This window comes from Lissotriton vulgaris, unplaced genomic scaffold (assembly GCF_964263255.1).
Source record: "Lissotriton vulgaris unplaced genomic scaffold, aLisVul1.2 SCAFFOLD_3758, whole genome shotgun sequence".
Lineage (NCBI taxonomy): Eukaryota > Metazoa > Chordata > Amphibia > Caudata > Salamandridae > Lissotriton > Lissotriton vulgaris.
This window is the reverse complement of record NW_028243073.1, coordinates 45,217-189,395: the sequence shown is the minus strand read 5'-3', so window position 1 is coordinate 189,395 and position 144,179 is coordinate 45,217. Positions and strand designations below refer to the sequence as shown.

Here is a 144,179-nt window from a genome sequence, read left to right as displayed (position 1 = left end):
AGATGGCGGCTGCTACGGACTGTTTAGTATGTTGACAGTCACCAGAGAGCCGATCCGCTTCTCCTCGCGAAGTTCCGTTACGCGTCTGGTACGCGAACCGGGGCGCTAACCGGGACGCTGTCACAGATATATATATTTATTTGAACATTAATTTCTCAAAATCCACTGGAGCACATATCTTGAGACCTAGCAAAGGCACATCGGGCAAACAGTCACTACAATTTTGCCAAGTTTAATAGAAATCCATTCAGCCGTTCGAGCTAAAAGTGAGTCCAACCACCCTATGGGAAACTCAATGTTAAAAACACGTTTTGGGACCCCCTTTTTTCTTGGCCCCCGCTTGACGAAACCCCCCCCAAACTTTCAGGGGACGCTTAGAAACAAAATGTGCCATTTTCCTGAAAATTTCAGCCAATTCCGTCCATCAACACCAAAGGTATTCAACATAGAATTTTCATAAATCCCTATTAAAAAAAATCCTAACTATATATACCTACTGGCGACCGCCAGTAGGTAATATATATATATATATATATATATGTATATATATATATATATATATATATATATATATATATACAAACACACAAGTTGCCTGCTAAGAAGGAAGCTTCACGAGAAGATAAATGTTCTGCCACATTTTATTCACGAGGGAAGCAGGGTGGGGGAGACACAGCTTGCAGCAAAATTAAGTCCTGTCCTGACGCGTTTCGTGCGTGGAGCACTTTATCAAAGGAAATGGACTCTGCAGGAAAAGGCACGACGATTTTCGGCACCACCTTTCAAATAAATGAAAAACGCCCAGGTGGGCGTGGCCACGCCCGTGGCCTGATGGTACTTGTGGTGCCAGTCTTTACTCATGTGAGCTGTAGTGACTTGTCCTTGCAAAACAAAGTTCCACCCCAGTGGGTTGTGCAGCGGCGTTCACTTTCACTCCGCTTGAATAGTCCCCCAAAGAACTGGCATCTTCTCCCATAGGCACAGGCGTCTTTTGGCGTCTCTGCTGGAGGGCTGGGACCAGCCCCGGCGCTTCCTTCGCGGCTCAGGCCGTCCGCAAAATATACAAACACACAAGTTGCCTGCTAAGAAGAAGCTTCACGAGAAGATAAATGTTCTGCCACATTTTATTCACGAGGGAAGCAGGGTGGGGGAGACACAGCTTGCAGCAAAATTAAGTCCTGTCCTGACGTGTTTCGTGTGTGGAGCACTTTATCAAAGGAAATGGACTCTGCAGGAAAAGGCACGACGATTTTCGGCACCACCTTTCAAATAAATGAAAAACGCCCAGGTGGACGTGGCCACGCCCGTGGCCTGATGGTACTTGTGGTGCCAGTCTTTACTCATGTGAGCTGTAGTGACTTGTCCTTGCAAAACGAAGTTCCACCCCAGTGGGTTGTGCAGCGGCGTTCACTTTCACTCCGCTTGAATAGTCCCCCAAAGAACTGGCATCTTCTCCCATAGGCACAGGCGTCTTTTGGCGTCTCTGCTGGAGGGCTGGGACCAGCCCCGGCGCTTCCTTCGCGGCTCAGGCCGTCCGCAAAATATACAAACACACAAGTTGCCTGCTAAGAAGGAAGCTTCACGAGAAGATAAATGTTCTGCCACATTTTATTCACGAGGGAAGCAGGGTGGGGGAGACACAGCTTGCAGCAAAATTAAGTCCTGTCCTGACGCGTTTCGTGCGTGGAGCACTTTATCAAAGGAAATGGACTCTGCAGGAAAAGGCACGACGATTTTCGGCACCACCTTTCAAATAAATGAAAAACGCCCAGGTGGGCGTGGCCACGCCCGTGGCCTGATGGTACTTGTGGTGCCAGTCTTTACTCATGTGAGCTGTAGTGACTTGTCCTTGCAAAACGAAGTTCCACCCCAGTGGGTTGTGCAGCGGCGTTCACTTTCACTCCGCTTGAATAGTCCCCCAAAGAACTCGCATCTTCTCCCATAGGCACAGGCGTCTTTTGGCGTCTCTGCTGGAGGGCTGGGACCAGCCCCGGCGCTTCCTTCGCGGCTCAGGCCGTCCGCAAAATATATTTGCAAGGACAAGTCACTACAGCTCACATGAGTAAAGACTGGCACCACAAGTACCATCAGGCCACGGGCGTGGCCACGCCCACCTGGGCGTTTTTCATTTATTTGAAAGGTGGTGCCGAAAATCGTCGTGCCTTTTCCTGCAGAGTCCATTTCCTTTGATAAAGTGCTCCACGCACGAAACGCGTCAGGACAGGACTTAATTTTGCTGCAAGCTGTGTCTCCCCCACCCTGCTTCCCTCGTGAATAAAATGTGGCAGAACATTTATCTTCTCGTGAAGCTTCCTTCTTAGCAGGCAACTTGTGTGTTTGTATATTTTGCGGACGGCCTGAGCCGCGAAGGAAGCGCCGGGGCTGGTCCCAGCCCTCCAGCAGAGACGCCAAAAGACGCCTGTGCCTATGGGAGAAGATGCCAGTTCTTTGGGGGACTATTCAAGCGGAGTGAAAGTGAACGCCGCTGCACAACCCACTGGGGTGGAACTTCGTTTTGCAAGGACAAGTCACTACAGCTCACATGAGTAAAGACTGGCACCACAAGTACCATCAGGCCACGGGCGTGGCCACGCCCACCTGGGCGTTTTTCATTTATTTGAAAGGTGGTGCCGAAAATCGTCGTGCCTTTTCCTGCAGAGTCCATTTCCTTTGATAAAGTGCTCCACGCACGAAACGCGTCAGGACAGGACTTAATTTTGCTGCAAGCTGTGTCTCCCCCACCCTGCTTCCCTCGTGAATAAAATGTGGCAGAACATTTATCTTCTCGTGAAGCTTCCTTCTTAGCAGGCAACTTGTGTGTTTGTATATTTTGCGGACGGCCTGAGCCGCGAAGGAAGCGCCGGGGCTGGTCCCAGCCCTCCAGCAGAGACGCCAAAAGACGCCTGTGCCTATGGGAGAAGATGCCAGTTCTTTGGGGGACTATTCAAGCGGAGTGAAAGTGAACGCCGCTGCATAACCCACTGGGGTGGAACTTCGTTTTGCAAGGACAAGTCACTACAGCTCACATGAGTAAAGACTGGCACCACAAGTACCATCAGGCCACGGGCGTAGCCACGCCCACCTGGGCGTTTTTCATTTATTTGAAAGGTGGTGCCGAAAATCGTCGTGCCTTTTCCTGCAGAGTCCATTTCCTTTGATAAAGTGCTCCACGCACGAAACGCGTCAGGACAGGACTTAATTTTGCTGCAAGCTGTGTCTCCCCCACCCTGCTTCCCTCGTGAATAAAATGTGGCAGAACATTTATCTTCTCGTGAAGCTTCCTTCTTAGCAGGCAACTTGTGTGTTTGTATATTTTGCGGACGGCCTGAGCCGCGAAGGAAGCGCCGGGGCTGGTCCCAGCCCTCCAGCAGAGACGCCAAAAGACGCCTGTGCCTATGGGAGAAGATGCCAGTTCTTTGGGGGACTATTCAAGCGGAGTGAAAGTGAACGCCGCTGCACAACCCACTGGGGTGGAACTTCGTTTTGCAAGGACAAGTCACTACAGCTCACATGAGTAAAGACTGGCACCACAAGTACCATCAGGCCACGGGCGTGGCCACGCCCACCTGGGCGTTTTTCATTTATTTGAAAGGTGGTGCCGAAAATCGTCGTGCCTTTTCCTGCAGAGTCCATTTCCTTTGATAAAGTGCTCCACGCACGAAACGCGTCAGGACAGGACTTAATTTTGCTGCAAGCTGTGTCTCCCCCACCCTGCTTCCCTCTTGAATAAAATGTGGCAGAACATTTATCTTCTCGTGAAGCTTCCTTCTTAGCAGGCAACTTGTGTGTTTGTATATTTTGCGGACGGCCTGAGCCGCGAAGGAAGCGCCGGGGCTGGTCCCAGCCCTCCAGCAGAGACGCCAAAAGACGCCTGTGCCTATGGGAGAAGATGCCAGTTCTTTGGGGGACTATTCAAGCGGAGTGAAAGTGAACGCCGCTGCACAACCCACTGGGGTGGAACTTCGTTTTGCAAGGACAAGTCACTACAGCTCACATGAGTAAAGACTGGCACCACAAGTACCATCAGGCCACGGGCGTGGCCACGCCCACCTGGGCGTTTTTCATTTATTTGAAAGGTGGTGCCGAAAATCGTCATGCCTTTTCCTGCAGAGTCCATTTCCTTTGATAAAGTGCTCCACGCACGAAACGCGTCAGGACAGGACTTAATTTTGCTGCAAGCTGTGTCTCCCCCACCCTGCTTCCCTCGTGAATAAAATGTGGCAGAACATTTATCTTCTCGTGAAGCTTCCTTCTTAGCAGGCAACTTGTGTGTTTATATATATATATATATATATATATATATATGTATATATATATATATATATATATATATATATATATATATATATATATATATATATATATATATATATATATATTACCTACTGGCGTCTCGCCAGTAGGTATATATAGTTAGGATTTTTTGTCTATGGAACTTTTGAAAATTCTATGTCTAATAACTTTGGCGTTTGTGGACGGAATCGGCTGAAATTTTCAGGAAAATGGCACATTTTGTTTCTGAGCAGCTCTTGAAAATTTGGGGGGGTTTCGTCAAGGGGGGGCCGAGAAAAAAGGGGGGTCCCAAAACGCGTTTTCCCCATGTTAATTTCCATAGGGCGGTTGGCCTCACTTTTAGCCCGAACGGCTGAATGGATTTGCACGAAACTTGGCAAAATTGTAGGGACTGTTAGCCCGATGTGCCTTTGCTAGGTCTCAATATATGTGCTTCAGTGGATTTTGAGAAATTAAAGTTTAAATCAAGATATATATCTGTAACAGCGCTCCGGGCAGCGATCCGGTCCGCTTACTTTTCGCGTTTCGGAACTTTGCGAGCAGAAAGCTGATTGGCTCTCCGGTGTCTGTCAACATTCTAAACAGTCCGGAGCGGCCACCATCTTGTCTCTCGGTAGGATCGAGAGAGAAGAAGAGGTGAAAAACGAAGGGGGAATTTAATGAAAGGGGGCAAGGTATCCCCCTCTTGACCCCCTAGGAATGTTGTTGGGGTTATTAAAGGGTCCCGTGGGGAAAAGAAAAAAAAAATGATTTTTCACGGTAGAAGCGCTTCACGGGCCGCGAACTGGGCCGCAAACTGGTAGCGAAACGGGAATTCGCCATTTTGTGCTTCGTTAATTAAATTACTAGGTATAAGGGGGTGCGGGAGACGTATCCTAATCCCCTATGTTTCCTGAGGGTGGCTGAGGAGGCTGATATATGTTGATACATCTCTTCCAGCGGCTGCGCCATCTTGCCTTTTTTCCAATGCCACAATTTTGTCGTGCACGGCAGCCATTTTAGATGCCAGGCTGGTCCCAGGCTATCACCTACCCCTGCGGATGTAGTTTATGGCCCCAGCTGTAGAGAATTCAGACATGCCAACCCTCCCGATTCAGGCGTGTGACTACTGATTTCAGTGCTAGTCTCCCGCCTCCCGATTTCTGCAAGCAAAAACCCGGGGGCATATTACGAACAACTAGCGATAATTTTTGTCTCTAACTTGTTTAGAGACAAAAATTATCGCCGCACATCGGCGATTTTTATCGCAGATAAACCTTGCTATTATCGCAGAAAAGTCAGCGATATTCATGTATTATCGAGCAAATGCTCTTAGCCATGTTATCCACCTCCCATTGGATAACATGGCTAAGAACTGCTCAGGGCTTAGCGCGAATATCTCCAAAAGTTTGTAATAGGAGATAGCGATGTTAGGGACTGTTTCCAGTCGCTAACATCTTGGCACGCCACTTTGCATGTCATTAGTGATAAGTATCACTGACATGCAAAGCGGGGCCCAAGATGGTCGCTATCTCCTTTTAGCTGTCACTAACTGGTGTTAGCGACAGCTTGGTAATAGGGAGATAATTTTATCTCCGCTTTCATGGCTTTTAAAGCCAAAAAAGCGGAGATAAACCCCCTTGATAATATGCCCCACGATTCCTTGGGGGTTTCAGCTGACAGGGCTTGGTATTGTGTTACATGGTAATTTTTCCAGGAAACGTCAGAGGGTCGATGCAGGGGTTCTAGAAGAGGTGATAAACCATTTAAGCCTCATGAACAAGCGCATGGTCTTTTAAAGATTTGTGAAGTACTCGGGGCGGCGGTGTGTGTGTGCCCTCTTTCAGGAGCGGGCGGGGGGGCACTGCCAGCAACTTGCCAGGTCAGGTAGTGTTCAACACGTGCATCACCCTTTCTCTGCCTACTATTGCGCTCCATGCTTCGGAAAGGTAAGAAAAAGAACGTGCATTTGAGTTTGAAATGTCCGATCCTGCAGCAGCACACTTCCAAAGCCCACACATGACAATAACCCGATTCAACGCCCTATTCACCCGTTTTTAAAAAAATAGATAACACTCCAACAAAGTAAGATTATAAAACTTTATTAACTTTTAACTATAATGAACGCAACTCAAAAAGCAACAATGGTTAGAAGCTGTCTTTTGTGCGAATAGTCCCAAGGCAGCACAACGTGCAGAGTTCTGGACGGCACCCAGGTGATGTCGCCTGGGTGCCGCACTGGTTTTGGGATCCTACAATGCAGCACAGAAAAACAGCGTGGGGCGTCCCGGGTGATGCGGGGGGAGGCCTCGTCAGTAGCGGTCTGTTGTGCGAATAGTCCCAAGGCAGCAGAACGCGTTGAGATGTTGATGGGACTGTGTCCAGTGTCCCATGGCTGACACAACATGTACGACAGGCACCCAGGTGATGTCCAGTAAACTGCCGCACTGGTTTTGGTATCCTACAATGCTGCTCCGAAAATTGGCGTGCGGCGCCCCGGGGGGGGGGGGGCGTGGGGGAGGCGGCGTGAACGGGCCTCCCCAGGTGGCGGCCATCTAGCTGAGTTGCGCCCGCTCTTGCGGCTACAGCGTCTCGCTCACCATGTTGTTGAGTTGCTCCCACTCTTGCAGTGCAGCGATAGACGGATGCCACATGGCTCTTAAAATGGCGGACGGCTCCTCGGTTTTGGGCCTGGTCCACTGAAATGGCCCTGGGACACCTTGGAACTCGGACGCTTGCCTGCTAGGGCTTGGGCTCCATTCTCGAAAAGCGTCCCCTCAGCCGTGAAGATTCTACAAAAGTCTTGGGGGCCCCCGACTCCCGCAGGCTTCCGGTGGGGAGCAGCTGCCATGATTGCTCGCGGAATGACCACGACGGAGCCACGAGATGGTGGTGCTCTCATGCTGACGCCAGCTTCAGTCTGAATGATCCAGAAACAAGGTGGGGCTTTCATCGTTTGGGAAAAAAAAATGTTCTAAACCAATGAAAAGTGTTATTTTTAGGTCATATGACCAAGCCTTCCATCTTTAGGAAACCAAAAGTAAAATGAACCAATGAAAAGTTTTATAAACAAGTCACATGACCTGTTATGCGGCATAGGGCTACAAAAAGCGTAGAAAATCGTTGGCACGTAAGGCGGCGTCAGTAGCGGACCGATGTGCGAATAGGCCGAAGGCAGCACAACGCGCCGAGATTCGGATGGCACCGAGGTGGTGTCCAGCAAATTGCCGCACTGGTGTGGCCATCCTACAATGCTGCGCCGAAAGACGGCGTGTCCAGCTGAGTTTCTCCCGCTCTTGCGGTACAGTGACTCGAACGCGCCGAGATCCGGATGGCACCGAGGTGGTGTCCAGCAAATTGCCGCACTGGTGTGGCCATCCTACAATGCTGCGCCGAAAGACGGCGTGTCCAGCTGAGTTGCGGTCACTGTTGCGGTACAGTGACTCGAACGCGCCGAGATCCGGATGGCACCGAGGTGGTGTCCAGCAAATTTCCGCACTGGTGTGGCCATCCTACAATGCTGCGCCGAAAGACGGCGTGTCCAGCTGAGTTGCGGTCACTGTTGCGGTACAGTGACTCGAACGCGCCGAGATCCGGATGGCACCGAGGTGGTGTCCAGTAAATTGCCGCACTGGTGTGGCCATCCTACAATGCTGCGCCGAAAGACGGCGTGTCCAGCTGAGTTTCTCCCGCTCTTGCGGTACAGTGACTCGAACGCGCCGAGATCTGGATGGCACCGAGGTGGTGTCCAGCAAATTGCCGCACTGGTGTGGCCATCCTACAATGCTGCGCCGAAAGACGGCGTGTCCAGCTGAGTTGCGGTCACTGTTGCGGTACAGTGACTCGAACGCGCCGAGATCCGGATGGCACCGAGGTGGTGTCCAGCAAATTTCCGCACTGGTGTGGCCATCCTACAATGCTGCGCCGAAAGACGGCGTGTCCAGCTGAGTTGCGGTCACTGTTGCGGTACAGTGACTCGAACGCGCCGAGATCCGGATGGCACCAAGGTGGTGTCCAGCAAATTGCCGCACTGGTGTGGCCATCCTACAATGCTGCGCCGAAAGATGGCGTGTCCAGCTGAGTTGCGGTCACTCTTGCGGTACAGTGAGTCGAACGCGCCGAGATCTGGATGGCCCCGATGTTGTGTCCAGCAAGTTGCCGCACTGGTGTGGCCATCCTACAATGCTGCGCCGAAAGTCGGCGTGGGGTGCCCCGTTGGCTTATGAGGTGATGTCAGTAGTGGACCGATGTGTGAATAGGTCGGAACCAGCACAAGGCGCCAAGATCCGAATGGCAAGTCCTGGATGTTGAGTGCCTCAGTTGAGAGTTCTGAGCAGTGCTTGTAAGACTGTCTGAAGCTTATTTGCACCTGCTGCAGCTTCACTATTGCCCTGGTGTGGCCAAAGGTGGCACATGACATAGGCGGCCGGCTCCCGAGGTCCGGCGGAACTTTTTTCCTTTTCCTTTCTGCTTCTTTTCCTACAATCCGTTTCATCTGAAGACACGACCAGGTCCCTGAATGTGTGCAGGGGGACGCTATTGATTGAATGAAAATGGCGCTTGACACAAAGCTGACTCAAGCGTTACTGTTGATGCTATACAGACAAAAATTGGTTTTCAGTTTGTACATTCTTCAGGTTTTTTTTTTCCATCCAAGTCTGATTGAGAGTTTGTAGAAAAATGGCTTCAGATTTTCCACATACTACTCTTCAACATTCTTCCTAAATGTAACAATGTGAAACTCACTAGGAGAACGGCTGTTTCTGTTTCCTTTCAAAATGCTGCCAACAATATTTTCTGAATGGAAGACACCATCTTGTAGCATAAAGGGCCGAAAGGGGTTCTGGTCTGGCCGATGGTTGGTGGAGACATTTTGACTATATCTTGGACCTGCCCGGCCTCGCCCAAAATGGCGCCGGTATAAATGGGACTCGTAACTCCTTGCCCGCAAATGTATATCTAGAAAATGTTATTGTAAGTGGCCCTGTCGTATTTTAATTACAAAATGTACGTCCACCGATTCCGCAACTGTTAGACACCTTTGTTCTTGCAACCTAATGGCCCGCTCGTTACGTTCTTCTACAGTGTAAATGTCTCCTCATCATATACGATTTCAGTTTGCTCCGTGGCCGGCCCACGTGGTTATAGGCCCGTATTTGTATACTGACATTTTCACAATAAAGGTTTTTAAAACAAAACACGGTAGTAGTATTTACATTGGTAAAGTTTTTACTTTTAGTCACTGTTTTCGAATCAGTAAAGGCAAGTGAAATAAAGCAGTCCAATTACATGACGGATAAAAGGTATAATATGTAGGAACGCAGTAAAGATAAATGCTTAAGGGCAGTTGTGTTTTTCATGTCTGCAATATAAAGTGATCGATAAGAATCTGATAATCAGGCGTATCGGCGACTAAGACAGCAGGCCGAATCTCTTTTACTCAACGGCTCCGTCATGGAAGGAAGAAACGCCCTTTTTCTCGAAAAAGGAATATATTTTACTTACAAGACAGTTGTAAATTTTCCGGGAAAGTACATTAGCCTGGAATATTATAACATATGTTTGAAAAAAAAATATTGTTCGAAAACAATAAAAAGCGTAATTTTTAGGTCATATGACCAAGCTTTTCACCATTAAATTAACAAAAGTAAAATGAACCAATGAAAAGTTTTATTAACAAGTCACATGTCCTGTTATGCTTACGTTACGCGCTGCGCGCCGCGCCTCGGATCACTTCCGGGTGCGGTAACGCGGCGTGTCATATAACGCATTACGCGACAACGTAGGTCAAGAATATAGTCAAAATGTCTCCACCAACCAGCGTTCCGAACACAACTCCTTTCAGCAGTCCAAAAAGTTCTGTTAAATGACAACAGAGGGGACAGGCAACAAGAACCATCAGTCAAAGAGGGGAGGGCAAGTTCTTCTCTTCCGGGTCATGTTGGGGCGCTACCGGAACTGATCGAATTGGTAGTCTACAGTGTTTCTGGATGTTTCAGACTAAAGCTGGCGTCAGCATGAGACCACTACCATCTCGTAGCTCCGTCGTGGCCATTCCACGAGCAATCATGGCAGCCGCTCCCCACCAGAAGCCTGCGGGAGTCGGAGGCCCCCAAGACTTTTGTAGAATCTTCACGGCTGAGGGGACGCTTTTCGAGAATGGGACCCAAGCCCTATCAGGGAAGCGTCCGAGTTCAAAGGTGTCCCAGGGCCATTTTAGTGGACCAGGCCCAAAACCGAAGAGCCGGCCGCCATTTTGAGAGTCCTGTGGCAGCCGCCTATCGCTGCACCGCAAGAGTGGGCGCAATTCAGCTGGATGGTGGGCAAGACGCTGTAGCCGCAAGAGTGGGCACAACTCAGCTGGATGGGACAAGGTTCAGAATTGAAGAGTCATCAAAAGGCAAAAAGTTCAGCCGGACCCCGGGAGCCGGCCGCCTATGTCGGGGGCGATCTCAGGCTACACCAGTGCTATAAGACTTGGGGAGGGTGTCGGAGCCAAGCGTCTTCTCCGAGTCCATGGCCATCACACCGCCCCTCAGGGGCCTCCGTCAAGCTGTTTAGGAAGGTAACATATCACAGTGTTTTCTAATGCAGTCAGGTCCACAAACGACACTCACTTACTTTGAGAATAGTGAAGCTGCAGTAGGTGGAAATAAGCTTCAGACAGTGTTACAAGCGCTGCTCAGAACTCTTAACTATGGCACCCAACATCCAGAACTTATGCCATTTGAGAATGGCAGTGACATCGAAGCAACTCAGGGACCAAAACCATTAACGTACTTTCACGTATGAAAATCTTACTTGGGGAGGGGGCAGGAGCGAAGCGCCCCCTCCCAGTCAGCGCCACCACACCGTATGTTGAAAATTTGAAGCCATCGTTCTACAAAGTCAACCAAACTTGGATTGAAAAATCTAGAAAAATGTACAAACTGAAAACCAGTTTTGGTCTGCATAGCATCAGTAGCAACGCTTGAGTCAGCTTTGTGTCAAGCCGCCATTTTGATTCAACAAAGCACAGGCATTGAAAAAGGCTCAAACTCAGAACTCTGAACTATGGCACCCAACATCCAGGAGCTTGCCATCCGGATCTTGGAGCCTTGTGCTGCTTTCGACCTATTCACACATCGGTCCACTACTGACATCATCTTATAAACCAACGTTATGTAAATAGTTTTTTAATAAAATGTTTTACCCTGTTTCTTTGCTGGTGTGTTGTCTATATTTTTAATATTTGCATAGGGTTTGTCGTTATTTTGTGCGGGATGGGTGATGGAGCCGAGCTGTCTTGCAGCCCTCATGGTGTGGAGCTCAGTTCATCTCACTATTTTCGTATTTCTCATGAAGGGTTGTTCCTAATATTTCTATTTTAGCGAGGTCAAAAAGAGATCCAATTAGTGGCCTACTGATTTTGCTCGATTATTTTTATTTTTTTACACGATTTTTCACTATCTGCAAAGACTAAACAGAGTATTGCGACTTTGTGCTTGTTTGTAAATAGAGAATGATCCAAAGAGAACCAATTCTAAAACAGTAAATGCTTGGACAACAATCAATCAAATGGAGAGACAAGCAGGCACGACGGATTACAACGGGGGTAAAGGCCTGCGTTAACTACCCTTCAGTATCTGCAAAGAGAGAGTACTACTAAGACAAAAGAGGGGAGGGGGGGGGGTGCAGCGTTCAAAGCACATCAGCGTGCATAAATACGAAAATGTTTTTATCTATCACGTACTTGACATTTTAAAGCTTTTCATATTTGCTATCAAAAAACCAATGAAATTCACAGAAAAAACCATAGGTTATAGTGGATATATAGTTAGGAATTTGCATTTACAAAACCTTGAAAATTCAATGAAAAAACCATTGGTTTTAGGCCATATATAGTTAGGGATTTGCATTTACAAAACCTTATTTTACTCGCATAAAACCATTGAAATTCCATATATAGTTATAAGCGCTAACTATATATCGCGCACCCGCAATCCACTGCTGATGATGTCACATATTACATCATTCATGACATGGTTAGTGACATCACTGATGACATCACTGATGACATCTCAAATGACATCACTGATGACATCACTGAAAACATCTCATTTGACATGACTGATAACATCACTGATGATATCATTCATGTGATAATACGATGAACCTCTTCAGACTCTAATATAACCTTAGATACAATCAGTGTAAACAGACACTCACAGACTGTCACTCATCCATGGAGTTACTCACACACCTAGTCAGTCATGCAAAGAATCAATCACACCTCAATTTCCTCAAATATACAGTTATACAAACTTTACTTATTCAAACATATACTAACACATATTTACTCTCTTATACAATCCCTGATACAAGTTCACAATGATCCATACAGCCACTCACACATTCACTGGCTCTTATGCACAGTTATTTATATATGTCAACTCTCACATGTACTGTGTTTTACATATGTACTTACTTTGACATGTAGCACTGAGATATCCATTCACTCACCAATACACTCATGCACACAGTCAACCGCCCATACAGCTGTTTCCACATGCACTTTTGAAACCATACATCTAGTGAATCAACTGCTTACAGATCTATGCACAGAGTCACACACCTCCCAGCCACCCACACACACACTCAGTATCCCATACAAATACTTGGGCAACCAATCAATAACCCATATAGTTACTCATATAGCTACTTATCAACACATGCAACAGTTTACAGAACAACAGACATAATGATGCACAAATTAAGACAGTTTAGTCACTAACCCATGCACTCAGTGAGACACATTTAATCACTCACTCATACAGTCAGTCATGCACCTACTAAATCCTTCATCCAGACACTTATATATCCACTCATTCTTCAATATGTAAGAGATATTTTAACTTTACAGAAACATACAGTCACTGGATGATGTCATCAGTGATGTCATCAGTGATGTCATTTGAGATGTCATCAGTGATGTCATCAGTGATGTCACTAACCATGTCATGAATGATGTAATATGTGACATCATCAGCAGTGGATTGCGGGTGCGCGATATATAGTTAGCGCTTATAACTATATATGGAATTTCAATGGTTTTATGCGAGTAAAATAAGGTTTTGTAAATGCAAATCCCTAACTATATATGGCCTAAAACCAATGGTTTTTTCATTGAATATATATATATATATATATATATATATATATATATATATATATATATATATATATATATATATATATATATCCATCACAAAGTTGCCTGTGACAAGGGAGGACACCATGCAGAGGAGTTCAAATTGTTGCTTTATTCCATCAGGAGGCACACACAGGATGCGGCAACCAAGGCATCAAAACTTCCCCCTCCGACGCGTTTCGTGCTCAGGTAGCACTTACTCATGGAAAGCTGGGGTTGTGGGGATTGAAAGCAGCTGTGTTCGCTCACCACCTTATGACCAATGTAGCTCCGCCCAGTGGGCTGCGCCTCTCCTGAGGCTTGCTGGTCAATGTAGTGCCTGCATTTGTACTTAAGGTAAGTTGCTGTCCTCCAAGCGCCCACTGACTGTGTAACAACCCATGTGGGTCTGCACAAAGATGGCCATAATCTGCGCTGCCACAATGTCCTGTGAAACGCACTCGTCTGCCCCAATGCCAAGACGCCGATTGACATCCCAGCAGGTCTGCGCACGCGCAGCAGGGTCCTTCCGGCGGCTCAGGCTAGCCGCTCAAAAATCCATCACAAAGTTGCCTGTGACAAGGGAGGACACCATGCAGAGGAGTTCAAATTGTTGCTTTATTCCATCAGGAGGGACACACAGGATGCGGCAACCAAGGCATCAAAACTTCCCCCTCCGACGCGTTTCGTGCTCAGGTAGCACTTACTCATGGAAAGCTGGGGTTGTGGGGATTGAAAGCAGCTGTGGTCGCTCACCACCTTATGACCAATGTAGCTCCGCCCAGTGGGCTGCGCCTCTCCTGAGGCTTGCTGGTCAATGTAGTGCCTGCATTTGTACTTAAGGTAAGTTGCTGTCCTCCAAGCGCCCACTGACTGTGTAACAACCCATGTGGGTCTGCACAAAGATGGGCATAATCTGCGCTGCCACAATGTCCTGTGAAACGCACTCGTCTGCCCCAATGCCAAGACGCCGATTGACATCCCAGCAGGTCTGCGCACGCGCAGCAGGGTCCTTCCCGCGGCTCAGGCTAGCCGCTCAAAAATCCATCACAAAGTTGCCTGTGACAAGGGAGGACACCATGCAGAGGAGTTCAAATTGTTGCTTTATTCCATCAGGAGGCACACACAGGATGCGGCAACCAAGGCATCAAAACTTCCCCCTCCGACGCGTTTCGTGCTCAGGTAGCACTTACTCATGGAAAGCTGGGGTTGTGGGGATTGAAAGCAGCTGTGTTTGCTCACCACCTTATGACCAATGTAGCTCCGCCCAGTGGGCTGCGCCTCTCCTGAGGCTTGCTGGTCAATGTAGTGCCTGCATTTGTACTTAAGGTAAGTTGCTGTCCTCCAAGCGCCCACTGACTGTGTAACAACCCATGTGGGTCTGCACAAAGATGGCCATAATCTGCGCTGCCACAATGTCCTGTGAAACGCACTCGTCTGCCCCAATGCCAAGACGCCGATTGATATCCCAGCAGGTCTGCGCACGCGCAGCAGGGTCCTTCCCGCGGCTCAGGCTAGCCGCTCAAAAATCCATCACAAAGTTGCCTGTGACAAGGGAGGACACCATGCAGAGGAGTTCAAATTGTTGCTTTATTCCATCAGGAGGCACACACAGGATGCGGCAACCAAGGCATCAAAACTTCCCCCTCCGACGCGTTTCGTGCCCAGGTAGCACTTACTCATGGAGTAAGTGCTAAGTAAGTGAGTAAGTGCTACCTGAGCACGAAACGCGTCGGAGGGGGAAGTTTTGATGCCTTGGTTGCCGCATCCTGTGTGTGCCTCCTGATGGAATAAAGCAACAATTTGAACTCCTCTGCATGGTGTCCTCCCTTGTCACAGGCAACTTTGTGATGGATTTTTGAGCGGCTAGCCTGAGCCGCGGGAAGGACCCTGCTGCGCGTGCGCAGACCTGCTGGGATGTCAATCGGCGTCTTGGCATTGGGGCAGACGAGTGCGTTTCACAGGACATTGTGGCAGCACAGATTATGGCCATCTTTGTGCAGACCCACATGGGTTGTTACACAGTCAGTGGGCGCTTGGAGGACAGCAACTTACCTTAAGTACAAATGCAGGCACTACATTGACCAGCAAGCCTCAGGAGAGGCGCAGCCCACTGGGCGGAGCTACATTGGTCATAAGGTGGTGAGCGAACACAGCTGCTTTCAATCCCCACAACCCCAGCTTTCCATGAGTAAGTGCTACCTGAGCACGAAACGCGTCGGAGGGGGAAGTTTTGATGCCTTGGTTGCCGCATCCTGTGTGTGCCTCCTGATGGAATAAAGCAACAATTTGAACTCCTCTGCATGGTGTCCTCCCTTGTCACAGGCAACTTTGTGATGGATTTTTGAGCGGCTAGCCTGAGCCGCGGGAAGGACCCTGCTGCGCGTGCGCAGACCTGCTGGGATGTCAATCGGCGTCTTGGCATTGGGGCAGACGAGTGCGTTTCACAGGACATTGTGGCAGCACAGATTATGGCCATCTTTGTGCAGACCCACATGGGTTGTTACACAGTCAGTGGGCGCTTGGAGGACAGCAACTTACCTTAAGTACAAATGCAGGCACTACATTGACCAGCAAGCCTCAGGAGAGGCGCAGCCCACTGGGCGGAGCTACATTGGTCATAAGGTGGTGAGCGAACACAGCTGCTTTCAATCCCCACAACCCCAGCTTTCCATGAGTAAGTGCTACCTGAGCACGAAACGCGTCAGAAGGGGAAGTTTTGATGCCTTGGTTGCCGCATCCTGTGTGTGCCTCCTGATGGAATAAAGCAACAATTTGAACTCCTCTGCATGGTGTCCTCCCTTGTCACAGGCAACTTTGTGATGGATTTTTGAGCGGCTAGCCTGAGCCGCGGGAAGGACCCTGCTGCGCGTGCGCAGACCTGCTGGGATGTCAATCGGCGTCTTGGCATTGGGGCAGACGAGTGCGTTTCACAGGACATTGTGGCAGCGCATTTTATGGCCATCTTTGTGCAGACCCACATGGGTTGTTACACAGTCAGTGGGCGCTTGGAGGACAGCAACTTACCTTAAGTACAAATGCAGGCACTACATTGACCAGCAAGCCTCAGGAGAGGCGCAGCCCACTGGGCGGAGCTACATTGGTCATAAGGTGGTGAGCGAACACAGCTGCTTTCAATCCCCACAACCCCAGCTTTCCATGAGTAAGTGCTACCTGAGCACGAAACGCGTCGGAGGGGGAAGTTTTGATGCCTTGGTTGCCGCATCCTGTGTGTGCCTCCTGATGGAATAAAGCAACAATTTAAACTCCTCTGCATGGTGTCCTCCCTTGTCACAGGCAACTTTGTGATGGATTTTTGAGCGGCTAGCCTGAGCCGCGGGAAGGACCCTGCTGCGCGTGCGCAGACCTGCTGGGATGTCAATCGGCGTCTTGGCATTGGGGCAGACGAGTGCGTTTCACAGGACATTGTGGCAGCGCAGATTATGGCCATCTTTGTGCAGACCCACATGGGTTGTTACACAGTCAGTGGGCGCTTGGAGGACAGCAACTTACCTTAAGTACAAATGCAGGCACTACATTGACCAGCAAGCCTCAGGAGAGGCGCAGCCCACTGGGCGGAGCTACATTGGTCATAAGGTGGTGAGCGAACACAGCTGCTTTCAATCCCCACAACCCCAGCTTTCCATGAGTAAGTGCTACCTGAGCACGAAACGCGTCGGAGGGGGAAGTTTTGATGCCTTGGTTGCCGCATCCTGTGTGTGCCTCCTGATGGAATAAAGCAACAATTTGAACTCCTCTGCATGGTGTCCTCCCTTGTCACAGGCAACTTTGTGATGGATTTTTGAGCGGCTAGCCTGAGCCGCGGGAAGGACCCTGCTGCGCGTGCGCAGACCTGCTGGGATGTCAATCGGCGTCTTGGCATTGGGGCAGACGAGTGCGTTTCACAGGACATTGTGGCAGCGCAGATTATGGCCATCTTTGTGCAGACCCACATGGGTTGTTACACAGTCAGTGGGCGCTTGGAGGACAGCAACTTACCTTAAGTACAAATGCAGGCACTACATTGACCAGCAAGCCTCAGGAGAGGCGCAGCCCACTGGGCGGAGCTACATTGGTCATAAGGTGGTGAGCGAACACAGCTGCTTTCAATCCCCACAACCCCAGCTTTCCATGAGTAAGTGCTACCTGAGCACGAAACGCGTCGGAGGGGGAAGTTTTGATGCCTTGGTTGCCGCATCCTGTGTGTGCCTCCTGATGGAATAAAGCAACAATTTGAACTCCTCTGCATGGTGTCCTCCCTTGTCACAGGCAACTTTGTGATGGATTTTTGAGCGGCTAGCCTGAGCCGCGGGAAGGACCCTGCTGCGCGTGCGCAGACCTGCTGGGATGTCAATCGGCGTCTTGGCATTGGGGCAGACGAGTGCGTTTCACAGGACATTGTGGCAGCGCAGATTATGGCCATCTTTGTGCAGACCCACATGGGTTGTTACACAGTCAGTGGGCGCTTGGAGGACAGCAACTTACCTTAAGTACAAATGCAGGCACTACATTGACCAGCAAGCCTCAGGAGAGGCGCAGCCCACTGGGCGGAGCTACATTGGTCATAAGGTGGTGAGCGAACACAGCTGCTTTCAATCCCCACAACCCCAGCTTTCCATGAGTAAGTGCTACCTGAGCACGAAACGCATCGGAGGGGGAAGTTTTGATGCCTTGGTTGCCGCATCCTGTGTGTGCCTCCTGATGGAATAAAGCAACAATTTGAACTCCTCTGCATGGTGTCCTCCCTTGTCACAGGCAACTTTGTGATGGATATATATATATATATATATATGTATATATATATATATATATATATATATATATATATATATATATATATATATATATATATATATATATATATATATCATTTCTATGGCAAAATGAAACCCCTCATTTTGTTCCTTTTCAGATTAAATGTATTAAGTGTTACCACTTTATTCCAATCAAGATGACTTCAGGTGTGACATACTTTTTTCATAAGTAAGACTGTTAGCGTTCTAGTTGTTCTTTAGAACACTCTGGGACATTCTGTCATTTGGCTATAGTTGGGCTACATCTGGCTGATATTTGGGCTACATTTGGGCTCTTTTGTCTCTGGTGGCCATCTTGGGAGACTGCATATCAGAATTTTTTTAATGAAATATAAGAGGATTTGAGAAGTCACTCAAAATGTGCCCTAATTTTTCTTTCTTCAGCAATAATCATAATTTCTATGGCAAAATGAACCCCCTCATTTTGTTCCTTTGCAAATTAAATGTTTTAAGTGTTAACACTTTATTCCAATCAAGATGACTTCAGGTGTGCCATACTTTTGTCATAAGTAAGACTCTTAGCGCTCTAGTTGTTCTTTAGGACACTCTGGGACATTCTGTCATTTGGCTATAGTTGGGCTACATCTGGCTGATATTTGGGCTACATTTGTTTTTTTTGTCTTTGGTGGCCATCTTTGGGCTACATTGGGCTACATTTGGGCTCTAACATATATATAGCCCAATGTAGCCCAATATATATTTTTCAAAGTAAATTTTCGGAAAATGCACTGGAGCATATATCTTGAGACATAGCAAAGGCACATCGGGGTACCAGTCCCTACAATTTTGCCAAGTTTGGTGGAAATCCATTCAGCTGTTCGGGCTAAAAGTGAGTCCAACCGCCCTATGGAAAACTCAATGTTAAAAACACGTTTTGGGACCCCCCTTTTTTCTCGGCCCCCGCTTGACGACCCCCCCCCCCCCAAACTTTCAGGGGACGCTCAGAAACAAAATGTGCCATTTTCCTGAAAATTTCAGCCAATTCCGTCCATCAACGCCAAAGTTATTCAACATAGAATTTTCAGAAATCCCTATTCAAAAAAATCCTAACTATATATACACCTACTGGCGACAGCCAGTAGGTAATATATATATACATACATATATAAACATATATAATCTGCATATCTATATAAATACAAATATAAATGCATGCATACATATACATATATGCATACATATGCATGTTATTTACATGAAAGTTTGAAAAACACTAATAAAAGCAAAGCTAAAAAGCCACCTCATTACAAACAGAATGGCTTTAACTTAAACGAGGGCGAGATCTATTGCATTTTCAATGCTTGTTTACTTTGGTTCCATCAAGAAGGCATTCAGATGTGTCACACATTTGCCATAAATTCTGAATGTTAACACTCTAGTTGCTCATTAGATCACTGTAGTAAAGCTACTGCTCACCAGGGAAGTCTGCTGCTGGTATTCAAAGTGCATGTTTCAGTCTGCATGTAAGAATTTATTTAATGAAATAGAAGAGGATTTGAGAAGCAAAATGTGCCCTAATTTTTCTTTCTTCAGCACTAATCATAATTTCTATGGCAAAATGAAAACCCCTCATTTTGTTCCTTTGCAAATTCAATGTTTTGAGTGTTACCACTTTATTCCAATAGAAATGACTTCAGGTGTGCCATACCTTTGTCATAAGTAAGACTGTTAGCGCTCTAGTTGTTAAGAACACTCTGGGACATTCTGTTATTGGGCTACACTTGGGCTACATCTGGGGGATATTTGTGCTACATTTGGTCTCTTTTGTCTCTGGTGGCCATCTTGGGAGACTTATTTGTTATGAAGTTTCCAAATTTCCTCATTTACTACAGTCTCCTCAGTAGGAAATACTTTCAGTTTTCTACTTTGATTCCATCAAGAAGGCAATCAGATGTGACACACATTTGCCATAAATTCAGAATGTTAGCACGTTAGTTGCTTCTTAGATCACTGTAGTAAAGCTACTGCTCACCAGGGAAGTCTGCTGCTGGTATTGAAAGTGCATGTTTCAGTCTGCATGTCAGAATTTTTTAATGAAATAGAAAAGGATTTGAGAAGTCATGCAAAATAAGCCCTAATTTTTCTTTCTGAAGCACTAATCATACTTGCTATGGCAAAATGAACCCCCTCATTTTGTTCCTTTTTAAATTAAATGTTTTCAGACTTACCACTTCATTCCAATCAAGATGGCTTCTGGTGTGCCATACTTTTGTCATAAGTAAGACTGTTAGCGCTCTAGTTGTTCTTTAGAACACGCTGGGACAGTCTGTCATTGGGCTATACTTGGGCTACATCTGAGTGATATTTGAGCTACATTTGGGCTCTTTTGTCTCTGGTGGCCATCTTGGGAGACTGCATGTCAGAATTTTTTAATGAAATATAATTTGAAAAGTCACTCAAAATGTGCCCTAATTTTTCTTTCTGCAGCACTAATCATGCTTTCCATGGCAAAATATACCCCCTCATTTTGTTTCTTTTTAAACTAAATGTTTTAAGAGTTACCACTTTATTCCAATCAAGATGGCTTCAGGTGTGCCATACCTTTGTAATAAGTAGGACTGTTAGCACTCTAGTTGTTCTTTAGAACACTCTGGGAAGCTGCAGTAGAGCACAAAGGAATCAACTGACAGTCTCTGTCCTTGTTGGATGTACATGTTTTACTGAGAATGTCAGACTTCATTCTCACATGACTGAGAAAGATAATGTGAATTTACAGAAAATATGCTTTCAGTTTAGCTTAAAGATCCCCTTCCAAACCACTGTGGGAAAAGCATGAGATAATAGTTTTCTTTCAAACATGATTCATGATATCCCAGCAGAAGGCTTTTTCACATGGTAAAATCACCTTAGAACACACCACAATTCCTAAAATAAGTATGGTACCATCAACAAATGATTTATAATGCAACTTAAGTCCTAAAACCTTCTATTAACTGCAATGCTTTTTAATGAGGTGCTATATTGTATATTGGTCCCAAGATGGCTGCCAACACTTCTTGGATGAAGTCCTGACAGCCAATTAGATCTCACAATGAGATGTGTGGTTAGGCTCCACCCAGATATATATATATTTTTTTCTTTTGATTTTCTCAGGAACTACTGGAGGGATTTACACCATTTAAACAAAAGGGTGATCTGTGTACCAGACCCTACCATTTTCCCAAATTTGGTGTAATTCCGTTCAGCGGTTCGGGCTGTAGCCGTGTCTAATTGTCCTATGGAAATTAACATGGGGAAAACACGTTTTGGGACCCCACTTTTTTCTAGGCCCCCGCATGACGAATCTTCCCAAGACTTTCAGGGAAGGAGCGGAGCGGAGCGGGCCATCTTCTTTGAGAAATTGGCTAAGATTCAACAACCGGAGCCAAAGTTATTCCCAATAGAGTGTTGCGGATTTCCTATGGAAACTAGGTCCTAACTATAACAACCTACTGGCGACTGCCAGTAGGTAATATATATATATATATATATATATATATATATATATATATATATATATATATATATATATATATATATAACGCTCCAAATCCCTCCAACTCCTGGAAAAGAATACGACAGCACTCGAGGATGAAGATTTTAAACGCGCTAGGTTTTATTTAGCGGAGGGGTGCACACAGACGCGTTTCGGCGGTCTGCCTTCGTCAGTGTGTGATGCACTGTGTTTGCTTCCGACATTGTTATAAACAAATAATAATCACTCCCACTTCCAGTCAGGCATGGACATAAACAAGGGGACTTACACCTCGCAAGGAATAGGTGCGGCCATCTTGTAGTGTGTAATATGTATATAACACATAATAGCATATTGCGTGGTTAGGCCCACAAATGGGCATTCGCATTATTCCATGCGTGGCGTGTCAAAATAGAACGTCATGAGATAGACAAAAAACATACAGCCGTGGATCGGCTAATGTCCCCATATACGATACATAGTCCAAATCGCCTGTACACAAAAAGGAAATAATTGACTTCCTAACCAGCAGCCATATGGTAGGCGTAACTTAAAAAGGGAGAAAAGTGGGATACATATGAAGTGAGATGCGTCGCATGCAACAACAGAAAGAACATGTGTAATTATTCGCAACATACAGATCATGTTTCATATGGAAATTATAAAGTGAGTCCATAATGGAACATATGTGATTAAAGTGCATCTTATATACAGTGGAAACTGGATATGCGGGAGACTCCTATGGTGTACTCATGCGTTATTCCCAATCAAATTTCAATTCATTCGATCTGAATCACAAAGTATTAACAATGTCTCTTGGATTCATAATAAGAAGTTATAAGACAAGGCAGGTACTGTGGGTCAAATAACGATATGAAGAGTCTCTCACACAATTAATATATACATGACAAAAAATCAGACAGAAGTTTCAGAGCTGTTATGTACATTGGTATGCAGTTATTCCATATACGATGATATTAAGAAGTTCTAATTACAGTTTAATAGGATGGACTATCATCTTGGAATAATCTCTACCAGATGTTATTCTCTACTCATTTCCCTAGATGGAAGGCCATCTCCTCCCCACTGTTGAGACCTTTGGGATGTTTCGTACACAGATCAATAATGTATCGGGACTCAAGTCTCCTTAATCTGCGTAAGCGGTCACCTCCACGTATGTTCAGGGGTACAATATCGAGGCCGAAATACTGAAGCCTATTCCGGTCTCGATTGTGGGCCTCCGCAAAGTGACGAGCCACCGGATAGGTCTGATCTACTTTATCGATGGGTCACATGTGCTCTAATATTCTGAGCTTGATCTCCTTGATCGTGCTCCCGATATAGCGTAAGCCACAGGGGCACTGCAAGCAATAGACGGCGTACTGTGTACTGCAGGTAATGAATTTGTTTATATACATTTTCCTGCCAGTTTCTGTTATTACATAAGAGAGGACACGTTTACTGCCCGCGCACGCTTTGCAGCGGCCGCAGGGGTAAAAGCCTCGTTGCTCCCTTAAAGTATTGGTTCTCAGGGGCACTTTGTCTAGATGACTATTCACTAGTATGTCGCCTAATGATCTAGCTTTGCTGAAGGTTAGGAGTGGCTGGGTTGGAAGATCTTCTTTGAGCACACTATCAGTTAAGAGAATATGCCAGTTCTTCCGTAGCATTGCTCTGAAGCTTTCCGCTCCTGTTGAATAGGGAGTTATAACTCTGAACTTACCCTTATTGTCACATATAATACATACTGGTGGTCGCCAGCAGGTAGTTATAGTTAGGACCTTGTTTCTATTTAAAAAGCATTTTTTCTTTTCCCAATCATTTTTGTTCCGGTTTACTAATATTTGCAACATTTTCAAAACTAGTGGGGCGCTCCGGTCAGCTCCTGTCTTGAAAGTTTTGAGGTGATTTTTCAAGTGGGGGCCGAGAAAAAAGAGGGATCCCAAAATGCATTTCCCCCATGTTATTTCTGTAGGAAACTTTAGACAAAGCTACGGCCTGAACTGCAGAATGGAATTACACCAAATTTGGCAAAAAGGTAGCTCTTGGTTTAGAAAAAGGCCTTTTTGTTAAATGATGTAAATCCGTTCAGTAGTTGCTGAGAAATTAGAAAAAGAAAAAGTTTTGATATCTGGGACAGAGGTGGGTTCGCAAACCCTCCCAAGCACAAGCTTCACTGTGATTGGCTGCGAACACTCTAAACCAGGAAGTGATGGCAGCCATCTTGTGACTCGGTAGAACCGGGTCACAAAAAAAGCAAACCAAAGATAAAAAGCAAGAAAATGGGGTATAATAGAAACACCCTGACCCCTTAGGCCTGCCCAGGGGGTCCTACAATGATCCCCCAGGGCAAAAAAAGCATTTTGTTTTTTTAAGTTTGGTGGAATTCGTGTTGGGGTCGGGAATCCTGCTAAATTCTTTTTTTAAATGAAGCGCGGACTCCAGCGCTCCATTTTAATGAGGCTCCCAGGTGGGCCAGGTCCCAGGGACATTGTGAAAAAATAATAGCAGAGCCCCGGGGACCGCCACCTCCGTGGGCTTATTTAGAAAAAAATGTGTGGGGGGTCTCACCCCCCACGCTGCCCTGAGGACTGCAACCTCCCCGGGGCTTCATTAAAAAAGGGCAGGGGCCTCATGAGCCCCCGAAGCCCTCGGGCCCACCACCTCCCCAGGGTGGTAATAAATATTTTGTGTGGGGGGCTCGAGCACCGAGGACCACCACCTCCCTGGGGCATTTAGAATTCAAATGCGGACACCTGGGGTGCGTGGCCCCCATCCTGGAGCCTTTGATGGCCCTGGGAACCACCAGCCCCCTAGGGCCAGCACCTGCAGTGTCCTGGGGTGCTTTTCTTCATTGGCCCCCAGGGACCCTCATCATTCAAGAGGACTTAATCCCCCAACTTACAAAGTGCAAGGGGGCACATTTTCCCAGTGGTGCAGGGAAGGGGCGGGACCAGATATTACAAGTGTGCAAACAAAATCCCCTGGAGCGTTGTAAATTTAGGGATTACGTAACCTTGAATCCCGAGGGTTCCTGGGGGCCAACTAGCCCATGAGGTACCTCCAGTAAGTGCCACAGAGCTGGGTTGCAGAGAGGAGGTCCAAGGTCACCTCCCTTTTTACACCACTCTGCAAACACGGCTTCTGGTGCACTGCTGGTCGGGCGATGAGATCCTCTTGTGTCCAGAGGACCTCAGGACACAAGTGGACTTCAGCATCCGAGCAGCGGTGTGCCAGAAGCCGTGTTTGCAGCGTGGTGTAAAAATGTGCGTGGCCTAGATAGGAACGCGTCTCTGCAACGCAGCTCTGTGGTGCGTACTGGAGGTACCTGGTGGGCTACTTGGCCACCAGAGACCTTCAGGATTCAAGGGGCTTAATAAAGATTTTATTGTTAGAAATTAGCATTTATAAAACCTTAGAAATTCACTGAAAAAAGCATAGGAATGAGGCACATTATAATTGGATTTTTTTGTTTAAAAATCCATTGAAATTCGCTGAAAAAAACATAGGTTTCAGGGACATTATAGTTAGAAATTAGCATTTAAAAACCTTAGAAATTCACTGAAAAAAACATAGGTTTCAGGGACATTATAGTTAGAAATTAGCATTTCAAAAACCATTGAAATTCACTGAAAAAACCATAGGTTTCAGGTACGTTATTGTTACACGACGTCGCTGCGGGTGTTGGTCAGGACGAGGGCTGTGGATGGGCGCCGGCTGCCTTTTACTTTAACGGCCTGCTGGGATACAGTGCCCACACCCTCCTCCAAAGGACTCACAGGACCTCCAGTCCAACATCATTCACGAATCTAACTCAGCATATGGACTGAGACAGTATTCACAGTAAGGTGGCACATTCAATCAAACCTTTGAAGAACTCTTAAGAAATCTGCATTACTGTCGCCCGCTAGCACTTATATAATATAATAATAGTGTCGGGAAGAACCTAAATAATAGGATATATTGTAACTGGCAAGGTGATCCCAGGACCACGCCTCTATTCTCTTCTCCAAGGCACGCGACGTCCGACCAACTTGAAGCCCTGAAGAAGTCCCAGTGTGGGACGAAACGCGTCGGCTGTTTATGTCTGACTAAATGTTTTGAATAAAGGATTTGCAGAAGAACTCCAACATCTACAAGATTGATCATTATTATTACAACTGTTACAATCTCTGTGGTGCACCTTTGCTGTTGTTTGAACGTTATTGTTAGTAATTAGCATTTAAAAAACCTTAGAAATTAACTGAAAAAACATAGGTTTCAGGGACATTATAGTTAGAAATTAGCATTTCAAAAACCATGGAAATTCAGTGAAAAAACCATAGGTTTCAGGTACGTTATTGTTAGTAATTAGCATTTAAAAAACCTTAGAAATTAACTGAAAAAAACATAGGTTTCAGGGCCATTATAGTTAGTTGGACATTTCACTTGTACAAAACCATCGAAATTCCGCTGTTATAGTTAGTTCAGATAACTATAACTCCCGCCCCTGCAATGCACTGCTGAAGACGTCACATATTTCATCATTCATGACATGGTCAGTAACATCACTAATGACATCATTGATGACATCTCACCACTACAAAACACAACATGGGGCAATCGGTCAAACCCCTTCAGCCACAAGCTAACTTAATTGTGAGTGATATCATTCTACTCTTTCACAAGGAGCACACCCACACACAACGTAGTTCCCTTCATTGCCAATGAAAAAAATATTTTTGGTATTAGCTATTTTTTATATCTTGGAGACAGCATGGCACCTCCCTTAAAAAGAGAGTTTTACAATAGCCATGATAAAGAAATCACTGACAAACCAAAAATGCTTGCAGCCAATGCCAGACTTACTGCCTTTGACAATGTCTGTTTTAGGTCTGTCATGTGAGATAGTTATAGTTTTCCAGAGCATTGTTTTTTCCAAACATGCCATTCCTAATATAGATACATAGAGGCTGTGTTTAGTCAGCAGACTTCATCCATTGTTCTACTAAATTGTCATACACACTTTGCTTCCATCTACAACAGCATGCAGGATGGAGCAATGGGTGAGGACAACTTCACCCACTGGATTGATTCTCTGTGAGTGACGGCACAAAACCCATGCACTTTATTCACATCTACCTCAAAATAGTACCTTTCGCTTCAGAGATAAACCAGGTTCCAAGTGTGCTTTTTCATTCTAGTTATTTTTATATTTTCTTTAGATAGTGGCTTTTTATTTTGCCTGCACTTGGCTGTCCACTTTGATAACCATTATGGGGCTCATTACGGTGTTGGGGGATTGTCACATTGTCGGGGCCTGGAACTTGCCAAACCTAGGTGGGCAGTTCCAACCTCAGTATTTGGATGCGACCACCCACAGGGCAGTCGGAAACATCCATTTTATAATGGCAGCTTGTAAAATGGATGTTTTTAAACCTCCCTGAACCATACAAACATTAAACGGAGCGACCGCCAGCGCTGTTTTCGCCCGACGAGTCCTGCCTGCGGAAGTCACCACAACCTCCATCTACCCTCCCTGCCGAAGTCCTGAGGTTTCACGTTGGACGTCTCTGCACAGGAAGGCTCCAGCAGCTCATTACTGGCGAGGATCAAGGTAAGGGTGGCCCCCTGCCTCCGCCTCCCGTTACCGAAAGACTGTGCCTCCTGATTTTGCGGCGGCCCTCACGACCCTCCCACCTCTCCCAGCGCTCCCGTGGTCATAACCAGGGAAAGGGATTGAGGTGCAACTTTCGTGTCAGCCTGCTACTCTCTCTCCCTTGCTGCACCGTCGCCTGCCCTCAGAGTGCTCTCAGAGCTGTCTGTCGGCATCTTCGCTTGTCGATTACTTTCTGGGGCAGACGGCAGCAGAGTGGGTGCGAGGCGCACTCACTCACTCTAACACTGAGTGTTTTTTGCGTGCTTGATTTTTTTGTGACTATTGCTTTTGGCTTAAAGAAAACAAAGAAAACAAATAAATGGGTTAATAGTTTCACACAAACTTTCAGCCAAGTAAAAGTGGGGAATAACATTTTCTGCTGGAATTCACCATGTTGTTGTTTTAAGCCCGACTTGAAACAAAATGGCTGCCCCTAATCTGTGCCCATAGAAAGAGGACTGCGCTGTTAGGCAAACTGCCTCCACAGAAAGAAGCCTGCACAAACCCTAACTGCAGCAACAGTAACAGAAACAGAAAGAGAACTGCTTATTCACTTCTCACTGCAACTGAAAGAGGACTACTCTCTCCTCTATCTCTGTGGCGGTCATATTGCAGTGGCACTAACCCAACATGCAGATTCAAATGACGACAGGCATCGTCACCTCTTACTACTCACGGCAACTGGAAAATGACCGCTCTCTACCTCTCCTCAATCTGAAAGTGGTCTACTCACTCTTATTTAAACCTTAAGACTCCTTTTAATGCATAACAACTATTTGATGACGACCCCAATGTCAGATGCTCACTGATCCAGCTCGCTTCGTGCATACCCATCCTTAGCCATCATGGTTGGCCCTGATTTAACCGCCTAAGGTTCAAACGCTTTCACACTGGCCTACCCCCCAAACCTCCCAAAAAATGCCTCAAAAGCCTTAAAACACCTCACCCTGAAAGACCATCCGAGACACTGATTGCGGACCTACGTTTCTGTGCGGACTTAGGCACCGTTCCGAATGACCTGGTTTTTTACTCCAGAAGAATCTCTGCTTGGCGTAACACTTTCTCACTATTCCTTAATGTTCACTCATCCATGTTCATTCCCTGCGGCACTAAGCTCACAATAGCGCCTTCAACAACTTTTCGAGCTGACCTCACCATCACCCTCTACAAACGCGGCATTGTACTGACCCAAGCCTCACCTAAAAACCTTGATCAATTCTCAGAGTTTTTCATTACTCTCCGTAACTATGTGCAAGACACAGGGTCACCGACCAACACCTGGCCAAACCGTACACCTACCCCCTTGCCCAATACAGAACACCCGAATCCCATCACTACGCCTACAATCTTCCCTAACGCTATGGACCCGAGTCCACCCCTCCACATGAGTCCACCCTCCCACGCTTCCCACTCGGAATCCACGGCTCCCATCACATTGCACCTTAACCCTAACAGGCCGCCTTCAACCGCCCCGAGCGAACCTAACACTGAACCTTTGACCCCTCCCTCCGTTCTCCCTCCTCGATCTCCAGGACCACTACCTCTACGTCACCAGTGACCTGGGCTATAGCAGGTCAAACCCGCCCCGGTAACACTCAAGCCACTCCCTCTATGACCCCACACACATTCCATTCTAGCCACCAAGCCCCACACCCCTCAACGACTCCTATTGTACCAGATCAGGCCTACACTTCTGACACTAGAGCCACCTCTCCGATGACTCCCAGTTCAGTCCACCCGTGCCCTCCCACACCCCACTCCGCAGACATCATTTCCTTGCAATCCAGAGCTTCCATAATAATTCAGAACCTCCATTCCTCCATCCTCGATCTTACAAAACTCCTCCACCTCAATGAACACTCCTTCGCAAAGCTCATGCCCAGACTGCTTCCCTTCTAATCCCAGAGCTCCCCAAACGACCACTACCGACTTCCTCAAGACATCTGCGCCCTCACAACCACACTAGCTGCCTGTCTGAGGAGGAAACCTTTGACCTCGCCCTCTCCTACAACCTTTCCCTCCCCACAAATAACCCACTAGATCTCACCAAAAAGGAAATCCAGGACCTCCTTCTGGGTCTGAACACAGCCCCTATTTCTCCCTGTCTACCTGATGTGAGTGACGTGAGTGCCGCACACCCCATCCACACGGTAGCCATTGACCCACACAGATCAGCCCCCCCAGTAATAGAAGAATGCTCAGAAGCAACCTTATGCCAGTGCTCTTGTTCGTCCTGACCCTCGCCACCACTCCTCTCCGTGCGCTGACGGGTCTCTTAATCAACTGTCATTCTGCAGTGAAGCATGCGGCCGATGTCGCTTCACTCATTCTGAACAACAACACCGACATAGCCATTCTAAAATAATCATGGCGAATCATGGCTTAATGAATCCTCATCCCCATGCCTTGACATCTTAATCCCCCCTAACTTCAACATTGTCAGGCTCCACAGACCACATATCAAAAAAGGAGGCGGAATTGCCTGCATCCATCGGCTGCAGGCTGCATTAGACTAAGAACTCCCCTAACTCCAAGGACATTTTCCTCTGCGACTTCAACCTGCACTGGAATTGTCTTAAGGATCCCCATGTCAATGCCATTAAAGACCTCTTGGCCGATCTAGCCCTGACCCAAGCTTGCCCTCTCCCAACCCACTCGAAAGGAGCCACTCTTGACTGGATCATCTCCAAGGAAACCACTGTCAAGCTCACCTCGATAGAGCCCTGCGACTGGTCTGACCACCATACCATCGCCTTTCTGTTACCTAGCACACGCAAGACAAGGACACCACAATAGGTACTCCCAAAATGCTGTGTCAGAGACACCAAAAACCTAGACATTAACAAGCTTGAGATCCGCTGCAAAACTGACCTACCACCCCCCACCCCCTCACATCACCTCGGTCAGTGACCTCAATGATCATTACTCAGCTACTATGTCAAGCATCTTGGATGACCTAGCCCCTCTTAAACTAAAAATAACTCATGTCAGAGATAAAAACCCATGGTTCATTGGTTCCCTCAACGGCAAGAGAAGATCCCTCTTACATCATGAAAGAACCTGGAGACAGCACCCCTCAACAGACCACCTGAAACTCCTTCGCAAGGCCAGAAATATCTACAACAAGAACATCGTCAACTCAAAAAAGAATTCTTCAGAGCGGAACTAGGAAATGCCCAGAACAGACCTCGCAAACTCTTTGAGAAGGTTAAACTACAATCGAACAAACTGTCCAAAAGAGTGAAAGAAAACCCCAAGTATCTCATCTCCTCTGAGGTTTTCTCGTCATTTTTCACAAACAAAATCAAAACCTTAGATATTGAACTCAAGGCCGCCTCCTTCCCCCCTCCGAACTTTGACCCTTTGCCTCCTCCTTCGTTGCCGCCACGATCCTTACCAAAGAATTTAGCTCACTTGTTCGAATTTGCATCCTATGTAGAAGTCGTTGTTGTGAAAATCCTTGCCCCCCTGAACCCCAACAACCACTTCAATGACCCGCTCCCTTCAAACTGTCTCGCGACTGTTACCAAATCCATCATTCCTAGCTGGACTGCAATCATCAATGCCTCCCTACGACAGGGATCAATACCGACCTCGCTGAAAACAGGCCAAGTCCTTCCCATTCTGAAAAAAACGTAGCTGGACCCAGCCTGCCAAGACAACTTTAGACCAATTTCCAACATTCCGCTCCTGGCGAAAGTGCTGGAAAAGTGTGTACAATTACAGCTAAGTCACCACATCAACAACTACCATCTACTCGATAATAATAATAATAATATTAATAAAGCGTTTTATAAAGCGCATGGCTGCACAACTGTGTATCCCCGCGCTAATTGCTGACAGAAACTCCTTACAGCTCACCGAGACAGAGAGCAGAAAAATGTTAATGGGGGAAGAGATGAGTTTTTAGTTTAGCTCTAAAAAGGATTTCTGATGGTTCCATTCTCAGATGAACTGGGAGGGCATTCCAAAGTTTTGCTCCCAGGAAACGAAAGGAGCGGCCACCCAGTCGATGTCTGTCAATCAGGATTCCGACCGGGGCACAGCACCGAAACCACCATGCTCCACATCTTTGATGACGCTCTTCAAGCCCTTGACCAAGACAAAATCTGTCTCCTGATCCTCCTTGATCTATCATCGGCCTTCGACACGGTCAACCATGTGATGCTACTCGAACGCCTTAAACTCAGGATGGGATTAGAAGGCACAGTCCTCGACTGGTTCAGATCCTACCTCCATAACCGATCTCAGAGATTTCTAGTCAATGGCGAACTGTCAGCTCCCTCCGTGGTCACGGTGGGAGTCCCTCAGGGATCAACGTTGTCCCCCACCCTCTTCAATCTTTATATGGAACCCCTTGCCGAAGTCCTGCCCAATGCAAATATCTCCTTCCATATGTACGCTGATGACACTCAGATCTACATAAAAATCTCATCTCTTGCAGAGATCCTCACCCTGAATGAAGCACTGAAGCTGATCGTCAGATGGCTCTCCTCTAATCAACTAAAACTAAATGCTAAAAAAACTGAGTACCTTCTAATCTCTCCACCCAAGAACAACCCCGACATCCAGACATGGATTAATTTCATCCCAGTCTTAAACTGTTCCCCGACCATTGTGAATTCAGCCAAATCTCTGGGAATTACCTTGGATTATAACCTAAATATGCGAGATCACATCAACACAATGGCAAAATCGGCCAGATTCCACCTGAGCTACCTATGGAAATTGAAACCCTTTCTAGACGCTCCGGGAATGTCTGACATAATATCGACAGACAAAATATCTACATACAAAAATATCGACAAAAAAATATCGAAATCAAAAATATCGGAGTCATATCTTCATAAAGGTAAGTACAAAAATATCGAAAATTTTATATCGTAGTACAAAAATATCGAAAGTAAAAATATCGTTTTTTTAAATGTATTAATAATAATGTAAAAATAATTTTAAAATACATATAATTTTACAAATATTAAATACAAATATTAAAACATAATAAAAAAATTAAAACTAATACATATACATTTAAAATAAATTAAAAACTTAATAATTTAAAGTAATTTTATTTTTATTAATTTTATTTAATTGATTTAATTGTAAATTAGTTTATATTTACCCTGTACGACTGTACCCCAAAAACTCAAAACTGACCCTGAACCCTAAAAATACCCCTTTACCCAAAAACCCTGAACCCTAAAAATACCCCTTTACCCAAAAACTGAAAACTGACCCTGAACCCTAAAAATACCCCTTTACCCAAAAACTGAAAACTGACCCTGAACCCTAAAAATACCCCTTTACCCAAAAACCCCAAACTGACCCTGAACCCTAAAAATACCCCTTTACCCAAAAACTGAAAACTGACCCTGAACCCTAAAAATACCCCTTTACCCAAAAACTGAAAACTGACCCTGAACCCAAAAAATACCCCTTTACCCAAAAACTGAAAACTGACCCTGAACCCTAAAAATACCCCTTTACCCAAAACCTGAAAACTGACCCTGAACCCTAAAAATACCCCTTTACCCAAAAACTGAAAACTGACCCTGAACCCTAAAAATACCCCTTTACCCAAAAACTGAAAACTGACCCTGAACACTAAAAATACTCCTTTACCCAAAATTAATTAATATTATTTAATTACAAATTAATTATTAATTAACAATAACAATAAAGTAAATATATTAGCACATTAGCTGTAATTAATTAAATTTAATAATTAATATTATTTTTTCCAAATTAATTAATTAACAATAACAAAAAAATATATATAAAAAAAATTACTCTAATTAATATAATTAACTAATTAATATTAATTATTTACCAATTAATTATTAATTAAAAAGATGTTCAAAATTATATTAATTAATTAATTAACTAATTAATATTAATTAATTACCAATTAATTATTAATTAAACATATTTACAAACATATATTAATTAATTAATTATTATTAAATTACTTCCCACCCTATTCCCCTATAAACCCACAACCCGCTCTGATACTAAAACGCAAAATGTAAACAAATTTACAAATTTTCAAACATACATTACAAAACATGTTTAACAAACATGTAAACAACATAATAAAATACATTCCACTAAAAAAAAATTCGATATTAGTAAAATTCGATATTTGTAACATACATACCTCAAAAAAACGATATTCTGTCTGTCGATATTTTGGACATCGATATTCTGTACTGTCGAAATTAAAACATCGATATTATTGTTTATCGATATTTTATTTTCGATATTTTGTCAGCCTACCACGCTCCGGACCTAAAACTCGCTGTCTAATCATTAGTCATCGCTCGACTGGAATACGGTTGCTCCACCCTCTCTCGCTTACCTAAGATCTCGCTGGCACCCTTAAAAGCCTGCCTCAATGCAGCCGCCAGACTACTTACAGGCTCAAAATAATTCGATCACATCACTCCTCACTTGAAAGCTTTAAACTGGCTCCCCTTCGAGGCGAGGATTCACCTCAAGGTGGCATGCATCATGCACAAGGCCCTTCACTCTAACTCCCCTGCGTATCTTGCACAGAAGCTTTTGTTATCTGGAGGAAACAGAAACTCAAGATCGACCAAGGCCCTTCTACTGCGGCCTGCACGCTTAAGGAGAATAAAAACTTACAATTGGGCATTCACCGGAACTGCACCAAGAATATGGAACTCCCTCCCTCCCGACATTAGAAAATCCCTTCCTTTGCTTGCTTCAAAAAAGAGGCCAAGGCCTGTCTCATTGGAAAATAATTATTTGGCTAATCTCGTTCCCTCAGCCACCTGTGAGACTATTGCTGTATCCTGCGTCCTTGTACATTACCTTTCATGTTCATTGTATTATATTTGTCCTGCTGTATAGCCTATCCTATCCCCCAGGTACAGTACCTGTTTGCTACCCTGTCCCACCTTTCATCCCCCTGATTTTCTGTAAGCTCTCCCATGTACTAATTTTTATCGTTTTACCAGTTTTTTGTTGTGCTATGACCTGCCGTGACCCTGTATTACTCTATTGTATCAGTAAAGCGCTCTGATACCCGCACGGGTCGTGTTCCCGCTCTATAAAACCTTAAAATAAATATAAATAAAATAATTAAATAAATACCTGCCAAACAGTGCATCAATGTTAAGGGGGGCCCCTAGGCCCCATAGCCGTGGGCCAGGGGGAAGGGAGCCCTACTAGAACCCCCCAAAGAGACCATTAGAATCCCAACCACGGAACCAACCTTAACTCCGCCATCATTAGGGGATTATGGTGGCTTCTGAAGATCTGATGGACTCCTTATTTTCTGTATCTTTTCAAAGTTATAAAGTGTTTAGGTGACATCATAACATCGGAGCTGCCTATGATTTGAGTGCTTGATTAGCTGGTGGTTTATTCTTTTCTCCTTTACAAATATTAATAATAATAAAATGCATAGCACATCTGAAATGTTTTTTTAATTACTAGTAAAACAACCTCATTGAGGAATGATTTTTTAATTTAAAATGTTTCATACAAGCAATGGTGACCCCTTTGAGGTGGCTACAATTTTTTATTTTTTATTTTTGTGGCACTTTCTTGCGAATAAAAATCTAAAAAGAAATTAGCCATCTAACCAACCTTCCAAGGGCAAATCTATTGGCATTGCCAATGCTTATTATATGATGCTGACACATAAGTAGAAGCTGTCTCCAGAGATATGCCGCATTTTATGACTGTAGCCCTGGACAAAGGATTGAGTGAATTGGTGGGTGGATATTTATGTGTTGATCTCCAAATAGCCTATCTGGAAGGTTGTTATTAAATGGCACACACATCCATGCACATCAATGATTGGCGCAGGGGCGTATCCCAAGCCCCTGCAGACCCTTGGACACAAGAGGGACCTAGCATCAGTAAGCCTCCATTCTGTCTAGGGCCTTTGAGTGTTTGTGGGATATGGCATTCTCGGAGGCCCCTCATCACATTCTATTGGGTCAATCATTTTACATTAGGCCATTGGAATAATGGCAGCATTTCTTGCTGCCTGCTCATTAAACATTGCTGGTAAAGGTGAAGGCAAGACTTGCACAAATTGGTTCAGTAGGGACAGTTGTTGGTTTCCTTATCTGTAAAAATATGTTCAGTGCTGGTTATGGTAGGTAGATCAACATTGAATGGTGGGAGTGGTGTGCACAAACATGCATACAGCCAGGTTCTGAAACTGGGATGGTGCAGTGAGCTAAAAAACGGTGTTGGGTCTAGCCCTGATCTTTTGACTGGGTGAGAGCTTTCTGCTTAATTCAGAGACTCTGTCCCTCACCACCCCTTTTTGTAAATATTTTTGTCCACCCTAAGCGTGGAAGGGTATTCTCAGATGTGAGACCCTTGCTCATTGCACCATCAGGATTCAAGCAAACCGGGCCGAAGACGGCTGTAATGCCAGAAACCGGTCCCCGGGAGCTTGTTTCCTTCCCAGTGTAAGAATTGGCTTCTGTAGTTTGGTTTGTCCTGTTCCCATCATGCACTGGGACAGGAACAGACTAATTTGCATACAGCCAGGTTCTGAAACTGGGATGGTGCAGTGAGCTAAAAAACGGTGTTGGATCTAGCCCTGATCTTTTGACTGGGTGTGAGCTTTCTGCTTAATTCAGAGACTCTGTCCCTCACCACCCCTTTTTGTAAATATTTTTGTCCACAAACATGCATGCATGTGTTGTGTGCGTGTGGGTCAGTGTGTTCGCATACGTATGTGCATGGGTCTGTATGTGTGCATGCATTTGTGTTTTTCTGTGTGTGGGGTGTAGTTGTGTTTTGGGTCCTGGAAAGGATTGATAGTGCTGTTAGTTGTGACAAAGAGAAGGCTACGTAGCTGTAAAGCTGAGTTTATTATAAATTCACCTTGTGGTCCTGATAAGGGAAATTAAATTATTCAATAATCTTGGGGTTATTACACATTTATTCAGCAAAAAATATCTACTGAAAGATATATTTCTGTGAAATTATTCACTTATGCCAAAAGCCAGATCCCACCAGAGCTAGGACAAGCAGAACCGCCAGGATGGGTATGCAGAGATGTGGGCCCCTGCTCACTGTGCCACTGGAGTCAAGCTAGCCTGGCTGAAGAAGGGTCACATACCCTGAAACCGGTCCCAGAATGCTTGTGTCTGGTCCAGGGAGGACCTGGCTTGGCAGTTCGGGCTGCACTGTTCCCATGAGTCACAGGGTCAAGACTGATTTGCTTATGGCTGGGTCTAAACTGGGGTGTCATTGTGAGCAAAAGAACGATGGATTTGACCCAGATCTCTTGACAGGAGGTGAATGTATGATTCATTCAGCATTCCGTCCATCATTTGTTTGCGTAGCACTTTTCGCCCTTTGTGGGATGGGTAAGCCCAGACGTGGGTACCTTGCTCACTGTGCCACTGGATTTAAGCTTGCCTGGCTAAAGAAGGGTGACATACCCTGAAACCGGTCCCAGGAGCTTGTTTCCAGTCCAGGGAGGACCTGGCTTGGCAGTTCGGTCTGGAGTGTTCCCATGAGGCACAGGGTCAAGACTGATTTGCATATGGCAGGGTCTAAACTGGGGTGGCATGGAGAGCAAAAGAACGATGGATTTAACCCAGATCCGTTGACTAGGGGTGAATATATGATTCATTCAGCATTCTCTCCCTCATTTGTTTGCGTAGCAAGGACCACTAGCGAGACAATTATTCACAGAGCAGGTCTCAGCTTCAGCTGCAGTCAGAGATGCTGGGTCATTCATCGGTTTACCACACATGTATTACCTCTTACACATGTCTGTCCAGTTGTCAATGAAAGCTAAGTTCTTCATTATCAAAGGTTTCTAAAAATTAGTCTATGCTTATGTATTTTATAGGTTCAAACAAACTATACTCTGAGCAAAAGGTGCTCTTAAAACCCAACCTCTTTGTTCAATGCTATGTCAATTAAAGAGCTGTATTTGATAGTTTTTCTGCTTCAGGATCTGTGTATTGTTCATTTCATTGTTCCAGGTTCTAATCTAGGAATGCACATAGGAAAATACATTATTATTGTTAGTCAGTATGTACCAAAGGGTCCATCTATATTTGAGAGTATAAACCATGCTTAGACCATGTTTCTGCATTGGATGGTAGAATCCACTTGGGCACAAGTTGGGTCATGCACCCACATCAGCACCACACTCTGTGCGCCTTTTTCACACCGGCCTGTGGGGTTTTCACTTCATAAGGTTCACTAAGTAATACAGGTAACATTTGCCTGTGGTAAAAGCTTGAAACGCTCTGCAGCCTGGAACAGAGGAATGAGCACAGTATTACAGACTGGTCTCTAATTCTAACCTGTGAAACCCACAGGTAATGAGTTTTTGACAATAAACGCTTCATATTTAAAATTGCCTGATCTGTGCATCTGTGTGTTCTGACTGTCATTGGAATCAATACTAGCCTTGTGTGAATGCAGCAGAGACCACGAGTGAGTTCACCGAAGCCAGTTTCTCTCGATCTCTAATGGTCAACAAAGGCTAAAGGCAGAAAAAGTAAATGCAATCTTGCACGAATGCGTGTGACCTTCTCTACCGTTCATCTGGGGTTGGGCAACATGAAGAGCTGGTTTGACTCACTTAGGGCAAATGTACTATCGTTTTTTTACCAGTAATGCATTGCATTTAGTTGCCAACAGTTCTTCATTTCCGCAGATTCATGGTACCTAAGACTCTGATGGCGTAGATTTATGGTATGATATATAACGTTAATCAGGATTTATAAAGCACCGCAAATCAACCATGAGGATTTCCAGGTGCTGCAGTTGCTAGCTGCTTCGCAGTGCTCTGTTCATTCGAACAACCATGTCTTGAGTCCTCTTCTGAATTCCCAGAGCGATGCAGCGATCTTAAGGTGCAGGGGAAGGTCCTTCCAGGCTTTGGCTTCAGGTGAGAGAAAGAGAAACATCTGCTGTTGTATCGGGGGATCTGGGTGGGGTCTGTGAGGAAATGTGAGGCAGATTACAGGTGTCTCGTTTGTTGGTGGAAGGTCAATCTTTTAATGATGTATGCCCGTCCTTCGCCGTACAGGGCTTGGTATGCGTGGGTCAGCATCTTGAACTGGCATCTCTTCTGGATCGGAGCCAGTGTAGCCTCTTGAGATGCAGGGTGATGTGAGTCCATCTGGGGAGGTCAGGTCTTGCAGCTGCCTTTTGTATTGTCTGTTGTCTCTTCAGGAGCCGTGCAGGGATTCCAAGGTAAAGAGTGTTACTGGAGTCCATTTCTATGATGTGTTTCTACCATTTAAATGGCCCTGCGCCACTTCCTGAATGGCCTTTACATAAGAAATGCTACCAGAAACAAAAACACATGCCTCGATTGCTTTTTTGCAGCTGAGCTGTCTCGCGAGTATCTGGGGTGCCGCAGCACATCTCTAGTCCCTCGCCGCTGTTGGTTACGTGGTCGTCGGCACGAGGCCTTTGGGGCGGCACGTGCGTTAGGCGACATTTCACAAAGAAACAGACACAGAAGCATCCGCCCCTCAGACGGCCAAATAATTACACAGACAAACCCGGTAAAGAAGAAGGAGACGCCATTCACCAGTGCTCGACTGACTCACGTGCTGTCTCATTAGCAACCAGGAGGTGGCGATGTTCTATCACTTGTGGCAACCACTGCTCTAATAGCAGCAGACCGTGAATTAGATGTGGGGCCAGTAAAGGCACACAGGATGTAGCGCCTCTGAGGGGCTGTGGGCCTCATGTCGTGCTGTGGTTTTGGATGTTTTGACTGAGTTCTATCTGCACGCATTGAGTTTTGAAAAATCTACAGCGCTTTCTGCAGGAAGATGAAATGGAGGAAGTCGTTTTACATCTCTCTAAATGTACCAGGCATTGGGGCTCTTTTGTCAAACTACATCAACTTTCTCCAGTGCAGAGGGAAATCTTTCTTTACTGTAGTAGTATATTAATTAAATAAAACTGTAGATTAAAAATCACGTATAGCTGGCAAACTTCCCAGGTCCATGTGCAATGTACTGCTCCAGGCCATGGGGTTTTTCTTTCAGTTTTGGGACATGTAGTTCTGTTTTGTAATGGGCTAATCAAGACTACAAGTCTCATATTTGAAAGAAAAAAAAATCATTTTTTAAGCTTTGCAAGTGAGAAAGAGTGAGAACATGGCCACTGGCCAGCCGAGCTCCATTTGAAAGTTTATCTCTGATGAAAATGATCTCAGTTCTGATGAGATTAAATAGTAACTCATTGCAGCTATCCAGTGTGGGACTACCATCAACAGAGGGGCAATATTGGAGCTGGAACAAGTGGGTATGGATAAGGACATGGAGACTTTGACTAATAGCTGGGTGCCATCAGCATACATGTAAAACCGTGTGCCCATGTTGTACAGGATGTGGGTCAGCGGTAACATATAGCTATGGAATTCAATTAGCAAAAGCACTGTGCCCTGATGGACACCACATTATACAGATGTGGCTTATGACCTATTCTGAGGAAGAGAAAGCTTTGATGGTGCTTGATCAGGTAAGAAGTAATATACTGGGTGGCCTTGATGGTCTAGGCACCACTTTAAATCTGTCCAAAAGCAGGCCTTCAACTCCTCTGCTGTCAATCAGCCTGCAGAGTGTGCTCGGTACTGAGGTCTCAACTAGCTCTGTGCTGTGGCCTGGACCCATATCACAGATACGCTGCTCTCCCGGGGTCTGCGCTGTGGCGCACCATTCCCTGGGTGCACAGGTCATCGATTTACAGGTTTGCTCTATTAAAGTGAATATGCTGTCCCCAGTACAGGTGTAAATGTATACCTGCCCAGCATACATATGAAGGAGGGGCAAAGAGCCCTCTGCGGGTGGGTGCAGTGAGTGATTACTCTTACCTAAAGGGGGTCTTGGGGCATGACTAGGACTCCTTTTACTAAGGAGCACCTTTGGGGGGCCTTTCGAGGGTGTGCCACCTCTATGTATTACACAGTCAGTGACCCTCCTGATGGCCTCTTTGCCTTTGTGCCCACATCTGTAGTACAGAGGAGGGGCTTTGGCAATACCCCCATGCAAATGAAGGAACACCCATTAGATTGGGCTGCATGTGCGTTGGAGCGCTGAGTATTTCTGAAGGGGCTGCACAAGTGTCTATGGCCCCTTCTTTAATACCAAGGTCAGTGGAGGCACACCTGATTGTTACACCTCAGACGCACTTTTGTTAATAGGGCCCCTACCCTGAAATCAGCCAGTAGTGGCTTGAGTAGGTTATTGAATTCAACACATTGTTATAGCAAAGCGTTAGGCTGAAGTTTTGGGGATAATCTTGTGGAAGGCTGGACTTTTGAACAAGGCTTAGGCCATTGCAGATTTGTACACATCTGGTACTGTTCCTTGAGTAAAGGATTGATTAAATTGAGTAACAAGATTGTCAGCCAATAGAGAAAAGTCTGACTGGTAATCTCGGTGGGGTATAGATCTGACAGCGAGCCAGAGGGTCTGGCGCTGGTGATGGATGTGCTTTCCGCAAAGATCGAAACGTAAGATCATGTATTTGGAAGCTTTTGAAAAAAGTGCAGTATTCCCCAATCTGTGAAATACTCCTATCTGTCTTTGTAATAAAAAAGGAAGCTAGAGTAGTGTCACAGGGAGCTTGAATCTGATTGGTCAGAGGCACCACTAAATCCTCAATCATTCTGAACAGTTGTTTATTTTGGTTTGGAGTGTGAGCAATGAACATTGAAAGGCAGCAATATTTTGATAATTATTTCTGATGTTTATTTTCAAGGAACTGCCCAATACGGATTGTAATTAATGCAGATTTACTGCACTAATCAGTTGCTTTCACAATGCAAATTCAACTGGAAAACCTGGAGAACGTAGCAAGGGAAAATTGGCTTGAAAACGTAAAACTATGTAGTAAGTATTTGTGGAAACTCCGACACCACATGTCATACTTCATTTTGACGCCCCCCACCCGGAATCATTTAGTAAATGTAACCCTGTTGTAAGGGCCTTTACCTGGTAGAGGGGAAGAGAGTCCGGCCACCTTCAGAAGAACTCTGTGCACTGGTGAGTGATAGTAATGGTCATAATATATTTATTTGACTATTACAAGAAAAACAAGGCAATTGTAAAATAAAATCAATACATCAAGGCACATATTAACTGATATATTTTAATAAAAAGAGACAACATACTTTAGCAAGTGGCCCTACTCATTCCAACATAATAATACATTCATCCTGCAGAGCATCTTGCCTCTTACTCGTAAGGCTTATGAAAACAATTGCAAAAATGGTAAAACAATCTTCAGTAAATGACAAAAACAGGAATGTCGGTCTCCCTTGATGGATCCAAGTGGCCACCACTATGGGTGTGAGGAGTGTGGATCTCAACTTGGCACAGAATTTAAATTGAAATGATGAAGTCATTGAAGGCATCAACTCAGGTGCTGTTACACAGGCATCATTGTGACACAGCGGAACCACAATGTTCATTTATTTAGTTGTTTATAAAGTTTTGTATAGCAGGAACAAGATCCAGAAGGATATCAGAGCGCTTTACAAAAATGATGGAAGGAAGGACATAAGAGCAGTGACGACATCGAATAAGAATACAAAAAAAAGCAAAGGATTAATCACATCATTATAAGGCAGATAAGAAAGGATGAGTAACACAATATGAATATTACAATAAACAGGTCCAGACTACGCAGGAACGCACATTATGCGGTACGGAAGAACAGCATCAAATGTTTGTACAGTGAATGTAGGACCACTGGCTTCGAGAAGGAGAAACCTAGCCCAATTATGGTAAAAATATATTCATTAGGACTCTTTTGTCTTCCAGTTTGAAAGCTGCCGGTGAGGAGATTCTGCGATTTTCCAGTGGAAGAGAGTTCCATATCCTTGGGGCCGCGCCGGAGAAGGCTCGGTGACAAGTTCTCATTTTGCTAAGGATGAGTGGTTTCAGGAGGAAAGTCTTAGCGCTTCTTGAGGCTCTACCACCACATGATAATTCAAGCTTTTGTGCTAGTATCTGGGAGTTTAGAGATGAAGAGCTTTGTGCACCAGAACAGCAATCTTTAACTGAATTCTAGCTTCGTATGGCAACCATTTAAGAGATTTTAGGACTGGGGATATGTGCTCATTTCATTTGGTATTTCATGTTTCCTACTGCTTGATAAGGGAGGTTATCTTTAACAGAATCTACTAAGGAGCCCCCATCCAGCTAGTATCTTTCAGGAAGAGGTGATGCTTTCATGAAGGTATCACAGGATTGGACTAGGAGGCACCTGCAGCACCAAGAGAATATATCAAGTATCTGAACCAAGGGTCAGGCGAGGAGTCTTCAAGATTAACTCCCCCTTTATAACTGTTTCCATGGCAGCCAGGTGATGGAAGACAAGTCTGTATCACCATATGTATGAGACAAAAGATGTTCTCAACAGATTGCACCCTGCCATGCGTAGACTTGGTTGTGGAGTTAGCCATGACCAAGAGATCTATGAATTATCGCCCTCTTGTTCTATACACAGAGTTTTATTCTAAACGGGACTAATCATAATATTGTAAGGGCGAAGGAATATTACATTACCTTTCTGTTCATTAGTTGTCAGTTTTTTGAAATCTTTATGGTCAACATAACCAGAAACCAAACATTACTGGCCAAATCAGGGTCAGGGGATATTAAGTTACAAGTACTTTGTGGGGTGCAAAGAGAAGCCTGGGAGGTGGCATGATGTGCCAACTCCTTGAGAATCTACACAGACTTTGAATTCCAAAGGTGCCAGGGTACATCACTGTCTAACCGACACCTGGAGCATTATAGTGCTATATCTGAGCAGTTACTAAGCAGGCCTGTAATAATGTTAGCCATCAATCCAAAACAAATCCCTGTACCCAGGACACTAGTTATTAATTATCTAACGGGCATGAGACCATTGTCCGCCTGAATTCTCAATCGTAAAAGAAGTCTCTGGTAAACATCTGACCGGATCGCCCCGAGGGTGTTCGCCCGTGAGGTGCCTTCCTCTCCGCCACACATTTTGTCTGGATTAATGGGTGTATGTGTGGATATATGTATGGTCCTATGTAGGGCTGACATTTTTTAGGTCGCGCCGAGTTGAAAACATATTGAACCCCCCATAATTAGTAGTATTTACAACCCATTTTGTTTGTTTGGGACAGTAGGGCATTATAGACAATGAACACCTAAACATATAAATAAGAATAGATGTTGTCTGGAATTTTACGATTGAGAATTCAGGCGGACAATGGTCTCATGCCCGTTAGATAATTAATAACTAGTGTCCTGGGTACAGGGATTTCTTTTGGATTGATTTCACTGAGTGGAGGGCTTTTCTCTATCAGTACCCATAACTCCCCTCTAAGCTCCCCTTGCTATTGACTGTAATAATGTTAGGACAAGTGGGCTTATTGCCCAATCCAGTTATGGTCGCCCTGTGGTAATTACCCCCCTACTTTGTGGGTGTTCCTGTAACTTTAGATTGCATTTGCTGTTCTTTTTTTGCATGTTTTAGTTTAAGACATATGTCAATTAATCTGTTACTGACAGGTTTTCATGGTCTGTAGCCTGTGTTTGATGCTTCCCGGCAGCATGAAGAATATACTCAGATCTGTGCAGCTTCAAGGCGCCTTTGCTTCAAGGCTGCGGAGGGAAAGGATGCTCCTGAGATCTCATCTTAGACAGCAATGGTTGAACAAGGAGTCTGTCACATTTTAACTTTCTCATCACTTTTTATACCCCTAGGAAATGTTATTCTTGTCATGTAAGCAAAGTAGAACATTCTGCATTATACTGAAAGCACTCCAGAACGATCACTTTATTTCATCCTGAACACTCTGAAATGGTAGATATTACCACAGAGCAGGTAGGCATGCTCTCTCTCACAATCTACTCATTCAAGAAGACTTCAGTATGAAAGTCAGTCCCAACTGAGCTCTCCCATTTTTGCTGCCGCGGCGGTGGAAGCCACTTAAAAGAACTCATTTTCCTACGTGGAACTTTTTCAGCCTCCTTAATGATAATAGTTTTTCCTCAGTGGCCCTGCAGCCACTCAGGAACCGAGAAGACATCCTCATGGCCTATCCACTGCTAGATGTGTTTCACCGCTTCACATCTCATTGCCTTGAGCTGATGTAACCAAGAACGTTACAGGTTATAAATGAAACGTCCAGGTCCAAACTTTCCAAAATTGCCTGACTCTACCTGGGGGAGAATATTCAGTTATTTTGAGATGACTGGTGGCTGATTTAGATCTCAGCGGACGGGTTACTCCATCACAACAGTGACTGATATACCGTCCCATGAAATATAAATCCAATTATATCCCATGGGATTTATATTTCAGCAGACGGCATATCCATCACCTTTGTGACGGAGTAACCCATCTTCCAAGATCTAAACCAGGCCCTAAGATTCCTACTGTGACCCTCCTCGGTGCCTCCAGCCAAGAGGAGTGAAACCCTGTAACTCAACAAACAGCGACCGATGGATCGAGAGAGGAGAGCCTGTGCAGAGGTGCGCCCTGTGAGGGGGGAGGGGGCTGTGATCCTGCATGGTTCACTGTGCCTAGATCCAAGTGCACGGTGTGGAGTGTTGGTCTTCAGACGTCTTTTATGAATGAATTATCTCTCTTTTAAAAGAAGGGAACACTCCATATAAAATAAGAATTAAACAACTCTGATGAATTGTTGACTGCCCCTTGGATAAATACAGAGAAGCTCTGCTGACTGGTCAGCTGTCTCCACCATGGTCACTCGGGCCGCTTATTTGCCGCTCCCACTGAAGACAGTCTCCAGAGTCTAAGGTCTCTTTGCATCCTTCTCACAGACCCAGTTTGCCTCCACGAGACAGCTTTCGGAATAGGTTGATGTCTTCGTTGTGGCCCCACAGCTCCCTTCATCATTGTCACCGGTGACCTGGAACCTGCGCAGGAAAACATGACAGAGTCAGGCCAAGAACTGTCATTTCATTGTAAATCACACCCTGCAAGCTACATTCTATCTTAAATAGAAAAGTGGTTTAAGAGCTCCTAAAAGGGTCAAACTGAGAGCCATTATTCTCGATGTCACGGCCAACCGTGCAAAGCTTGCTACACCATTTGCTACTCCCTTCAAACACATGACAGGTGAGCACAGGTCGAGAGAGGTGCTTGTCTCTTTTTTTGCGGCTGCAACAGGTAAGATTTACAATGCTCAAAACTGAGAGAAACCAAGGCCGGATTTGCCAATCCTGGCACCTGGAATCCGTGGTGTCACTTGGGTTGGTGTCACCCAGTGCGGTAACTCATGGTGTCGCCCCCTCACGACTTAGCCCTGGAGCTAGAAAACAATTCAGGGGGGGTAATAAACCTGTGCTGGGTTACACAAGGTGGCGTTTGCAGTGTGTGAGGGAGCGGGACTCGGGAAGCACCGTCACCGGAGAAAGCAGAATTCAAATGCAGGCAGCTCAATGCTGGCTGTTTACTTAAGGTGCAAACGGCGGAATTAGGTGAGCTTCCCCGCCGGCCTGGCTGGTTTAATACGAGCTCCTGCCCCACCGTACCCGAGCACGCACCTGTGCAAGCCTATTTATACAAAAATACAAGCTCCACAAGTTAAAAAAACGATCCCTGTGAGAAAAGTAACTCACAGGTATCATCAAGCCTCATGAAATACTGTTTGCGAGTATACAGCATGACTCATTGTACACGTACACGTTCTGACTTTCCAGCAGGGATTAACCCTTTGCGATAATAAATCATCGCGAGTCATTAACATAAACATTTCTATCAATGTAGCAGGGTTAACCGGTTTAATTTTTTTACACTTATCAAGTGTGTCTCTGAGTCAGTGGGGTTGCAGGCGGTAAAATAAAATATAGCAGCTGCTGATGGCTGGGTCGCTAAGTGTCTGTCACGATCCCTAGCTGCAGACAGGTGCTGGAAGTTTGCACAAGTGGGAGTAGTCCTGGCACAGCGAGCGCAAGGAGCTTACGGGCACATGCATCATTGTAGGAAGTTGCATTTTCCTAAATTGCGAAAATTAAGGAATCGCAATTTAGGAATTGCAAAATCCTATGCATCAAGAAATCCTATTTTTTTTTAGGATTTCTTAATTTTCGGAATTTGCGATTCCTTAATTGCGAATCACAATTAAGGAATGGCATTACATTGATTCCTATGGGCCTAGAGGCCCATAGGAATCAATGCCGTTTTGCATTTCTTTTTTTTGGAATTCGCAATTTGTTGATGCATTGCAAGGGTGCAGAGGGGGGTCCAAAGGACCCCCCCTGCACCCCTGAAATGTATTTTAAAGTGCATGTTTCACACACACATGTCCTAAGGACATGTGTGTGTGTAACATGACACTTTCCAAAATGCATTTTTGTGCTTTTTTAAAGAATTTCGCAAATTAACACGAGGGTCAACCTCGTGTTAATTTGCACTTCCTATTTCAAAATTCGCATTTTTAAAAAAAATTGATGCATTGCATTTAAGGAATCGCACAAATGCGATTCCTTAAATGCATTTGCATTTTTAGGAAATGCAAAAAAAAAGCGAATTTTGAAAAATTGTTTCATGCATCCCAAAAACGTATTTAGGAAGTGCAAACGGCCGAATTTACCGATTCGCACCGTTTGCACTTCCTAAATAGGTTGATGCATGTGCCCATTAGTGTTGTGGCAGTTATTTCCATGTATTTCCACATTAAAGCCAGAAGTTCTGGCTTTGCCAACGCTTGTTGTTTTAAGCAAGTGGATGGTGTGCTTGTGTGTATGCGTGAACATATAAATGTACGTGTGTGACTTTCTGCATAGGATGCAGGTTTGAAATAATAATGTATGAAATATAGAATGTCATATGTGATGATTATGTGAGTGACTTTCTGCATAGTATGCATGTATGAAATGAAGAATGCTATGTGTGATGACGCAGTGTATGGGTGTGGCTGTCTGCACAGTCTGCAGACATGATAAAGAATCCTATGGGTGATGATTTTGTGTGCTTTTGCGACATTGTTTAGTCCCTCATACACTGAAATTCAAGCACCCCATAGGAGGCGGTATGATACAGCCAATAAATAGCATGAGGCGAGACAGAACTACTCCTTGGGCTAGTCAAAGCCCACTCTATAGACTGTATTTTAAAGAATTGTGTGGAACGACTTCACTTGTGTTGGTGTTTTGCTAATATGCATGTTTTAATTTCCACACCATGTTATTCTACCTTCTGGCTTAGAATATGCCCAAATTTCTTTCAATATATGCAGGACAGCATATTCACTTTTAAAAGACATTTGCAGGGGCCAGCTCCCGGTACAGATTCCGCAGATGAGCGATTCTGGGTGCAATAAGTGAACGGAACGTTAAACCGCCTGGACTGGCATCACACCGCCCCAGTAGACAGTGCACTGAATTCGGACCCTAGAATTCCACAGAGCCTCTGGAATGATTACTAGGACCTGTGGGCCTTGCCACATTGTTGAAACACGTAGTCGAGGTGTAGTAAAGTTATTTATTACATAAACAACAAGATCTAGGCCCTCACACAGGTGAAAGTAAAACGAGCTGCTCCTGTCCAATTCAAATCTGCACCATCATTCCATAACATCATATTAATACACATGAACAGGTATGATGTGACATCATAACGTGGGTTATGTGTGATTGGACAATACAGGGCGTTGAGATGAGAGAACACAGAAAAAGGTTTGTGTGAAGTGAACAACTAAACATGAAATTAATATGTAGAAGTACAAGGATCTAGTGTTCAACTTCTGACCAGAGGGTTTTACTGAATGAACCTGCCCCGTCCAGTGGAGTGCGTCACAGCGAGACCGTCACCAGGGGGGTGATGTTTGTACTCTCAAACGTGACCACCCGCAGCCCGCGCTGCTGAGATTTCACGTACGCTTAAGGAGAGCAAGGAAAGTACAACTAACTGTGCCTACTCAGGTCAGAATCACATACAAGCACCAATAATATCGTTCCAGGATGTCCCGGTGTTTGATTGTGTCGCTGACACTCACAGAAGTGACCTTTTAACACAAAGGCTTGTTTTCCAGCCGCCTTCCGTTTCTTAGTGCCCACACACCTCCCACTCCTGTTCGCTGCTTTCCCCTTCAGCATTCCAGCCGAGGGTCCCTTATCCCACGTGTTACTGAAGTCAACTGGCACCACTTGGGCTTGAGAGCCGTGCCTGTGTCTTTTAAAGACACTCAGTACCTACTAGCTGCCCTCAGACTCATGCCGGCCGCGATCAGATGCAAGCCTCGAGAGGCCACTACAGAGGATGGACAGCAGCACGTGTAGCCCAGGAGGTCATTTTTTTGCCACAGCCAGGCAGTTTTTAAAATTGGTTAACTTAGGGTCTTCTTTGTAAGAGTGTGTATTAAAGAGCGGGTTAACATGGCAGTAATCAATGTTGGGCATTCTCGAAAAGCACAGGCCAGGCAGCCCTTTTAGGTTTCCTGGGATCCGCACTAACTGCTCACTTTTTTGGTATCATATGTTTAGCTTAGCTGGCTCCAGTGGTAGGCTTCGCACTGCTGTCCAATGTCCAGCTCCGCCATCCCCCGACAGGCACAGGGATCGAAGTAACAAGACTCCTAAGGTCGGCTAACTGGATGGAGTTTTTTCCTCAATTCATCTCTGCGCGCTTCTAATGATTATTTTAATTGTAGAGAGAATTTCAGCAGGCACATTCAATCAATTAGCCAGGCAGTTTACTCGTGAGGCAAAGTGTTACCAGTAGGTTGTTGTGACACGATCCACGGGACTCAAGATTACCACCAGCTGAGGCAGCAGCTCGACTCACTGTCTCTCTTGAGTCCCGCCGCTTCTAACTACCAGGGGCCGCACTTCCTGTGTTCAGGCAGCTGGTTGTGAGGTCACATCCGATTATAAGTCCTCCTCTGCGCCACAGCCGTGCCACGGACGCCCCACGACTGCAAATTAAATCTAGCCAGGGCAGTTCGACGCGGATTGTAACATTGTAGCACCTCACTGAGTCTCAGAGCCAGAGAGATTTAACTGTTTATTAACTATCTGGGCCAGCTGCTGGCAAGTGAGCCTGTAGCGCCCTGGAGCAGCAGAGCTGGCACACAAGTCAGCACGAGTTTCTGAAATGCTTGAATGTCACGGTGTCACCCCATCGGATGGTGTCACCTGGTGCGGTCCGCACCCCCAGCAACCCCCCTAGTGACGCCCCTGCCTGGAAGTAGCATGTGAAGGCTGGTCTTTGATGTTCAGCCGTGCAAGATTCCACTTCCTGCCGCAGTGACTTTCACCAGCACATTTGCGACCTTCGCATGGCTGAACCTCCAGTCGCGGCCGGCATGACTCGCGGGGGGGTGGAGCGGACGGGTAAAGGAGATCGCACGGGGAGGGGGTAACGTGGGGGGGGGGTCTGGGTTTTAATAATGAAGAAAAAAAAAGTCAAATTACCTTAACCGGCCTGGTCCGGTCCCGCGTCGTCTCTGCTCCTCACAGGAAGCAGCCCAGGCAGACTCCCTCCCCTCCCCTTAGCAATTAGTCAATCACAGCGCTGCAATGGCAGCATTGTGATTGACTGGGACACTGACCACACAGGCGTCTATTGGCAGGCCATTTTTTCCATGTAGGCTGCATACACCCTACATGGAGAAAATGACTGGTTTGGTCAGCCCTGGGGCAGACCAAACAGTCAGCTCCCTCAGAGTGGGTAAGCCACTCCTCCCCACCCCCAACCAAACCCTTCTGCTTTCTCACAGTGTAAGAAGCAAAAACATAACATTTTTGTTATTAATACCATTTTATGTTTCTGCTTCTAGCACTGCGAGAAAGCACTGGGGTGATGCTCCTCCGCCCACATGGAGCCTTCCCTGTGAACCTCCTCAAGACAGGGTGTTATATCACTGACAACAGGGCTCGAGGTACCGCGCGGGTGGATGGCATTCCCCCACTTATTTTACCGGGTTTTTACAGGGTGGACACCGTCCCCCCTGCCCAAAAGCTGGACAATTATGGCGTTACAAACCAGTTCGATTTTACCACTAAAGATCCTTGTTGTGCGTTTGGTGTATGCGTGAGTGCACCGAAGGTCTTTGTGTGATACTGTGAACTGTGATATAGTGATCCCCACTCCCCCTTGCCTCAACTCACTCAGGGGAGTCACTACATGAAGAGCGGCGCTGTGTCTGATCCCCACTGATGTGTAGCATGCCCTGTAATGAGAGGGGACTACCTTTTGTGACGTCACTTCCTGTTGTGACGTCACTCCGGTAACATCACTTAACTTGGAGCATCCCCCCACTTCTTTTTTTTAGGACTTGAACCCTAACTGACATGCAAGTGCACCCCACGAAAGCTGCAAAGACTGTTCGTGGCATAGTAAGGTATGCAAAGAGATGGAGCCCCCATCCCCTGGTTTGGTGGTTAAAAAATGGCCACTAATTTGGGTGAAGTGGTCCTTTCGCAGCCTTGGGCTCCGTTGCCATTGCAACTGCTGCCTGCCCTCTCTCCTGGCCGGGGTCCTGCAGGCTGCTCTGACAAGACTTGAAGGTCATGTGCTTGCTGTGTAGATGCACAAGTGAACACAGTGCAGGCTAACCCCGACCCATGGACTCACCCTCTGGGTACATAGTAGCTACTCTGTCATTGTTTAGATTTGGGGAGGCTGGTGACTGTCTGGTGCCTGTTTTTTCTCAGTGCCCATTAAAAGCCCACATGCCCCCACCTCGTCCGGAAGAGTAAAGGAAGAGTTTCCCAGACAAGCAGTAGTAGAAAACAAACACTGGCAAAGGCAATAGTTCTGGTGTTATTCATCAGCCTTTTGGGTTTGTCAATGTTTGTTATATTCTGTCATGGTTTTTGCAAAATTGCTGACCCCTCATCAATCTAATAAAAAACAAATAGCTAAAAGCAAAAATATGGTTTGGCCTCAAAAAGCACACATTGCCATACTAGTCTCTTGACACCAAAGTGAAGTAGTGTGTGTGTGGATGTGATCCTTATGAAAGGGCAGAATGCTGTCACTCACACTGAACTATTTGTGATACTATGGATGGCGTACTCTATGCTTTTAGGAAATGGCTTGCTGCATTCTGAGACTTGTACTTTTGTTTTCAGCGCTGCATGTATAGACTCAACAAATCAGAAAATACAAAGTGAACTTTGCAAAAAAGTTAAGCCTCCCTGAGGTGTCACACACCTGGCACAGAGCCATTCGGCAGTTGTGTTTTACATTATTACAAAATGGTTTAGTCCATACAGAAAATAGGCTGCCCAGTTAACCTGCAAAACCCAAAAATACACACAGTTTGGGAGAGCTATCTTTCATACACATGATGCATTAAAAAAAGCTTTGCCAATGCCAGTCTTTTTGGCTTTTCTATGCTGAAAAGTGTTATAACAATGTCCAGTAGCACACAACACAGGAAAAATACGGACCACAACAGTGCAAGCTTCACCGACACAAATAAGCAGCACTTGACAGGTAACGTCAGCAGGTGAAATAGAACAAGGTTCTGTCATTTACAAAACACAGGCACAAGACGGATAGGTACTGCAAACTGCATTGTCTGGGGGAAAAGATGAAGAAAGGGCGACTGCTATGCAAGCTTCCCTTCTTCACAGAATTTCTACAGCGTGGGCAGCCACAATGGACAATTCCTTTAATGTTGGGACAGGTCATAACTGGGCAGCAGCAAAACAAACTTTCTTCTCCCACAGAAATCTGCAACAGTGCAAGCTCCAGCTTCCTGATGTATAGCAGCAGCAGTGTAAGCTTCCACTTCCTGTAGTATAGCAGTAGCAGTGCAAGCTTCCACTTCCTGTAGTATAGCAGAAGCAGTGCAAGCTCCCGCCTCCTGTAGTACAGCAGCAGCAGTGCATGCTTCCACTTCCTGTAGGATAGCAGCAGCAGTTCAAGCTTCCACTTCCTGTAGAATAGCAACAGCAGTGCAAGATTCCGATTTCAATAGTATAGTTGGAGCAGTGCAAGATTCCACTTCCATTAGAATAGCAGGAGGAGTGCTAGATTCCACTTCCTGTATTATAGCAGCAGCAGTGCAAGCTTCAACTTCCTGTATTATAGCAGCAGCAGTGCAAGCTTCTGCCTCCTGTAGTACAGCAGCAGCAGTGCAAGCTTCCGCTTACTATAGTATAGCAGCAGCAGTGGAAGCTTCTGCCTCCTGTAGTATAGCAGCAGCAGTACAAGCTTCTGTTTCCTGTAGTATAGCGGCAGTGCAAAATTTCATTTACTATAATATAGCAGTGCAAGATTTCCGCTTCCTGTAGTATAGCAGCAACAGTGCAAGATTCCGCTTCCTGTAGTATAGCAGCAACAGTGCAAGATTCCACTTCCTGTAGTTTAGCAGCAGCAGTGCAAACTTCTATGTTCTGTAATATACCAGCAGCAGTGCAAGCTTCCACTTCCTGTAGTACAGCAGCAACAGTGATAACTTCCACTCCCTGTAGTATAGTAGCAGCAGTGCAGGCCTCCATTTCCTGTAGTATATCTGCACTGCAAGCTTCCACTTCTTGTAGTATAGGAGCAACAGTACAAACTTCCACTTGCTGTAGGATAACAGCAGCAGTGCAAGCTTCTATGTTCTGGAATATACCAACAGCAGTGCATGCTTCCACTTCCTGCAGTATAGCAGCAGCAGTGCAAGATTCCACTTCCTGTAGTATAGCAGCAGCAGTGCAAGCTTCCACTTCCTGTAGTATAGCAGCAGCAGTGCAAGCTTCCACTTCCTGTAGTATAGGAGCAGCAGTGCAAACTTCCACTTTCTGTAGTATAGAAGCAGCAGTGCAAGCTTCCACTTCCCATAGTATAGCAGCAGTGCAAGCTTCCACTTCTTGTAGTATAGTAGCAGCAGTACAAGATTCCACTTACTGTAGTATAACAGCAGCGCAAGAGTTCACTTCCTGTAGTATAGGAGAAGTGTGGCTCACCGGTTAGAGGTAGCAGGCCCGGACGCAGAGGTCAGACCCGGGACCAGGGTTCAATCCCCAACGCGGCAGGGTCTTGAGCTCAAAATGTCCACGGACTCGATAATTCTCGCCTCGGTGCCTACTCGAATCATGGGTTCACACTCTGAAACTCTGGGCAATAGCTTGCTTAATCTCCACCACGGCCCCACCGCGATGGGATGCCTGGCTTTCACCTTAGGGATGCCCAGTAGGGGTTATCTCACAGGGAAAAGCCAGGACGGGTCCCCAAAGCAAGCGCCTTGAGACCTTACGGTGAAAGGCGCTATATAAGAACGTATGATATATATATATATATATATATATATATATATATATATATATATATATATATATATATATATATATAACAGCAGCAGTGCATGCTTCTACATCCTGTAGTCTACCAGCAGCAGTGCATGCTTCTGCTTCCTGTAGTATAACAGCAACAGTGAAAACTTCCACTTCCTGTAGTATAGGAGCAGCAGTGCAAGCTTCCTCTTCCTACTGTGTAGCAGCAGCAGTGCAACATTTCTGCTTCCTACAGTATAGCAGCAGTGCATGCCTCCAGTTACTGTAGTAGAGCAGCAGCAGTGCAAGATTTCCACTTCCTACAGTATAGCAACAACAGTGCAAGCTTCTACTTCCTGTAGTATAGCAACAGCAGTGCATGCTTCCACTTCCTACAGTATGGCAGCAGCAGTGCAAGCTTCTACTTCCTGTAGTATAGCAGCAGCAGCAACACAAGATTCCACTTCCTACAGGAGAGCAGCATCATTGCAAGCTTCCGCTTCCTGTAGTATAGCAGTGCAAGATCCCACTTTCTACTGTGTAACATCATCGATGCAAGCTTCCACTTCCTGTAGTATAGCAGCTGCAGTGCACAATTCCACTTCCTACTATGTAGCAGCAGCAGTGCAAGCTTCTGCCTCCTGTTTTATAGCAGCAGCACAAGCTTCCGCTTCCAACAGTATAGCAGCAAGGCAAGCTTCCAAGCCCTGTAGTATAGCAGCAGCAGTGTAAGCTTCTGCTTCCTGTAGGATAGCAGCAGCAGTACAAGCTTCCACTTCCTAGATTATAGCACAGCAGTGCAAGCTTCCACTTCCTGTAGGATAGCAGCAGCAGTGCAAGCTTCCACTTCCGACAGTATAGCACAGCAGTGTAAGCTTCCGCTTGCTGTAGTATAGCAGCAGCGGTGCAAGCTTCCACTTCCGACAGTATAGCACAGCAGTGTAAGCGTCCGCTTGCTGTAGTATAGCAGCAGCAGTGCAAGGTTCCACTTCCTACAGAAGCACAGCAGTGTAAGCTTCCGCTTGCTGTAGTATAGCAGCAGCAGTGCAAGCTTCCACTTCCTACAGTATAGCACAGCAGTGTAAGCTTCCGCTTGCTGTAGTATAGCAGCAGCAGTGCAAGCTTCCACTTCCTACAGTATAGCACAGCAGTGTAAGCTTCCACTTCCTGTAGTATAGCAGCAGTGCAAGCTTCCGCTTTAATAAGTATAGCAGCAGCAGTGCAAGCTTCCACTTCCTGTAGTATAGCAGCAGCAGTGCAAGCTACATGGGGGACACTGGGGGATGGGGTTCCCAGGGCTGAAATCAGCTCAAGGTGGCAGGCCCCAAGCATAACTCTCTCCGCAAATAATCATATATATTAACTCCTCGCCTGGCGCACCCCAGGGTTCATATTAATTAAAAAGATACAATGGCGGCGCCATTTTTTGTGGCATGATCCTTCTGGAGTACCACGCGACCACAAGAATTAAAAATACATTTTTGCTGAAACATTTTCAGGACAGGAGATTATGCCCTAGAGTTCTGTAATGCGGCCAGCCAATCAGAGCACTCACTTCTGCGACTCCCTCACTCCCATGGGATTGAGGTGGACTAAGGGAAAAAGGTCCCTCTAGGGCAATCAGAATGCTCTTTTCTTTTTAAAGTTGTGCTTATGGAACTCTCACAAGAGTCCTGCAAGCAAAACCGTCCAGATATACAATTTTTTTTAAAAACTTCTTTGCTCTACTGAACATATTTACACCAAATCCCAAAAAGCCCACTTTCTGGACCAAGATCCCGCCTTCCGCAAAGTTGGTGTCATTCCATTCAGCAGCTTTGGCACGTTTCAAATATACCTATGGAAATTGCACAGAGATTTTGATTTGTGAGACCTCTATTTTCTCAACCCCTGCTAGATGGATCACCCCGAAACTTTCCATGAAGGAGCAAAGAAAAAAGAGGACGCTTTTTGAAAGTTTTGTAAAGAAGTTATTTCGCATGGAAGCGCCATCCTAACTATAACTACACAGTGGTGAGCACTTCTGGGGGTAATACATAGGAATATATAAATCTTTGTGGGGCAGATTTACAAGAAAAAGAAGCATCTGTACAGCTGCGTCAGTTTCCCTGCGCCTCCATGCGAAAGCCTGTCACCACCATGGCGCAAGGATTAACAGATGCATCAGAAATTATGACGCATCAGTTGGCAAAAATGTCTAGCATTGCTGGAGTCGTATCGCAAGCATGACACAGCTCCAGCAGTGCATATGAAGGTCTATTCACAATACACTGCATCACTCCTTATGCCTGCTCCAAGCAGGCATAGGGTTTTGCTGCAGTGGCGTCCTAGAAGTGGCGCAGTGAAATCTTTGAGATTTCACTGTGTCACTTCTACGAGGCTTCTTTGCGTGGGAACGCCCTCCCTGCATACATTACACCTGACGCAGGTATAATGTGGCTCAGGGCTTTACAAGGTGACGCATCTCCCTAGATGTGTCACATTGTAAATGGGCCGTAATGTAGTGCATTGTTCACACCAGCACTGCGTCACAAAAAGTTATGCAACAGTGATGCAAAAACTTCGTTAGGGGCTTGTAAATCTGCCCCTGTGTGTTTAGTTAATTTGAAAGCTAATTGCCTTATGTCAGACCTTAAGAAGCATTGGCTAAAGCACAAATATTTTTGGGTCACAAAAAGTAGGCAATGCCATAGTAGGCATGGGCACTGAACAGCAGTGGAAAAAAACAAGTGCAAATATACTCCAGAATGCCGTCACTCAGTGAGTTAGTCAATAACTATAGTCCACTGACCCATTAATTCATGCTGTTTGCTCATGTGGATGGAGCAAAATGTGAATGACACAATGGCAGAACAATTGATGTAGAGAGCTAGCTGAAAGCCCCTAAAAGTAAGTGTATTACATACATTTCTTAGTAAAGTCAAAAAGAATAAATGTACTAATAAATGGGGATCCAGTTCTTAAATATTATAGTGCAAAAGTCAAATTCCATGTTGTGACCACAGTACATCAAAACAGACATGGGAAAACAATTCTTTATCATCTCACTTACCCATGGGTTGGTATTCATATCAATCTGCTGACGACTTATGCGAGAGCGTGAGACTTTACTATTCGGGAAGGTGTAGGCTGACGCCTGCCACTCTAATTTAGTTTGTTGGAACCTTGCAAACTTTTGGTCATTACAGAGGGAAATCCTATATGTGGGGGAAGAAGGATAAACTATATGCATGTCTTGGGGTAAATGCTTACATTGCAGAGGGTGATTCGAGCATTGATGAAACACCAATATGGATGCACATGTGCAGGTGTGAGTGATCCGTGTCAGAGCCTGGTTCTAAAGCTGCATTTCATGTAGCCTGAAAGTGTATAAAGAAGATATAAACTCATGGAGTGTAGCGCCCTCTAGGGGTTGGTTCGATGATTGCATTCTAACTAGCCAGAAAGTGTTGCCCTCTAGGGTGTGCTTTCACAGTTGCATTTCAGGTGGCCTGAAAGTATATAAAAAGCATGCAGATACATGTTATTTTCATGTTAAAATACTTTATTGATATAATGATGTTGACAGTGATTACTTATCAAGATTTAAATGCTTTATTGACATTAGTAATCCTATTTACACTTGGACATTATTGATTGTTGTATTTACGTAAAACATGATGGTGTTTATAATATGTGCATTGATGTTCTGCTAATATAGTGAACCCTTGATAAAGCCAATAAGCCTGTTTTATCTATAGTGATACCCTCCTATACTGTGATTTGCTTTCTGGTATCAGTTTGAGGAGGACTGTGATTTTAGGGGTCATTACCCTTTAAGGGTCAAATGTGATTTCAGTATCATGTAAGGTATTTTCAATCTGCCTTATGTATACATTTGTAAACTAATGCTTGGTGTTTAGTGGTGCATGTGTAGTAAATGTTCTTTTCCTTTTTTAAAGTAAAAGCACTGACTGGACAATCATTTATTGAGTGTTTTAATATGGTACTGAGTAGGCCATGAACTACTCTGCTTCCCTACCCTGAGAGAGTCAAGTGCTACAGTTGGGTGCTTGATTCCCAGTAAGAGGATTTTGAGGACCTATTACTAGCATAGGCCTTATATCCTGCACAACTAATAATCCTATTTCCCTCAATGCTAAATTCTGCTCTCTTGGATGAAGGTCAGATATCCAATATCTACTCCAAAATGATGGAATGTGATCTCTTCTTGGATAATATGTTATGTTAAGGTAACGTATAGAGCGCAGCTGTTACCCAGGAAGGGCAACGTGGCTAAATCAGACTCTACTGCACATGGCTGTTGTGTGTTATTGTATGTGTATTTGTAAAGCATATTTTCACCCACAAGGGTATCCTGGCGCTGACCCTGAGTCACTCCGACCCCTGGCCACCACCCCCCATATTTTTTTTTTATATATAAAGCAAAATCATTCCGAAGGTAATGGAGCATTTCCATGAGCTCTGGATTATGCTACACAAGGTTGGATTAATCTGTGTGCATTGTTTCTTGTCCTCTTCCCCTGCCTCTGTTATTGCTCCCACCTACATTGTTGCTTGCTCGCGTTGTGCTGATTCTACCTTCCGGCACTATGTTACTTTGCTTCCAGGCCTCTCACCCTCCTTTCTCCTGCCCACCCAGCCAGAAAAAAAGCTTTGGCAAAGCCGATTGGTCTCCAGCACTAATTAATCAAAAAGAAGCGTTTTTAAAGCTCTATGAAAGGAGAGGACTCCATTTCTTTGAGCTCCTGAGGCAGGGTGTTCCACATCCTGAATGCAAGGTAACCAAGCACAGAGCTCCCGGACCAAGTTTTCTCAAGGCAAGGCAGTACCAAATTGTGAGTTTGTAATTTAAGACATGGAGTGCACCTTGACATTGCTCATGTAGGTAAATTGGGCCTCATTTGTAGACTGCCTAGTATACCAAACAAAGTGTCTTGAACTTGAATATCTATTTTACCGGTAAACTAGTGCAAGTCTTTAGGTCTTGCCTGAGACAGTGTATGAGCTGTCGCTTCTGGGGGCTTAGAGTCTGCCTATTGCTTACTATTGGTTGGCTTCATCGTTAATTTCACTTCCAAGCTTTTGTTTGGTTAGTTCATGCCGGCTTAACTTTCCTTTTGTGTTTCTTTCCCCAGTTTAGCGTGGCCCATGTCCTGCTTTCTTTTCAAATGAGTATCCTTCCGCGGCTCCATAGGTGTTTGAAGTAGGAGTGCGGAAGTGCTGCAGAACCCCCAAAAATGACCATGCTCAAATTTAGAAGGTGGATGAGCAGAAAATATGCCTTTAGAATTTGGTTTTAACGTGGCACATATGCTTCATTTTTAACCCCTTCGCTGCGTCGGCTATTCCTCCGCAGTGCTAAAGGGGAGGGGCAGCCGCGCGGCGGTTCCGCGCTTGTGACGGAACCGCTCCGCCGCAGCTCGCAGGTGAGCTGTGCTTGTGACGGAACAGTTCTGCCACAAACCCGCCCGCCCATTAAAACGTCAGCGCAGGCGCGGCGAGCGGACCGTGACGGAACTGTTCCGTCACAAGCACAGCTCAACCGAGGCTTGTGACGGAACGGTTCCGTCACAAGCATGCAAGGGGTTAAAGGCAAAGGTTAAATGTCAGGCTGTCTTCTGACAAATCCCTGCTCATTGCGAAACTGGTGTTTACTTTTGTTTCGCTGACTGCAAAGTGAGAGGATATTGTAAAAGTAATCTATGTGACAATCTTGCTGGGGTACAGGAATTGAAAGGAATAGCTGCAGGATGTAAGTTTCTTTCTACTACACGACAACATTTAAGTAATGATTGGACATATATTTCAGAATTTATCAACAATTATACACATATTTCAGAATTTATCAGCAATTAGTAAAGCAGACACATTTGCTGTAATTCAGAAGTGTGAGGCACGAAAGACTTGAATAGGCTCAAAATAAAACAAGACACTTGACTTGTTGCAAAAGAAACCCGATTTCCACACATCATCGTTTTTGACCTACATAGTTTACCAGTAAAACTACATGTCTACGCACATGTAGTGGCCATTAAAACTGACATCGTGCTGTCTGCTAATGAATGTGTGCTGCCTCATTTATTATCCAGAATGCATCACCAGCTACATACAGCACCCTTACCACTCTCCTGATTGGGCATGGCACATTTGCCACACTTGTTTTTTTTGTGATGCTTGGAATTTAGCCCAACATTTTATGGCGGTCCACTTTTATCTCTTTGCTGAAGCTCTCCATACGAGTGCACAAGTTTAAAGGCTGGCTCCACCTGTCCTGCTCCCTTCCCCCAACCCAGTTCACTATGAAATCTGTTTCAAGGCAAGGCGTATGTAGACCATGAGTCGTTAACCACAAATACATTCACTCCATGTATTATATACTATGGCATTATAGATGGCTGTGGATAGCACCTTGTACCCAAACTAAGCTCAAAAACCATTTTGGTCATGAGTAGCACTTTACAGTTATGGTTGTATTTGGATGGAAGGAAGTGGGTGTATATTGTGGCCAGTGTGGAAGAGTGCTTGTGGTCTTGTCCCAGGAGTGGAATGGTGCTCTTTCCATGAGCCTGTGTACATGTTTTTGAGCTTGGAGTGGAGCAAATTAAATGAGAGATAAAGGCCCTGGTTTAGAGTATAGCAGACAGGTACTTCGTCTTATCACAAGTGCATTTAGGTATGCTGCACTTGTAATATGGCGGACTGGATATCTGTCATATTTAATATGGTGAACCCATCCACCAAAATCTAAGTCAGACCCAGAGGGCCATTTTATCAAGAACGGTGCAAACATTATCGCCGCTTTAGCGGCAGGAAACTGCAGCTAAAGTGGTGATAAGGGGCTGATAATATGCCATAGAGAATTCCAATAGAAGCCCAGGTTCTGGTGGGAAGGACCACAAACCTGGGTTTCTTTTGGAATTCTCAATGACATATGATCAAGCCCCTTATCGCTGTTTTAGCTGCATTTTCCTGAAGTGAAAGCGGCAATAATATTTGCGCCGTTCTTGATAATATGGCCCAGAGTCTCTTATTGATAATTTTACCATCATCGTATTTGATTGGGAAGTTGTGGGATTAGTGTGCTTTTCGTAGGAGTATTTTTGGAGTCATGAGTGAAGACCAGAGGGATGTAAATATTGTGAGGTGATGTTCATGTAAATGTGCTTAAACCTTGAGTGGAGAGATGAGAAGTGAGAGAGAGACTTGCTTATGCCTAAATGTGCCATTGTGTTTGGATCCTAGAGTGGGTTTAGAGTATGGTTCATGTGGGAAGTGTTTGGATGTCATGACCACAGTGCTTCACCGGGCTTCAATGTCGAAGATCAACAGATATGTCACTCTCAAGAAAACTCAGTGACTGGCCTTCTTTGACTTCTCCAGGAGTTTCTGTTTTCATTTTGCCTCACGCCCCTAATTGAAGCCCTGATCATTTCACGCCTTTTCTATGGGAAGGGACTCTTTTTAGGAATGCCCAAATACCTTAATGATAGGCTGCAGCTGGTCCAGAATGCAGCAGCGCAAACTATTTTCAGGGTCCCCCTTTATTCTCATGTGTCATGTCTTCTTAAGTATTCCAGTAAGAAAGAGCATTATCTTTAAGACTCTGCTTGTGACACAGAAAGCCCTACACGGACCTGGTCCAGGCTATCAACAAGACAGAATTAAGTTCTATGCCTCCCAGAGAAACCTTTGCTCTGCGAATCTCTGTCTTGCCCGAATTCTTCGATCCAGGAAGGCAAGGTTAGGGGGCAGAGCCCTTTCTTTCTCAGGCCCCTCCCTCTAAAACAAACTTTCACTAATCCTCAGATCATTAACGCAATGCGTGTGTTTCGGAAAAAGCTCAAGACCTGGCTTTTTTCCAGCCCCTGGTTCTCTCCCTTCTTTCTCCCGCTGACACTCTTCGGCAGCAGCGCCAGGACACTCCTCGGAGTAGCAGTCATGCTTTATAAATAACCCCACATAGACATAGACAGTGAGAACTTTTATACTGTTAATTAAGCTGCAAATTAGTGAGTGTATTTAATCGCAGTGGATATGCACCGTCCACGCACATTGCTTTAAACACCTCCATTCCCTTTTATTCACCAATGTTTTTGACTTTGACTCGACTATGCTATTGCCAATCTGATTATTGTCACTGTTTCAATGTTGGAGGACCAAGGCAAGGGGTCATAGTATAGAAGCTGCACACAGCTCTGGCGTGCAACGATTGATGGTCGCATTTATGAGGTTTTGACGGTGTTGGACGTTTACAACAAATCTTTTACCACGCATGGAATCACAACGCGGTCATTATAACGACCGCGTTGTGATTCCGCATACCTTTATTCCATAAGTTGGAACAACGACTTGCGGAGGGGGGGAGGGGAGGTGTATCGACAGCGTTGTGATTCCCTGCGGTGTAAAAGAATGCGGGATATTGAGGTATATTCGGTTTTGACATAGGGTAGCGCTGCAAGGAATCTTGCTCTGCTGCCCTGCATCAAAACAAAAGGGCAAGAATATTCCGTATTACTGAGATACAGCTCATTCCTGTCCTTTTCCACTGCGATGGCGCATAATGACCTGCCATGCGCCAATGCAGGCATCCTTGCGCCATGGTGCAAGGGGGCCTGTGTTGCAGGCTGATTTATTTTGTGCAGCAAGGAACACCTTTCTGCACAAAAGCAATCAATTACGGCAAGTTCCTCTTTCTATATGTGCTGCAATACACATAAAAAGAGGAAAAAACAAGGAGAAATTAAAACATTTCTCTTCATTGCACTGCCGTAATGCCACCGGTGAGGATGCGCTTGGAATCTAATGCATTCCCAGGTTTATGCTTCCTAGTCATTTTGCTTCAAATTCCATGGGTGTTGTGTTAGGACACCCACAGCAACACCTATGGAACGCCCTTCAGCAGAGTTCTGCATGAAAGGGGCACATATTTACAAGCCATGTAAAGCCACGTGAAGTGACTTTGTGTGGCCTTGTAAATATTGTGTGGCCCATTGGAGCACCTGAGTGTCAAAAAAGTGAATCTCTGGCACAAGGGGCCTCGTAAATTAGCCCTTGAGTGTCAAATGCATAAGACCACTGAGGCTGTTAAAGACTGGGTAAATGAAACTGCAGAAGTCATTCGCCAGGTTGTGAGTCGCTTTCTGAGTTTGTGCCTTGAGTATTCATACAGAGGAAGCTAATTAAGAAGTCTGCCCCCTAGTGGCTCCAGCAGTCCCTTCTGCCAGGTCTTTCTTTACCACCTAGCCAATATGAACGCTGGTAAAAGAACACATACATGTAAATCCTCATCCCATTGGCTCCTAAGACTCCAGCATGAAGCGTAATAAATCTGACCAATGGCAGCAGCATTGAGAAGGTTCTCACCAGTCACTGGTTAATACGGAGCCGTTCACCCAGGTCCACTTCCTGCTAGGACACGCGAGGAAAAGCCCGAGCCAGACCTGGTTACTGTGGTTCACACTGCAGCGCACAAAATTCTGGGAACATAATACAAGTGCAAGAGGTTGATGCTGAGAAATGAATACAGACATTTTGGTCTTTTTCATCATTAGACTTATTTATTTTCAGAGTTACACATTCATTTTACTTTAAGTAGAAACATATTCTTAATTTGAAAAAACTAAAATGTAATGGGTCTAAATGTAACAGGGCTATCACGATGCCAGTAATTTAAGTTGATATAGATTTTAGGCGTCTTTGAATGGATAAATGATAGTTCCTCGTTGAGTGAAAATAAGAGAAATATTTATACTTTTATAAAATAATTGTGTTTTCATCCTTCCAGGGTCATAATAGCATAGCATAGATTTTAATTATCTTATTTTGCACATGTTCATAGCCTATAATGTCTTATTGGAACACTGTCAGAGTTCTACTCTTCGTTACTATTTGATTGTCATAAATGATATTGTGCATTACAAAGACAGCTGAACATTGAATGTTGTCTATTTCATGATCACATATTTTATATATCTGTAAATGTTGTATTCCTATTCAGAAGCTGCCATCTGTAGCCTTCTGGAGGCAAGGTGATAAATGTAAATTGAATTGCAAAGTATTCTGGGTGTTTTTCTGAAACATACCCAGCAGTGGCGTAACACAAAGTAATGGGGCCCCCCTGAACTATATGATGGGGGCCGCTGGGCTGAATAGTGGCCCCTGAAGGATTGGGGACCCCTTGAAGGGTTGAGGGTGCCATGCACCGCAGGAACTGTAGGGGCTTGCGTTACGCCCCTGTACCCAGCTTTTAGGCTCCATGGACACGTGTTATCCTTTAGATCTACGTCGTCGAGCGGTCGGATAAGTAGACCTGCATGGAATTCGACAAGGTACTCGAGTTGAGAAGGTCTTGGAAACACATACAAGGCGCCAATATTATTGAAGGAGCTAACAAAGAAGACTTAGAATGGTTCCAGAAAAAATAGAGGTCACACGATTCTCATTCAGCCTAAAAATACATCAAAGACCCACGTAGTCATTGTATGCTTAACTTCAGACCTTTAATAACAAATTCAAAGATGTGTCCTATCTCCCTTCCAACAGGCAGTAAGTACGCTTGTTCAGACCAGTGCTTGGAACAGATTAGATTTGCATGATGGGGCAAAGAGATGACCACAGCAAACACTGACACCCCCATTTAGCCCCTGCTGAAATGCGTAAAAACACACAGTAAGTATGATAAACAAGCATTTGGAATGCAATAGGTCTCGGATTTGCGAGAGTTTAAGTTATTGGCATTGTAAATGACAACGCCTTTTATTTATCTGTTTTGATAAATAACACATAAATAAAAGGCATTGTCATATACACTGGCGCACACTCTTGCAAATGCAAGACCTATTCAAAGAAGCAGCCGCCATTGTCCCAGACTGCTTAGAAGGTGAATCCTGCATAGTGCGCTGAATGTTGCAGAAAAGCATGTCGTGCCTGCAGTAGGAGAAACTACTTAAAGAAAATAGTGCTAACTGACTAAAAAAGACTCACTGTGTAACAACCGCAGTAAAACGGCCAGTCTTCATGGGAGGTTTCGAATGAAGACAAGGCGGTACTAAGGAGGGACTAACAAGCCTATTAATGAATCAGAAGACAGCATTTACGACGGACAATGACAAAAGCCAATGACAAATATGGGTGGAGAGTGGGCGGGCCTCTATTCCATAGTTCAAATCATCATGGCTCGCAGAGAAGCGCATGCGCTGCCCAGGCCCGACCTAAAAAGCACCCACAGGCTTTTCACTTTTACTATTTAAACCATATCTGCTCCAGCGGAGAAAGGTCTTTTTACTCTCAGCAAAAAAAAGTGTTTAATTAGAATGGAAGATGGGAAAAAGTGCAGAAACAATGTGTTTTGTATTCTGTTTTTTTAACAGACTGTTTCTTCTCTTCTCCCATTTACTTGACTGAGGTACTGACAAGATGGCACAGAAAGTCATTAAAATAGTGCCTGGACCAAGGTGGCATTTTGAAACATATTTATTCCCTTTCTGGGGCCACCAGGCTGGCATTGCTGACCTCCTGCCTTTTACATCCGGGCCCCTGTCATTCTGCACACACTATGTCATCCTGATCTAAGCAAAGGTGCCGTGATCCAGACCCTATATTCAGGGGGGTTTACACCTAAGCAATCATAAACACACACATTAAACAACAAGCATTTACAATGCAATGGTCTCGGCATTATTAAAGGTAGAGCTATTGGCATTGCTCATGACATTTTTTTTTTAAATCATAAATAAATGGCATTGTCATTTACATTGCCAATAGCTTAATTGTTAAATAAATGGCATTGTCATTTACAATGCCAAAAGCGTAATCGCTCGCAAATGATTTACACCCACACAGCGCCACCCACACATAGAGCCACCTAATAAAAAAGCTATCCACACAGAGCCACACACACACACACAGAGCCACACACACACACACACACAGAGCCACACACACACAGAGCCACACACACACACAGAGCCACACACACACACAGAGCCACACACACACACACAGAGCCACACACACACACAGAGCCACACACACACACAGAGCCACACACACACAGAGCCACACACACACACAGAGCCACACACACACACACACAGCCACACAGAGCCACACACACACAGCCACAGAGCCACACACACAGAGCCACACACACAGAGCCACACACACACACAGAGCCACACACACACACAGAGCCACACACACACACAGAGCCACACACACACAGATTAGCAAATCAGATTGCTTAAAAAAGTGGCCCACATTTGCAAATCGAGGCAATATGGAACGTGGATAGTTTTTAACTAGCGAAGACATGTATAGGTGTTTTACAAGGCAACCAACTGCCAAATATATTTTTGAATTTAAGTTGTTGTATGTCACTGATACTGCGTTGGTTGCGGTTAATGAGCCCTAAGAGGCCAGATTGTAAAGTAATATAGGTCAGTTGAGAGGTCCTCTCTTTATGATTGCTGTTTCCCCCTCCTCTTGGACCTGAAAGCAACTAGGGGGTACCTTTTTTCTTCTGTTATTGACTGGGCGACTGCCACAGATGTTTGCTGGCGCTATCCAGAATGCGCGCACCTGTGAAATTATTTTACGTCTCATATGCTTTTCACCATTTTCCCTGTGGTGCATGTGGAGCCCCGCAGCGACAGGCACATTTCTTTCAGTTGTATTCCATTTTGGTATAATTAAGTACTTCTCTTCTATAAAAGAGTGGCACTGGATTTGTCCATAATTTTTTCATATATGCTGAGCTTTACCCCCTCATTCCCTGCTTGAGAAGCCTGGGATGCGCGTCTCCCTACCCTGTGAATTAAGTGCTTAAAAAGTATATTTGGTTTTCAGTTTGCAGATTCCAAGTAAGCCAGGTCCGCAACATGAGTTGTAAATGGTCTCACCTCAGCGGCACCCAGTATCTCCTGCTTTCCCTGTGGCCAAGAAACAAGTGCTGGCACTTGGAGATTGCAGGCGTAGGGAAAGTGTCTTCTAAATCTCCTCAGACTCCTTAGTGAGCAAGCCACAGCAGCCACCGAGGGCCAGATGTTCTAATTCTCCAATGGGGATACTATTGATGCAAGGGACACCGCCCCTAACACCTTGGTCATGACTACCCGATAACACCTAATCACATGATGGTTCGCGTGGTCACCGATACCTTGTACATGATCAGTGTCTGGTTCTACCAAGAGGGGCTTTTTGTGGGGACGGAGCCACATAAGTAGATCTGCAGAAGAAACTTCATCCATACAGTGCCAGGATGTGCATTAGGGGCAGAGTGGACTTTGAGTATTAGAGTGCTGGTCCTCTAGACACGGGAGATACGGTTAGAAATGGGGCAGAGGGGTGTTAGGCATCAGGCTGTCTGCATAGTCCCTTAGAGTCACGTAGGGTTGAGTGCCTGCTTTTATGGTGGATATGCCCTTGTTGTGCTGGCGGAGGTGGAGTTTGTTAACACTCCCTTCCTTTAAATACTTTGAACGATCAAGGAGCCGGTGCTTGGCTTCCTTTCCCCTGAATCCACGCCCCCTTTCTTCATTTACCAGCGTTTTTCTGCCTCTCCTTGTTGTCTTTCTGGATTCCTGCCCTTACTGCCTCTCCTGTTATCTAGCCACCCCTCCTATCCTTTCCATATTGTTGCGAGAGTCCTGGTGTGCTCGCTTCAGGTTCCTGAGGCTGGCTACCTTCCCAGTGCCTTCCTTCGGCTGCTGGCTAATTACGCTCACGGTGTTCAGAGCTTCGACACCGCTTTCACGCCCTTGTTGTTTTGTTTAGACGCCTTCGGGTCTAAAACTCCCCGGGCTATAATGTTTCAGTGTGGAGCCCTCATTCATTGAAAGCCTTGATTTGGTCCGTACACGGGGTACGAGTTTCTTTTTGCTAAGCAGTGCAGAGCATTTTGTCATTTTAAACGTGCAGTGCGCGAAAGTTTTGTTTGCTTGCTGCCTATTAGTCAGCCGGGTAGCAAAGGTCTGTTATAGATTAAGCGCTTGAACCCTGCCTCTTTTAGTCCAGGTATAAAGCGCTTACATTTTCACTCTGTATGCCCCCCTCCCCCCCCACTGCTTCAGCCGCCGTCGATGAAAGGGCCCCTCTACAGAGCTTCATGGTGATAATATGCCTACAGCTCCTTGGTAAACCGACGGCCTTTGTGAGGAGTGATCGCACGAGGTTAGGACTTACCTCACCCTAGAACGGGCCGGGATCTTAGATCCATTGGTGGTACTTCCATACTTCTTGCCAAATGTCATCTGGGATGCAAGGGCCAGACGCAGTCGGGCAGAAATGGCTGCCGCAAAGCTCTGAAATTTTCGGAATCGGGGGCGTGTTTTTTGGTGAGTGACGGATGACGTCACAGATAGAAAGAACCTACAAAACACGCCCCCGAATCCGAAAAACACGGGGCTCAAAGAGAGTGACGCCCCTCTCCTCTAATGGCTGGCCAGCATTTACGAGGCCAGCCAATGGAGAAGAGGGGCGAGTTCAAGCCCCCTTACTAAGAAACATAAAATCTCAGAGCTCCGCCCACTGCTTACGCAGTGCGACGCAGTCCTCGCCCTAAAAAGGAAGTGGCACCTAGCATGCACTGCCAAATTAGGAGGCTGCAAAGAAGAGTGACCATTATGCTAACACATTTTAAGCAATGGGAGGGCTCCTTCACAAGCAGGAGAGCATGCGGTCACAGGCTAGACCAAAAAAAGTAGGCACCATCCAAACCTGAACTCCATGCAGGAAATTATGCAACACTGTTTAAGAGAGGAGAGGATTTAGGTGCAAGAACACAACTGGGTGTCGTCTGCTTAGGCCAAAGCAGGGCAACCTAAGAAATTAATCAATCTGGATAGAGGAAGCACATAGATGTTTAAAACAAACAAGTGGAGCATAATGATGGCCTCTGTGGCACCATCGTGGGTCAGGCCTGACACCTCCTTCACCCAAGATACGCCTAAACTCTTCTAACGCAAGAAGCAAGCCTGTTTCCCTGCTCCTTCTTGGGAAGAAACCAAAATGCCAATCGTGTAAGACAGTATTTGTTCAGTCAGGGGGGTCGTTTTCATGAGGGAGCAGAAGTAATGGCGCTGAGATAGCAGAAGCCAATAGATCCCTGGTTATTACTGCATTTCACAATTCAAACAAACAGTGGCCAGGGGGCCAGTTTCCTTCTTTGCATTAGGGCCAATGACAGTGGATATGCCACTATTAAGAGCACTGTGCAATATCCTGTGCAAAATATGCACTCTGCATATAACTCATTTAAGAAAGTCAGTATTTCGGGACAAACGTTATTTTACGTACAGCACAATACAGAGATGGTATCAAAGGCAATATACTCGGAGTAATCACACACAGCAGTAAACCACATCTGCACAGACGAAGCTCACCAGCGCAACTAACTACAGTTTAATGAACTGACATTCATGAGCTACTTAGTACATTAGCCAAACGGAATACTCAAAGTGGCTCAGAATGGATTTAATTATCTTGCAGTAGGTAAACATCGGGCAGAGAACCTTGGGTGACCAACTCGAAAACTGCGGAAACCACCACTGACATGTCCCTAAACTTCAAAATTATGGTGTGGTTTGCGGAGGTACATCTAAATCTCGAACGCTGCAATGACTACAGCCCTCAAAACGCTGGAAGAAGAGGATTAGCCACAGATTAAAGAAGCCTTTGTTTCAGGGAACCAAAACTTGGAAGTCTGACCCTACTGACTCAAAACTTTATATATGAATCACTGAAACTGCATCTGGTTCTGGTACATCCTAGTCAGTAAGGGCGGTAACAGACCGAGGACTGACTGAATGGGGAGGGCAGGCAGGAAGGCCTTATTCAGGAGGCACACCTGTCTGCATTAGCAAGGCATGGTATGCTTTGTAAATTTATTTCCTGGAAGGAGGGGGTTGGGACGGGAAGGACAATTTAAACTCATAAAGATTCAATCCACATTTAGAGAATGCTGCCAGGATCTCGGCCAACATCCCATTCAGATCGGATTGCAGTGTTTATAATGCGCTGCTCAAGGCATCCATTAACAGCCCTCGGATCAAAGCTACTATGGGGCTGATGCACTGCCGGCTTTTTTTGATCATCTCATTTTACAACAGATCAGCTCCTCTGTAAATCGGTTGGCGTGTTCCTCCCTTCAGCTTACAGAATGCTGTCAAACTCCACCCGCTGCCAGTGTAAGGCATGAATAATGTGTACTAAACGCCTACAACTATCAAGGACCTGTTCCCAAGGACCATTTTACTTGTTTTTGTAACACGGTCTTATGATATAGGTTTTCTTAAGTCTCATTCGCCTTAATGTTTCATACACTAACATTCTCCTAGAACTACAGATGCTTGACAGGTTGATAAAAAATCGATGCCTTACTGGTTGTAAAATTAATTCACTTTGCAGGCCCTTTTGCCACACCCTCAGTGAAAGATCTGTCCAACTCTGGTACAGTGACGATTTGATTGTCAGTATTGAAAATCAAGACCCTTTTTAGGCCAAAGGCTACTGGACAGTGAAGCGGTCTTGCTGCAAAACTATATTGTGGATATGCTAAAAGCTTCCCTAGGAATGCATTCTGCTTATCGCATTTTTGCTTTGTAACTGATTCACTGCTTGTGTTCTATTAACTGGCTTTAGTTTTTAGGCTGCCCAGAAACAGGGACATCTTAAAACATTTTGGGGCCATAGGCCAAACTTATTTTTGGGGCCCCTGTTCGTAATAGCTTCGAATTTATGATCCAATTTCAAGTCTTTCATGCCCTCTTTGGCCAGGTCAGTGACCGTGCCGAAGCACACTCCTACAAATTCGAAATGTGTTTACATCTAATATTCAGGGAGAGTGCCATGTTCGCTAATATTACTGCAAATAATCTCTGCAACACCCTCCCTTTTCTCATTTGTGAGGTCCTGTTTTGATCTGAAAATAAAACTTTGTTTAGGGATGGTGCATGAAATATAATCACATTTCTCTGCAAAATGTCTAAAATAGACTCTGCAACATCACCCACATTAAAAATAAATGAAAGGAAAACGGTATTTAAAACAATCTGTTTAAGAATTATTCAAGGTCATCAGGAAAAGACTCTACTGAGCTGGGTCTATGCTGGTTTGTTCTATAAGAAGCACAGGCTGCTGCCTTTAGACATTACTTTGGGAGAGTGAATGTCTGGCATCACGAAAAGCACGAGTGAAGAAAAACAAACGGTCAGACGTTTCATCATGTAGGTTTCCCATGAATTTCTAGAAATTATGGAAGAGAACAAATCCAGTCTGCTCCGTAGTCTTGGGAAATTTGCACCTGAATGGAATTATTTAAAGTAATTGAATAATGAAATGTTGATACTAAAATGTATTATTCCAATACAGAATAAGGAAAAGTCAAATAAAATTGTTGAAATTCGCTGCAGGATATGTTTGGTAGTCCATATGCTGTCACATTCCCCTTCATAAAGCGAAGGTAGATATGATCTCTCCACATTTCGATCTTTAACGAGGTTGTTTTCCAAGAAGCATCCAAGCAAACCCTTTTTAGAGAGCTGGACGAAGTGCCATGCTGGGCACTGGATCACATGTGGCCCCTGAAGCAGTAAATGCCATAACCCCATTACGGGGCAAGCCTCAGAAGCGGAGGTGAAAGATGAACACAGGCATTCGGTGCGTTTGTGTTTTGACTAGGAAACGTAGAATCAAATAGAGCAATACAACATCTTACCTGAGTCATGATACAGGACACCCCACAGGTATGTAGATAAGGAGACCACCTAATCTGTCCACAGTATATATGAGGACCTCTTCTTAAGAACTAATCTAGAAAACCCTGCCGGCTTGCGAAGGAAGGGTTTGCTGCACTGTGCGAAAATTAACTCATTAGGTCAGAATGGTCTATCTAGTAGCTAATCAACCAAGTTGCTCGACGTGTTCATAATTACCACGAAGCAGGGCCTACGACAGCACGGACTGACATTTTAGCAAGTCCAGTTACGAAATATGAGGATACGAGGCATGATACACTGCTTTCGATTAGGACAATGCCATGATTATCTGCTGCACGGAAATCGCAACCTGAAGGCTAAGGTCAATGTGAAGAGTAGGGAAGAGACTGCCTTTGAACATTTTTCAGTTTTTTCCACTGTCAATTTGATTGGAAAAAATTAAGTTTAAAAAGGTGGGTCACCTAGATATAATTAATAAGCATTTTAACAGCCTACACATGTATCTTGATTTTGGAGTGAAATCCCTCAAAAAGATTGTAGAGTATGGTAAAGGTTATGGTGATGAATACACTTAATATTGTATCCCTCATATGAGATCTGCACTCATTCCTGAGGTCTGTGTAAACCATTTGCAACAGGTTAAAAATCCCGGCTACATCTACTCAACCATTCATCCTTCTGAGGTGGGTAACCTAACGCTAAACTGGTGAATGGAATTCAACCCTTCATCCTTCTGAGATGGACAGAATGCAACGTGAAACACCTGTGTTAAATACAGGATTAAGAAATGGCAAAGCAGCATTGGTAAGTGATACAGTTCTACAGTGATACATTTGCAGGCGTGGTCATCCTTTCTTCCACATTAGGAGTCACTGTATCACCCAAACGGACGCTGCCAGAGGACCAACTGCCGATAAAAAATCATAACAACCATGGCACGCTGCTATTTTAATTTATGTATGACAGCACGAATAGGCAAATCAAGATGATGAATTCAAATGTTGGTTATGACAGTGCGCGTCTCTAGCCTTGTATACGGCTCGGTCACCATCTAGCTTCCGGTAGGTTAGGTGTTTTTGACTACGTCAATAAAGGGCATTAGAACCAATGCCAGGACGTACGCATCTGCAACAGAGCTCCGCGCCAGTCGGAACGACGATACAATTGGATAATTTGGGTCAGGCTGTTGCAAAAGGCTTCAGTCATTTCCAGGATGGACAAATGATCCTCAATTCACAGGGGACCCAATAAGCCGAAGATTAATTTTACCGAGGAAAACAGAGGAGGCAAGTTATCCGTGTAATTCAGAGTAAAATGACATAATACTGAAAGCTGCATTTTTAAAAACCATCTCATGTTCATCGTTTGAATGGTTTCTTCAGTCAGAGAGAAAAAAAAATCTGTCACAGAAGTGACCATATTGCATTGCTGATGAGCGTGGAGGGCCCGTCTTAGTGCTGTAAAGGCAGTGTTAATGCCCTGTAATCAGCTTTAATTTTAAAACGGGCACAGTCCTCCAGTCCGTGCCCCCTAATTCGGCCCGTGGAAGGTAGGCGACACGGTCTTTAAAATCAGTTCGGTGTCAGCGGCGACAGCTGGTGAGACTTAACCTACAGTGCTTTATGCCGGAGTACCTAACTGCATCCTCGGCGCAGGCACGGAGGAAAGGCTGCGACAAGGCCAATGGGAGGCTCCGATGCAACAACAGAGCGGTATAAACCCTAAATCAAAGCACAAGACGCCGAGCAGTATCGAAGCATAAAAACACCTGCAACCATTTTGCCAAACTTTACAAATTCAACAAATGTTATGCAAGTGATAATGCCAGTTCTCCATGCACCAGAGATTAATAAAAAAGCACATCTTTATTTAAAAAAACAAAACAAAAAACACGAAAAACAGCTGTGGGCCGACTGTTTGATAAGCTCCTGCAGAAAAGGGAACCAGGATGGGAAGTGATGGTAGGCAAACCAAAGTACGTAAAATGTGGTATTTGTAGATTGGAAACTAAATAAAATAGCACCAAAGCGTGAATATAATTTACTTTAAACCCAATTTCTGAACAACCTTTCAGAACTTCGTGAAAGTTTCACCATCTTAGTGTTATTCATGGTGGGAGATTGGACTTGAAAGTATTGGCTCACATATGTACGAGCCCTCTCCGTCTAGTAACAAGAAGCAAGGGGGCAGGGCAAGAAAGGTTGCATCCCGTGCTGTCTAACTCTAAGATGACAGAATGTACTGAGGATGGCCATCATATCACGAACCATATACAATTATATAACTAGATATGAAACAAGCCATACTTTTAGTCGCTATTAAATCTGTCCCGGAAAACTCTGGTGGCCTAACTGCCGCCCTTTGCTCACACAGCAGCCCGTGCTCGGCTTCTTATGACTCACCCCGGCTGTCTCTTTATTCCTTCTTTGCGGTCATATGACTGGACGAACATGGCCACGCGACGTGAGGAGGAGCCGAAGAAAGAAAACAAACACTTGCATCGTCATCGCGCGCTCCGTTGACGGCCGCAGCCCCGGGTCTGCCGCGGCCGGTCCTGCAGTAATGGGCACGGCGCATGCGTAAGCCCGAAACCTTCCATTGGGCACGGCGCATGCGCAAGCAGCGGGAGGTATAGCTAGCGTCTCAGCTTCCGAGGAGGACAGCGCATTCGCGCGCGCGTGGCCGGCGCAAATCGCCTTGCGCGCGGCCAGTGCTGTCCTCCTGGGAAGCTGAGCCGCTAACAATAAGGTCTCTGGCGAGAGCGAGCTTCGCTCGCTTCTAGCCGAGACCTAAAAACACAGAAGGGCTAGCATGTACACAAACATGCTAAACAAACTAGTCACCAGTAATGAAGACCCATATACACATATAAGCATCACTTGAGCATGCGCACTTGCAGAAAATATGTGGTTTTCTGTAAATTTCGCTTACAACCCTTGTCCACTTCTGCGGAATCGTTAACTTCGCATGAGTGGACAACTGGTGAAAAATGACAGCATTTGCGGTCGAGTGTACATGAGACCTAGAGAAGTCATCCACCCCAGATGACAGAAAACTATGAGCAGGCAGGCCTCATGGTTATTCATGGCTATTTACACTTCTTTCGTTGAGTCATAAGCCACAGTGCCTCTAGTGGCAAAGAGTAGGAATGCATGAATGAGCCCTCCAAAATCCTGATCATTGGTACCGCCTTGTTCTAAGTGGGCACCAGGCACAGTCCAATTGATGTTTCTTCTCCCTGGGCAAACCCGGCCCCACTCCCTCCTGCGGGCTGTGGAGTGAGAAGCAGCCATCTGTCAAGGAGAGTATTGAGGACTTCGAATAACCAACAGAGACGGGCCACTAGAGAGTGACTAGTTAATCTGAGTAGTGTCTAACACCACAGGAATTGTTTAAAAGAACCCTCACACACCAACCTGGTTGGTGTCATGCTTCATCACTGGGTTCCCAGTTGGGTAGCCGAATACCACCTAACTGTGCTACAACACCTGATTACAGTGGAGCAGGTTTTTTATTTTTGTGTGATGGTGTGAGTGTGGTGACGTTAAAAATACCTCTGGGAAACTCACTATTCGATACTTTATTCCCAGTGGCCCAGGGTATGTTTAAAACAAGGTGAGATGGATAATATGTCAGACCTGCTAGTACGTGTCTGGATTATCCACTGGTCAACATGTTTCGGCTCTTCAAAAAAATGATTGGAGCTTTCTTCAGGACCTCTCTTTATAATAATTAATGTGTTAAAGTGAAAAAGTGAGTGGTAAAAATTAAAACACATGTGTAAAGCACTTTTAAACACTCGCTACGGCGTGCTTATCATGCGGGGAGGGACTAACCATGAGTACCGGTCCATCAATAGTAAAATTCCTGTGGAGAGAGAAATAACAAGACAAGACGACATATTGTATTTTGTCCCCCCTATTGCCTGTTTGCCTGTTATTGTTGGTTGCCCCCGTCTCATCCCTCCCCGCTCCCCGCTTCCCGCCACCGCCGCTAACCCCGCCCCTTTCTTCATTCTGTACCCTCCCCGCTCCCGCCTCCCAGCTGCTCCGCCCCCCCTCGCACTTGGCCATATATGGCGACCGTGCGAACGCGCAGCGGTCACGCGCAGCGGGCGCGCCGATTGTGCGCCCAAGGCGCGCCAAAGGTAAGCCCGTCTACGCCCGTCCGCGACCGGACCGCGCCCAGCGCCAGGACCCCTGGCCCTCGAGGACCCCTGCCCACCCGTTTGACGTACACCGCCGCCTCCCTCAACGCACTCAACACCGGCCGAATCCCAGGATGCTACCGAGCCACCCCACGACGCACCCACGGACCCTTCAGCTGCCACGCCTGCAAGTTCACCTGCATCCGGACCTGCCCTGCATCAGCACCCGCCAAACCGAACACCAGCAGCAACCACCTCAAGTGCATCCTGCTCAACACCCGCTCCGTCCACAGGCACGCCATCGAACTCTGGACCCCCCCGACACCACAGCCCCTGACGTTGCCTTCCTCACGGAGACCTGGATGAACGCCTCTTCAGCACCCGACATCGCCATCGCCATCCCAGAGGGATACAAGATCACCCGGAGGGACCGCTCCGCCAACCAGATGGGAGGAGGCATCGCCGTCATCCACAGGGACACCATCTGCATCACGACCTACACCGACAACACCCTGACAACCGCCGAACACCTGCACTTCCAGATCCGCACCGACCCGAAGACCACTCTCAGAGGCACCCTGATCTACCGACCCCCGGGACCACGCACACAATTCAGCGAGGACATCGCCGACTTCATCAGTCCGCATGCCCTCCCCTCCGCTGACTACATCCTCCTGGGGGACCTCAACTTCCACCTGGAGAACAACAGCGACCGCAACACCATCACCCTGCTCGACAACCTCGCCAACCTCGGACTCAAGCAACTGGTGTCCACCCCCACCCACCTCGCCGGACACACACTCGACGCCATCTTCTCATCCAGCAAAGACATCGCCTTCAGCCACGCCACAGGACTCCACTGGACGGACCACAGCTGCGTCCACTTCACCTTTAAAAGAACGACGATCCACCACCACCAGCCAAAGGTTGCCGGAAGAAGCTGGAACAAGATCCCAGCTGACCAGCTCGCCGCTTCCCTGAGCCAGCACCCTCCTGCCAGCTCAGCGAACCCCAGCCAGGCCGCAGACAACCTCACGAAGTGGATCAGCAACTGCGCGGACGAACTCGCCCCTCTGAGGACCCCGCCCAGCAGACCCGCCAGCAAGAAAGCCCCATGGTTCACCGACGAACTCAAGAGCTCCAAGAAGAACTGCTGAGCCCTCGAGAAAGTCTGGAGAAGGGAACCAACACCGGACAACTTGACCACCCTCAAGCATGCCACCCGGAAGCACCACCAACTGATCCGCGCCGCCAAGAAAACTGCATTCAAAGACCGGCTGGACAACAACGCACACAACTGCAAGGAACTCTTCAACATCGTGAAAGAGCTCTCCAACCCCAACGCCGGAAACAACGACATCACCCCATCGCAAGACCTCTGCAACTCCCTCGCCTCCTACTTCCACAACAAGATCGCGGACATACACAACAGCTTCAGCATCCAACCGACGCACGCCACGACCACAGCAACGCCGCCCACCACCACCATCCGCGCCTGGACTCCGATCAGCACCGAAGACACCGTCCGCATGATGAACTCCGTCCACTCCGGAACTCCGACCGACCCCTGCCCTCACCACGTCTTCAACAAGGCCGACGCTGTCATCGCACCCCACCTGCGGGATATTATCAACACCTCATTCGACACCGCCACCTTCCCCGAGAGCTGGAAGCACGCCAAACTCAGCGCTCTACTCAAGAAACCCACAGCAGACCCCACCGATCTCAAGAATTACCACCCCATCTCGCTCCTCCCGTTTCCAGCCAAAGTCATCGAGAAGACCGTCAACAAACAGCTGGCCGCCTTCCTCGAGACGAACGGATCCCTCGACCCCTCGCAGTCTGGCTTCCGAGCCAACCACAGCACAGAGACGCCCTCATCGCCGCCACCGACGACATCCGAGCCCTGATGGACAACGGAGAAACAGCGGCCCTCATCCTCCTAGACCTCTCCGCGGCATTCAACACTGTCTGCCACCGCACCCTAGTGCAGCGCCTCAGCAACGTCGGAATCCAGGAGAAGGCACTGGAATGGATCGTCTCCTTCCTCGACGGAAGAACACAGAGAGTCCGCCTACCACCGTACAAGTCAGAGGCCACCAAAGTCATCTGCGGCGTCCCTCAAGGATCCTCGCTGAGCCCCACCCTCTTCAACGTGTACATGAGCCCCCTCGCGGCCATCGCACGCAAACACAACCTCAACATAATCTCCTACGCCGACGACACCCAGCTGATCCTCTCCCTGACCAACGACCCCGCCGCCGCCAGAGCCAACCTGCACGAAGGGATGAAAGATGTAGCCGAGTAGATAACGACCAGCCGCCTGAAACTGAACTCAGACAAGACGGAGGTCCTCATCCTGGGCTCCTCGCCCTCTGCCTGGGACGACTCCTGGTGGCCCCCCGCCCTGGGCACCGCACCCAAACCGACGGACCACGCACGCAACCTGGGCTTCATCCTGGACTCCTCCCTCTCCATGACCAGACAAGTCAACGCCGTCTCCTCGTCATGCTTCAACATCCTGCGCATGCTACGGAAGATCTTCTGGTGGATCCCCACGGAGGCCAGGAAGACCGTCACCCAGGCCCTCGTCACCAGCCGACTGGACTACGGCAACGCCCTCTACGCCGGAACCACCGCCAAGCTCCAGAAGAGACTCCAGCGGATCCAGAACGCCTCAGCCAGACTCATTCTCGACGTCCCACGAAACAGCCACATCTCCGGACACCTGAGAGACCTGCATTGGCTCCCCGTCAACAAAAGAATCACCTTCCGTCTCCTCACCCACGCACACAAAGCCCTACATGATCTAGGCCCGAGCTACCTCAACAACCGAATCAACTTCTACGCTCCCAAACGCCACCTCCGATCAGCCAGCCACGCCCTCGCCGCCGTCCCACGCATCCAATGAGCGACAACAGGAGGAAGGTCCTTCTCCTACCTGGCCGCCAAGACCTGGAACTCCCTCCCGGCCGACCTGCGCTTGACCCAAGACCACCTCTCCTTCAGGAAGAAGCTCAAGACCTGGCTGTTCGAGCAGTAACGGCACCCCCCCCCCAAGCGCCTTGAGACCCTACGGGTAAGTAGTGCGCTCTATAAATGTCTTTGATTGATTGATTGATAAAAGCACTTGTTTGTTGTCACTTTCATACTGATCTCCCCCAAGTGATGAAATAAACATTCAGTGTCACTCATACGTGTAAGATCATTCATATGAGCAATAGTACAGGTAATACACATAAAAACAGTGCATGCTCACGATGTTTGTGAGCGTGCTTGTGGTGTGGATAGGTCATAGGTTCATGCTGCACCGATTGTCCATTGCCGCAGTGAAAAAGCGATGTATGCTTGTGGTCAGAATTGGTGAGCATGCCAAAGTAAGGAACTCGAATAGAGTGCCACGCTGAACTCGGTAGCGTGCGGTAAAACAGTCCCTAATGAACATTAAAAAAGGGGCTACGGTGCTGGAAGATTAAGCAAGCACCCTTAAAATCATGCATGAACCAAACGGGGATAGTGAAACTATAGTTGCATAGTATTTACGTAATTCATGGTATTTCCATGGCCATATGATTCCAGGGCGGGAAGAGCTCCTAATAGGTGCTCTAAAGAGAGGGTTGAAAAAGCATCAATGAGAAAGTTGTCTGGAGCGGGAGTGAAAAGGTGGCTAAATGGGCCACTTTTGGGATCTGTAAGGAAAAATCTTACTTGGTCTCAGTGCTACCCCACGTCTCAACCTACTGCAGCATGCACTGGAACGAGATGACCTTGAGGAACTGGAGCCCGCAGGTATAAGAGCAAGTCTGGGCGGGAGCGATGATTGTTAATTGGTAACACCTGCACGCAGTAAAATACAATGCTAACCTGTGCTGCGTGCGTCGGACGCTGAGAGCAGGAGCCCTCGGGATTGACAAATCCCGCAATGACGTACATGGCTTCAAGGCGTCTGTGCACGAGTCACTGCGTGAAAACTAGAACGCTGACCTCTGTCATGTGGCGGGTGGCTGGGCCCTTGTGGCGTCTACTGCCTATAAATAGAAATGTTAAGGCCCATAGCGCAAGGAGAGTATCCAACCTGTAGTGTGCAAATAAAAATAAAATGCAGAATAAGTAATGAGCCGCTTATGATGGGTGAGGAAAAAAATGGGAGGCCGTTATCTAGTGCTGCGTTATGTGTTAGTGAGCAAGTTTGTACGAAATATCACTACCGGCAAAAAGTCGCAAAGAACCACAGTGTGGTCTGGATGTGCCTGAATCACCTCATGATTGCCAATTTCATTTTTTGAGGGCAATGAGCCGATGAGCTCAAGAGAGGGGGAGCTTAACTGTACACATAGTTGACAGTCTTGGGTTAGCCCAAGGAGTGGCATGTGGCACCGTAGTGATTCATGTGTTATTGTCTATATTATCAATCTGCTCAGACTGTTCCACTGGATGTTGTCATTCAGACCCCTGAGATGGGTAGATAACCGGCAAATCCAACGTTGTTCTTTTTCAAGCAGTTGTTGCTGGATGTTCCCACTCCTCATTTTCAGATGTTCAATTATTTCCCATTCCATATCATTTGTGGTGTGGCCTTCTTCCAGAAAGTGGTTCATCATTCATGTTGTGTTTCGTTTGCCACGAATCGTGCTTCTATGCTCACATATTCTTGTCTTTACTTTTCGACTTGTCATGCCCACATGCCTAAAACCACATGGACCTGTGATGAGGTAGATCGCGTTGTCTGTGTTACAATTAGTATGTGTGCGAATTGCCCACACTTACCCTGGTTCCAGGTTGAGAGTTTTTGTTGGTTTTGTTAAGTGGCAAATACTGGAGTCACCGCAGGGGTAGTGTGAGGACTTCGACCAAGATGCTGTGAAGAGTACATGACAGAAGTATAAGAAGTGAGCAGATCCGATTTTTGCACTATTCTCATTCAATAAACCTCTTAAAGCTTGTGCACCTACTTCCGACACAGCACTGAAGTGATGCAAGGAATGCTTGTATTGATATCAGTCACCGAGGGTTGCTCTAGCCACGTTCCTGTCCATGTCTTTCGCCCTGTGTCACTCTAGACAGTGACCAGCCACTTGCATTCAGCAGTGGCCCTGGTCCATTAGCAGTCCAGATAGGACTACGTGATAAGGTCCTTCCAGAGGGGAACATAGGCATCCATAGGCCAGTTTCAGCTTAGTTAAGTCTTATCAATGCAACATAGCTTAAGTCCTATGGCACAGTTTGAACAGGACCCAGATCTAGCCACACTTGATGCCCATGCTCACATATAACAATAACACCTTACCAGCTCTGCTTTGTATTGTATCACTAATGCCTTACCAGCTCTGCTTTATACTGTGTCACTGATGCCTTACCAGCTCTGCTTTATACTGTATCACTGATGCCTTACCAGCTTTGCTTGTACGGTCACTGATGCCTTATCAGCTCTGCTTTGTACTGTATCATTGATCCCTTACCAGCTCAGCTTTATTCTGTTTTGCTGATGCCTTACCAGCTCTGCTTTGTATTGTCACTGATGCTTACCAGCTCTGCTTTGTACTGTATCACTAATGCCTTACCAGCTCTGCTTTATACTGTGTCACTGATGCCTTACCAGCTCTGCTTTATACTGTATCACTGATGCCTTACCAGCTTTGCTTGTACGGTCACTGATGCCTTATCAGCTCTGCTTTGTACTGTATCATTGATCCCTTACCAGCTCAGCTTTATTCTGTTTTGCTAATGCCTTACCAGCTCTGCTTTGTATTGTCACTGATGCTTACCAGCTCTGCTTTGTACTGTATCACTAATTCCTTACCAGCTCAGCTTTATTCTGTATTGCTGATGCCTTACCAGCTCTGCTTTGTACTGTATCACTGATCCCTTACCAGGTTAGCTTTATACTGTATCACTGATCCCTCACCAGATCTGCTTTATACTGTCACTGATGCATTACCAGCTCTGCTTTATACTGTAACTGATGCCTTACCAGGTCTGCTTTGTACTGTATCACTGATACCTTACCGGCTCAGCTTTATACTGTATCACTGATGCCTTACCAGCTCTGCTTTATACTGTATCACTGATACCTTACCAGCTCTGCTTTATACATGATGGTACGGGCCAGCAGCAGAGTGCAACAAATCTTCCCTTCACAGCACGGGCTGCGTGCAGCGCTGGTCCAGGACTCAACAACTCGCTGAACTTGAAGCCCCACCACCACCACTCCTTCTGTGGGTGCAGTCCGGGCCATCAAATGACGGCTTTGCAGTGCAAATGGCAGCAGGATGGCGCTGCCAAACTTAAACTGACTGCAAACCAATTACTATAGCTGCGTGTCGTCAGTCCGTCTGCGAGTTCAGTTAACACGTACTTGCACAAACTAAGAATAGTGTGTGCTCGGTTGCAAACCTGATCCGTTTATGTAATTTTAAAAATACAGACTCACAGTGTATATGCTTCCTCCACTGAGCGAGTTCGGTCCCTCGGTCCCAGCGGTGAGCGCCGCACTGTCGCCGAGGCTTCTCGCGAGCCATGCTGATCGTCATGCTGTAGTCGGTAGTACTTTTTTTGTGGACAGTGCGCACTCACTAATCACATCCGACAAGAGCAGGGAGTCACAGCAGAAATTAAATCTATTAGAAAGTTCACATTACCCCTCTAGTAAAGAAAATGCCTGCCTTTTGCTGCTATTCGAGTGACCTCAGGACCATGTCAGGGGCCGGAAGTGGAGAGGCGGCGGAACTTAGAGTGTGGGGGAAGGTGCCCGTTTGAGAAGGCTGATCTGCCCTGGAGGCTGCGCTGCTTTTTATAGGCAGCAGGAGGGACGCGAACACAGTTGGGAAGAATGATCATTATCAGCTTTGGGATCATGGGAAGGCACTGCTCCACTGTGTCCTCTCTGGCAGTCCCAGGCAGGCGGAATGTACCTGTTAATAAGGCATGCATCGATGAGGAATTCAATTTGAAATACTTTACGACGTAGACCAGGCCCTGAGAAATAAGTGCTGGTGCTAACCACCGGAAAGCACCTGCACAAATTGAGTACTGTTTGTACTGTATCACTGATGCCTTACCAGCTCTGTGTTTTACTGCATCACTGATACTTTACCAGCTCTGCTTTATACTGTATCACAGATGCCTTACCTGCTTCACTTCAATAATGCCTTACCAGCTCGGCTGTGTTATGTAGAACTGATGCCTTACGAGCTCTACCTTGTTATGTATCACTGATGCCTTACCTGCTCTGCTGTGTTATGTATCACTAATGCCTTACCAGCTCTGCTGTGTTATGTATCACTGACTTGTCACCAGCCTTGCTTGGTCCAATATCATGAACCCCTCACCGCCTGTACCTTGTTCTGTTTTACTAGTGACTTACCAGCTCCTCCTGGTCCTTTATCACTAGCATGCGCGCGCTCCTTGAAGAGCAGTCTTCTTGGCTATCGCTCCAGTCCTTAACCTCTTTGTAGTTTGGGAAGTAATAACAGGTCTCTCCATGGAGCAGCCAGCCCTGAGGGCACCGCTCACACCCAGGGCCTGTCAAAGGAAGGACAAGGAAACCATGAAACTGTGATTTAAATCATCAAGCTAATTTTTAGTCGCAAACACTGGAAATTGCAAAAAACAGTGTTTGCGATTAGAAATTCGCTATTCCCAATGTATAAAGCACAATTGCATCGCAAAATAAGAAATCGCTAAAATAGCAATTCCTTATGTTACAAGAGACTGAATTCTGTGATTTCCCTAGCGATTACCTCAGTTAGCGAAATTTGCAAATGGGGTAATCGCAAAATAAGGAATCGCTATGGAATGTATGAAAAAATCACAATTCGCGATTTCACGAAATTCGCATTTTAGAGAATCACAGTTAACACCAAGATGGAGCAGGTGGTAACCAGGTGCATATTATGGAGCCCATTAGGATCGAGGACGGACTTGCGTCCGTCCGCGACCCCAGAGTAGGAGGGAACCTCTGCATGGCCTGCGGAGTTCCCTCTTGTGCAATTAGGATGTGACCGCCATGGTCTATTTTTAACAATGCGGCTGGTGCGGCTTCAAGCTGCACCCGCCGCAATGTTAAAAATGCATACATTGCATTTGTATGCAGAAAGCGGCAGGCACTGTGCGGTGCCTGCCGATTACTGCATACAAATGCAGGGGGTACCATAGGTACCCCCCATGTGCACCCTCCAGCCCCCCTTCACCCAGGGGCCCCGCAACGGGCCCCTGCAGTGAAGTTCCACATGCTTTTCCACGGCGGAAAACCCGACGCGGAAAAGCATGTTTTGTAACCCATCCTAATATGGCTGGCGGTGTCTGAGAGACACCGCCACCATATTAGAGCTTTTCCGCGGCGGTTGTAAGCCAACCACGGCGGAAAAGCAGGGGACTGAAACCAGGACCCACCAGCCATCCTAATGTGGCGGTGGGTCTTTGGTGGGTCCGCAGCTGATTTTCCGCATCCTCGGGGCCGGCGGTGGCTTCCGCCGGCCCAGAGGATGCGGAAAATACGCTATCCTAATAAGCCCCTAAATAAGGAGTCCCACAATGCAGTAGACTTTTTTCCACAATGGCTGGGCTTTATGTGATAGTCAGGAGGCTGTGACTCAGAGCTGCTGCACAGAGGAGGAGACGCCAGGAGAGGATATTCTGTGCGAGCATTACCATCTTCCAGCGCACTGAGGAGGACATTCATACACACTACAGGCTGGATGAGGAGAGCATCCTTGATTTAATTGATGAACTCAAACCCTTCCTTGAACATTCCACACGCAGGACACACTCCATCCCCACCCACATCCAGGTCCTGTGGTCACTCCACCTTTCGGCATCAGGTAGTTTCCAGGGGGTGATTGCCTCTGTAGGAGGGGTGTCACAGAGTGCCTTTTTCACACGTTCCTTGATGCCATGGTACAGAGGCTGCCTCACCACATTCACTTCCCAAGCACCCCACAGGCATTAGACCAGACCCAAACAGGACTTTTATCAAATAGCCCAATTTCCACACGTCATCGGATGCATAGATGGGACACACGTTGCAATATCCCCCCTCCCAGAACGAGTACAGGTTCAGGAATCACAAATCCTACCATTCCCTGAACATACAGGTGGTGTGTGATGCCAAACACATCATCACGGACATTGTTGCCAAATACCCTGGCAACACGCACGACTCTTACATCTTCCGCCACAGTGGGATACACCGTAGACTCACAAGTGGGGAGTTTGGTGAGGGCTATCTACTAGGTAAATGTATTTTAACAGAGGCCACACTTATTAAGGATAGCATGTGCAGGACAGTGTCTAACTATATACCTCCCTCCCTACAGGTGACAGTGCGTATGTGTTCCGTGACTTCATACTGACGCCCTGCCTCTATCCAGCCAATGCAGCGGTGCAGCGGCACAACAGCACCCACATTGCAACAAGAGCCACCATTGAGAGGACATTTGGGATACTCAAAAGCAGATTCAGGTGCCTACACAAGAGCGGAGGGGCATTACAATACAGCCCACAGACCTGTTGCAAGATAGTGGTAGCATGTGCCATGCTGCACAACATCGCCACCAGGAAAGGCACACCCGTGGAGGTCAGTGAATCTGACACATCAGATGTGGAGGAGCCAGCTCCAGGACGCATGCCAGCTGGTGTAGTTGGTGCAGCTGCTGGGCGCAAGAGGCTGGATGAGATCACGTGCAACTATTTGTAGGTAAGAGAAAATGACACAATGCTATATATCAATTGTCAGACTGTGTTTTTATTCCTTAATCAGGATTGTTAACGTCACACAGGCTGAGTGACACACAATGTCCATCAAAATGTCCAGCACATGTTCATGCACAGTGCAAGTCTCCCATCGGGGGCAGTTGTCCATGTGCAGTGGTTAGCTGCACCCATCCTGTGGTCCCATGTATATCTCCTCACAAGCAGCGCTGTCGGGGGAAGCCCCTGTTTGGGGATGCACATTGCCTCCCTCACTTGAGCCACTAGCCACTAGCCACTAGCCCTACTGTTACGGCCACTACGGCGCCTATCCTTGGTGGGTGGGGGGGGCGCTGCTCCTTCCTGATAGATTCAGAAAAGGGGGTGGTGATGAACAGAGTGTCTGAATTAAGCAGACCACTCTTACCCAGTCCAAAGATCAGGGCTTGATCCATCACCGTTATTTATCTCACTGCCCCATCCCAGCTCAGAACCTGGCTATATGCAAATCAGTCTGTCCCTGGCCCAGTGCATCATGGGAACAGGGCAGACTAAACTACCAAGCCAATTCTTCACCAGAAAGGAGACAAGCTACCGGGGACCGGTTTCTGGCATTTCAGCCGTCTTCGGCCCGGCTTGCATGAATCCTGATGGAGCAGTGAGAAAGGGACTCATGTCTGAGTATACCCTGCCACACCTATAGTGGCCAAAAACGATTCCTGATAGGGCGTCCTCGTCAGTGGGAGTCAGGACTCCTGGCCCAGTCGTGCGGATTGCGCGCAGCTCATCCACAGCCGTAGTGATTTGAAGAAGGGCCCTTGCCACGTCCTGGCTGTTGTGCGCCACCTCCCGCTGCATGCAGATGCTGCGCCTAGCTAACACATTGGTGTTAGCGGACAGCCGGTTGACCGCCCGTGTGTGCAAGTCCAGGCGCTGCATCTCCCTACGCCTGGCTGCACGGTCAGCCATGAGTTCGGCACATGTCATGCTCCTGAAGCCTGCCCTGACTTCCCTTTGAAGTGACTTCATATTTTTTTCTTGCAGGCGCTGTACCTGCAACAAGTTCAGCTCAAGACCAGCAAACACGACCCATCCCCTGGATCTGCAGCACTGCTGGAAGCACGGGACCTGGGCCTGGTTGGAACTTCTGGCATAGGATCTGCACGGGCTCTGTTGTGGTTCTGGCTGTGTGGTATCAGTTTGGTCATCGCCATCAGTGTCCTGGCCCTTGTCCTCCAAAGGAGGTAGTGGTTGGACAACATTCCTCCTGCAGCGCTTAGGGGTTCACTGGGCAAGCCTCGTCCTCACTTTCATCCTCCTGCGCAGCAGCTGGTCTGATAGGGGAATTGACCTGTCTCCCACTGCCTGTTTCCTGATTTGCAGTTGATGCTGTGGACGTAAAAGCACACATTTATTTTCTGTTTTGACTTACACTTGACAATTATTAAATATCACTTGTTGGGATTACATGCATCTTGTTTTTTCTGTTCATGATGTGCACATGCATTTGGGAATTGGCTGGGTGTGAATGCACCACTGTAATGTGCATGTGACTACATCTCCCATAATGCATTGCAGTGTGTGCGTGCGTACCTGCACTGGCCTTCTAGTTTTGTCCTGCCCCTGGGTCGCTGCTGGTTGTGTGGGGGTAGTTTGGGGGGGTTCAGGGGTGTGATGGCATGCCTCTTACCTTGTCCTGGTCCTGGGGGGGTCGGAGCTGTCCAGGTCGGCCACGCCCATGATGCTTTCAGGTAGTAGGGTTCTCTCCACCAGTTCCTCCAAAGGTGTTGAGTCAGTGGCAGTGGAGGTCCCTCCACCAGTCTTCCTGGCTTGCTCCAACCTGATAGCCAACTTCTCCTTGGAGCGCTGGCGCATGTCATACCAGCGCTTCCTTAAGTCTTTCACACCCCTGTGTGTTACCCCAACAGCATTCCCCTTTTGTTGTATGTCTGCCCATATGTGCCTCTTCCGTGTCTCCTGCACCCTCAGTGATTTTTTTGCCAAACAGCAGCTCATGGCTTGTGACCATTTCTTGGATGAGAACTTCTAGCTCTGCTTCTGAGCAATTTTGTTTCCTCTTCCTCTGGTTGTCAGCCTGCTGCTGCTGGGGTGTGTCCTGGCTTTTCATGTCTCCTGTGTCCTGCATTCTTTCCTCCACTACAGTGTTCCCTCTCCACCACTCCTTCTCTCTGACTGTGCTTCAGAAACTCAGGTGCATGGGTAGTCACACTTCCTGGTTGTGATGTCATCAAGCTGCACCTGAGTTTCCGATTAGCAGATTTGCGAAGTTCGCAAAATTGCTATTTTTTTACATTAAGGAATCGCTATTGGGGGTATCGCAATGTAAATAGCGATTATTACTGAATCGCTATTTTATTGCGATTTTTTTCATACATACCATTTTGCGATTCTGAATTTGCGATTCGCGAAAAATTGCTAATGCAGAACTGCAAAAGGGGAGCTTGATACATATGGCCCTAAGACATAAATATTTTATTTTCTGGACCTATAGTTATATGAAAAGTATCAAAATTGTAATCACCACTGTGGTACCTTTTGTCAGAGTAACTTTATGCAGAAAATATCCATTATTCGTTTAACCTCTTCACTCACGCCAACAAACCCAAGAATCGACTCCAAAGCTCAGCAGAACCAGCCCTCTCCTTCACAGAGACACACTTACGTCCAACCCTGTCCTCGAATCGTCCATCTACGTCTCCCTCTTCCATCACTAATTTAGAAAATCAACAAGGACCTCCTCTGGAAACTGATAATCCTTGGCTTCATTCTCTCACATCAAATTAAGGGCCTTATTTATGAGACCGTGCATCACTTTTACGCCGCTGGTGCGTCACTTTTTGTGACGCACCAGCGGTGTAAAAAATGTGCCTTGTTGCACCATATTTACAAAGTGACGCATCTAGGTAGATGCGTCACTTTGTAAACCCATGCGGCAGGTATATTGTATGCAGGGGGGCGATCTGGCGCAAGAAAGTGTCACTTCTATGATGAAAATGCATCAATATCTTACGCTTGCCTCAGAGCAGGCGAAAGACTGATGCAGGCCCTTTCACAGAAATAGTGACGTATCTGTAACTCCTTGCCACATGATGCGTCATACAGTAAATATGACGCATCAATCATGTTGCAAGGAGGGCGCAGTAAAAAGTGACGCATCGCTGCTTTCACGCAGCGATATGTCACTTCTCATAAATGAGGCCCTAAATCCGCAGATATGGTCGTCAGGGCACAATATGGGGATAATTTATTTTGGTAAATTCATGATTTTCGAAAATGCTACTTGAGAATAGTCTATATTGCTTAGAAAGACCCGCAGAACAAACATACACAGGTTTAAAGGGACTTATTTACAAGCCCCTTCCGCCACTTTTGCTTAAATTTTAACATTGGAAAAGTGACGCAAAAGTGGCGTAAGGGGCTTGTAAATAAGCCCCAAAGTGTCTTTGCCACATTTAAGTAAATGCGCCAAACCAGCTTTGAATAAAACGTTTGAAAAGCTGAAATTTGAGAACCCGGCGCTCATCTCATAGTAAGTATTCTGACGGTAACCCGACTCCTAATTCTAAGCAGTTATTAATACCACAGCGCCCTCCAGCGGATCTGTACTGAATCATGAATTATCAGTCAATGCTTCTTTCATCATGTCTGGTGCATCAGCCAAGACAGCACAGGAGAATGACACTTCATAGGAGTCGTTAGCAGGGATTCCTTGCCTCCCTTTTAGTTTAAGACTTGTAGGAGCACACTTCTTCCAGAGAAAAATCACAAATTTCCTAAGTCTATTGTGTTCAAAGCAGAAACGTTTCTGAATGAAAGTAGGCAAAGCAACATTCTTAACCCAAGTGAAATACACTTCCAGGATAAGGCACCAATATCTGCCCCAGAGAACCCTGCATAGAGATGAGGGTCTGATGCATGGCTTCCTGGAACACCTGGTGTGAGACCCTGGTGATAGGATGGATGCTCTGAGATGAAGACATCACACCCCCAAACAATATGTGGAAGGATTGATAAACAGACCACATGTACCTGCGCCTGCGCAGTCCGCTGGTTCGTGACTGGGTTCCTCCTGGGTCTCACACTGCTTGCCTGACGTTGGAGACACTGCAGCTGCCTCTTGGGAGTGCTTCAGGACTGGAAGAGAAATAGGTTGGAATTAGTTGTGGGTGAAATTTAAATTACACCTGTGTAATTAGGGTAAATTTGCTGTTGCTCCTAAACATCTGGGGGCTTATTTATGAGAGGTTTGCGTGGCCGGAACGTCACTTTTTTGATGCTTCATTAGTGCAAGCCTCTCAATCATATCTATGAAGCAACGCACACCACCCTGTGTGGCTTTTCGTGGCCTTACAGATATGGAGTGAGACAAAGCCGCAAAAGTTACTGGCTTGCCTTGCTCGGCACCAGGGAGGCGTTCAATGGGTGTTGATGTGGGTTTTTCCCACGCATCACCCATGGATTTTGACGCTGCCCCAGATTTACTTAATCAGGTAAACCTGGGGCAATGCCACAACCTTACACCTCCCCAGAGCAGGTGTAAACAGGAGAAATATTGTTATTTCTCTTAATTGTTTCCTCTTTGCATGTGTGCTGCATTCTGCTACACATATACAAAGAGGAAAACATCTCATAGGTTTGTTTTTGAGGAAGAAGGTGCCCCTTCCAGCACAAAAACAATCCTGTGGTAACAGAAGCAACCTTGGGCCATGTTGTAAGGATGCCTACCTTGACGGAGGCCAGCAAAATGTGCACCAGCGAAGGGGGAGAAAGGACAGTAATGCACTGTATTTCATAAATACGGTGCATTCCTTACATTGGGATAGGGCAACGCACGAAGAAGACTTGTGGTTCTGCTCTATGGCAGTTCCTCATAAATGAGGCCCCATATTTCAGAACAGCTTTTGTGCCAAGTTGTGCAACAATGCGCCGTTTGTGGCGACATTTTACTCCTAACACCTAGGAATTTTGTGAATCGCCAGAACACAAGCAGATATCGCTCACATCACTTGTGATTCTCGCGCTATATTTTTCCAACAAAATTTGTTCTTGTGCAGTCTGCATAATTATATGTAATTTCATGTAATTTCCCCAAACTTTTATGTAACTATGCAAAAGCAAATTACGTGAATTGCGCACACCCAAAGATAAAATGATGGCAAAACATTAATGAATGAAGAATGCTGGTATTTCCCCTACAACGCATCCATCCGTCAGGAAACCAACCACCTTTTGTTCCGCAGACAACTGAAGACATGGCTTTTCCCATCAAATTCCATCAACTCCTTACTGCACGTCCGTAGCGCTGGGATGCCTCCGAGTAGCCATTCGCTATATAAGAGCATATTCTATTCTATTCTATTCGATTCTATTCTATTATTCAAAGAGAACAAATTAATTTAGAAGTTTTCAGCGGACATCATGAGGTGGTGAGAGAGAGCTCAGGATTCAAGAGGAGAACAAGTTGAGCACTGAGACACTCATTATGAGGGGCCCTCGAAAAGAAGGTACAGATACTGCAAGTACTAATAAGAGCCAGGGACTCGAAAATCCAGCCTTGTAAAGGTTGGACCCTAAGGGAAAATAAAAAGGTCCAGGGGTCTAGGAAATTTTGTGTTCAATTGGTCAGGTAATTCCCCATTTCTCCATAGACATTCACCACAGCATTTGGCTCTGGCTGTAAATCAACAGATCTGTGATTTCAGTCAAACATGCAAACACCTGCTTTCTTAGGCGCTAGTTCTAGGGCACACTTCTGAGAAGCTGTAGTGCTGTACAATCTAGATTCATTATTTCTTTAATTTATTATGTAAACAATTTGAAATATATTTAATTTAAATGCATATATCATGAAAGAGAAGCTTTGTGCTTGTAAATGCTCATTTTCTAGGATTTGGGCTCAGATCGTGAGGTTTAAGGTGTAGGGAGTGTGGCAGTAGTCCAATGGTGTGGACGAGGTCTGAGAGTGACCCCTTTGGAGCCCTTCACTGATGTCACGTGGACTCCCAGCTGCCTCATAAACTGTCTTGAGAGCACAGGAGGCTGGTGTCGTCATAAGGCAGGTCGGAGGGCACACACCTGCTGTGGTTCTAAGGAATGGGGTCTGAGCTCTGTACTTCTGTCTTCTTTATCGATGTATGGAGCAATGGTATTGCTTCTTGAATCCCTGCTTTAGAATGGGAAGAACCGAGGATGTAGGCAGGACCAGTTCTACATTAAGCTACACTAGGCAGCTGCAGCCAGCAGAGCAGCACTGCCACAAGAGCCCCAAAACTCATGAACCATGAGCTCCTCGCTGGGGGAGGGGGCAGAAAAGTATCACTGTGTCTGTGCTGTCAAGAAACCTGGCATGGACTCAAGAAACTCAACCCTAACTGGGGTTTACAGTAAAAAGGCTGAAGGGCGGGGGTGGCCAAAAACAAGCATTGCACGAAGGGGCGACCTGACTCCCACACCACCGTCTATATTTGGTAAACACCCAAGATATGGAAACAAAAATATCGAGATGACAAAGTATCTAATCAAAAATATTGAGAGGACAGAATATAGAATAGACATAATATAGTTGGAAATAATATCGACATATAGGTAAGTAATATCGAATGTCATTATATTGAATGTCATTATATAGAATGACATAATATAGAATGTCATTATATAGAAATTTTAAAAATTGTATTATATATTAGTTTATGTGTTAAAAGTATTTAATATGTTTTTAATGTATGCTACAATTTTTTTAAACAATGAATTTTATGTTAATTCATTTTTGCGTATATTAGTTCCGTAGCAGGTTGTGGGGTTATAGGGGAATAGGGTGGGAAGTACTTTAATTTAAATAAAAAAAAATAATAATGTATTCATTAATAATTTATTGTTTAATAATTAATATTGGTAATTAACTTTTGCGTATTTTAGTTCCGTAGCGAGTTCTGGGCTTATTGGGGAATAGGGTGGGAAGTCATTTAATTTAAATTAAAAAAATAATGATTTAGTCATTAATAATTTTATGGTTAAGAATTAATATTGGTAACTAAGTTATTTAATGTATTAATAAATATTTTAAAAGTTATTAATAAAAGTTTTTATTTTGATAAATATGTAAAATGTGTACATTTTTATAAATTAGTAATTAATTGAAAAGTAATTATTAATAATTAATGTATTAATATGTTAATTATGTTCCTTTTTGAGGCATGTGTTGAGTGTTTATAGAGGAGTATGGTGTGTTTTAAATTATTTGAAAGTACATTTTTATTAATATTTATAGAATATTTAATCAAAGTTATTTTATACTTTTAATTGTGTAAATTAATTTAGATATCATTGTTTTTAATTTTTGTTAATTGTGATTAGCTAATTCATTAATTATGTTAATGTATTTTTTTTTACTATTGGAGGTGATGTTTATAGTGGAAAATAGTGGGAGGTAAATTACATTTAAATAAGTAATTGTTTTGTATTCATTTTAATTAAATTGTAGAACTGGGTCTACTAAATTATTACTCTACGCTATCCAACAATTTCCCTACTGCTGCATTCTCTGGAGTGGGAACAGTAATTTTTACCCCTAAGCTAGCCAACACTCTCCCTACTGTTGCACTCACTGGAGTGGGAATAGTAATTTTTACCCCTACACTATCCAACGCTTTCCTTACTGTTGCACTCACTGGAGTGGGAAAAGTAATTTTTACCCTCCCGCTATCCAACACGTTCCCTACTGTTCCACTCGCTGGAGTTGGAATAATAATTTTTACCTAAACGCTATCCAACACTTTCCCTACTGTTTCACTCATTGGACTGGGAATAGTAATTTGTACCCCTACGCTATCCAAGGCGTTTTCCTACTGTTGCACTCTCTGGAGTGGAAATAGTCATTTTTACCCTCCAGCTATCCAACACTTCCCCGACTGTTCCACTCGCTGGGGTGGGAATAGCAATTTTTACCTACACGCCATCCACCACTTTCCCTACTGTTGCACTCACTTGAGTTGGGAATAGTAATTTTTACCCACCCGTTATCCAACGCTTTCCCTACTGTTCCACTCACTGGAGTGAGAATAGTAATTTGTACCCACCCGCTATCCAACAAATTCTTTACTTCTGCACTTGTTGGAGTGTGAATACTAATTTAATTCCCTTAGCTATGCAACATTTTTATTTTTGCTATATTCAATGTAGTGTAAATTATTCATTAACATAAAAATATTACTTTCATTATTTTAATTATTATATATTATTTATGTTTATATTCATATAATAGGTTTATATATATATATATATATATATATATATATATATATATATATATATATGTGTGTATTTTTAATAATGTTTTAAATATTTTATAATTAAGAATAATAATTATTTTATAATGTGAAGTAAATATATACGTTAAAAAAAGTATGTTATGTTTTATTTAATTGTGTTTATTATTTAATTACTTTTATATTATTTGAAAAACATTTAAACAATTCGATATTTTAGTTAACTATATTTTAAACATTGATATTTTGTACTCAATATTTTAGTACGTACTTGTTTGTTGATAGGGACTCGATATTCTGTGCCTCAATATTTTAGCATCGATATTCTGGACAGTCAATATTCTGTCCCTCGATATTTAGTCACTGATCCCTATATTTATTTGTTTTGTTTGATTAACTATAATCTACCAAATCAGACCTAAATACTGTGTTTTGCCATTGCTTGTTTTCTTCTGTGTGAGCACAGTATTCGCATGTTCATGTGCTGTACAGTGATGATATGGATAAATCTGTGACAAGTGGTGTTGCACATGCACACAACGCGCAAGAAAACAACACCTTATGGGTACTCTTTTTTTCACTACACCCCCATTAGGCAGCCTCATCCGCAAAGACTTCCGTCATGTACCAGTACTCACAGAAGCAGGGCTTTAAGTAAGCCGGATCCTCCCGGGTCCCAGACATGGCATTAATTAAAAAATGGTTTTAAGATAGGTCACTATTGGGTTCTTTATTCATGTGTTCAAGTTTATACCCCAAAACACAGTTCAATTTCTCAACAATTCCTGTAAACACCCCTCAGATAATCTATGTCAGCAGTGCAGCCAGCCACCGTTTATATTTCAAGTTTTATTTTATCTTGCATTTCCAAAGACGAAATAATTTTTCCAGATGTTGTGTTTCTCAGGTTGATTTCATGCAACATATGACTGCATATATGGGCTCTGAATGTGAGAGGGTGTTTATGATGGAGCTCGACTGGGAGCTGTAGAGCTGAGGGTCAAGGTAGGGTGAATTTCTCCAAGTGCCTCTCAGTGGGTCATAAAGTGGGTCGGATGACATGTCCATCCAACCAATGGCCTCTCTGCAGCGTGCACGGAGCGATGATCACATATGTGCAAATTGTAATTTTGGGAGCCTGTGTGAAAGAGGCTCACAGCTGTTGAAACCTGGACAGCAACGGGGGGTAAGAACATGTGGTGCTTACAGGTGAGGTGTAGGGCTTTGTGGGTGGTGATGTAGACAAGAAAGGAAGTATGTGAGAGGAACTTAAAGACCAGGTTGAAGAGGAAAGTCATGGCGTGTGAAATATGCAGATGGGGGATTTCAGAAAAATGTGGGGAGAAAAAAGGCATACGTGTATACGTGAATGACACACTCTAAAGGCCACTACTCCTTTCCCAGGATAGTAATGTTTGAGTCAAAGAATCATATTTTCAAAATTGAAACATTTTCGGTTCTAATCATTTAAAATAAAATCATAGTTGCTACTTTATTTGATTCTGCTAACAAGCATTGGCAACGCCACTAGGTCTCAATGTGTTGGGCATATGTGTGTGTTTAAGAACATGCCATAGAGATAAGAAAACAGCGAAATGTTAGATGTTGTTGAGCAAGGATTATTTTAGAGCTTCCTATTGAGGCTGCACAGGAACCACCAAATCAAAAGAAGCCTACAGAAAAAGAAAGATCTTATTTCACAGATAAAGACTAACATGTCAGCGAGAGAGCATACATAAATTGTCTTACGCATTGTCCCTCTCGTGCCAGGCATAGCACAAGTGAAGCTCAAGACCAGCACATAATGAGTAGGTCATAATGCAAAGTGCCTGTACAACTGTGAGTAATGTGAAGTAACTATACTAGTAGTTTTAGAGTTACATGGTCTACAAGACTAGGAATAGGCCTTGACAAGAATGCTTTGCTCTAGAGAGAGAGTACTGCAATGAGAGAAGAAATAGGGCCCCATTAGGATAGTGGGCGTAAAATCACCCTGACCGCAAAGAGGTGGAAAACAACCGCCCGCCGGGACCACGAATAAACCGGTGGTCAAATTAGGATCAACCGCCAAAAAAGACCTACTGCGGCGGTAGCCGGCTAACTAAAACCGCCTGACGCCTGCGGTGACGACCCAAAACCGACTGCTGCGGTCGGAAAAGCAGCGGAAAATCTACACCCCGCCGCAAGCATAGCAGAGACACTGCACCGGAAATTAGGGTTTCCCCGATGGTCCCGCGGTATGAACCGCTGTTTCCGACCGCCGCGGTTGCACACTGCAGTGAATGGGAGAGACAGCGGAAGAGCTACAGCATAGCCACCACAGCGGACGGTATATGAAAAACATGGCGGACGAAGCCAAAACACCGCAACGATGCCTAACTGAGCACAAATCAAAGTAGCCATGCCCCACAAATACACAAAACACATACCAAACACATACAATTTTTAACATTGTAACATTTTTTTTTTTAGTGACAAATTTATAAATTTTATAATTGTGTGTGACATTCATCAAATTGTTATGGTTTTAATTAACTAAACAATAAAGTTTAAATTTCAAAAAATTTCACATACCAATGATAAAAGAAATGCAAAAAAAAAATGTACAATGCCCAGGACAACACCCACAATATACCTCACAGCACCCCGACAGCTGAGTATAAATACAGTCCTTCTACTGACCACAATCCTTTGCAACACTCCAGAAGAGAAGTCCAAACACCAGATCTGACAGGAGAGGCAAAACAACACACACACCACAACCACCACCACCATCACCACCACCATTACATCAGCACTAACAATTCCCCAGCACACACACACCTCAACACCACACCCACCACACACCCCCTGCACCCACAAACACTGCAAACACCAACCACCATGGCAGCACAGAAAATGCCAAAATTCACAGAGGGTGAGTTGACAGTAATGGTCAATGAGATAGTGAGAGTGGAACCACAACTTTTTGGTAGCCTGGTCCAACAGACACCATAAGCCACAAATGTGGGAAAGGATAGTCCAAAGGGTCAATGCAGTAGGGACCCCCCGCGATCCAAGAAAGAGATCATGAAGCGGTGGCATGATCTCAACAGGGTTGTCAAGGAGAAGAGGAGCAAGAACTGGGAGCTGGCGAACCGGACTGGCAGTGGCCCTCCCATCCCACGGAAAACATTCACACCATGGGACGAAAATATGCTTGCCATACTGTATCCTGAGAGTCTCACAGGAGTAGCTGGGGGAACGGAGGCTGGTAAGTACAAACAAATGGCAAACAACATACTGATAAGTACTTCCTTGCACAACCCAAACACCATTGCAAGGTTCACCCTCACCTAACAGGTAGGCAGACAACCTCACTGGGAGACATGTTTGGGGGTGGGTGACCTGCACTACCACTCCCAGCATGCCCCCTGTTCCACACCCCATCAGCATGGAGGCCTCCCTCACCCAGGAGCATGTGTCAGCCATTGCACTGTCCACCCTCACCTGACAGGTAGGCAGCCATCCTCACTGGGAGACATGTTTGGAGGTGGAGGCCTGCACTACCACTCCCAGCATGCCCCCTTTCCAACACCCCAGCAGCATGGAGGCCTCCCCCACCCAGGAGCATGTGTCAGCCATTGCACTGTCCACCCTCACCTAACAGGTAGGTAGCCATCTTGTATTGGAGGACTGTTTGGGGGTGGGAGGCCTGTATCACTACTCCCATCATGCCCCCTTTTCCACACTCCAGCTGCATGAAGCCCTCCCCCACCCAGGAGCATGTGTCAGCCATTGCTCTGTTCACCCTCACCTAACAGGTAGGTAGGCATCATCTTAGGTCTGGCTGTTTCTGGTTGTGAGACCTGCAACACTACACACGGCACCAATTGCATGCAACTATTCAAACATGTCCATACAAGACATGTTTGAATAGTTGATGTTTTCATGCGCCATGTAATAACAGCCAGTAATGCATGTAACAATAATACAAAAGTTGTCTCAATTGTGTAGTGTACAGACAGCAGATGACATGCAGATAACAGAATACTTGCACATTGCCCTACACTGACCATTTCCCATCTAATCCACAGGTGATGAACATCTTGCTGCTGAGGACAACAATGACCAGCAGAGCCAGTCTCTACCCCTGGTACATGGACTCTCGGATGTTGACTCCCAGGACAGTTTGGACGATGAGCTCCAGGCCGGCCCATCTGGTGTGCCATGGCCCAACCGGGCCCAGGACCCCATCCTCCCCACCACCATGTCTGCTGCACCAACAACTGCACAGCAGACCCCTGCAGTCACGGCCTGTGCCTCCACTGCTGCCACCACCACCACCTCCACCTCCACCACCACCAATACCCTTCCTGTCCCAAGGGTCGACCAGGACACAACACCAACTGTGGAGGGCAGGGAGAGTGTGCGAGGACCCACTGTGGTGAGGCAATAGGTCCGTAGCAGCAGGGCAGGTGGGAGGTCCAGGGTCCCCCCCAGACCTCAGGAGGTTGGCACACCATCCCTGGACCACTTCACCAGAGTCATCAGTGCATATGAACAGGTCCAGGGACAAAGTGGCCAGTCGTACAAACTTTTACGTGAGCTCATCCTGCTGATGAGGTCCATCGACACACGCATTGGTCAAATGGTGGACCTCCTGGCTCAGCAAGTGGCATTGCTGAGGGACACCATCCTCCCCTGCGCCAACAGAGAGAGCGAGTCCTCAGATGCCGCTGGCCATTCAGCAGGCCCCCCACCGCCAAAAAGATCAAGGGGGCATCCAAAGAAGAGCCTGGGAATCTCCGGAGGCAAAGCACCAGCCACACACCAGTCACGGAGCCAGCCCTGATGGCAACCCTCTTCCCCACTGCATTGACTGTTTGGACTGTCCTTCCCCACACTGCCTTGGCAATGGCACTTGTCTTTTGGACTGGGACACCACATCCATGTGGTGTCTACTCTGGCATCTTATCTCTCATGACTGTCAAATCACTGCCCATTCACCAACTTCATGTAAATATTCCTGCACCCCTCACATGTCCACTTTGCAAATAAAAAACCTGACGCACCAGATCTTGTGCTGTATCGTTTTTAGTGCAATATTTACAGTTTTGAAAATGTCCATGATGTGTCCAAATGATGTACAGTATGTAGATCAGGATTATTCTGAAGCACCTAGGCAGACACAACAGAACAACAGTCACTGGTGCCATTGTGGCATCACAGACATAACACTACACAAAACATACACATGAGACTACAGGCATACAATAGTATGTGTAGCAGGTGTTAACAAATAGAGTCCAGCATACGTCCACATATGGAACGTCAATGCCACCTTTCCTACACACAGGTGACTCAACATGTGCCTGTCTGTACCATCCGCAGATAGCCCTGCACAACACCAACAAGTACAACAGACAATGTACAAGTCATACATCTTTACACACCTTCAAGTGAGGTAGCGGTTGTTGAGATGTTGACGAATGTCAACTCCTTCCTCCTCTCCACTGTCCTCTTCACTGGACTCAGGTCCTTGGGCAGGGGCGGGCCTTGGTTCCTCTCCGTCATCCAGGAGCAGGGGAATCCCCTTGTGAATGGCCATATTGTGCAGCATACAGCATGCCACAACGATCTTGCAGACCTTCCCAGGCAAGTATGCCAGTGCTCCTCCAGTCCTGTGTAGGCCAAAAGTTGGCTCAATTACATGTCGGGTTCTGCCATGGGCCTCATTGTACCTGACGTCAGCCGGGGTCCTGGCATTTCTCAGTGGACTCAGCAGCCATGGGCGACTGGGATATGCAGTCACCTAGGAATGACAAACACACATTGCAATGTTGTACAGGCAGAGGGCAGCAGGTCATAAACACACAGCACGCCATATCACTGGGCATACTCATCCACAATCCAAGCACGATCGGTATGCAGGTTAGCCATCATCTGGGGCACCATGCTGTTCCTCATGACGTATGAATCATGGGCAGATATGGGGAATCTTGCACACAAATGTGAAATTCTCATGTCCGGTAGCGCACCCTGGGCCCCTGCGGTGCATCACTGCCATGGACCATTGCCTACAGCCAAAGGGAGCGATGATGGTGGTGGCATGATGCACATTTGAAAATCGCGGAAGACGTACTCTGCCACCGTGGAGCCGGTCATTGGATGCTTTTGAACGATGCACCATCGCAGTAGCGCACCCCGGGCCCCTGCGGTGCATCACAGCCATGGAGCATTACCTACAGCCCATGGGAGCGATGATTGCGGTGGCATGATGTAGGTTTGAAAATCGTGGAAGGCGTGCTCCGCCACCACAGAGCCAGTCATTGGATGCTTTTGAACGATGCACCATCGTGGTAGGGCACCCCGGGCCCCTGCGGTGCATCATCGCCATGGGGCATTGCCTACAGCCAATGGGAGTGATGATTGCGGTGGCATGATGCCTGTTTGAAAATCATGGAAGGCGTGCTCCGCCACTGCGGAGCCGGTCATTGGATGCTTTTGAATGAGGCAGTCCTGCACAACCAATAATTGCAGCTTTGCACCTCACAACCGAGCCAAGGGGGCTATCAATCTGTGGGAGTGAGCACATTCATAGAATGGTAATGTTTCGATTCATAAAAATATGCTCAGTGTCCTGTGGTGCCACCAGACTAAGCATGGGCGAATTTTGCAAATCTCGCGTTTGCGAATTTTGCGGATTTGCGAATTCGCAATCTGCAAAATCCGCGAATTCTCGCAAATTTGTGGATTTTTGTTTTGTGTTTGCAAGTGTTTCTGCCAGTTCGCGAGGATTTGGTACTAGTTCGCAATTGCGAACTTACTTGTCGGCTCGCAACGGTCGCGACTATGTTGTTTATACGTCTGGTTCATCATCACAGCCTCCCAGCTCCCTCTGTTTCACCACTGGCACCCTCTCTTTGACCCATGCCACCCTCTGTTACATCAATGCCACCCTCTGATTCATCATCACTGTAGAAGATGGGGGGGAAAAGCAAGCCCACCTGCCCTGCTTGAACTGACATGAATTAATTTGGGGTTAGTTTATTAACAACACCTGCCCTGCCCCAACTGACAATAATGAATTAGGGGCTAATTAATGTGTCACTGAAAGAATTTGAAGTTCCAGCCTGGCACCTGCTTGTCTGCTCCTTTAGCTGTAAATCAGGACCTTTGTGGCATACAGTTAAGGTCAGAGCAGGGTCACACAATAGTTGCAAGCAGGCAACCGAATTCTGGAGGGCCCCCTCAGGAAGCACTACAGGGAATCGTTACAAATCATGAGGTTGACCTTTTGCACCTGCTCATTGCTTTTGCTTTTGCTAAAATCGTTTTTCGGTTTTTTTCGCGCGGCGTCGTGCGAAACCGACCGCGGAAGCCGCCAATTCGTGCGAATGAGCTTTTTTATTTATTTGCAGCTTGTTGTTTCGCGAGTTTTTTGCAGTATTCGCGAGCCGCTTGCAGCGCAACACGCGAATTTACCCCAAGGTCGAGTACGGGCGCGCCCATTTTGTTTGCGTGACGTATTTCCGTTTCCGCCCGCTATGTATAATCTCGCGCAGTAAGCGCATTGCGAGTAGAGGTTCGCACGAGATCGCGAGGGAAATCTAGAGGTTCGCACGAGATCGTGAGGGAAATCTCGCGCGAACTTACTTTCGCGCTCGTGAACGGGCGCCGGCCATCTTGTTTTTCATTCATTTCCTATGTCTGGGCATGGTGTTTAATCCTCTTGGTATCTTTGCCATCCTTTGCTTGTTTTCAGTTTTTTTTTTACGATTTTGCTTCTTATCTATCCCTCTCTTTTCCTAGCTGTATATTTTTGTCTTTTCTGCTATTTTTCTTTACTTTTAAACTACTTTTTTAAACTCTTTTCTTTTCTTCTTCCCTATCCTATTCTTTCTTAATTGTCTACTTCTTCCTACCTTACCTGCCCAGACCATGGTCAAGCCAGGCGCCGTGAAGCTGCCCAGGCACTTGAGGGCCGCAGCGGCGGCGGGGAGTAGTACTGGACCCAGTGCCAGGACAGCATGCGGGAGATTGAGGGGGGAGCAGGTGACGCGACGGGAGATATTCAGCCCGGAGGAAGTGGGCGCGCTGGTCTACTTCGTCCAGCGACGCCTGCCCAGGACCATCGCGGGAGGCGGCAGGATCGCGGCCGGCGGCTACAACATTCGGGAGCGCCGGAAGCGGTGGGAGAAGGTGTGCTGGGCCATATCCCACCTCTACGGGGTCCAGCGCACCTACAGCCAGGTCACCCATCACTGGACGGACCTCCTGGACCGGGAGCGCGACCTGCTGGACCAGCTCGGCTTGGAGATCCCCGGGCTTGGTGAGTAGTAGTAGCCATTTCATCACTCACTACTATGATGTTTTCTCCTGCTCTGTGTTGTTGTATTGCAAATATTTGTTTTTTACATGGAGCAAGCCAATAATGCCGCTGATGGCGATTACATTGTAGTTAAATTATATTTCAAAATCTTCTGTGCATTTCAGGTGCACTGCTCTCCTTCTCAGTGGCGTTGCTACTATGCTTATTTGTTTTCTATTTCTTGGTCTCACTGGCCTGAGTAACTATTATGTATGAGTGTACTTTACAGAACTGCGTAATGCTAGACACTAGGGGGCAGATTACATTTACAAGCCCCTTGCGCCACGTTTACGTTGCCTTGCGTGACGCAACAGCGGCGTAAACGTGCCGCATCCCTGCGAGTCATTTACAGCATGACGCATCTAGGGAGATGCGTCACCTTATAAAGCCATGGGCCTGCACCACAATGGGTGCGTTCCTAGTACGCAGGGTGGGCGGTCCGGCGGCTGTGCGCCTCGCAAAATTGCCTGCGTGAAATCTACAAGATTTAACGCAGGCACTTCTGCGACGCTGCTACGTCAATTCAATTCCTTATGCCTGCTTGAAGCAGGCGAAAGGACTGACACAGCATGTTAAGTATTGGGTGGCCCTGAGCATTACTGGAGTTGCATTGCGTTGGCGACGTGACTCCAGCGATGCGCCGCTCTTACGTGACGAGATGCGTCACGCAAGTGCCTACCCTTGCGCCAGGGCGCGCCGCATTGTAAATGAGGCGCATCTGCCGTGTCGCAAGGGTAGTTTTGCGTGACGCATTTGATCTGGCGCATCTCTGGAGATGCGCCAGAACGCATAAGTAAGTATGCCCCTAAGGGGCAGAATTGCAATTACCGTCGCATCCCTGCAAAGTAGCAGGGATGCACCATTAATTGTGCGGCCCGCTACCACCACCAAACATGGTGCGCCGTATTTGCAATGCGGCGCACCATGGGCCCAAAACGTCACCGAAGCTTTACTGCTGGAGTTGCGTCGCAACGATGGCGCAGCTCCAGCAATGCTCTGGGGTACCCTATCTCCCCAATGCTGGGTCAAGCCATACGTCAGCTTCAAGCAGGTGCAGGGTTTGTGTGACGCATCATTGTCCTAAAGGTGACTGATTGAAATTTTGTAGATTTCCCTCAGCCACTTTTAGGATGTGTTCCAGCGCAGGAATGCCCCTTGCGCCGGAACGCCCCCTGATGGCGCAGGGCTTTATAACGGGATGCATCTCTCAAATGCGTCACGTTGTTATAATATTATACGCCGCACCATGGCGCCCTTTTTTGTTTAGCTGTTGCGTCACAAAAGTCACGCAAGAACGGAGCAAAAGAGCCGCAAGGGGCTTAAATCTGCCCCTTCCTTTGTACCCCTGACAATAAGAAAAATAGTGGCGGTGGATTGATAGTTTGACTATTTAAATGACTGGTAATGTAGCAGGCAACTGTTAGTGTTGTCACTGATCTGACTGAAATCACAATGGAGTTTGTCTGTCACTTTGCGTCTTGCCTGCGGACTGCTGCCTGCCAGTCCTAGGTGAACCTTTCAGTACTTTGTTTAGTGAGTTACGTGACTTTTGAAGTCACAGGTCCACAAATAAATGAAAACTAACCCTAATCAATATAATTTCGCGGAAATATTTTGTTATTGTTCTTTTGAAATGTTTGATTTAGTTGACATTGACAAGCAACAATCATCCATGTTTTCTGTTCTTTCTTTCATGTTGTACGTCAGCTCCCCCCAGGGGCAAGAGGAGGACACAGGAGCAGCAGGCGGCGGATGCTGTTCAACAGGGCCAGGATCGGGCAGGCGAGGGCTCCTTTGCTGGCCCCAGTACCTATTTTTCCTAGCGTTCCTCATTTGACTTTTTTCAAAATTGTCTTTGCTCTTCTTGTAGACTGTATCTAAATTCTTATCCTGCCTCTACTATGACTCCCTGTGGTATTACTAGATTATTCTTATTAGTCTGTCTGTGTAGCTAACTAAGATTGCACGGTTGGCGAAACTCCCATGATTCTAGTCAGCAATAGCTCTATCAACTTAGTGCAGTCCTCTGGGATTGTCCATAATGTCTTTTGAAGTGTTCTATCTGGACTCATGCTTGCAAAAATTGCAAAACCTTTCGCTCAGTCACTGTAGTCTGGACCAAAAAACACAGATTGTATTTAAGTTTAAAAGCTTTATTAAAAGTAAACACATTTATTAAAATGAAGTCATAATAAAACTAAACGTTTAACTGATAATGGAAAAGTGGTTAGTGCTGACGATTAATTGAAGACATTTCTTGTGGTCGAGCCGAGCTCTCACCTGGTTTCAACTTGATCTTGTTGTTAGAAGTCCATCTTCTGTCTGTGTGGAGAAAAATGGTGCGTGTTAAAAAACCAGCCTTCATCAGTTGTGCCAAAAAGTGCAGCAAGACAACCTTCCCTGGAAAAAGGGACATTTTTTTTTACTTTAAAGTAGACAGTCACAAATTACATTGTTTTCACATGTCTTCATTCCTAGACCAAAGACTAGTGAGTGCTTTATTCTAACATTCTTCAATGTACTTTGTAGGTGGAACATCTGGTGGCGGGGCCAGCGTGGAGGTGGTGGTGCTCGACACGGAGGCGGAGGGCAATTCTTCAGGGGAGGAGGCGGCGGCTGTGAGAGTTGAGACGGTGGTGGTGGCGGCCAGAGGTAAGCTCTTATATATTCCTTACTTATTGAGATTGAAGACTAGCTGGGAAGGCAAGAATATGAGATGCATGGCTGGGTGAATGATGAAGCAATGATGGGTGGAAGGACAACAGCCTGGGTGGGTGACACAGAAACTGTATGTGTCCATATACCTGGATCATGCTACTATCTGACTCTTAGATAGCATATGTGTATCTAGAGCAGGGGTACTCATAGTACGGCCCACGGGCCGGTGGTGGCCCAGCAAGCCTTCCTTGGCGGTGCGCAGACCTTGCAGACAATCACTGCTCCCCCGGCCCCCACAGAGCAGAGGCTTTTTTGTATTTCACCTGTTAGCGCCCCTGCATCTCCACTCAGACAATCACTGCTCCCCCGGCCCCCACAGAGCAGAGTGGAGATGCAAGGCCACAAAGAGGTGAAATAGAACAAAGCCTCTGCTCTGTGGGGCCAGGCAAGCAGTGATTGTCAGGGTGGAGATGCAGGGGCGCTACAACAAACAAAGCCTCAATAATATGTTAATGGTCTTTTAAAGACCTGTTAAGTACTTTGGTGTTGTTGTCTGTGTGTGCGCGTTGAGGAAGCGGTCTCAACCCGGGCTGAAGGCTGACACAGATAGACACACACACAGTGAGATGACAGAGGGGGAGGGAGAGGGAGGGCAGGAGGGAGAGAGAGATGGAGAGGGAGGGCAGGAGGGAGAGCCTCCTGGGAGAGAGATGTATGTAAATGCTGGGTCTGGTGGCTCAGTGGATGAAGGCATCTGCTGCAGGGACCTGTGTGCAACCTCATGGTCACAAGTTTTTGTTTTGCTTTAGCCCCGCCCCCTCTGACTCCGCCCCCACCAGTGCGGCCCTCGGCCACAAACTACACTGTAAATTTAGCCCCTGAGAGAAAGTTTGTGAGTACCCATGATCTAGAGAGAGTAGACGGTCAGTGGATGAACTAAGTGTAACTTTGAAGAGCATGTAACACTGCACCCGCACGTCCGTTCCAGTGTAGGAAAGGCAAGAAAAAGAAGTTTTAATTTTGTCCAAATACTACCATCAATAGTAGGAGTAGTTTGTATTGCAAGCACAGCATAGATCCGGTTATTACGGTGGCCACTCCCTACCTCTCTTAATAAGTTTAGTAGTACTCAGTCATTCATGTGTGGATGTAACACTGGTCACTCAATAAAAAGCAAAGCACCTAAAGTCATCCCATATATAAGCAAAAACATCCCATGTGAAGTGATAGATAATCAGATTATTTATCTTCTTCAATTTTCCATTTCTAGTACTCATTTCCACTGTAGGGTGAAAGTTAAATTAATTAAGCAGTAGCCCTTGAGTTGTAACAGAGTATTCTCAGTGCCACCCGTAATAGAAAAGTAAGAGCTTCACCACCTGCATGTACTGGACGGGTACAGTAACGCAACGCAAGTCTAGGTCACTCCTCATGGCGTGCGTCTCTTTTTCTCGGGTGCAAGTTTACTGCGCTGGCATTATGCCGGCTTGCAGAAGATAACGTACCAATTTTCCTAAACAAGAGACAAGAAGAAGAATAAGACTGGTGTACTTTCATAGTCGACTCCAATGGAAGTCCATAGTGCTCGTAGAATTTGTTCCTTAAACTCCCACTAATGTTAGAGCAAGGATGAAGAAGTGTGAGGTTAGATAGATACTGGCCTCAATAGTTATGTAATGCGCTTGCAATTAGCTAGTTGTAGTGCAACGCAAATTTCTGCTGAATGATTGAGTTAATCTTAAAGAGCATTGGTTACAGACTATGTCTTTCTTTCTTCATATAGGTTCTCCTTCCAAACGAACAAGGAGGAAGGAGCTGGCTAGAGCGGCCCGGCAACGGAGGATCGATGCCACTGTGGCCGAATATCGGCGGATGGTGGCCCTGGAGGACGAAGAAAGTGTGCAGTCGACCACAACAACTACGTTGTCTGCATCGGCCTCCGTGCCCCCACGGGCTGCCAGTGCCACCCAGCACAGTGGTCCACCCAGACTGAGCCGGGCTGCCAAAGCCAAACGCCACCGCCGAGTAGCAAGGACAACAGCTTCCTCTCACAGCCGTTGCACCTGCAAGGCATTGAAGGCACGCCTGCGCCGCAGTACCCTGATGGTGTCCCGCCTCCAGCAGGAGCTCCACCACTTTTCAAACCAGTTGGAGGGGCTCCGCGTAGAGCACGCCTTGCTCCGCCAGGATCATGATGCCCTGGCCCAAAAAGTAGACAGCATCCACCCATAGTGTCCCTTGCCCCTTTTTTAGAGACTTTTGGGGGGTGGGAATTGGGAGTTGGGTTTTTGGGGACTTTTGAAGGACAATCGTTGGGGTTAGGGAGGGTCTTGCGGGAGATTATTTTGTTAGGGATATAAATATACTTTTTCAAACTTTATCTGAGCATACCCGTTTCTTACTGCTTGCCTGGTGGGTGGGGGTTTAACAGTGACTTTGTTTTCCTGAAAGTTTAGTTCTATTTTCTTCCTTTAAGTGTAAATGCCCAAATGTTTTCAACACTAAGTGCCTCTCAAAGAGTAAGTGAAGTGAATCCAAGAGTCCTAGGACTTTAGTAGTACTACCGTCAGTCTCTCGTCTCTCCTACTAATACTCCATTATACCCCCAAACCACCAAACGCTTATCTTACCTGTAATTTGTGTTTGAAAGTAGGGCTAGACCCAGGGCTGGCTCCACGATAACCAGCGAATAAAGTTGGCAATCTTGGTCGGATAAAATTTCCTCATAGCGGTGGTACTAGTGGTGTGACACAGTGGCAGTTGCATGCCTATGAAAAAAAAGAAAATTAAATCTGGTTTGTCCTCCTGAGCAATTCAACGGTACAACTGAGAATATAGCAGGTGACAGAAGTACACTAGAACAGTGCCACATTGTAGCCTAACAAATGGTAAAGTATAACTACTAATTCGGTTGCAGTTCTTTGACATTAGCCATGGGTCTTTGTCAAGCAGAGTAAGAATATATCCTCGGATTTCTTCACCAGCCTGTTGCTATCACCTTACCCTCCCCAGCAAGTGTGTGGATTTATTTCTGTAATTTAGTCACACATCAATCAAAACCACACAGCCTGGGGGAAGAGGGTTAGGGTTTGAAAAATGGATGGGTACGGGGGTTTTGGGAACGGTTTTGGGAGACAAGAAAAAAAGCACAGCATAGACAAACAATTGAACATAAACAATTCTTTAGGTACAAACCTATCCATCAATCTTTGAAAGTGCATGCACTACTGCATGCATGTCAGTGAAAAGTAAGTAGTACCTTCGACGACTATGGAAGAAAGAATGCGACAGTACAGGGCCTGTGTGGAATTATTGATAACGATATTCAACATAAGGTCTCTGTACTAGCCAGATACCCGAGAGCCTTGCTGGTCACTATAAATCTATTCACAAGAACACTCAATGGGGTTGGTCTGGAAGGTATAGTAGATAGAAAAGGAGAAATTGCTTTTTTTCTAGGTGTCCCCTCACTCACCAGGGTTGCCCCTTGGTGACATGCTTCATCATTGGGGCCATCCCAGTCCTCTACGGCCTGGGGTGTGCTGCGACTTGCGAATTACGTAGGAGCACTTACAAATGACTATGTGTGGTGCAGATGTGATAGTGGAGTGGACTAAGTGATGTGTTAAGGGATCAATTTAGAAGCAGAGAGAGATCCAAGAAATGCAGTCACAGTCAGAGAAAAAGGCAAGGGATACTGTATCTATGTGGTTGTAGTTGTCCTGTTGGAAGTGGTAAGTAAGTTGCCTGCAGAAAAAAAATCCTCTTATTAGCGGCACTCCTCCATTGCAGCCGATGCTTCGTCCATCGATGTTGGTCACCAGAAGACACCATGTAAAAAAAGCACAGCATAGACAAACAATTGAACATAAACAATTCTTTGGGTACAAACCTATCCATCAATCTTTGAAAGTGCATGCACTACTGCATGCATGTCAGTGAAAAGTAAGTAGTACTTTCAACAACTGAGGAAGAAAGAATGCGACAGTACAGGGCCTGTGTGGAATTATTGATAACGATATTCAACATAAGGTCTCTGTACTAGCCAGATACCCGAGAGCCTTGCTGGTCACTATAAATCCATTCACAACAACACTCAATGGGGTTGGTCTGGAAGGTATAGTAGATAGAAAAGGAGAAATTGCTTTTTTTCTAGGTGTCCCCTCACTCACCAGGGTTGCCCCTTGGTGACATGCTTCATCATTGGGGCCATCCCAGTCCTCTACGGCCTGGGGCGTGCTGCGACTTGCGAATTACGTAGGAGCACTTACAAATGACTATGTGTGGTGCAGATGTGATAGTGGAGTGGACTAAGTGATGTGTTAAGGGATCAATTTAGAAGCAGAGAGAGATCCAAGAAATGCAGTCACAGTCGGAGAAAAAGGCAAGGGATACTGTATCTATGTGGTTGTAGTTGTCCTGTTGGAAGGGGTAAGTAAGTTGCCTGCAGAAAAAAATCCTCTTATTAGCGGCACTCCTCCATTGCAGCCGACGCTTCGTCCATCGATGTTGGTCACCAGAAGACACCCTGTAAAAAAACCACAGCATAGACAAACAATTGAACATAAACAATTCTTTGGGTACAAACCTATCCATCAATCTTTGAAAGTGCATGCACTACTGCATGCATGTCAGTGAAAAGTAAGTAGTACTTTCGACAACTGAGGAAGAAAGAATGCGACAGTACAGGGCCTGTGTGGAATTATTGATAACGATATTCAACATAAGGTCTCTGTACTAGCCAGATACCCGAGAGCCTTGCTGGTCACTATAAATCCATTCACAACAACACTCAATGGGGTTGGTCTGGAAGGTATAGTAGATAGAAAAGGAGAAATTGCTTTTTTTCTAGGTGTCCCCTCACTCACCAGGGTTGCCCCTTGGTGACATGCTTCATCATTGGGGCCATCCCAGTCCTCTACGGCCTGGGGCGTGATGCGACTTGCGAATTACGTAGGAGCACTTACAAATGACTATGTGTGGTGCAGATGTGATAGTGGAGTGGACTAAGTGATGTGTTAAGGGATCAATTTAGAAGCAGAGAGAAATCCAAGAAATGCAGTCACAGTCAGAGAAAAAGGCAAGGGATACTGTATCTATGTGGTTGTAGTTGTCCTGTTGGAAGTGGTAAGTAAGTTGCCTGCAGAAAAAAATCCTCTTATTAGCGGCACTCCTCCATTGCAGCCGACGCTTCGTCCATCGATGTTGGTCACCAGAAGACACCCTGTAAAAAAAGCACAGCATAGACAAACAATTGAACATAAACAATTCTTTGGGTACAAACCTATCCATCAATCTTTGAAAGTGCATGCACTACTGCATGCATGTCAGTGAAAAGTAAGTAGTACTTTTGACAACTGTGGAAGAAAGAATACGACAGTACAGGGCCTGTGTGGAATTATTGATAACGATATTCAACATAAGGTCTCTGTACTAGCCAGATACCCAAGAGCCTTGCTGGTCACTATAAATCCATTCACAACAACACTCAATGGGGTTGGTCTGGAAGGTATAGTAGATAGAAAAGGAGAATTTGCTTTTTTTCTAGGTGTCCCTTCACTCACCAGGGTTGCCCCTTGGTGACATGCTTCATCATTGGGGCCATCCCAGTCCTCTACGGCCTGGGGCGTGCTGCGACTTGCGAATTACGTAGGAGCACTTACAAATGACTATGTGTGGTGCAGATGTGATAGTGGAGTGGACTAAGTGATGTGTTAAGGGATCAATTTAGAAGCAGAGAGAGATCCAAGAAATGCAGTCACAGTCAGAGAAAAAGGAAAGGGATACTGTATCTATGTGGTTGTAGTTGTCCTGTTGGAAGTGGTAAGTAAGTTGCCTGCAGAAAAAAAATCCTCTTATTAGCGGCACTCCTCCATTGCAGCCGACGCTTCGTCCATCGATGTTGGTCACCAGAAGACACCCTGTCCACTGCCTGCCTGATGCTGAATTGTGGCTCGCTACTGTGAAGCCTGACTCCATCCTTTTTTCCCCATTGCAGAGACTGAAACCCGGCCTGTAATTATTCAACGAAAAACAGGAAGTGATATAATATTACAACACCACTGATAAATAAATATAAGGTATGTAGGCTGTGGAGTGCAAAAAGTCACAATTTGATTTTCCTAGTAGACAGTACAATATTTTTGAAAGTGCGTACTCTGTCTGAGTCACCTTTTGAAGGATAAATAAGTATGGGCAAATTAATGTAGCGGATCTTTCCCCTCAAGCTAGGTGTACTGTAAACTGTGTTTTAGAACAAAATTAGATCTTCCTAGCAGTGCTCCCACCCAGACCCTTACTAAAGCCAGTCGCAAAAATGTAGAAGACCCCCAATCAAATCTCAAAAAACGAGGCCTAGCAGAAAACTGGTGACAAAAATTACTTTGAAAGTAAAACTAGGCCGAAGTACCCCCTTCCTAATTACCCCTTACCCACCGTGGATTGCATTCAAACCACTTGCAAGCAACCAAGCAAAAGTAGCCATATCCAGCATCGCTCCAAGACTCGAAATCCCCCCACTCAAACACATGCAATAGAAATACTGCTAACCCTAACGAACCCTAAGTTAAGAATAGTGGCAAAGGCTTTCTTTAACTATGCCAAATCCCCCCTTTCCCACCATGGATTTTCTTCAAATGACTTGCAACCAAAATTACACATTCTCACGAGTGCTCTAAGACCCCAGAACTCAGTTGCAAAAATCTAGAATACCCCGAAACACATGCAATCCTGCTGCTAGGGCTAACCCTAACGAACCCTAAGTTACAAAAAGTGCCAAAAGGCTTTTCCGTGAGGATTTTGTCCCAACCACTTCTACCCGGTATTAGACCTTCCCAGGAATGCCCCAAGACCCGCCAACCCAACCCACCCGCCAAGAAGCAAAACACCCCCAAACAGGCCAAAAGCAAAATCTCATACTTGCAAAATTTCCCGGCCTTCGGTCCAAACGCGCTGCGTAGCTAGGCCATAAGTCGGGGTTGCCACGACGGATTTCCTGAAAAGCAAATGCAATCAAGATTAGAGTGTCCCAGCAGTGCTCCCAGACCCCGAAACTCACCCACAAACAGACGGAACCCCCCCTACGAGCACCTCAAAGGCAAGCAAGTCATCAAAAACACAAAAAAAATTCCGCCTGGGATTTGGTCCAAAACACTTTTATCCGGTATTAGAGCTTCCCAACAATGGCCCCAGAGCCGTCAACCGAGGAGAAAACGAGTAGAAGACCCCCAAACAGCCAAAGAGCAAAAGTACAAAAATGGGGACTTAGTCAATTTTTCACAAATTTCCCAAATCACTCCGCGCGCGCTCTGCAGCTAGGCCCTAACTCCCCTCTGCCACCATGGATTTGCTTCAAACCTCTTGCAAAGTAAAGTATATATAGCCAGCAGTGCGCCCAGACCCCGAAACCCACCCACAAACACCAGGAAGCCCCCCAAACAGGCCCCCGAAAACGCTACATTGAGCAAAATGTCAGAAATAGCCAAAAAAAAATCGGCCTGGATTTTGTCCCAATCACTTCTACCCGGTATTAGACCTTCCCAGGAATGCCCCAAGACCCGCCAACCCACCCGCCAAGAAGCATAACACCCCCAAGCAGGCCAAAAGCAAAATCTCATACTTGCAATATTTCTCGGCCTTCGGTCCAAACGCGCTGCGTAGCTAGGCCATAAGTCGGGGTTGCCACGACGGATTTCCTGAAAAGCAAATGCAATCAAGATTAGAGTATCCCAGCAGTGCTCCCAGACCACGAAACTCACCCACAAACACCAGGAAGCCCCCCAAACAGGCCCCCGAAAACGCTACATTGAGCAAAATGTCAGAAATAGCCAAAAAAAAATCGGCCTGGATTTTGTCCCAATCACTTCTACCCGGTATTAGACCTTCCCAGGAATGCCCCAAGACCCGCCAACCCACCCGCCAAGAAGCATAACACCCCCAAGCAGGCCAAAAGCAAAATCTCATACTTGCAATATTTCTCGGCCTTCGGTCCAAACGCGCTGCGTAGCTAGGCCATAAGTCGGGGTTGCCACGACGGATTTCCTGAAAAGCAAATGCAATCAAGATTAGAGTGTCCCAGCAGTGCTCCCAGACCCCGAAACTCACCCAGAAACACCAGGAAGCCCCCCAAACAGGCCCCCGAAAAGGCTACATTGAGCAAAATGTCAGAAATAGCCAAAATAAAATCGTCCTGGATTTTGTCCCAACCACTTCTACCCGGTATTAGACCTTCCCAGGAATGCCCCAAGACCCGCCAACCCACCCGCCAAGAAGCATAACACCCCCAAACAGGCCAAAAGCAAAATCTCATACTTGCAATATTTCTCGGCCTTTGGTCCAAACGCGCTGCGTAGCTAGGCCATAAGTCGGGGTTGCCACGACGGATTTCCTGAAAAGCAAATGCAATCAAGATTAGAGTGTCCCAGCAGTGCTCCCAGACCGCGAAACTCACCCACAAACAGACGGTACCCCCCCTAAGAGCACCTCAAAGGCAAGCAAGTCATCAAAAACACAAAAAAATTTCCGCCTGGGATTTGGTCCAAAACACTTTTATCCGATATTAGAGCTTCCCAGCAATGGCCCCAGAGCCGTCAACTCACCTGCAAAGAGGTACAACAACACCCCCACAAGTGCTGAGTCTTTCTTCATTGGGCGTAAACCAGCCCTCTGGTTTGATGGAAATAGGAGTCTGGAGGAGGAGGATAGAGGAGCATGTTCTTCTGAACTTGTGAACCTGAGGAATGCAGACTGCGGCAACTTCAAATCAATTAGCAAACCAGTGAAGACAGTTCTGCTGATGGGCTTGATTTTGTGATTATCTGATTAAAGTTTGAAATATATTAACTGTGCACAACAAAGAAAGACAGACACACAGGAATAAAAGTGAATAAGGATGAAAAAGAAAGTTATTGATTCGTTGTCTCATTTTCAGGGCTCGGTATCACGGTCCAGGAATAAGAATAAGGCTTCGTCATCATACTCTGCGAATTCAGGCAGGGTGAGCTCAGTGTCACCTGACAGAGTAGAAATTCCCTCATCTATGTTGCTGGCCACCTCCTCTTCATCCGGCATGCTTTCTCGTACTCTGAAATCTGGTGGTATGAGGTGCTGATTCATCTTGATCATTGTTAACCTCTCCACATTTTTGGGCGAGAGGCGGCTCCGTTTGGGAGTTACAATGCCACCAGCAGCACTGAAAACCCGTTCAGAAGACACACTTGCGAGTGGGCAAGACAAGTAGTTTAAAGCCAGGTTGGTGAGCTGTGGCCACAATTCTTTTTTCCCATGCCAATACGCCAATGGGTCAGAATTAACATAGACCTCTGTTGAGTCATTCAGATAGTCCTTCACCATCGACTCAAGGTCCTCATCAAAGGTTCCTCCACTTTGCTTAGCTCTTGCTGTGCCTCTGACCTTTTGAGAACCAAACCCACGCAGAGCTAGCCAATCCTCTTCAGCCTCCAATGTTTCTGTTGTGTCTCGTGCAGATGATCCGGTTGCCGGTGTCTTTAACGGCTGAGAGGCCACTTGTGCCACAGCCACAGGTGCAGAAGTGGATTGTTTTGACTGGGGATGGCCTGCTGATGTACTGCCATTTCCTTCAATTTTCAGCCGTTCTGTTTCAAACCTCTTGGCTGACAAGGCTAGCCAACGTTTGTACTTTGGAACATGTTCATCATCAAAAGGAAAGAATGCTTGGCCTGCCAGCGCGTTTTTGTAGCGTGGATCCAGAATAGTAGCACAAATGTAATGCTGTTCTGAGTGGATCTTTTTAAGACGTTCATCACCTTGTAGGAGCTCTAATAATTTCTCAGCCAGAAGCAAAGAGTCTTGGTTTTTGTCATCTTTTTTAAACACAGAACACACCTCCTTCAGTTGGTCCTCCAGCATGTACAACAATGGGATAGCTTTTCCCAAATTAGAGTCCTCCTTGCTGACTGCACGCGTGAAGAACTCAAAAGGACGAAGCATGCGTGTCAGGCTTTGAACTATGTTCCATTGCGCCGCACCCATCCTCAGCTCCTCTGTACCCTCTGTAAGGAAATATTGATCGAGTTCCGTATAATGCTCATACAGACGCTCAAGCATGTAGAAGGTTGAGTTCCAACTAAGCATGGGCGAATTTTGCGGACCTCGCGTTCGCGAATTTTGCGGATTGTCGAATTTGCAATCCCTCAAAATCCGCGAATTCCCGCGAATTTGCGGATTTTTTTTTTTTGTGTTCGCCCGTGTTTCTGCCAGTTTGCGAGGGTTTTTACAATTTCGCAATTTGCGAACTTACCTGTCGGGTCGCAAGTTTTGCGAACTTGTTGTTTCTACGTGTCCAGCCTGTTTGGGACACTGTTCTTCATCACTGCCACTCTCTGTCACCACTGCCACTCTCTGACTACTCATGCCACCCTCTGGCCCACCCATGCCACCCTCTGTTTCATCACCACACCCTCTGGTTGTCCAGTGTACATTATTTTCGGCAAAGCAAAGCACACCTTCCCTGCCTCAAGTGACCTGAATTAATTTGGGGCTGATTAATGTGTCACAGAATATTTTTTTAGCTGGCACCTGCTTCCTTAGTGCGCCCTGATTAGTGATCTTTTGCACTTGCTAAGTGCTTTCATTGTTGCAAAATTAGTTACAACACCTGCCCTGCCCCAACTGACAATAATGAATTAGGGGCTGATTAATGGATTTTAACTTCCAGCCTGGCTCCTGCTTGTCTCCCTTAGCTGTAATTCAGGACCTTTGTGGCATATGTGTAACTATTCTGAGGTTCAGAGCAGGGTCACATAATAGTTGCAACTGGCAACTGAACTCTGGAGGGGCCCCTCAGGAAGCACTACAGGAAATGGCTACTAATGATGAGCCTGAACTTTTGAACCTGGCAAGTAGTTTCAGTTTTGCTAAGATCGTATTTCTGCAATTTAGCACTTATTCGCGGGGCGCGAAGTTGTACTGGGAAGCCGCGAACTCACGCGAACAGTGCGAGCAGTGCGAGCAAAATCCGCTGCTCGCGGATTTGCGGATTTTGCGGGAGATTCGCGAATCTCGCGGATTGCGGATTTCCCGAAAATCCGCAAAATCCGCGAGCGAAACGGATTTTCCGCCCATACCTGGTTCCAACGTGTTACCACCTCCTGGATGAGTGCTTTCACTGGCATTTGACGTTGATATAGCAGGCTCCTCAGCTGCTTCCGGGCCTTAAAAGAATGGCTGAAATGCTTGCACATTTTTCGGCAGGTGTCCAATACACTGTACGCTGCACTGCCTTTATTACCCAAGAATTTTTGGACAACCAGGTTTATACAGTGCGCCAAACACGGCACTCAGAAATAGTCACCGTACCTCATGGCCTTAACTATATTGGCGCCATTGTCCGTGGAAACATAACCAACCTGGCGTTTTAGTGGGGACAGGCAGTTAAGGACCTTTGTGTTAAAGACATGCAAAATGTTTTCTGCTGTGTGACGTTTCTCCAAACCAAACATGGCTAGTGTTGCATGTTTCCGAGCAGCTTTAAAAACAATGTCCGCGTCAACACCTGCGTGCGAATTTGCGGATTTTGCGGGAAATTCGCAAATCTCGCGGATTGCGGATTTCCCGAAAATCCGCAAAATCCGCGAGCGTAACGGATTTTCCGCCCATGCTTACACCAGACAGACATGGGTGCAATCGATGGCACCAACAACATGGGGGATGTGCCCAAGGGCATAGAAGTCACCCTTCACACCCGACAATTCTGCTCCCCTGGGGAAATGTATGTAATAATCCGTATATCTCATCATGGCTGCAAGAACATCCCTCAGCACCAAGCTGAACATGGGTTGCCACATCCCTGCAGCTCCAGTCACGGTCTTCTGGAAGGAACCAGTTGCAAAAAAGTGGAGGGCTGCCATCACTTTGTATGTGGGTGTGAAGGCTGTTGGGTAGTGGTGACGAAGCTGCAGGTGGGGCACCAAAAGATCATAAATAGTCTTCATGATCGCTCTGTCGAGGCGGAATTTTCAGATGATCGCTATATCCTCCATGTCGCCCAGCACTGTCTGTCAGGTGATGTATGAGATTTGGCCTCTTCCTAGTTGAGATGTACATTGGCACATGTCAGTGACAACCATCATGAGGTGGACTCAGCACATACCATTAAGCATGTCATGTAAAACCTTAACATTCCATGAGAGATGCGTGGCACACAAGGTTACATGTGTTTAAATTTGAGACACACAGAGGACACAGCAATCCATTTTCAATATACAGGTGCCACAAACATAACAGAATGTGAATGCAAATGCACAGTTTCTGAACACGACATTCCACATGTGCACGCCACATCCTGTACCATCCACAAAAGTGTGTAAGATGACCATGAATGCCTCACACACATCTGCTGTACCTGTCACACCTCAATGCATCATGTGAAGCTGGCGCACATCAAGAGCACAATGATCAAAGTAGATGGTAAATTGGTGTGGATGGGCTGATATGGTAGCACAAGTATGAAACAACATCATACAGTGAGACAAGCCTTGCCAAGGTCAGCACTGATCCACAACACATTGATTGTTTACACATTATTGACACCAGCTTAACACTGTCAAGCATCATCAACCATGAAATGCATCAGTGACATTGCAGGAACACAGACCAATGTGCGTCACACATATCGTGCAACCACCTGTTCATGAAACCAAGAAATGGCATTGTGTACACAATGATGGAGCTTTGCCTACAGTCAATGGGAGCGATGATTGCGGTGGCATGATGCAAGTTTGAAAATTGCGGAAGGCGTGCTCCGCCACCGCAGAGTCGGTCATTGGATGCTTTTGAATGATGCACCATCGCGGTAGGGCACCCTGGGCCCCTGCGGTGCATCACTGCCATGGAGCATTGCCTTCAGCCAATGGGAGCGATGATGGTGGTGGCATGATGCAGGTTTGAAAATCGCGGAAGGTGTGCTCCACCACCACAGAGCCGGTCATTGGATGCTTTTGAACAATGCACCATCGCGGTAGGGCACCCCGGGCCCCTGCGGTGCATCATCGCCATGGGGCATTTTTACAGCCAATGGGAGCGATGATTGCGGTGGCATGATGCAGGTTTGAAAATCATGGAAGGCGTGCTCCGCCACCGCGGAGCCGGTCATTGGATGCTTTTGAATGAGGCAGTCCTGCACAACCAATAATTGCAGCTTTGCACCTCACAAACGAGCCCAGGGGGCTATCAATCTGTGGGAGTGAGCACCACATTTCCACTGCTCACAGAGCCTACTGCCTGGGACCCTCTCCTGCTGCTGCCAGAACTGCCTGCTGCCTGGGACCCTTTCCTGCTGCTGCCTGGGGCCCTCTCCTGCTGCTGCCAGAAGTGTCTGCTGCCTGGGACCCTCTGCTGCTGCAGCCTGGGACCCTCTGCTGCTGCTGCCTGGGACCCTCTGCTGCTGCTGCCTGGGACCCTCTCCTGCTGATGCCAGAAGTGCCTGCTGCCTGGGACCCTCTGCTGCTGCTGCCTGGGACCCTCTCCTGCTGCTGTCATAAGTGCCTGCTGCCTGGGACTCCTCACCACTCACTTACACCACAGGTGTTCCATGTCCACAAGGATGGCATGAACTGAGAAAATCCGTGCCAGTCCATTCACAGGCGAGGAGCTGGAAGTGCTAGTGGACGAGGTGCTGGCACAGTACCCGAGGCTGTATGGTAGCCCCAATGTAGTGGTAAGTTATCATTGAGGGTGCTGTTGGGCAGGGGGGTCAAACATGCATGGGACTGGTGATGTGTGCGACGCACAGAGGGGTTGCAGTGCAGTCATCCTGCTTGTGTGTGGGATTGGCATGTAGCCTCTACGCCCTCATGCATGCATGCTATGATAACTATTTCGGCCATGCAGAGTGCCCTTGTGAGGTGTCCCCCAGTTTGGGAATTAGGGGAATTACAATTGGTCCTGAGTCTGCGTATTGCTACTGTTGTGATAGATGTTGGTACATGACACTGTGTAACTGGTCACTTACCCTACTTTACTCCCATCCCAGTAGCTCAAGGTACACCAGCGTAAGGCTGTGTGGAAGGTCATTGCTGCAAAAGTACAGGCCCTGGGGGTATCCAACAGATGACACACCCACTGCCACAAGAGGTGGGACGACATCAGCTGGCTGGCAATAAATGTGGCCGAGATGACCTTGCGGCTGCAAGCGTGCACTAGGCGTCTGGCACGGCGCAACTTAACACCACTGATGTTCCGCATATTGGCAGTGACTAATCCGGAGTTTGATGCACGTCTGAAGGAGCATCACCAGCAAGGCAGGAGTGAGTATTTGGGGAGGGTGACATTGCTTGGGAGTGGATGCATGTGTACATAGCCAGTGGCAGTGGTGAGCCATGTTATGTTTGCGGGGTGGTGCAGTGATGTGTCATGTGAGTGGCTGCAGGGATGTTTGCTGGTGTCAGGCATTGTGCCAAACAGGCTGATCATCCCTGCTGTGCTTTGTCATAGCCAGGTGTTTTGGGATCCACATGGTCATTCTGCATTGGGATGGTGTAGGAAATGTATTAGGGGGGTTCACATAAGGGTCCACTATGTGAGTGTGAGTTCATGTATTCCGACTTTGCATACACCATGATTGTCGAAGGTCATACGTCCTGTGGTGTTTGTAGATTTGTGCTTGCATGTGCATGTGTGGTTTATTTGATGTGGCAGTGTAGTTCTGTGCAGGTGCAATTCTTGTGTGAATTGTATGTTGAGTGTGTTTGTACTCCCATTACCTCTCCACAGTTTGGCTGGCAGGGTATGATTGCTTCTGTTGGGGTTGTGTGTGTGTGTTCCTGTGGTGTTTGTATGTAGTTTTGTGCAGGCATCTGTTCAGGCTACCCAGTGTGTGTGTTATGTTTGTGGATACAGCAAGGGTGTGTGTTTGTGTGTGTATGTGCTGTGAAGTATTGTCAGCCTTCAGTGTGTGAGGCACAGGTGTGTGTGTTCCTTTTCAGCTACTCCTGCAGTGGCTGTCTCCCTGGTTGTCTGTAGTGTGGTGCAGGGTGTGTATTGTGCTTGCTTGTTCCTGTGCTTGTTGCTGTGCATGATGGAGGCCAGGATGGGCACCTGGCCTGTGACTTGCTGGGGTGTGTTGATGTGTGGTTGGGGGTGGTGTGTCCCTGTGGTGTCTGTGCCCTGCCCATGTCTTGTTGTGGCCTTGCCTTGGGCATTGTGCGCATGTGTGGAACGCTGCGGTCATGTGACCGGGAGCGTGACATTGCTGCTAGTTCGCGGGCAATGTGTGTCCCGGATGCAGAGGGGTGACTTGTTGTCAGGTGGGTGATGTAGGGGTGCAGACTCATCCTCGACATCCCACGAACCAGCCACATCTCCGGACATCTGAGAGACCTTCACTGGCTCCCCGTCAACAAGAGAATCACCTTCCGCCTCCTCACCCACGCACACAAAGCCCTACACGACCAAGGCCCGAGCTACCTCAACAGCCGAGTCAACTTCTACGCTCCCAAACGCCACCTCCGATCAGCCAACCACGCCCTCGCCGCCGTCCCCCGCATCCGAAGAGCGACTACAGGAGGAAGGTCCTTCTCCTACCTGGCCGCCAAGACCTGGAACTCCCTCCCGACCGACCTGCGCCTGACCCAAGACCACCTCTCCTTCAGGAAGAAGCTGAAGACCTGGCTGTTCGAGCAGTAGCGGCACCCCCCCCCCCCCCCAGCGCCTTGAGACCCTACGGGTATGTAGCGCGCTCTATAAGTGTCACTGATTGATTGATTGATTGTGCCCTTGTGGATGTGTGGTGTCCCCCAGCAGGGTGTCTGTGGTGGAGTTGGACCCTGTGTCAGCCCGTGTGTTGTGTGTTGTATTTTTGTATTAGCGTACCTGCTGCATCGTCCGCGGCGGCCCTGTTGATGGTAGTGCAGTAGCAGGTACATGACCGGATACATATATAGGGCTGGGTCCATAGCGTTCATGACCGGGTGGGGATGACCGGGTCTGTGCTATTGCGCTACGCTATCGAGTGTCTGCTGTGTCTGGTTAGTCGGTGTCTCCGCTGCGGTGCGTCTGCCTGTTTGGGGCATCCTAAGTTGTGGAGCGGTGTGGACGTCATTCCGCATGGCGGTGAGTCTCCAATGGCTTCCTCCGCCGCCGTGGTGGGCGCATTTTGATGGCGGTGAGCGTCGCTCCGCGGCAGACGGGAAATTACCTATGTTTTGCTATACTAATATGGCGGAACACTTATTAAAAGAAACTGGGGGGCATATTATCAAGAACGGTGTTAAAATTATTGCCGCTTTAGCGGCAGAAAACTGAGGCTAAAGCGGCGATAATGGGCATGATAATTTGTCCTTGAGAATTCCAATAGAAGCCCATGTTCACACCAGAACATGGGCTTCTATTGGAATTCACAAGGGCATATTACCAAGGAAGTGGCGGAGAGAGGCGTTAGCCGTCTCTTCTTAACCCCTTCCACGCGGGGCTAATTCCCCTGCTGTGGTGGGGGGGGTAGGGGCGCGCACAGCGCTGCGGTGCTCGTGGTATGCTCCACTCGTCACGCAGCACGGTGGCGCTGTGCTCATGACGAGCTGAGCTCGTCATGACCATGTCCATTTTCATAGAACGCTCAGCACAATGGAGGAATTGTCGCCGCGTGTGAGCTCCACGCGTGTCATGAGCACAGCGGCACCGTAACTCATGACGAGCTGAGCTTGTCATGAGCACGGAAGAGATTAACGCCTCTCTCCGCCACTACGGAAATGCCAGGCTGCACCTGGCATTTCCCACAGTGATGGCTCTAAGTTACACAACTTAGCGCCAAAGCAGGTACCCTTGCACCAGACTGCAAGGGTGTCTGCCAGCAGGGAGGTTTGTTTATGTATAGGAAGGATTACCTTCCTGCAAATAAACAAACCTAAAATGCCAGTCTGTAAGTTACATGTGTGCTACTTTGTGCAGCATACACGGAAGTAACACAAGGCAGCACACATGGTAAAAGCAAAAACAGGGAGAAATAAAGCATTTTACCTCGTTTCGCCACCTTAAGACAAGGAATTTTCTGGTCTTAAAATCGGCGCTGCCATCTATTATCACCAAACTTGATAATAGGTGGCAAAGTCGACTTCAATGGGTGTTGCTGTGAAACGCCCACCGCAACACCCACTGAACGCCCCCTTTCACACTAAGTTTAGCGTGAAAGGGGCCCTATTATCAAGGCAGCGTTAAGCCAATCAACGTGGCATTAAGCCACGTTAAGTGGCCTAACGCCGCCTTGATAATAGGGCGCTGACAATATCGCCACCACAACATCACAAAAAGTTACGTTGTGGTGGCTATAGGGGCTTGATAATATGCCTGACACCTTGGCACTGAAAAACAAATATATATTTAGTATATTTTCAATAAAGTGCCATATGGTTCTTCTTATTTCCACAAGTTTAGTTCTATAATAATTGATGATTTTGAGTATTTTTTAATTTATGAAGGTTGAAGTATTACTTTTTTGTTTTCTTTACCACAAAAGCCTTTTTGATTTTAGAAAGAATTTCAGAGCTGCACATGCGCACTGAGTGCTTTGGAAACATCACCTGAAATAAGCAAGCAAGGTAGAGGGGCAGTGCATGCCTTTGCCTTTCACCCACCCCCATGGACTGCCATACCCCGAACCAGCTTCCTTCATAGGACATTTGCCCCTCGCATATATGGCCGTGATTTATAGCCAAACGCATGATGGTGGGATAACAAAGCTGCTCAGTGCTGAAGCAGAATATGAAAGGCACTGTCCACAAGCAATGTCTGGAGGATGCTGAGCTGAACAAAGCAGGAGATGAAGAGGTCTGACCCAAAGGCCATCTATATATACATTTTGTGTTGATAACATGAGGTCGTTCACTCACCAAAGTAGTCTTTAGCCAGACCTCATTAGACACATATGAGCCAACTGTTGTCACTCTTCAATTACACTACAAATGCATTAGAAGGACAGGATTTTAGGCTTTACAAATAACAGAGGCCTATTACTATACAAGCAAAACCTGGCCAGTCTACCTTCTGGAAGATAGTCAATCTGTGGTGGTCCGCTCTGTACAAGAAACCAAGCGGTGGTCATCGGGTGGAGATCACAAGGCGCAACAAAGACTCGCCAAGTAGATGTGTTATATAAACCTAGACTTTGGAACACTCTCCTCCTCCTTCACCCTATGGTACTACACATCCTCCTCTACTTAGAAGAGAGCTTCGACCCATCTCCCAACCACCTCTTATCAAAGTCTTTGTTGATGTTGTAACCAACCACAGCAGGGCTCGAGTCGGGGTACCACGCGGGTGGACGGCGTCCCCCCACTTATTTTACCGGGAGCTCAATACCTATAAACTGCAACTGAGTGCAAGCCACCTTTTGTCGTGTCACTTCCTGTTGTGAAGTCATCGTCCCCCTCTTCTTTTTTAGGATTTGTGCCCTGAACCACAGGTTGAGTATTGGTTCACCTTCATAAGCCTTTGCATAACTTTTAAATCAGGTGCACCTGTGAAACTGTCCTTTGTGTATTCTCTGCTGCTGCTTGAAGCCAGGTTTGTGTCACAGAAAAAAAGAAAAGGCACATGTGTGACATCAGCATTGGCTGTGATCACAGGGAGGTGTGCGACTCTTCAAGGCGACTGTGATCTTCAAATTCTTCTTCTTTGCATTGTCTTGTACTCGCGCCAGGCCCTTTTTGATGGTAAAGTATGAAGTCTCTGATGCTAGTGGCCCTGAGGCAGCGCCATGCCATCTCTGTCCTGTAAGGATGGACCCTGCTGTGATGTCTACTCAGCAGTGGTTCTATTGGCCCCCAACCTGTGGCACCTCACTGACATAAATTGGACTGATTAATTAATGATTGCTCCCTGCATTTCAGGATAATTCTAAGTTGTAATCTTTCCCTTTTTTTTCTTTTACAGCAGTAATATTGTTTTCTTTCTTTTGCTTACTATTTGGCCTTCGATTACCGAATTTTCACCTCCTGAAAGCAGCTGACACCTGTAGCGAAAGTCTTTGGGAAAATGGCAGAGATGGGGAGAAAGAACTAGGAATTACCAGTTAGATGGGTAGTTCCATGCCGTAGTATGAAAGTCCACAAGAGGCCAGGTTGTGGTTCCAAGTAGTAGCTTTATTCAGGTACAGGTTAAATAAGCTTTAGGTTGTAGCCAAGATAGTAAGTAGGCCTGAATGTATGCCCCACCAGGAGCAGCCTCCTAGATGCTCATCCTGCTGACCCCAACTGACTCACATCGGACATTCAACATTCCATGACATAATCAACATTCCACACATACTCAGGCTGAACAGCAAGGGGAAAGAGAGAGCAGGGAAAGAAGAGAAACATTCACCCTACTACATTCCACATTTCTAAGGGACCAGTCATGGCCCCAATTGTATTCCCCCTGTAACTCCGCTCCCTGACGTTGCCGGTACCAACAGCATTGGGGACTCTACTGGCCACTATGAAGGAGAGCATTTAATGTGATAAATGGGCCTCGCACAACCTCAGATGTCTCATGATACACCGTGTTTTTAGCTGTACAACATTTTTTCTCTCTTAGCCAAGCCTGTACAGATATCAACTTAGTACAGCTGGTGAATGCTTCCACGCATCGGAAAGGCCACACGTTGGACTTGGTGTTTGCGGACCCTCAATGGGCATCATTCGTGGACATCAAGTGCCAATATTGGACGGACCACTTTCTGATCAGGTTTTCCCTTTGGTCGGAGGACCCTACTTCGCGTAAGGCTGGACTACCTCTAGCTAAGCTAGAGAGACCTTGGTCCCGCATCCTAAACACTGTCCCATTGCCGAATATCTTAGATGAGGACTTCAAACTTGGTAATACAGTCGAAGACAGTTACACCCTCTTCTGTCAGTCCATAGCTAGCTCGCTGGATAAGTTAGCGCCCCTTCGGAAGTCGCGAGGGAGAGTGAACCGAGCTAGTCCTTGGTACACGAGCGAACTTCGCCAGCTCAAACTCGACTGTAAACGCGCGGAAAGGGCCTGGAGGAAGCAGTACCTAGACTCTGAGAAAATTGCATTTAGGTCTGCTATGCATAAATATAAAGCCCAAATTAAGATAGCGAAAGCGACCTTTCTTGAACTCACTCTGAATCAGGCCCCAAACAAGGCTCAGGCTCTTTTTAAAATTGTTAAGGACCTGGCTCACCCTACGTGTGTGGCTAGTGCTGTTCCCTCGTCGCAAGCTCTTTGTGACTCTCTTGCGGATGCCTTTGAGGAAAAAATCCGTAAAATCCTAGCAGGTCTGCAGGACCCACGGAATTCCACCACTGAGGAGGGAGCTCCGGAGGAGATGGCCAGTCGACCCCTGCAGAGGGCTACTAATCTCTGTCAGGAAGCTCCGGTCACGCCCTCCAGTCGACCCCGACCTGATGAGCAGCCCCCCAGCTTGGGAGCTCCGGCGGCGGAAGCCAGTCGACCCCAGCTGAGTAGCCCTCCTTTCTTTCTTTTGGATCAGGCCCTCAGCCTGGGAGCTCCGGCGACTGCGGCCAGTCGACCCCAGCTGAACTGTTCTTCCTTCGCAGCCCCTGATTCGGCTCCCTGCTTGGGAGCTCCGGCAACTGTAGCCAGTCGACCTCAGCAGGGCAGCCTCCACCTTCTTCCTGTGGAGCCAGCTCTCAGTCTGGGAGCTCCGGCGAGCGAGGCCAGTCGACCCCAGCTGAGTAGCTTCCCCCTTCCATCCCTGAAGGAGTTCGGCGACTTAGCCCTGACGATTTCTTCCGGTTCGCCTTTGGATCCTCTCCCTCCAAGACTATGGAAGGTGTTTCAAGAGGACCTCTTCCAGTCCCTGCACGCCATCTGCTGTCAGTCATTCGAGACAGCTACTGTTCCAAGCTACTGGAAGAAGGCAGTGGTATCCCCGCTTTTGAAAAAACCTACGCTCGACCCTGCCTGCCTTTCTAACTACCGGCCAATTTCCCTGCTCCCTTTTCCGGTTAAAATTATGGAAAAGCTGGTCACCCGTGCTCTGTCCAGTTTCCTAGAAGGGAACAGCTGGTTGGATGAGACGCAATTCGGCTTTCGCCCAGCGCATGGGACGGAATCCGCGTTGGTGACCGTGTTAGACAATCTACGGGCGCGAGTCGACAGCGGTCGGGCAGCATTTTTGGTGCTGCTCGACATGTCGGCCGCGTTCGACACGGTCAGCCATCCCACCCTGATTTCTAGGCTGGAGGAATGCGGGGTCAGCGACAAGGCCAGGGATTGGTTAATCTCCTATTTGGACTGCCGTCAGCAACGGGTTTCGTTACCCCCCTTCAGTTCAGAGGAGCGGAGAGTGGGACAAGGAGTACCTCAGGGCTCGGCCATCAGCCCCATACTCTTTAATGTCTACCTCCGCCCCCTAGTCCAGCTCATTAAAACCTTCGGTATCTCCGCATTTAATTATGCGGATGATACCCAGCTGGTCTTTTCGCTGGAGGGTCAGGATGCAGTCACACTGGAGACCTTTCACCGGTGCATGCAGGCGACAGCGGAATGGCTCCGGTTGAACTCGCTACAGTTCAACGGAACAAAGACGGAGGTCCTACACTGCTCCACTGATCGAGTTCCTCGCGATCTCCCAGTAGACTTCTGGCCTCCGTCCTTCTCAGAGACGGTGTCTGCGGCACAATCAGCGCGCAATTTAGGCGTCACTTTTGGGCCTAACCTGCAGTTGGATCTACATGTGAATAAGATCTCTTCAACATGTATGATGCTGATTCGGATGCTGCGCAAGGTCCTTCCTCTCCTCCCTGCGCAAGCCAGACCAGAAGTAGTGCGTTGTACCATCCTAAGTCGACTTGACTATTGTAACGCACTACTTCTGGAGGCCCCGGTAACACTCTTGGGCAAGTTGCAAAGGGTGCAAAATATCGCTGCTAAACTCGCCCTTTCTCGCCCCTACCATAGTTCTTCTACGGCAGCACTGCGAGAACTTCATTGGCTGCCAGTTCATCTACGGGTGCTCTATAAAGCAGCGTGTATTGTGTTTAGAGCTATTCATGACCTGGGCCCCATTCCTTTGCGGCGAATGTTTGCCTGGTACTGTCCATCTAGAGCTTTACGCTCCTCGTCAACCAGGCTACTGGTAGTTCCACGATTCCAGAGAGTGAGGATGGGAGGCCGCTCTTTTAGAGTAGCGGCAGCCAAACTCTGGAACTCTCTGCCTATATCCTTGAGAAGCCTTGGAGATCTTTTATCTTTTAGAAAGGCTCTAAAAACTCATCTTTTTCCCAGGATAGGCTGAGCTACTGTTTCATTGAGTACGGGTCAAAGCGCCAGGATGCCCTTGGTGGTGACAGGTTGCGCTATATAAGTATGCCACAATAACAACAACAATTTTAGCGCAACCTCCCACCACTGTTTGTAACCCTCACAAACTTTGCGAACAGTACTTACCCAAAACTCCAGCAGTAATGCCAGTCAGCAGCAAAAGTACGTTCAATGCTCCACTTATGACCAGCAGACGCCTGAGCCAACAGGATCTCTTTGGGTTACCTGCAAAGTTAAGCATGGGAGAACAACACAATACAGTATTTATGAATACTCCCACATTCATTGCACACTGTTTCATTGGTTGCTTTGGATGAGTACCCATTCATTGCATGCTGTTTCATTGGTTGCTTTGGATGAGAACACATTCATTGCACCCTGTTTGATTGGTTACATTGAATGGGTACACATTCATTGCACACTGTTTGATCAGTTACATTGAATGGGTACACATTCATCGCACCCTGTTTGATTGGTTAGTTGAATGGGTACACCTTCATCGCACCCTGTTTGATTAATTACGTTGAATGGATACATATTCATCGCACCCTGTTTGATTGGTTACGTTGAATGGGTACACATTCATTGTATCCTGTTTGATTGGTTACATCGAATGCGTACACATTCAACGCACCCTGTTTTATTGGTTACGTTGAATGGGTACACAGTCATCGCCCCCTGTTTGATTAGTTACGTTGAATGGGTACACATTCATTACACCCTGTTTGATTGGTTATGTTGAATGGGTAAACATTCATCGCATGCTGTTTTATTGGTTACGTTGAATGGGTAAACATTCATCGCATGCTGTTTGATTGGTTACGTTGATTGGGTACATTCATTGCACGCTATTTTATTGGTTACGTTGAATGGGTACACATTCATCACACCCTGTTTTATTGGTTACGTTGAATGGGTACACATTCATTGCATGCTGTTTGATCGGTTACGTTGAATGGGAACACATTAATCGCATGCTGTTTTATTGTTACGTTGAATGGGTACACATTCATTGCATGCTATTTGATTGGTTATGTTGAATGGGAACACATACATTGCATGCTGTTTGATTGGTTACGTTGAATGGGTACACATTCATTGCATGCTATTTGATTGGTTACGTTGAACGGGAACACATTCATTGCATGCTGTTATATTGGTTACATTTAATGGGTAAACATTCACTGCAAGCTGTTTGATTGGTTACGTTGAATGGGTAAACATTCACTGCATGCTGTTTGATTGGTTACGTTGAATGGGCACACATTTATTGCATGCTGTTTGATTGGTTACGTTGAATGGGAACACATTCATCCCACGCTGTTTGATTGGTTACATTGAATGGGTACACATTCATTGCACGCTGTTTGATTGGTTACGTTGAATGGGTACACATTCATAGCATGCTGTTTTATTGGTTACGTTGAATGGGTACACATGCACCGCACACTGTTTGATTGGTTACGTTGAATGGGTAAACATTCATCGCACGTTGATTGATTGGTTACGTTGAATGGGTACACATTCATCGCATGCTGTTTGATTTGTTACGTTGAATGGGTAGACATTCATCCCACGCTGTTTGATTGGTTACGTTAAATGGGAACACATTCATTGCATGCTGTTTGATTGGTTACATTGAATGGGAGTACATTCATCGCACGCTGTGTGATTGGTTATGTGGAATGGGAAAACATTCATTGCATGCTTTTTGATTGGTTACGTTGAATGGGTAAACATTCATTGCACGCTGTTTGATTGGTTACATTGAATGGGTATACCTTCATTGCACGCTGTTTGATTGGTTACGTTGAATGGGTACACATTCATAGCATGCTGTTTTATTGGTTACGTTGAATGGGTACACATTAATCGCACGCTGTTTGATTGGTTATGTTGAATGGGTAAACATTCATCACACGCTGTTTGATTGGTTACGTTGAATGGGTACACGTTCATCACACACTGTTTGATTGGTTACCTTGAATGGGTACACATTCATTGCACGCTGTTTGATTGGTTACGTTGAATGGGTACACATTCATTGCACACTGTGCGATTGGTTTCGTTGAATGGGTACACATTCATCGCACGCTGTTTGATTGGTTACGTTGCTTTGGAATACACACTGAGGTACAGCTGCTCCTGGTGACAAGCATTCACACAGGTCCTGCAAGCCACCATTGTTACTTTTGTGGCCCATGCAAAACTTCAGCTGAGGCTCCTCGATTGGCCTTGGCCTTGGTGGTTCGTACATGGCCCCCCGTTTGTGTACGGGCCTGTGGATCCCAAACATTCACCCCTGTGTATTTCATTAATATGAATGATAATGTTGGATTACACATCTAGTAATAACTGCTTCTGCTCACTGTCACACTGATTTACACAATGAGACACTTTTCTGGGGAGCCTCCTTTTGCCAACCCATTAGTTGGTTTGTAGATTGACCAGGATACAAGAAAAAGCATTTGTTGTTTTTCTTCCCCCTCTGAGCTCTGATTAGTGATTTTGACTCTTTCCCTTTTGTAATTTACATGAGTTCATCATGTGTGATTAACAGCTGATGAGACCCAAATGCTTTCAAGAAGATCACCTATTTTCTGAAGTTTACTTTAATTTTATGAAAGAGCACAGAGGACTGGAAAATCCAAGCTATAGTCTTAGATATGTTTAGGGGATTATCCGGCCATTCTGAATTCTTCCTCCAAAAACTGTTGTTACATTGTGTTGTTTTGCTTGTCTCCTACCATAGTCCTAATGAATGTGTTTCTTGCTTGCATTTGCATTAGCAGATGTGTCCTGGTACCACCTTTGTGTGTGTAATGAATGAAAAGAAATAACTAGGCACAATCTGGACTCTGGATAAATCATGAAATTCCAAAGTGACTGACGTTTGAGCAAGGTACAGCTGTGAAGTGACTGACAGAAGACACAGCAGGGCACTTCAAGATACAACAGCACGGCACAACACATAATATGGACTTTTACTCTTGAAAATGATCATAAAACAATTATTCATTTCAAATCCATGCAATCAAGGCTATGTCAACACCGGTGTCATCCAAACCAACTTGTTGGCCAGCATATTAAGATCCTTACACTCTGCATGACAGGTAGGACCTGGCAGTGGTAAGTGGCCACCCATGTCTCGTAATTCGGACTAAATATTGTCAAATGACTTTGTCTCAAAATTGAAAAGTCTTCCATGGAATAGTAACATTTTGGCATTTTCAGAGGAGAGGATCCGTATGTGCTGAACCTTCATACAAATTCCAGACTTGATTAATGATGTGCAAATGGCCGAGTGAAAATCATAAGTAGGGTTAGTTAAGTTGCCAACATTGTATTCGTACAGTAATGTAAAAGCTCTTCGGAGATGTCACTGGTATTGTCAAGACTAGGACTTCTGCTTTGCAAATGTCGCGGAATAGTGACCTATTTTCTATCACCATCAGTGGCCTGGAAAGCTGAGGCTCATTGCCTCAACTCTTTTAAACACTTGTAAATGCTTGTCAACAATTTAAAGTCGGCACACGGTCTTAGCCAAGAAAATATTAGAAAAATGGTTTTCTCTTCAATCATGTATTTGTGCATCAAGAGGATCTCACTTCTTTCTAGGAGGAAGGAAGTGTGTGATTCGCTGGGCAGGCAGGCAGGAAATTCTGCAGAAGATTTGAGGTCAGCCAATTTCTGCGAATGCGATGGGTCTGATTTGTTACAGATGAGCAGAGAGGGCTGAAGGTTTGTAAAGTAGTGGACTGTGGTCTTACCTAGTGGGAAAGCACAGAAACTACAAAGCGAGGAGAACGTCCTAGGGGAGGGTGTCCTACAGCTGGAAGAAGAGATTCATGCTGGGAGATTAATGAATAGAGGAGCAAAGGTTTTGCGCCACCCTTTCTCCACGCAAGGCAAAGCAAGGGCAATGTAAAACCGAGATGAGATTTACCAAGCCACGCAAGGCCACCTTTTGTGGCTCCAAGATGCTTGGTAAAGCTGGAGGAAAGTGAAGCAGCGCTAGTTAGTGACTTGCGTCATGCTGACCCAGGGAGGCATTCCATTGGTTGAGCAAGCGTGTTCCCATGTATCCATCCATGGACTTTGGCACAGTCACAGATCCAACATGAGTGGTTCTGTTGTATCTTGAGTCTCCCTGCTGCTCAGCTAGAATGTCTGTGTTGTAGAATGTTGGATGGTTGGAATGCTAGTGCTTTGTGAATGTCAGTTGGGTGAGGGCTGAGCAGCAGGACAGCTGCTCCTGATGGGGTTATCATTTATACAACAGGTTCCCTAGGAATACATCAAAATGCTAAGCCTTTCCAGCGGTAGCGTAACAAGGTGAAATATCTTTATTTCTCCTTGTTTTTTCCTCTTTCTGCGTCAGTTGCATTCTGCAGCACATGTAGAAAGAGGAAAACGCCTCAAAAGATTGTTTTTGTGCAGGAAAACGTTCCTTCCTGCATAAACATAATCCTGTCTGCAACATAGGCACCCTTCCACCATGGTGCAAGGATGTCTGCGATGGCACTGGGCAACCAAAAGTGTGCCAGCGCAGAGAGAGGACAAGATGGCACCATATCTTGATAGGTATGGTGCAATACTGCCCTTCCCCTTTCATGCCGCACAGCAAGTTGTCTTGTTGCATTGTGTTGTGTGAACAACTGATAAATTTGGCCTAAAGTGTCTACGGCAGGTCATTATGTGATGCAGAAGAACCCTTCAATGACACGAGAAGAGAATTGCATGTTGGGTCAACAGAGGTGAGACCTTTTCAGGGGGTAAAGTGAAAGGGATGGGGTTCATAATGGCATTAAGTAAATGTCTCTTACCGGTGTGGCTCTCTTGGTGAGCGCGAACTAACGTAAGCCAACTCTGCGGCATTGGGCACGAGCTTGAATAACACGCACACAGAAAGCCCATGCGGCACAGGTCTAGTGGGTGAGGTCAGTTCCGTGTTGAAATTAATAAACCAAGAAAAAGGGACATTTTGCAAATGAATTCTTCAAGCACTGGACCAGGAAGAACCTGCAAAAGTCAGCCTTTAGCGAGGGGTTTAACCACAACAAAGTTTCAATAACAAATATTAATTTCACAAGCAGGCTTGGGCCCCAAAGTTTCTTACAGAGCAGCCTCCATTTTATATTTTCAAATGAACCAAATGAGATCCCATAATAGTCTCACGGTCTAGAAGCAAAGTCCCTGGCCACATCAACTGGCCAACCAGAAGCAGGCGTCTCTCAAGGGCGTTTAAGGGTCCCAGAGAAGCGTCACACTGCCCCACGCATGTATAGGTGGGGTACAGAAATTGTTTATGTAAATATTTAGAGGATTTCCAATGTCTGTCGATCTGAGCCACATTCCAAGTCAATAGGCTTAAAGACAACCCCCATCCTTGATAATTATCCCAGGTCACAATTGTTAGATTCATTTAAATTTACTTGCTGCAATGATTTTCTCAACTATTTTAGTTCAGGCAACCAACCCATCTGAACCTAGCATTGGGTGACCAGGTGGGCTGAAATGTCAATATTCGTTGCTGAGGCAGTTTATAATCGCTAATAAGTCTACAAATTGTATCGATTTAAAGAAGTGTTTCTTATGCCTGTCTGCCTGCTAGAAGCTGGCCCAATTTTTCAGTCCAAAACGTTGTAAAGTTACCAACAAAGACTGCAGCTGGACCGAAGAACATACATATATACACACACACACGCACACACATACACAACAACAAAAACACCCAACCCACATTTCTGCATTTTATATATGTTTAATGTTTTCGTAAGTACTGCAGCAGTCCATGGCACACGTGGTTCATCTTTCACCCTGTTGTGACACAGTGCCATATAAGGTTTCAGAGTGAAGTTCTAACTTTTTGCCAAATTTGATGTAATTTCATTCATTTTTTTCTGTATCAGAGAGCACCATTTCAGAGGAGATTTAACGTGGGAAATCAAGGATTCGGGACACCCTTTTTCTTTGGCCCTGCTGAATGGATCAGCACAAACTTTCTGGGGAGTCCCTGAATAAATTACTTTTTTGCAAAGATTTGTGCTGATGCATCAAGAGGTGCCAAAGTTATTAAGTAAATAAAAAAGATTCTATGGAAACTTTAACAAACACTTACAACTTACAAGCACATGCCTGGCAAAGGTGCTAACAAAGCATGTCAATCTCCCAAGCATTACAATGGAGGAAAAAGAACTAATATGCCAGCTAATGCAATGTTTCTGTCTAATCACTATGACACACTGAACTGCCTGATGTATCTGAAGCAACCACTATCAATCGAATCGAAAAAACAATCGATTAAGTTGCCTCTCTCTCAGGGGGCATTGGTATGAGAGGTTTTAAGTAGTTACACTGACCTCTTAAACTTAATCCCGACAAGACGGAGCTCGTTCTTGTCGGAGGCCCATCCAATCCCTGGAATTCCACTTTCTGGCCCCTTTCCCTCGCCCCCCCTGGTCCTGCTGACAAAGTGAAAAGCCTGGGGGTTTACATCTCACAGGACCTCTCAATGAAGCACCAGGTCAGTGCTACTGTGTCCTCCTGCTTTTTCCAGCTTTGGAAGATTCGAAAAATAGCCCACTTCCTGACCACCGAAGCCCTCACCTTGGCACTGCTGGCATTAGTCATCTCTCGGATTGACTATGCCAACGCTCTGTGCGCTGGCATTCCACAATATCAAATCAACAGATTGCAGCTGATACAGAATCAGGCAGCTCGCCTGATTTACCATCAACCAAAACATCACCATGTCCGTCCTCTCCTCAAGGCCCTTCACTGGCTTCCCGTTTCGGAGCACTGCAAGTTCAAACTGGGTTGCCTGACTCATAAATCTTTGGCCGGTATCGGTCCTTCCTTTATCTCCTCTCTCCTGCACCCTTACGTTCCCTCCAGGCACCTCCGTTCCTCTCACCTTGCGCTCCTTCAGACACCTCGTTTCAGGCGTAAAAAACACGGAGGTCTCAGATTCTCATTTTTGGCACCCTCATTCTGGAACTCTCTTCCGCTAGAACTGAGACTCTCTCCCTCTTACCCTCATTTTAGGACTTTCCTTAAAACCCATCTTTTCCGCAGCATTTACAAATAAGTTTTCCTCTTCCCGCCCTCTGCCTCCCATTGAATTAGTGAAACCGTCCGGTGAATGCCTGCGCTTTATAAGTAATTTTTACATTACATTTTTTACATTACAGGAGAGTCACTTGAATTTGCAAAAAATGCTCCCACTTGGGAAATATTGACTGCATCTGATTTTTCATGTTTCACATATAAGATCCTGCAGTGAGGCTGTTTGTGGTCAGAATGGGACCTCGTACAATCGTCAGCATACGTTTTAAAATATTTAAAACAGGCTATCAAAGGATTGATTTAATAGAAGAGCACTTCTTAGTTAAACCCAGCTACAGGATCTAAGTAATGAGAGACTGAGCCTTTCTTTATTTAACAATCGTTTTAATCATCAGGTGTAATTTTAAAATATATCTAAAGGAATTGTCTATGTTTTCTGAAGCACAAGCACTTTTTGTCTTTTTAGTCATGTGCAAAATGTGTAACCTTTATGTGTATTGATGAAAGTGAGTTTGTAATTAATCATGCAATAAATACATATCTATTTATCTCTCTGTAGTACTAACGGGTGCAATCCTTTGCAATAAGCAGAAGAAGCAGATTAGGAAGAATATCTGTGCAATTACCCACATTAAGTAGGTATTAGGCTCTGTTTAGGTCTGACATTAGCCAAGAACTTTTGATTAAAAAATATATGTATAGTAATCTTATTTAAAGAGGTTTTTATTAAGCTGGTTGCATCCATTGGTCTATCAGTGTTTCATTCACATGTTGCTTCTGCTCACTACAGCAGACAGCATGGGGCAGGGGTGCGTCCACTTCAGACACTGGATATTTTCACTTTAAGTGACTACAATTTGCTCTTTCACCACGAGGACATCCATACACATGTCAGTTCTTCAGTGCTGTGTTTTTTGTTTTTACTTTATTACTTCAGTGTTGACTTTGTATTTTTTTCCAACATGCCTTTATTCACATGTTTCAGATGTTACTGCACATACAATTGTGAAAGTGAGAACCATCAGGGCAAGAGCCTGACATCAAACAAGTAATAGTAAAAAAAACTGCAGCATAGTCATGTCTTGTCCCCTCAAAATGGAGGGATAGTCCAGTCAGCGTATCATTCCGCCGCTGAAATAAGGGCGGGGGGAATTGAGGGAAGGTAGGGGTAAGACTGTTCCAGGAGGAGGAGGCACAGGAGGACAAATGGGAAAGACAGGGAAACAACGCACAATCGCACATTTTGACTTTGTGATTACAGCCTAATATGATAGCGGGACAGTATTTACCAGCTCTCCTACAGGGCACCTTCCAGCTTTTTCAGTTCCTGACTCCTCTAGTTCACAGCATTTCAAATTGTGTCCATTTGAAACAGTTTTCACAAACTTGTCATTTTGTTAGTGGGTCAAGACTGAGTTGCATATAGTTGGGTCCAAACTGCAGTGACATGGGGGCAAAATAATGATGGACTGGGATGCAGCCCCAAATAATTACAAGTGGCTGAGATTAAATCAAGCATCCATCCACCACTTTAGTGTCTTCTTTTATGATTGTGACCTTTCCCAGTCTCTCACTCCCTTTGACAAGCAAGCTGTCTAAGATTTTCAAAGAATATTGTATGAATAGTACTTAAACCAGTCATAATAGTTTAAGGAAATATACATGGAAACGATCATCAGCCCTGCCAAATAATGTAGCCTCCTGTTTTGAAGCTGGTGATGAAAACCTTAACAGCATTGGCACACAGCCTGAATGCTGGGCCATGTGCTAAAGGCCAACAGTTCTTAAATGGAACATGAATTTCACAGAGCAAAGCTGAGCTTGTTCCCTGTCTTTCCTTTCCAGATAGGATGTGTTTATGGGGAGTTGTAGATTCTTGGAAAACTGGAGGCCATTTAGGGAGAGCTGAAACCTATAACCTCCTGGTTTTTTTCAGACAGGATGAAGAAAGGCTAATAGGTTTACCTACTAGGCAATGGTAGATAGGACATGAAGAGGAGGGGTGGGTAGACAGCACCTGCTCTAAGTGGAGAAACTCTTGAGGGCAATCAAGCAGGTGTGGTGTGAGTGGCCTCTGTTTCAAGCCTCTGTGTATGGAGAGGCCTTTATCTCCTACTCTTTTGAATTAACTTTACTGCAACAAGCGAACCCAAGATTCAAGATCCTGTGGCAGTAAAACCTTGCATGCTTCTTGTCCTGGACAAGCTCAGTGAAGGGAAATGTTGTGGGAAATCCAAGAGCTGGAAGGGACACTGGTAGAAACCACACATTACTCCAGTCTGCATATATTATTATTTAGAAAAACTGTTCTTCTCCTCTGAATTTCCTCATTGTCCCATTTTTATGATGATCATATGATAGTACAAATGGTGCAGAGATAATATGTATAAATGGTGCAGAGAAAAGCAAGAAAGGCAAAGGTAATAAAAGTAAAGAGACTTCTCACCTCTCAGTGCATCTTCATGGCTGTCCTCTGGTTTTCTCCTCCCCTGGAACTGCAGAGCTGTGTATCCCTCCTCGTCCTCTGGTTTCATCCTCCCCTGGAACTGCAGAGCTGTGTATCCCTCCTCGTCCTCTGGTTCCCTCCTCCCCTTGAGCTGCCGAGCTGTGTATCCCTCCTCCTCCTCTGGTTTACTTCTTCCCTTGAGCTGCCGAGCTGTGTATCCCTCCTCCTCCTCCGGTTTACTTCTTCCCTTGAGCTGCCGAGCTGTGTATCCCTCCTCCTCCTCTGGTTTACCTCTTCCCTTGAGCTGCCGAGCTGTGTATCCCTCCTCCTCCTCTGGTTTACTTCTTCCCTTGAGCTGCCGAGCTGTGTATCCCTCCTCCTCCTCTGGTTTACTACTTCCCTTGAGCTGCCGAGCTGTGTATCCCTCCTCCTCCTCTGGTTTACTTCTTCCCTTGAGCTGCCGAGCTGTGTATCCCTCCTCCTCCTCTGGTTTACCTCTTCCCTTGAGCTGCCGAGCTGTGTATCCCTCCTCCTCCTCTGGTTTACCTCTTCCCCTGAGCTGCCGAGCTGTGTATCCCTCCTCCTCCTCTGGTTTACTTCTTCCCTTGAGCTGCCGAGCTGTGTATCCCTCCTCCTCCTCTGGTTTACCTCTTCCCTTGAGCTGCCGAGCTGTGTATCCCTCCTCCTCCTCTGGTTTACTTCTTCCCTTGAGCTGCCGAGCTGTGTATCCCTCCTCCTCCTCTGGTTTACCTCTTCCCTTGAGCTGCCGAGCTGTGTATCCCTCCTCACCCTCCATTGATGAACTTTTTAAGCTGGGTTCTGACAGAGGGAATGAGTCTCAAGTGAAAGCTCTCAGAGCTGGCAGGCTGTGTCACAGCTGTCTACACCTTGCACAGGAACCAAAAACCACCAGCCCTCAGACAGAAGCCGTCGGACAGAGCAGTGCTGCCCACAAGACCCTGAACAGGAAGCGATGGAAGTTTCAAACCTGAAATATGTTTTAAAATGGTTGCAGCTGTAAATGTGTGCCCAGGCCTCGGTCCTGTCCACCTTAAAATGGAATTCCTCAGGGTTGGGTTCTTTGGCTACACAAGACCCACTTTTATACCATGAGGGTTTAGAGTGAGTGGAGATAAGAACTACGTTGTGAGTAACGTCAAGGTTGTGTTGGATGAAGTAAGAAACTGGAGTATTAGTTCAGGAGGGTGAGAAGTTGAACCCACCTCAAATATTTGTCCCAATTCTTGTCAGGGTGACCGACTCAAGTCACTAAATAAACCCATGCTTAACCGTCTGGTAGCCTGGCACACAGCTGTCAGCCTTAGCTTAGAAGCAATATGTGGAGTATTTATGCAACACTCGAAGAGCAATGAAGTGAAAACACAACGTATAAAAATTATGAGCCAATTAGAAAAAACAGAAAAACCTTTGAATAAATTACATTACACCAACATGACAAAAATCTAGTAAGTAGAACCAGACATATGATATTTTTTAAATGTTAATTAGAAAGAGCACCAAAAAGCACAAAGCACCAACAGCGGTTTGTCTGGTCGTGCTGGACTGGGTCAAAGTCAGAAATTAAGGCTGGCCACAATGGATACAGGGACCAGATGCATTGAGTAGAAAATGTATCTTCAGAATTATAAACTTTTATGGAGAAAAAGAGGTCCTTGACGAGATGTCGGCCGGTCAGGCTGCAAGCTCGATCTGAAGCAGGGCTTGCCAACAGCTGATTGTTGAAGAGTGGGATCCCATTGCACTGGTCGGCAAGGTCTAAAATCTTTGGCCGCAGAGAGCTCATCTCAATAGTACACTGACTAGCATTTGTCCAGATGAAGCCCCTTCAGCAGGGCAAAGCAGAAAGCTGTGGCCAATGGATCACTGACGTAATATCGAATACAAAAATATAGACTTACCAAAATGTCGATGCCAAAATATATAATGCAAAAATATCGCATTCCTATCTACAAACAGGTAAATACAACAATATTGAATCAAAAATATTGTTTTAAAAAAGACAGTTTTAAAAAATATAGTTAGTGAAAATATCGAATTCTTTTAAATGTCTTAAAAGTAATTTTAAATTAATGAAATATGAAATATAATTAACTAAAACGTACTTAAAAATACTTAAATAACCTTAAAATTATTAAATAATTAATTTAAGTTATATTTTTACCGTAGGATAGAGGCAGGGTAACATTTACTATTCCCACTCCAGTGAGTGCAACCTTAGGGAAAACGTTGGATAGCATAGGGGTAAAAATTACTATTCCCACTCCAGTGAGTGAAACAGTAGGGAAAGCATTGGATAGCGTAGGGGTAAAAATTACTGTTCCCACTCCAGAGAGTGCAACAGTAGGGAAAACGTTGGATAGCGTAGGGGTAAAAATTACTAAATCAATATTATATTACTTACCTTCAATTCGATATTTTTCACCACTATATTCTGTCCATTCGATATTTTGTCCATTCTATATTTTGACTTTGATATTTTGGTAATTCGATATTTTGAAATCGATATTTTGTCTAGTTACCGTGGCCAATAGGTAATTTAACGTTGATGGCTGCGGCTAAGGGTTAGCCTACCCACTTTTTCAGCACTTCACCCAGAGGTGTGTTCATGATAATGAGAAAACCTTTTCTTGTGATCACTCTAAACCAGTTCTGGGGCAGCTCAAACCCCCTCACTGTGCTTGTAGCCCAGAATACTAGCCAGACAAAAGGGAGGGTGTCTCAAGTTTAAGCTACAATTTCTAGTGACAGGTTGGTATTCTTTAAAGCTCAAGAAGAGGCTGAACACAGCCCCCAGGAAATCCTGCTGAAGGAAGAATAATTCATTTCCACACCTAAGCCCTTTACCCACTGTCTGGGCTCAATCCACGTCTCACCACAGGGGAGTCATCAACAATCAAGTGACTTTGACAGAAAACCCATTTTTGGCTTAGCCAGAAAAATTACAACTTTCTAAAAGTGTCACTTTTAAAATAGTCAAATAAAATCGAACTTGACCATTACGTTGGTTTTAAATTACTATAAAAAGGAGCACTTCAATCATTTTTGTAGCTACTCCCAAACTGAAGTTAAGCATTATAAGTTGTTATAGTGAAACCCAGTATTTTCCTATGGGTGAGCTAGACTTGTCACAGTGTAAAACGACATTGGAGGTTTTTCACTTCCAGGAGATGTAAAACATAAAATATACATGTCTTACTTTTTAAATACCATGCATCCTGCACATGTGCAGAGTTTAAAAGCCTACAAAAAAATTCAGCACAAAATTACGATGATCATGCAAAAAGAGACGTCACGATTGTATTGAAGGAACCTGATAACATCCTTTTGGGAAATATGTGGAATATTAAAATGCAATGCTTGACTCTGAAACTATCTGACAGAAAAAAAATAACATGACATAATGAATTTAGTTTAAACTGATGATGACATGGTTACCTATTATTGTATTTTCCAGTTCTTTTTTACCTCTAGTCCATATCAGTAGTACAAACCCCACCTCACTGAGGGATGAGCAGGCAGTGAGTTTTTTGTGGGTACCGCACATGCTGCAAAATTGATTTTAGTGTTAGATGTGGGAGGACACTAGGATTATCATAGGATATTCCGCATGTACAACACCAGTCTCAGAGGCCAAGTTAAGTGTGGCCAAAGACTTTCACCATTCTGGATTTGTCCTGGCACATTCCAGTTTAGGCCTTTTTGCAGTAAAGTAAACAGGAACTTCTGCAAACATAAGTATGTCAGGACCTGAGAACTTTTAAACTATTGGTCAGAGAGGAACTGTGAGTGCCCTAGGCTGTTCCATACTCACAGGATGGTGAACCTTACTAAGCGAGCCCCTCGCCCAACCTTGCGCAGAACACCGCTGGACTTGTGAAAGGATACCAGGCAGAGTGAACCTGCTACACATGGCATCTGTGACCCATGAGAGGGACCTGAGAAGGTCGGACTTTATTCTATTTGAAATGTTAAGACAGAAAGATCAACAAGAAATAGAAGGCTGATCGCCTTGGTGGCTCCAGATGCATAGAGCATAAAAACGCAGAAAATTACATTCCTGTGAAGAATCCCATCAGATCAGTCACCACTAGACCTGACCATTGCTGTTGCTCTTTGTTCGACACCCAGAGAGTCTTTAAGTGCTCCTAGAAGGTCCTGAGGACCATGAAGTGTTTGCCTGTGTTTCTTTGGGAATGAGAAGAAGTTTGAGAACTTTTTCACAACTTTAATTTTACAGCTCCAGAGCTTCAAGGGGACCGACCATGTGAAAAGTATCCTTTTGGCAGTTCTACGGCACCAGATTGAATTTCAGTTTTTCCTGAGTGGAGACATTTTTTCTTCAGAAAAACTACAAAGTGCCCTTTCAGATGGAGACTTGGACAGTGTTATGATCTTCCCTATTTCAATGCCCTAGCAGCGCAAATCTACTTGGTGTATCTGGCCTGTGCTCCATTGTGGTCACCCTCAAATCATGCCAAGGTACTATTCTACCATGGCGTTGACTACCATTGGCACTCTGTACTTTCTATCACTATTCTCACTTAAATCTTTAAAAATGAATATCTCCATAACCCTCGCATGTGCCTATTCTGCGGAGACCCAAGCATAAATACTTACCGACCCCGCATTCTGCTGTTGCCAATGGTGGGAAATAATGTCAGCCAACAATAACTGGTATTAGTAATGGTCGTTGTTGGCCGCAGTTTATTAATAACCAAAGACATATTAATAACACAAACTGGTTTCAAGCAATCTTTCCATTTTGCGAACAGTACTCATCAATCATAATTGGCACATTACACATTATGACACCATCTTGTGATAACAGGTGTCAGTCTTTTTTGTGCCCTCCTTAGTTCGAAAATGGGGCTTGTACACAAACCAGTTTGTTGCCAGTCTATTGGTGCTCCAGTGGTTGGTTGCCCACGCCTTCTGCGTGCTGCGGAGGGGAGCTTTCCTGTCGGGAGTTAGGTCCCCAGCTCGCTACCATTTGCGCCCTGCCGTCCGGCCGGGTCTGGGACGCGAGTGCCGTCTCCTCCTGTTACTCCCATCCTTTATGCCGCCACGTCACCCTGCCGTGCGGCATTCAAAAGTGAGTGGCCATCCTCTTACACACCGCCCGCCGGTGTGTTTTCTTAGCCAACCAGTGTATGATTTCCGATAACGCCCCTTCCCTTATCCAGCACTCCGACTTTTGCTGTTCCTTAGGTGTGGGTGGGTGGGCTTCAGTCGTTGTTGCTGTCGCGCCATTCTCCCAGCTCCTCTAATGCGTTGTGCTTCTGCTGGGAGGGCGGCGTCGCTTAAATACTCTTGAGCCCTCCATGCAGGCCTCAGGTGAGTCCCCCTGATTGGGGGGTTCAAATAAAGCCAGATTGACCATTGGGCGCCCTTTGGGGGCGCTCAGGTCAACAGGTCACTTCCGATCGGGTGGCTGGTGCGCACCCCGCTTCCGCTGGTTCCTGGGCGCATCAAGGCACCCAGAACCAGTTTACCCCCGCTGGTGGCACCACAAGGGTTATGGCGCCGGCCTTCAAGCCTCCCCCACCCTTACGGGAGGGTGCGGCGGCCTCTGCAATAACCATCGCATGTGCCTATTCTGCGGAGACCCAAGCATACATACTTACGACCCCTGCATTCTGCTGTTGCCAATGGTGGGAAATAATGTCAGCCAACAATAACTGGTATTAGTAATGGTCGTTGTTGGGCGCAGTTTATTAATAACCAAAGACATATTAATAACACAAACTGGTTTCAAGCAATCTTTCCATTTTGCGAACAGTACTCATCAATCATAATTGGCATATTACACATTATGACACCATCTTGTGATAACAGGTGTCAGTCTTTTTTGTGCCCTCCTTAGTTTGAAAATGGGGCTTGTACACAAACCAGTTTGTTGCCAGTCTATTGGTGCTCCAGTGGTTGGTTGCCCACGCCTTCTGCGTGTTGCGGAGGGGAGCTTTCCTGTCGGGAGTTAGGTCCCCAGCTCGCTACCATTTGCGCCCTGCCGTCCGGCCGGGTCTGGGACGCGAGTGCCGTCTCCTCCTGTTACTCCCCTCCTTTATGCCGCCACGTCACCCTGCCGTGCGGCATTCAAAAGTGAGTGGCCATCCTCTTACAAACTGCCCGCCGGTGTGTTTTCTTAGCCAACCAGTGTATGATTTCCGCCACGCCGCAGGGAGGCTCACGTCTCACTGCGGCTCCCCCCCTGCACCTGGTTCGCGGCTCCCACCTTTCTCCATATTTATTTATATATATATTTTTATTTTTTAGTTGCAACCTGCGAGTGTCATTGCACCCCACAAGTAATCCCAGAACACCTTCATCCCCTTTTCGGAGAGGTGCACCCCGTCTTGCCCGTAGAGTTCCGGGCGGCCCGGGTGGATGAGGCCGTGCCAGGTTGATTCCAGGCCATTGGCGAGGCAAAACTTGTGCATCACGACATTTAATTTCCTCCTTGCGTTATCGACGGCCTTGTTGGAATCGGCACCTCTCCAATGGCTCCTGCTGATCATTTCGGACCAGACTATCGTTGTGGGTCCCAGCCACGCTGCTGTCTTGGTGAGATCTTTTTGGATGGCCTGCCCGACTGCTTTTCGCCCTAGCCGGGTCAGGTCGTTGCCCCCAAGGTGGATGATCAGGACGTCGGGCAGCCAGGCCGAATCTGCCATGAGGCCGTCCAGCGTCGGCAGTAGCTGCTCCCATCTCATACCCGGCTGCCCTAGCCAGCGGATGTACGTCGATTTGGGCCTGCTTATGCTGTGGCCCCCTTGCCGCCACCAAGACTCCATTCGGGACACGAATGAATGTCCCACCACCCAAACCAGCCGCGGGCGTCCCCCTGTCGAGAGAAAGCATTCTGTTAGGTGGCCTTCTGCGCACTGTGTGTACTTACGAGGGGGCTATCACCCTGCCGTGCGCCATCCCAAAGTGACTACCTCCCCCTCTCCCCCCCCTCGGGGCTTTCTCTTCTTTTTTTTTTATACAAGGTGAGGGCGTATGTACGACTTGTACGCCCTGGAGCGCCATCTGCCCACCGCCTGGATCCTGTCCTCTGGCATGCCATGCTGCGCTGCCGAGGTCGCTGCGCCGATCCTGAATGAGTGAGAGGCAAACGATGCCGCACGATACCCGGCTTTACCAAGGCCTCGGCGCATTATGGCTGTAAACTGGAACTTACTCAGGTTCCTTCCATCCTTATGTATAAAGAGGGGGCCCTCACCAGCTGGTCGTGCCCCCATGTACCTAAATAGCCAGCATACCGCACAGAGCCCAGCCTCTGGGATGCAATGGAGACGTATTGTCGTCCCCCTCCTTGCCCTGTCCGTTTTGGACTGTCTCAGCGTTAATTCCACTGCCTTCGCCATTGGTTTAATGTCTCTTGCCTGCAGGCATTGCTGCGCTGGGCCCGACTTGCTGGGGGCTACTAATTCGCTGATTCGGAATGCTCCGAAGAAAGCCGTGGTGAATGCTGCCCTAAATAGTAGCAGCTCATATTTGTCTGATATTAAGCCTCTGAGGGCTCCCAGGAGCTGCCCCAGCTTGGCGAAATCGCCTGTTGTCCTTCTTTTTGCCTTCAACCCTTCTCCAGCCTTTTAGGGCCGTCTTTAAATAGGCCGAGGTAGTGGGGTCCTCGCCTGTATAAAGCCTGGCAAAATGGGCAATGGCGGACAAATGCGCCTGGGTCCACGACCTCGGTTTCTTCGACTTAAATGCCCATTGTACGAATTTCTCCACCGCTGTGCGAGTTTTCGCCCTGTCTTCCAGCGATTTCAGACCCCCAACTCTCATTACCGTGTTTGCGTATGTCCTGTATCTTCTGTTTGCCTCCGCGGTAAGTGATTGCCCTATTAGCCAGGATAAGTCTACTCCCCCAGGTCCCAGAGGGACGGTGGAAAGGGGGTCATCTCCCTGTCCGCCCCGGGCACCAGTTCTCTGAACCGCTTCATTTGGGACCGGGAAAGTGCATCTGCTGCCGAGTTC

At 46.2% G+C, this 144,179-nt stretch overlaps 1 protein-coding gene across 1 annotated transcript; it reads right to left on the bottom strand.

Moving 5' to 3' along the window:
• Positions 1-45,129: 45,129 nt before the first annotated feature.
• LOC147668714 (uncharacterized) lies at positions 45,130-136,971 on the bottom strand. Its single transcript, XM_086948487.1, has 6 exons — positions 136,176-136,971; positions 126,788-126,886; positions 89,153-89,257; positions 82,779-82,936; positions 62,918-63,030; positions 45,130-45,253 (listed from the first exon to the last, which is right to left on the bottom strand). The coding sequence occupies exons 1-6, from the start codon at positions 136,969-136,971 to the stop codon at positions 45,130-45,132; spliced, it is 1,395 nt and encodes a 464-aa protein (XP_086804613.1).
• Between the last annotated feature and the right edge of the window lie 7,208 nt (positions 136,972-144,179).

What these genes read in the sequence shown, in the direction of transcription:
- LOC147668714 (XM_086948487.1), bottom strand. Translation starts at nt 136,971, where the DNA reads ATGGAGGGTGAGGAGGGATACACAGCTCGGCAGCTCAAGGGAAGAGGT. An exon ending in CCATGAAGATGCACTGAGAG is followed by an intron (nt 126,887 to 136,175) that starts GTGAGAAGTCTC and finishes TTAACTTTGCAG; the next exon opens with GTAACCCAAAGAGATCCTGT. An exon ending in TAAAGGACCAGGAGGAGCTG is followed by an intron (nt 63,031 to 82,778) that starts GTAAGTCACTAG and finishes TTATGTTCCCAG; the next exon opens with AATTTTGTGCGCTGCAGTGT.